This window comes from Chenopodium quinoa, unplaced genomic scaffold (assembly GCF_001683475.1).
Source record: "Chenopodium quinoa cultivar QQ74 unplaced genomic scaffold, ASM168347v1, whole genome shotgun sequence".
Taxonomy (NCBI): domain Eukaryota; kingdom Viridiplantae; phylum Streptophyta; class Magnoliopsida; order Caryophyllales; family Amaranthaceae; genus Chenopodium; species Chenopodium quinoa.
The window spans coordinates 346,828-463,434 of NW_018743175.1; the positions used below are offsets into that span (position 1 = coordinate 346,828).

The window sequence follows — 116,607 nt, forward strand, 5'->3', positions numbered from 1 at the left end:
GAGGCAAGCTGCTGCATAAAATAAGATAATTACTGATTTGCGTGAATGTTCCTTTTCATTGTCTTCATTATAACTGCTGAGCTACTCTAGTCTAATAGTAGTTTATCTGATGCTGAGTCAGTTTTCTTCTTTGCTGTTTCTTATTTTGTGTGACTGTTTGAGCTCACGTTAGCATGAACTAACGTCTGCTGTGGATATCAGACGAGCAACAATGAACTTAAGTCTGTTTTCTAATACTAATATCCAATAGAACCTTTTAGCTTCTGTTGGTCATTGATATGATATATTTTTCAGTGTATTCAGTGGCTTTTTTTTTTCTTTTTAAACGAACTACACCATGCCAGATTGCAAGGCTTCCTATCTTTTTTTCATTGGCTTGCATTGCTCTGTTGTATTGGTGCATCAAGTATGAGAAACTATAGCATTCCACCCCTTTTGTATGTTTGTTTAATGCTATTTAAACATATGTTAATACTTTTGTACTTGCTTGTATGCTTGCCCATCAATTCCTTATCTGACATGTATATCTGCCACCCCGCCAGTATATGGGTTAGAAACACCACAATCAGCTATAGGATCTACTCTGTTACTTTCACCAGGACGCGAATATTTAGCACCCTTGGATTTTTCCGAAGCCCATATGTTTGTACAGAAAGTCAGAATTCCTTCATTCTTATGTTTAACCTAGTTTCCCTGTTCATTTTCTAGGAAGGTTTTTAGTATGCATGAGAAAAAATCATCTCTTTGTTGAAATACCCTGAATCGGTAGGTCTAGTTTATTCATTTAGCGCTTTGAATGACTATGATAAGGGTCTTGCAGACCAATCTACATGCTGATGCTCCCTCAAACCAATTTAGATCTTTCTCTCTTATCTATGGACGTTGGTAGCTATCGAATTGCTGGTGAAACTTCTAACTGGGTGTCAATATTTGATATTTATCATCTTTTTCTCGCATCCTTTATAACTAGTCATAGATCATCTAATGCCTCAGCCGCTAGATGCGCATATTTCTGCTGCAGTAGCAACTCTAGTCTCTAGCTAATACTCTTGTCCTTTAAATGACAAATATTCATGCTTTATGCATTCCTGCTGTACTTAGGGTAAATTCATGTTTCTCTTCTTGATAAACATGAAATGCATCTCAAGGGGGTAGTTTTGTATTTTAAGGCCTAGTAGCTGGGGGTACGATCGTCTTTCTATAATATCACATAGAATAGAGGTGAATTGGTTGACGGGGTTAGTAAAGTACAACAACTTCCTTCGAAGTCCCAGTAGTCCCATTTACTCCAACCTCAACCAAAAATGTAGAATCTTCTTCCCTCTTCACTACTACTCATCTTCTCATCATCTATTGAACTTATAATTCTGGAATTGTAGATATGCGAGGTTGTTGGTGGTTGCAATGTTAGGCAGCGGGTGGTGGTGTTTTCCGAGCACAATAGCTGAAATATATGTAGCAAAAGGTCTGTATTTTCTGTGAATAACACCGAGAATCCGAAGAGCATCTTCAATGGAGTTTTAGAAGTTCAAAGGCTACTTCAATGGAGGAAGATGACACCCTTACCCTTTGAGGTTGATTATGCCCTTCTTTTCTCCCCTTTATGGAGGAAATGGTGGTGTTGGTGGGAGATGGGTGGGGATGAAAGCTCGAGCTCCTTTAATGGAGCTTTATGTGAGAAAAGGAGGAAGAAGAATAGCGTGTTAATTACAAATGGTAACCAAGTGTTGCACGGTGTGAATTAACAAAATGATTCACATTTCTTAATGATGCAAATAAAATAGTATAAAATGCTTTTCCCAATGCAAATAATAACAAAAATGTCACTAGAGATACACTCCATGTTTCTCAATAAAAGAAACTAGGGCTCGCCCTGTAATAAACATGCCTGATTTATGAGTCCTTGCCATACTTTGTTAGGTGTTACGTCAGTTGAGGAAATTATGGGAAGAATATGTCAGTATATGCTGCAACATCATTGCAGAGTGCACTAATATGCAATCAAAAAGGAGAAGCGTATAATTAACCTTAAAATCATCAAAAAAGCAAGATTATATATTCATTGAGTACGCTAACCAACGTCATTGAGTACGCTATATTTTTCTGTCAACATTAAACGGTATGTGACTGCGTTTTGTCCCGATAGTGCGCATCAATTTCTGGTTTTTTTTCTAACTTAAGAGCTGAAAATAGTTCTCCTAGCTCAGAGGAGCTTCTTTCTGTTTCATCGTCTTCTTTTATTAATCGACGGGAGCTATTCTCTTTGACTACTAAACGTAATTCAATGTTTTATGAGCCGCTACCTAAGAATTCAGATTGTTTCTGTTGGCACCAGGCAGAGCAAAACACTCGAGTATGGATCATGACATTAATACATTATATTGGCTTAAGGCAAAACAATAGATAAGACTCCCTCTACCTCTAATATGATTATTTCAGAATCTTATAGTATGTTATAGGAAATTAAATCATTAACTGAAAGGGTTTGCTGGTTTAGTTTGCTCCTCACTGAGTCGTTGATAGAGTTTAGTATATGTCTTTTCTATATGTCAACAACTATATCATTTATGTATGAAATGGTTGAATCAGCAGAAAATTTTCATGTATACATTATAAGCCTTTGTAGTGACTAAACGCTTTAGTAAAAATATACCTATTGTATACAAGATCTCGGTTGCTGTTAAATGCTGAGCATAGGTCTCGAATGTTGGCTAAGTATGATAGAAACAACACCCGCAACAGGAGCAGAGCTGCTGCATACATACACCCGAAGTACTTGAATCTTATCAGAAAGAATTAGTGTAACCAAGATTCAAACAAGGCAATTAGGCATATATCAGGTTGTTAAATTTTATATGATCTATCTGTCTGTGCACATAAGGTCATTTCCTTTGCTTAACCTTAGGTGCTCGACGCGTTTCTGTAGTTCTGATCAATATGCAGGGACAAATTACCATGGATCATCTACTTCCTCAGCTATCAGATATGCAAATCCATGCCACTGTAGCTTCTCTAGGTACTTGTACAATATTAAATTATTGTCTTCCTTGATGATATATTGCACGACAACGAAAGGCTTAATAAACTCGTATATCACATCTAATAAAGTATATTTATGCTAATCCTGCATTCCTACTACCTTAAACAAGTCTGATAATCACTTTCGTTACGTCAGTTGATATGAGGAAATTCTGGAAAGAACTTGCTGGACCATATGTGCACTAATTCGCTAATTATATGCTACTAAAAAGAAGCATTATAATTTAAGCCAATTAACAAACCTCCATTTCATAATTTGTCATATTATCAAGGAGTATATTCTTTGCATCAATGTAATTAATTATGTAATTATATATCCTGTCAACATCAGACTAGTGAGCATAATTATCTAGACAGGTTGCTGCTGTTTCTGTTTTCTTCCAACAGGAGCCCTTATAACTGTACAATAATGCTCCAAGCTTAGTGGAATTAATCTCTTTGGTTGGTTAAATTAAGTATAATTTCATGTCGACTTCAAAACCATATTATTAAAGTTTCTGGATTTGCATATCAGCCAATCCCAAGTGGAATAGGTGATTTTATGACAAAGACATCATTTTACCAATATATCAGAATTGCTTAACAGTTTTATTCTTAAAATTAATTAGATTATATTAGTGGGTTTTGGTGGTTGTTTTGTAAGCATGGCTGGTAAACAAGTCTGAATGGTATACGCTTGTTTATTTTTTAAAACTCGAAATGATCTGAGTTTTAGCCGAGCTCTGTTCATTAATAGTCAGGCTTGCAGAAGCTTGTTCATAAGTTTTAATTGGATCATGATACAGTTTTTTTATTGAAGTTCGTTATGTCTAAATATAGTAAAATTGAGAATAGGAGTGATTATTATTATGTTATCATACATTGGAATATAAAGTATATACAATTTGAATTTTGTTCAACTCAAGCTAAACAATGTAAAAGTTAACATATGTTACAACACTACAAGAGATAAAATGCGTTATACTATAGTAGTAACTATACCATGATATGATCTAGATGCTCACAAACATCAACTAGATGAATATAATGGTGTTAAAATTAAATCTTTTATCTATGAATTTCAAAAAAAATTGTTTGTGCTTGCTTATTTACTTGTTGAATGAACTTAGATCGAGTTTGTTCACAAGCTCTTCACACACGTATGTACCCTGATGAGCAAAATCCGGATAAATCTAAACCTTCACTCGCAAGATGTGAGTGAGCTTGTACACTCCTACAATCATTGGATCTGCCCAATTCAAGCAGTACAACACTACAAGTCTATAACCAATCCACTGACCAAGTGAAGGATGTATCAACTGTCAATGTCGCATGAGGCCGGAATTGAGGATTATTAAACAACAATTTAGATAAAGAATAAGGGAGTACTAAATTAAACTTTTATTAGAAGAATTGCACTATATATACATATATATAAGATACCATACAAATTGTATGGATGAATTTGTTAACGAACATGGATGAGTCAAGAATGGTGGTCATCAAATTCACTCACTTTTAATTCTGCCTTGAAAATTTTGTATGAATTCCAAATGTAGGCGTGTGTATTCCTCATTGTAAGTAATGAAATCCTTGATAGAGTATAAAACCAATCCTACGGCTCTAATCATAATTGTTAATTGGTGGAGTTGGTTCTTTGATATGGTGCCAACGTGAAAAGAAAGTCGTCACAGGTTCAAATAATTAAATCTCATCCAATTAACTCTCCTTGTGAAATATTTAGCGCTGAGTATCAAAATGTCTATGTTACATCCCTACTTTAAGCCGGCCTATAGGGGTGTCATGTATGTTTCTGATAAGTGTTTATGATTTCCAAAGACCTTCGGAGTATTCTAACAAAGGAGACTTAACTAAGCTTGCTTGTGAGTTTTTTTAATTACTTTTTTTTTTTAATTATTATTATTATTTTATTTATGGGTTGATTTCCATCTCTATCATCATATCTTCTTTAATAATTAATAATGAAAGGAGTAGGACTAACGAATATAAAGCCAAAGGAGGGCCTTATGCATGTAGGAATCAAAGAAAAGTGTGACAAATTTGCTTCTTCTAATTTTCTACATAAATTCTATTATTCTAAAGGTGGAAAGATTTGGAGATCAGCTAATCCCATCACAACATACCAACTTTAATTTGGTGATTTTATGACATCAACAAGATTCACCACAAAAATTATAAAATTGTCTACGTTTTAAGTTGCATGTTAATTACTACTATAAAATTTTTAATTTACATCAGTGGGTTTTGTGGGTCAATTTACAAGATCTTATTGGTTTAATAATATAGCTTAATTTTGAAAATAGAAATAATAGCATGACTTATTTGCTGCTTCATGAGGATACAACCATGACCGGAGATCAGGAAATCACCACATTTACACCTGCTCATATCTTCTTGAATAATTCTTTTTTGTTTTAGCCTAACTGTTGTTTTTATTTTATTATGTATCTATGAAAAATAAGTACCATTAACAAAGTTATTTAATTATTTTTAATTACGACAAATTAAAGTCACCACCACAAATACACCATTCCCCTGCCACTACAGTACGTGTTACCAGTCTTACTACGTACAACTCTAAAGATGTTACACAGTTCCTCTTTAACCTAGTTGGTTTTCCTTCTATTATTCTATGATATATTGATGAATAAGTTAATTAAAAAACTGTAAAAGGTTATCCTAATTCATAACTTTAATGTCAATTAGCATATATGGATATATGATTTTGGGTTCATAGTGTATGTATTCATTATCTTGACAAATTTTATCCTACACGGCTACACCTGAGAACACTATATCGTGAGCATTTGTGCAAGCTCCGTATGATTTTTGCTCCTTTTGCTAAGATAATTAATTCTTTTTCAAAATGCATATATTTGTGATTTTGGACTATTATACTCTATAACGTATAGTATGGTTTGTAAAATATTCGTGATAATTAATGACTTCTACAAGTGTGTTAACTGTTAAAAAGAATTGTATGTGTTCATTTCAAATAAAGTACATATTCATTTGGAGCACCATGCGCATGATACAACGATGTATTTTTAAATGATTACACTCACTCTTGAACTTTCTTCACTTATTTTTCAAAATCATTAAAATCTTAGTGTTCTGAATCTTAATTAGTATGGTATATATGTAAAAGCATCCCTCATATTGAGGAGATAGAGGGCCCAAGAGAATCAAGCCCCTTAGAAGAAAGTTACAAATCATTGAGCTATGTATAGTATCTTGTTTTTCATGCTAAAACTAAACTTTGAATTGAGATATAAGTGGAAAAGTATGAGCACCAAGAAACAAACTTCAAAGATGCTAAAGAATCTCAAGCATAGATTGGGACCATTAAATGATTCCTTCCTTTACAAAATTGACCAAATTAATTACTATTATAACTACATAGTATAATCAAAATATATATAGTAGGTTAACAAAAACATCTAGTTTATTAAACCATTGAAATAATGTACACAATATGTGCATGTAGCAATCAGCATGCGCCAAAGCTATAGTAATATTTTGATGTGGGGATGTTATTAAAAACCTAAAGTTAGATTAGGTGGACTTTAATTAACACTAGACCATTTGTTGAATAATTGATTAATTGATACTAAGGTAGGTGTATCTGTGAGGGGAGGCCCATTCAGATTTTATTAACTACCAAAACATTATTAACTACGAAGTATTAATTAGTAAATTAAATAATCAAGTTGTAGGGTATATAACTATTATATTGCCAATTGAAATTTCTAACCAAATATGTTATAATTATATATAAGATGAATGATACACATATACACGTTCAGCAGTTCTAGGAAAGTCAAATTACATGCATATGTTATAATAATAAGGATTTGGACACTATATGTAACTATTATACCATAGAATTTTCAATATGTAACTATTATTTTTGAACATATATAGTTTGCAATACAGCGTTGCCGACTTTGCAGATCAAGAGAACGTTAAAGCCAATCAAAGAAGTATGTATAGTAATAGTATAGATCAAGATTACAAATTCAAATGATTAGTTAGAAGAACAGAAATAATAATCAAAATGCATGTGGCCTGGTGTTAACGAGCAAGCTAGGTTGTATTGATCGAAATGGCAAAAGAAATAATGAAATTTAATTATTGTTGGATTGATTAAGAAATCGATCAGTAGGTTGCACAGCTTCATGGCAACAGAAATCAGACTTGTAACGCGCATGAATACCTGTATTTATCAATTAACTATCAACCTTATAAATTATAATGGACCTCACTTATTGCTTGAATATTCTCCAAAGTTGCTGATTACGAATAACGTTTTTTTCTTAATTAATAATTTTTTATGTTTTTTGAAACTCATTGAATGATCACAACTTCCTCTGCATTGCATGTGTGTGTCCTTTGTTTTTATGGGAGTTTGCCAGTTTTATCATTTGGATTATATTTTAAGAAGATTCTTTTTTCCCTCGAAATATATTTAAATTTAAATAAAGAAGATTCTTCTTCTTTGGATTCATGTTTAGTTGACCCACTAATGGATGACTAATTTCTTTTCCAATGGGTTTAAGATGGCATTGAATATTCATTAAGTTTGAATATTCGACTACTCCATACCAACTTAAGAATAATCCTAACTTAGGTACGTATAATGTTAATTTGCTATTTACTCGTGATTAAACTTAGGTCCTTGCTATCTACTTCACTTGATTTTTAGTCTTAAAAAACAATTCATTCAACTAGTTCTCGTACAAGCTGATTGAGGGGATTGATATGGGATGTAATTTAAAATCGTATACAATAAGGTAATGTATGTGTACTTCATTCGTGTGTGTATATAACTAGCATATGGAGGATTCTGGTTGGATGCGTAGTTACATTACACAATGAATGAATAATTATGCGCGATTGAGGTGTCACTTAAATTCAACATACATAAGTTTCATTACAATTTCCCTTTATGCACCAGATATTGCATGGTTAAACTATGCCGAAGTCCATGCACAAATCTATAAGGAACTTAATCTAACTCAACTTCATCCCTCAAATAATAATTGTATGTAGGACATGTGTGAAATGGTAGCTTAGCCATGAATTTGTGAAACGCATCTCTTAAAAAAGAACACTAAAAAGTGATTTTAAGGGAATAAAAAAGGTGAATAGGGCACGTGAAAGATAAGGTGGGACGACTTTGCAATTTCATGGCCTTAACCATGCTTTTGTGGCCAAGTGGATATGGATGGCATTACTAAATTAAACATTATATTATAATTATGTAAAATATTAATTGATAATGTAAACTAGATTGAAGGGGATGATGTTGATGTAGGGCTTTTTAAATTTTGATGTCCTTTTTTTAGTAAATATGCTTGACAGATGTTTTCGATTCTGATATTGTGAGGATCCTACTCATCTATCCTTGTACATTTTTGCAATTGTTTCCCACCACCAATTGTGTATTATTTTATGTAGATAGAAAGAAAAGAAAAGCAAAGGGTATGAATACATTCCTCAAAAGAACAAAAAATACACATATCTTTTTGAGGTGGAGGAAAAAAAAAAAAAAAAATTGTATAAGATGGTTGAGTTTTTATTTAACCATGAGTAATTACTAGCTTATGCAATTAGTTGAATCAATAATGTGTAATCTTGTAATTGATAGAGCATTTTTGTTTCATGCAATTCAAAAAAATTATGAACTACAGAGTAATGTTAATTATTGAGCTTCGAGTATGTACGTAATTCAGACGAGTTCCTTATATGTATGGTAGAACCTTGCATATGCATCACATAATTTATTACCATCTACAAAATATGTGCATGTGTTGCATCATGTGCGAGGATTTTGTCAAAAATGTATGACTAGTTTGTACACTTTTAGTGATACTCTAATGGTTAGAGGAGTATGGTCTCAAAATTGACAAATAGAGATTTCATAAAAACTTAATTAACTTTTGCCCTAAAAGGAAGATTTAAGGACAAAAAAAGGGAATGAAATAGTGAAGGTTTGGAATATGATGTCATGCGGACCATCGCATATGGACCTCAATGAAGTCATAAGTAAAAAAAGCTTAATTTTTATTTTTGGGCTCACCTTTATCTTTTTACTTTAGGCTAATAATAAATCATAATTTGGGCCCACTTAAACCTTTAGCTTTGTCAAGCTAAACCTTGCCATCCAGAAATCTCCTCATCTTTGCTCTGAAGCTGCTTGCATGTTAATGATCAAATTCAATTTGATGATTATCTTGCTAACCCTTTATTATTAATAATAATAGTATAGTTTAATAATTATATCATAGTATTATTAGTTAGATTAGTTTATAAGAATATAGTAATTATATTAATAATTGAGATGGAAAGAGTACAAATAACTTTTAATAATCTTTTCAACTAAGATCGGTTACATACATGATTGGCATTTAGCAAAGTGATATCTAACTTCTAATCATCATCAGTGGCTGGCACCACATACAATTGATTCCCATACCCAAAAAAAAGAAAAAAAAATGTTACAAAAATAATTATTATAATTATAAAAATAAATAAAATAAAAACTATATAAAGATACAAGTGGTTCAAATTGCCTTTTTAATATGAAGAATATACTGTTAATTAATTAGAGGAGTTAGTATGAGAAACTACATGATTTTTAAAGAAAAAAGGACGGTGGAATGAGGTAAAAAGTGGTACCTTTAATTTAAAGCTGGGATTTGAGTATCTATCTTTTTTTCAGGTGAGTATCTATCTTTAGTTAGTACGGAATTAGTTGTATTTTTTTAATGTTTTGTTTTTAAATTAGTGTATATTTGAGGAGATTTTTTTACCTATTAGAAAATTCAATTGTAGCACTCCCTTGGCCTCCAAATCATGTCATTTGATTTAAATTTTAAGCTGTAATTTTTTGCCTAATTTTTATTTATCTAAACTAATTTAATCTTATTCGATTATGAAAACTATGTACACTTTGTACTTTATTATTTGAGTTTTAAAATTATTGTTCAAATATGAATAAATTATAATTATATGTTATTTGAATTTCGAATAAAGATATATGTGCTCTAAATCAGTAAATTGGAGTATGTATAATTCTGTCTAAATGAAAATTAAACATGAACCAAACTAGACATAGAAATTTTAGTAATTCTAACTCATAGCAGTGGCGGAGCCAGGATTTTCAACTTGGGGGGACAAAATCGTACACTGAATCTTCCTCTAATGGTACATTACTATTACTTGAACCAGCCATTTCGATACCATTTTCTTGACTTTGAGGGGAGCTTAATGAAGGTGAGTTATTAGACTCATTTTCATTGAGTTTCGGTCAAATCGTCCGCAGGTACATAAACTGCTTGAATCGAAGTTATGGAACCTTCTTTTGTAGAAGTAATTCTTTCCTGTAACGTACCCATTTCGGTACTAAGGGTAGGTTTATAGCCTACAGCGGAAGGCATTCTACCTTTAAACAAGAATTGTCAAGATCGGGTTGTTTAGTTGCCTTGGATTTGTTTGAATTTGGTGAATCTTTTGACATTACCTAATTCAATTGAAAATTATATATCAATTTCCACAACCACATCATTACATAATAACAAAACCTAAGATTCTAATTTCTAAATTTCTAATTCAACTATACATTTCAATCATTTAAATTCACAAAAACAGGGGAAAAAAATAATAAACTATAAAACAAATTTTCAATACCAATAATTCAAAGACTAAACATTTCAATTTTCAATAAGTTCAAAACTTCAATACCCACAAATCAACAAATGACAAATCCACAATAATTCTCAATCGAAATTAAACAAGTAATAAGTTGATATATACAACACTTTCATCAATTAAACAAGTAATAAGTTGAAATTCGTCTTCAATACCCACAAACGACAAATCGTCAAATCCACAATAATTCTCAATCGAAATTAAACAAGATTAACAAGTAATAAGTTGATATATACAACAATTTCATCAATTAAACAAGTAATAAGTTGAAATTCAGATTTACATACCTCCATTGATTTGGGTGAATTGGGTTTAGCAAAGACCGGAAGACCAAAGACAGCAAGACACCCGACACCGACACCGCACACCGGCGACATGAACTGTCGTCTGTCGAACTCCAAATCGCGAACTGGTGATTTGGGTGAACAAAACCGGCGACGGGAGGAGGGGCGGAGACAATTAAGGGCGGAAGACCGAAGACAGCAAGACACCCGACACCGCCACTGGATGGGAGAAGACGCGAACGAACCGACAAACGGATGAAGTGCCGCTGACAAGCCTGACTGACTGAGAACTCCAATTCTCCAACTTTCGAACTTCGAAGAGAGAGAAATTGAGAATTGAGAAAGTTGGGGTTTAATTTTGCAATTTCTTTTCTTCTTCTTTCTGTCTCAGCGTGTTTCTTTCAGTTTTTTTTTTTTAATTATTTTTTCTTTTTTTTTTTTTTTGAAAATGGGGGGACAAGTGTCCCCACATGTCCCTTAATTGGCTCCGCCCCTGACTCATAGTCCTTGAAAATTGATTCCAAGTTTATGGTTTGATCCAAATCTGAAAAGATTATTCAGACGGACTACTCATTATCCTTTTTATATTAATTTTTTGTGACCATTTTTCAATCTATATGTACTTATATATTCTTTAGTTAATATATATACAGATATATTTTATAGATCATTATATTGGATATTTGTGTGATTACAGCATATAGAATGCAAATACTAGGTAGTAATAGTCCACAGTTTATGTAGAGTTATTCATGAGTAAAATAATTATTCACATACTGGTGTGATATTATTAATTGAACACATAAACTATGGACTTTCATGTTCCAACTATAAGCATGCTAAAGCATGCTCAGCTCACTGATTAGTATTTTTGTTTTCATATAAATCTCTTTACTAATATTTTTTTTTCCAATAAAATATTTAAACTTAAAGTTTAAAGCACCTTTTTTTTTTCTCCATGCTACGTAATTTTAATATTAAAAAAAAAACAAAAAAAAAACAAAAAAAAAAAAGGTCTACATATTTATATGTGACACTATTATGTCTCGATGCTGATCACCAATTGGCCACCAATAATGGGTAGTAGGGATAACAAAAAATACATTTAGGCACATTTAGTCAATGTTGAGAGCTAATTATGTAAAAGAAAAAAAGAGATCGAAAGAAAAAAGTTGGAAAAATAAAGCTATAAATTGGATTCATGCATGTGGCTTCCATGTGTCAGTGAATTTTTTAATTGATAATTAGATGATTTTCGCCAATTTTTTAACGTTAATATGCTTTTTTTATTATTTGCTCTTTTTGTGTATGTTTGAGTGTTTGACCAAGACTAAAAATTCATTATTAGCCCCTAAGAATAAACAGTAGATTTGGTCGATCCTTACCACTTAGAAAAGTCGGGAGAGGAGGGAAAGAGGATTTTAAATTTCATAACAAATTAATTACGTATACATTATAAAACTAAGTCATTGTTATTGTAAGAATAATCATGGTATAAAACTATTTAATGGTGATATTTATTTTCTCCATTTATGTTATTATGTATGCTTCACCTAATATTGACTCGGGGCTTCATCCCCTCCCGTCGTACTTCATAACAAAAAAAATTGCTACGTAAAGGTGGTAGTTTCTTCATGTATGCTTACTATTAACCTAAATATGATGTTCCAGGTTTATCAAATATTCATATTTAGCTTGGATACAAGTAACAAATTTGGTAATGCTCGCTATATTAACATTATTGACGATAAGTCATTCCATATAGGTAGGGCTATATATTCATCACTCTAACCCTATGCTGGATCAGACTAAAGGGACAAACATTGACATATTACTAACAAGACTTGAAGATCAGAATGAAATACTTGGACCAAAACCAAACTAAATAAACTTTGGAATTTATTTATATATTGGTACAAACCGATTGTTATGAAATTTAATGATTGTTAGGTGTAGGTTGGTTTGATTGACCATTTTGTAGTTTCTTAGTTTGCTGCATCTTGTGGTGGTTTTATATACAGCCGTTAATTTGGGTAAATGGGTCGGGTTTGGGTCAGGTTAATATGGGTCGGGTCATATCGGGTTAACGTTGTAACCTATGCGGGTTGGGTTGGGTCATGCTTGAGTTGGGTCACATCAGGTCATATATCTTATCGGGTTTGGGTCGGGTTACATTCGGGTCGGGTGAATAATAAGTCGGGTTTAATTCGGGTTTTCACGGGTTAAAACGAGTTAGGGTCATTCTCGGGTTCGAGTCGGGTTCGTTTCAAGCCAATAATTTGCGGGTTATAATCAGGTCGGGTCATTCTTGGGTTCAAGTCAGGTTCGGTTCAAGTCAATAATTTGCAAGTTATAATCAAGTCAAGTCATTCTAGGGTGCGAGTCGGGTTCGGTTCAAATCAATAATTTGCGGATTATAGTTAGGTCGGGTCATTTCCAAGTTGGGTCATTCTCGGGTTCAAGTTGGGTTCGGTTCAAGTCAATAATTTGCGGGTTATAATTAGGTCGGGTCATTATCAGGTTTGGGTCATTTTCGGGTTCAAGTCGGCAAGTCAATAATTTGCAGGTTATAATCAGGTTGAATCATTTCCAAGTCGGGTCATGTTCGGGTATCAAATATTGGGTTAATCTGGGTTTCAAGTTGATTTTAGGTCCGGTCATATCGGGTTCAGGTACATTTTTTGGGTCGGTTTATGTAATGACGTTCACATTTAATCATTATCAATTTCTTCATTTATTGTAAGAGAAATAATTTCAGAGAAGTTTAAATTCGAGCTAATAAGTTCATGTAAGTTTAGATAAGATATATATATATATTATAAGTTCATATTAATTCCAGTAAGATAGGTTTAATTAGTTTAGATTTTTAGAAGATAAGTTCAAACCCTATTCTAATCTATTTTGACATTGTTTCCACTCATTTTAGAGATAACAATTTCAGATAAGTTCATGTTCGATATGACATGTTCAAATAAGTTTAGACAAAACACAATAATTATAAGTTCATATAAATTTGGATAAAATAGGTTTAGTTTGGATAAGTTAAAATAAGTTCAGTCTCTTTTGTATTCACAATGCTTCTACTCATTTTAGGGAAAACAATTTTAGATAAGTTCATATTTGAGTTAATAAGTTCAAATGAGTTTAGATAAGACAAAACAAATTCCAACTTAAATTATATATCCGAGTTACTTTATTTGAAATTATCTAAACTTTTTTTTTCTAAACTTATTATTTGAAATCATCTAAACTTTTTTTATTTTTAATAAGTTCATATCTGAGCTTACGTTTTTTCTAATGGCATTATTTTTTTATTTTTTTATTTTTTTGAAACGTTTGAATGGCATGATTTAAAACGTTTAAATAAGATTAAATAGGCAAGTGAATAATAAAATTAGAAAAAAAAAGACCAATAAACGGAGCTTAAATAGTTATATGGTAGTTTCTTAAAAAAAAATAGTTTTATGGAAGTTGAAGATAAATTTAGGGAAAAAAAATATAATTTGGGTTGAATTTGGTTCGGGTCAATAACAAGTCGTGTTGGTTTCGGGTCGGATTAGTAACAAATTGGGTTGAATTTCGGGTCAGGTTAGTAATAGGTCGGGTAAAATTCGGATCAGGTTAGTAGCAGGTCGAGTTAAATTCGGGTCGATTTAGTAACAGGTCGGGTTAAATTCGAGTCGGGTTAATACCAGGTCGGGTTAAATTCGGGTCGGGTTAAATTCGGGTTATGACGGGTTAAAAAGGGTTTGGGTCAATCTCGGTTTAGGTCGGGTTCGATTCAGGTCAATAAATTATGGGTCATATTCAAGTCGGGTCATCTCCAGATCTGTTCATGTTCAGGTTCGGGTCTCAAATACTCGGGTTAACTCGGATCTAGGGTTGGTTTTAAGTCGGGTCATATCGGGTTCGGGTAACCATTTTTCCGGGTTCAAACGGATCGGTTAATAATCGGATTCGGGTCGATATTTCGGATCGGGTCAACTTTTTACGGCTCTAATTTTATATATCTAGTTTATTTTTATACAAATGAGCTTTAAGAACATTATAAATTACAAATAATGGACCGGGGTAGGAAGATTTAAACTTATGGCATACCATAAACTACTCTCGGTCTAGCAAGACCAATAATACCTCATTGTTTAATGTTTTACAAATTTATAGTTATGTACAATCATATAGTACTATGTTTGGCAAAACAAATTTTTATTGTTTTAAGCTACTTAATTAAAACATACACTTTATGCAACCCAATCAATCCTTAAAATTGTTAAAAAAATTAAAGGGACAGTAATTAAAAAGCAAAAAGAAGTTAACAAACAATAACTATTAATTATTGACATTTATTAAAGTATACTAGCTCCATCCATTTAATTTAGTTATCATGTTTATACATTTTTTTTTATATATAAAACTAGTGTTTAGCCCGGGTGATGTCCCGGATCTATACATTAGATATTCTTTACTTCGTATTATAGTTTTCATGTTAAAAAAAAAAAAAAAAAAAAATTACTCGTACCATACATTAACTATATTTAAGAAGAGATGGTATGACTTCTTATTTATTTTCTGATGGACCCGAGTTCAATTCTTGACATAAACATTTTTTAATTGACATGTACCAATTCTTCTTGATGACGTGGCATCTTTTAGGTGAAAGAGAGGGGTGACACGTGGCGTGTATCCTTGAATAACAACGCCTTTTAATATATAGTATAGATATTTGTTCTTACATATGGGTTATATAGTACGATAATTATACAAATCCGAGTATAAATAGTTTGTTTTTATTAAAAGTACAACAATATAAAAATACTACTATACAGTTCATAGACGGCGTCGTATGTAGTACATTAAGTAATTGCATGATTAAGTAATGTAACGTAATGTCAAGCCCCCATTCTCCCAACATGAAGAGTGAAATAAGGAGAAATGTGAAAGAAAAAAGAAAGAAGAAGTAGGTTGAAGTTTGAACATCAAAAACTAATGTATGATTGACCATCATATAAATATTGACATTTAATCCCAAGAAACACTTTTACATTTACTACATCTTTAAAGATTCGAGGCCGTCGTTTTGACTGATCACTGCCCCAATATTGAGCCCTCACGTGCAATCCCACTTGACCATCTTATTCTTTCTTTCTTTTTTTATTTATTTATTTTACTAGTAATTTAATTGCAAAAGCTCAATTCCTCTTTAATTCTTCATGCTTTGATTTTTATGATCAACTTTAAAAACCTCCTATTATAAAGATTCAGGAAGAATCCACTAGTATATGTACAATTTATAATATCAAAATCGTAGCATATATACCATGTGAGATCTTGTTATATTCTACTTGACATATATTTTTTTAAAAATAATACGAGTAATATTTATTTATATCATATTGAATACTTACAGTAGTACTCCGTATATTCATGGTTAAAGATATATATTGAAAATTGTAAAATTTAAAATGTAAATAAAGAAAAAAATGGAGGGAATAAGTAATTGAATAACCCTCCCTTTATCAATATATATTACGAGTAGTATATAAATAAGGCAAAAGCTAACGAACGGTCCACGGGCATTGGATAAGATAGCTAAAAGTAGAAATATCAAATTAAAAGAAGCATTAATTACACCAATTTACGCGTGATTTTGACATTCATTCCCAAATGAATACTCGTACCACTTTAAAAAATGTATTAAATGGTTATTCAGCGCCCCGAGTACGTTCATCAGCAAGATTCAATAAATAATTAAAACTCCCCTTTTAATTAGTCAATCAGGACCTGTTCACTGTTCTGATTTCAACTAACAATCTTAATTCTTGTTTGGGAATAAAAAATTATTATATTTAATTAATTTTATGTACATATACCAAAGTCATCGTATTTAATAAATGTAATAAAGTAACATTAAATAAAAGAGGAGATGGAGCAATTAATTATGAGTAGTCTTCTTCAATCCCAAACTTTCCTAGGAGTATGTTATGGCAGTTCATTTATTGATGGGATTACTTTGCTATAGGAAATTTGGTTGTCTACTTGTCTTCATCATTTCATGCAACAAACCGCCTTATACAGTTATTGCTTGTTATATGCATAATTTCCCATTAATTGTCGGATATTTGTGTACAAACAGGGACTAGTGTTACTGACTGTTACTAGTGTATGTACCCCTTTAATTTTACACTATGTTGTTACAAAAATTATACATTGAAGGAGTAATCTTGCAAGTAGAATTTGTAATCTTTATACTTGTTTCTTTGGTTTGTGAAACACTTTATTTAAATGGCGTGTTTATATATATCAGACACACTACTATATACGCTTTGTTTTTAAAAATTTTGTTATACCATAATGCAGGTATGCCACATTTGATATGTCTTAGTTTCTTAGATGTCTTATGATATATACCTTATTTTCAATTGATTACATGAGACTCAAGTATTAAAAATATTTTTGTTAGTTAAATGTTAATAAAGTCGATATTCTCATAAAGAGTTTACAGTAAGGTAAAAATAATTTGAATGAATTCTTCAAAAACCTAGAAATTAACTTTGCTTTCTTTTTATATTCTCATTAATTTGTTTAGTCCTTAAAATTACTACCCAACAATTGATATAATACCTTTTTATATACAGTATTAAATGTCGTCGATCCTTGCTAAACACACTTTGAAATCGCTTAACTTATTCATACAATCCTACCTTTTCAAAGTGTGCTTTCATCTTACGTAAATCATAACTTGTGCGAAATTACAATAATGGATAAGTATATATTGATTTCTATAAAGTAATAAAATATCAAAGATTTATCTTTCAAAACGAAAACATATATCAAAGATATTATATATATATATATATATATATATATATATATATATATATATATATATATATATATATATATATATATATATATATCGAAAATTAAGTGATTGGATTAAAACACAATAATGGTGATCAATTATGTTCATTTTTGAGAAATCATTCTAGATTTAGGGAAAGAAAATAAGAAATCATTCTTGATATTTTCATATCAAATAGATATAGTGAAGGATTTTTTTATTTAGGGAAAATAAATGAGAATAATCAAATTATGAATCGTAAAGGATTTTTCTTTTTATCATGGGAAAAGATATGCTCATGTATAAATATGATTATATGAAGTATAAAATTAAATCCTTCAAAAAGAAAAAAGGAGTATAAAATTAAAACCTATACATACCAGCATTGTATGGCAGCATCCCAACCAAACATAGCACACGAGGGCCGATCCAACTTTGATCTCTAACAGTGAGTATTAAAAAGTATATTATCATCATGCAAAGTTTTGGATCAACAGTCAGTAAATTCATAGAACCTGTGTAATTAGTTTCGTTGATTAGATTGATTGTAGTTATTAGTTACGTAATTATTCCATTTTTAAATATGAGTACATTGTATCAGAACCTTCTAAACAAAATTTTATTCCCAGAGGTGAACAACATAGTTGTACATACAGTTACTTAGTTCAGTTTTATACACATATACTATTCCCTAGTTGACCGCTTCATAATTGATAAACGTCTGTATAATTGTATCTTACCATCTTAAGATCATATTTGTAGATGAACTAACTTTAAGTGCGGAAATTTCTTGTACCTTTAAAGATAAGAACAACATTCTACGGATAAAACTTAATTTCAGCTCTAAAAAAGATAAGGTGTTTCGTGTCTATTATGCTAAATTGAGTTGGATTGACCTATTTAAAATTTTGGTCTATTATGAATATGTACACCTATTCCTTAAATTAATTACATTCTATATCTAAAAAATTATTCCCTAGTAGACAACAAATTAATTGGTAAAGTAAAAATCGAAAATTCTTCCGTGGATATAGTTAAAAAAAAAATAGTAAAAGCTAAATTAATTAATTAATTAATAATCTAATCAAACAATAATAACCAATCATGCAATAATTTTTAATCCTAATCAATCCATGACAAATATGTAATCCCCTTTAATTTATTTTCTTAATTTCTCTCTCTTAAAAATTTGATTCCCCCGCACCACCAACAGCAAAGTACCATTATAAAATCCCTCCTTCCACTCCTCAACTTTTCCATTCCCATCATCATCCTTCTATCTTTAACCACTCACTTCTTTCTCTCTCCTAAACTTTCTCTCTATTCTCTGGTTTCCATTTCTCGTTATCACTACAAGAATTCGAGCGTTTACGGACGGAAATTAAATCAGACCAAATTAAAGCAATATCATATCCTCTATCAGACAAAGCCTACTATTACAACTTTGTAGACTCTACTTACCCTATTTATCTATCTACGTCAAAGAATTAACGCAAGTAGTTGGCGGATAGAACCAACCTTTTTTTTTTTAACTACATTTATTTTTGTAAAAAAATAAATAAAAGATAAAGAGTAAAAATGTTGGAGGCTTTGAAGTACTTGATTGGCGCAGCCGGGGCGAGCGGGTACGGATCGAAATCAACGGCTGAGGATGTCACCGAGAACCGTCGTGATCTCAGCCACATCACCGCTATCATCACTGGTAATAATTTAATTTGTTTTTGTTAGTTAATACAAAAGTAACATGCATAAGAAGGATGATTCATCATTGATGCATGATTATATTATATATATAGTACTATGATACAACTAATATATATAGTAGGAAATATTTTTATGATTAGGCAATGATTAAAGCTTCGATTTCACGCTAATTCTTATTAGTATTCAGTTTTGTTTTTGTTTGGCTTCTTATTATCATTTTGTTGTTGTGGTCCATGATTTTTAAATTATAGGTGCTACGTCGGGGATAGGAGCAGAAACGGCTCGAGTGTTGGCTAAACGAGGGGCTCGGCTCGTACTTCCGGCTCGAAGCTATAAGACGGCTGAGGATACCAAGTCTCGGATTTTAGCCGAGTGTCCTCAAGCTAAGGTGGTCGTTATGTCACTTGATCTTAGCTCTCAATCCTCCGTTAGAAAGTTTGTTCGTGAGTTCGAGTCCCTCCATCTGCCACTTAACCTCCTCATGTAAGATCCGCTATTAATTGTCACGTTGATAGTGTAATATGTACATCTATTATAACCCGACAAATAATGAGTGTTATACTAACGTATTTATATATGAATGAAAACAGAAATAATGCGGGGAAGTTTTCGCATGGGCATGGAATCTCAGAAGATGGAATAGAGATGACCTTCGCAACTAATTATTTAGGTAAGTAACAGAAAACTATAGTATTGCATGTGATGTATGAAGTTATGTACAGAATTATATTAAGAAAATATTATGTATATATAATTAATCAAAGTGGTATTATTAAAAAAAAAAAAAAAAAACAGGTCATTTTCTGTTAACAAAACTGTTGGTGAAAAAAATGGTGGAAACGGCGGAAGAAACAGGAATCCAAGGGAGAATAGTAAACGTGTCATCAAGTATTCACAGCTGGTTTACCGGCGATATGATTCCTTACCTCGACCTCATAACTAAAAACAAAAGATATGTACTCTGATTCTTTATTTTTCCTTAAATCTTATTAATTAGTACCAGTATTATTTTTTGCCACCTTTCATTATTTTTGGTTTTGACTATATTAATTTCATAAATTTATAGGGATTAACTAGCTTTGACCAAATTTTAATTAGTGGGAGACAATTAATTTGTTTGTTTAAGTAGTTCTGAGTTTGGCTAAGAGTTTGTCTTTATTTTTTAAAATTAATTTGTTTATTTGGGTTGAATTGCAGTGAGTATGATGCGACACGTGCGTATGCTCTCTCTAAGCTTGCCAACGTACTTCATACCAAAGAGCTTGCTCATAAACTCAAGGTAGGTTATTTTCCCAGCCTTTTAATTTATTTAACAGTAGAGCGTGTTTGAATTGGTTGAAAGTAATTAATAATCAACATGATTATTTAGTTGGTTACAACTTATGAGTGCATTTTATGTTCCTGTAATTTATTCTAGGGAAGAATTTGGGTGAGGCAGATTGCGTGAAAATGTTTACCCCAAGCCAAACAAAACAAAACAAAAGCCCTACCAAATTAAACATGTTTTGATTATTATTATTAAATTAAGTGTTAATTAGTTTCTAATTAAAAATTGCAATTTTATGCAGCAAATGAAGGCAAATGTTACAGTGAATTGTGTTCATCCTGGAATTGTGAGGACTAGACTCACTAGAGACCGTGAAGGCGTTATCACAGGTAATTTCAATTATAATTACTGTATTGTTTTTACATAAATATATTAATCACTTCATTTATTAATACTATGACGTGAATACAAAGTCAAGGTCTTATATACAAATATATTCAGCATAACTTAATGATATACATGTATTTATTACTTGCAGATTTGGTGTTTTTCTTGGCTTCAAAGCTCCTAAAAACTATTCCTCAGGTACTTCATCACCTTCTAACTTGGTCTAAAATATATAATTACTAGTAATATCCGCTAAAATTGTTTATAAATATATTAGAAAACATACTCAACAGTATTTTACGTGTATGTACAGGCGGCAGCAACCACATGTTACGTTGCAACACACCCTAGACTTGAAAACATATCAGGCAAATACTTTGCAGATTGCAACGAAGCGTCCCCGTCAAAGCTCGGATCGAACTCGTTCGAGGCCGAAAGACTATGGAACGTGTCTGAAACCATGGCGGCATCTGAAAATCCTAAATCAACTTTTCATCTATAAATATCACTATCATTATGAATTAATTAGCTAATTAGTCATGTATATTATATATACTTCTACATGTATAATTAATATAAATATCACTAGGGATTAGAAAAAAGTTTTAGTAGTTTGAGATATATGATACTATATACGTATGTTAGTGTACTTGTTTCAAAAAAAAATATTTATAAATATTTACTAGAATTAGTAGTAGTTAGAAGTGGAGTTGCAAGGATATAAATCTTTGTTTATGGAAGATCATAGTTTGATGATTATAAAAAGTTGTACCTTAGCTTGTAATTATAAAGCAATCTTGCTTCTTCAGTCCAGCTTCAAATATACAAAGTAGTTTTAGTACATAATAAAATTATTATCGTACTATAAAGTTCTTTTTTGAGAAATATATTGTTTAATAATACTATGTATAATTGTAAATTATTATATATGTATTCAACCATCATATATTTTGTTGGCCTTTACTTTCTTTTTAGTTGATGTACTGTATTTTGCCTTTCTATGTTGTTTATGTGCTCAAATCATGTGTAATCCGTCCCTTTTGAGGGTAATTATATACAACTTGGATTTAAATATAATAAACCTATAGTTGATTGAATTGGTAATTTGGTCAATGTCCTCACTTGTTATCATGAAACTTAATACTCCGTACTTCGTATGTCATTGATAAATGGATTATTTGAAAGAAAAATTAAAAATGATAAATCACGCGTATTTAAATTTAGTTGTCGTATAAGTAGTTCTAATTACACTATCACCAATAACGTACATTGACTAAAGACCCTAAGTGCATAATTTTTTTTTTACCAAATACAAATAATAATTGTGATGAATAAGGTACAAAATGGGATTAGAGCTAGTTAGGAAAAATTGATTATATATCTAGAAAATTAAAATGATATAAATAACATTGCTAATAATGTTAATTGCAGCAATAATAATAATAATAATAATACAGATAATTAGTGGGAATTAGTCAATGGCCAATGGCATGTGGGTGTTACAGTTTTAATATTTTCGGTTCTGTATTTGGTGTGCAATAACAGGACCAGTGTTCTGGTCCAAAAAGGATATATTTAACAAGAAGAAGAAGAAGACAAATTGGTTAGTTGATTGATCAATGATAACTGTACTGTATACAGTTGTTTGAGATAATCGGAGATCTTTCTCAAATTCCGCTACAAATAATACATGCGAGATCGATCAAAAGCTCAAGAGCTAGACAATCAAATGAGTTATGACTCATTGGTAGAGTATGTGCCGTGACCAACAATGATTCTACACAAATTATCGCATGTTTGATTTGTAACGGTTGACGCACACTTGATAGGTAATATTACTAAAAGAAAAAGTTTCTCTTAAAAAAAAAAAGATTTATAAGAGATATGTGCATTTTATTCGCTCCGTTCCATAGTAGTGTACCTTTTTAATCTTGTGTTGCACATATTTACTTCGTTCCACAGTAGTATACCCTTTTATTCTTGTATTGCACTCATTTTAGGTGATGATAATTTTTACCTTATAGCCTTATAGTGTGGTTATTGGCAACAATTTTACTCATTCACTATACATTATCTTTAACCAAAATATACATTATCTTTAACCAAAATGTACTAGCTTTTGTGTATGCTCATGCATGTGATTTAATTTGAAGGCCGTCAACAGTTTAATTTGTGAATCGGTTGTCATATATAACCTATACCCATACATCAAGATACAGATACGAGCCTACAACACACTCACTAAAAAAAAAAAAAAAAAGCGGCATTCAATCATAAGAATTCTTTGAACTATTCAATTATCACTCGATCATGCCAAACATTTACCGATCAATGCACAATATTTAATTATTTGAGCTAAAATGGAGTTTAAGTTATCCGTATTATCTTAAGCAACTTTGCATGACAATTAATTAAATGAGATTTAAGGCCGCATTTACAGCTAACACAAATCAATTCCTTACCTCATAACAGTGGCGGATTCAGGATTTTCAATTCGGGGGGACAAAATGCTTAACTTACAAAAAGCTTAACAAAAAATAAAAACAAAAAAAAACTCAAACACACAAATTAGTTAATACTTAATATTAAAATTTCAAAATAAAAAACATACTTAGTCATACAATTCAAATGATGAAAAAAATTACATAAACATTACATTAAAATTACACTTTCATCCTTCGAGTCTTCATATTTTGGAAGCGATCAACAATTTTTTCATCGGAAACTCTTAGGAAGACATCCTTCTCAATAAAAGTGACCAAACAATCATTCATAAGTTGATCACCCATGCTATTTCGCAACTTATTTTTGACACATGTCATTGCGGAAAAGACTCTTTCAACACTTGTCGTGGCAACCGGAAGAATCAACATCAACTTGATAAGCAAATGAATAAGAGGAAAAGTCTTATGCTTATTAGTTTTAACAAGCATCATAGAAAGAGAGTTAAGGTCATTTATACCTTGAAATCTATCATCATTTAGCATATTCTCCATGAATATATCAAGATGACATTCAAGAGCCATCAAATCAAAGCTTGAAAATTCTTCGGGATAAAAAGAGGCAAGTTTAAGTACCTTATCTTTATCAAAGGATGAGAAGTTATCTTTAGGACTTAAACAAGCCATACATATTAGTATCTCCATATTCCTCTCATTAAATCGATCATCAAGTTCTTGAAGATGCAAATCAATCACTCTTACAAAAATTTCAACCCGAAAATGATGTTCATTTGTTGCTTCTTCAACAAAACGTCTTGATCTTCCTTGAGGAACATAAGGAGAATCCATAGTGGGAACAACAATACCATGTTTAGCACAAAATGAAGTTACCTTGTTTAAGAGAGTATCCCATCCTTGCTCCCTCATTTTTTGCAACACCAATTTTGTGTAAGTGACAAGTTCCATGGCATTTACAATATCTTGCTTCTTTCTTTGCAAAGCAACACACAAATCATTAGTGTAACCAAAAATAGTCAACATCAAGTGAGCAATAAAAACAAAGTCAAATGACTCTAATTGTCCTAAAACAATTTGAGCTTTGAACTTATCTTCCGATACACCATGCTTCCCAATGTGTACAAGTACCTTAACAATTGTAGGAAATAAGAGGATGATGTTTGAAATAGACTTGTAATAAGAACTCCAACGAGTATCCCCGGGCCTTTTCAAACCAAGTTCTTGATTTAAACCCGATCCACTCACAATATCCCCTACATCCAATGCTCGAGCAACTTCTTGAGCTTGATCTTGTCGAATCATTTCTCTTCTCTTGCAAGAAACTCCAACCACATTCAATAAATTTGCAAGTATCTCAAAAAGACAACCACAACTATCATTCTTTTTAGCAATGACAACTAGTGTTAGTTGAAGTTGATGAGCAAAACAATGTACGTAGTAGGCACTTGGAGTATCATTCATAATCAAAGTCTTAAGACCATTTATTTCACCTTTCATGTTGCTAGCTCCATCGTACCCTTGCCCCCTTATCATAGATGGACTCAATGAATGTTCAACAAGTAAAGACATGATTGCATCTTTAAGAGTTAAAGCGGTAGTATTACCAACATGAACAATGCCTAAAAATCGCTCCATTACCTTTCCACTATCTCTATTAACAAAGCGCAAAACAAGAGCTAGTTGTTCTTTTTGGGACACATCATTTGACTCATCGGCTAATATGGCAAAGTAATCATCACCAACTTCTTCTATTATGCACCTAGTTGTTTCTTTGGCACAACAATTAATAATGTCCTTTTGAATAGAAGGGGAAATCATTTGACAATTTTTAGGTGCATTTTCAAGAGTATGTTGTCTTACTTCCTCAACCTTTTCTCCTAACCATTTCAAAAGCTCAAGGAAATTACCCCTATTATATGACTCCCCGCTTTCATCATGTCCACGAAATGCCAAACCTTGCCCCAAAAGAAACCTTAAACAAGTTAAAGATGCATTCAAGCGGATAAAATATTCACTTTTAATCACCTCACTTGCATTGTCAAAAACATTCAAGATTGATTTTTTTTTTCCATCTCTTAAATTCACATATTTCTCATAAGCAAGATTATGAACACTGTTAATTCCACCAACATGCTTCTCAAATCTTTCCGGTTTATTCCATGCCCTAAATCCTCCATCAACAAATGCATCACCCCCCGAATAACTATCAACTTCATTCTTGAACAAGTAACATACAAAACAAAATGCAGCATCTTTTTCAATACTATACTCAAGCCAATCCCATTTCTTGAACCAATGAACACTAAAGCGACGTAAACCAGACACTTGTCTTTGAGGAAAGTCATGAGTTTTTGGTTGGCAAGGTTTTTTAAGAATATAACCCCTCCTAACTGCATTTCGTTCATTTGCGGGGCAATCCATTATGTTTATTCTTTTTCTCGGATCATGAGGAAGAAGTTCAACATCGTATACCAAATTTTCCTCCAATGGTACATTACAAGTACTTGAACCACCCATTTCCATATCATCTTCTTGACTTTGAGGGGGGCTTAATGAAGGGGAGTTATTGGACTCATTTTCATGGAGTTTCTTTCTTTTAGACAAGAATTGTCGAAGATCGGGTTGTTTTCTAGTAGCCTTGGATTTGTTTGAATTAGGTGAATCATTTGACATTTCCTAATTACATTAAAAAATATATATCAATTATTCAATTTCGGAATTTCCACAATTCACATCATTGCATAAATGCATACTATAAAACCTAACATTAAAATTGCAATTAAAATTAAAATTCAACAAATATTGCAATTAAAATTAAAATAATTCAACAAAAATCTGGAAATTAGGGTTAACAATTGGTGAATTGGGGATTTCAAATTAACAAATTGGGAATTTCGAAATTCGAATTAGGGTTAGCAACTTAGCAAGACATACCATAAGTTTAGCAGCGACTCAGCGAGTGGTGAGGAACCCAGGGGCCAAGGCGGACAGGCGGTGGTCGGTGGTCGGTGGAGCAGCGAGCCAGTGACGCCTGACGCACTCACGCACGCGCCTGCAGCGAAGACTGAAGATGGAGCACAGCCGCACAGGAGCAGCGACGCACCACGCACGCACGAAGCCTCGACGGTCGCCGGTTGGTGGAATGGTGGAGCAGCGACGCAGTGGACTAGTGGAGTAGTGGTAATGGCGAATTGGAGTGAAGATTGAAATGGAGCAGCGCTGTGCGATTTGTTTTGCTTTTTTTTTTTTTTTTTAATTTTTTTTTAAATTAGCTGTCCCCCCATGTCACTTAATTGGGTCCGCCCCTGCCTCATAAGTCATACACTCATATGAGGAAACGGAACCAAAATTATAGCCTCTAGCTAGGCGCGTAAAAGAGACAACACACACGAACAAATATCACATTATTCGAAATAATGGAGAAAAAAGTACCATATAAATGACCATAAATTTATTCATTAATAAGATGTTTAATTAGTTGTCACTATCAAAGGCTAACTAGTAATAAAATCGTGGTTCTCTACTCTCTAGGTATACTACTATCTTGCTCCTCAATTCATATTCACAACTTCAATTTGTAACAAGTACTAGCTACCTATATATATCTAGCTTGCACTATACGTAGTAAATGAACAACTTAGGTCATATATATAAGTTATGGACCAATTTAATTTTACCAAAGCGCATCTTTTAATTATTTGTTCTATAATTATTTATTTTAAGAAAGACATGCAAACCAAGCAAGTATTTCTTTGTCGTTTGCTATTATTGGTGATCATTTTTCCACTCGTATTATCTTTGACTTATGAGGTATTTTTACAATTTTTTAGACAATTTATATTAATTTTTTGGTAATTAGATAGCTTTTGTTCCAATAATATGATGAGATTAATGAGTTGTGGTGCCAACTAATTGTATTATATAGTAGTAGAAGTCTAGTTTATTAGTAGAGTATTATTCTTATATATATATATATATATATATATATATATATATATATATATATATATATATATATATATATATATATATATATATATATATATATATATATAATTTGTTAGGGTTAGCATCAAAATCAAATCTTTGAATGTAATGTTTGACCTTAATGCAATTATTCTACTTCGTATTTGATTATCTAGTTTAGAATACGATCAATTAGTTGGCTTTAGTTTCTTCCTTTATTTTGGTTTTATGTGGTCAATGTTTTTTCACCGACAAGATGAGATTGACAAATGAGTAAAGCTACATTCTCCAAGGGTTAATGTCATTCAAAGCGCCTATGCATGCCTAGTTGCCTACTATTGATTTTGACCTTATTTAATGGTTTACATGTATATCCATTCTCATAAATTAGGTGTCTTGTCTCATTATATTGTCTTCATATCTTAGGTTTGTTTGATATTTTTTTGGTTTTCTGTTTTTTGTTTTTAAAATCATATGATATATGTCATGTAATGAAATAAAAAATGGTCAAACTTACTAAAATCATGATAATATTGAAAACTGACAACAAAACACCTTTTTTTTTTGTTTCCTTTTTGGTTTTTTGTTTTTAAAAAATCAGAAAAAAAAATGTTAAACAAGCCCTTAGTTATTTGTTTAAAATTGTAACAGTATAATAGTTGGAATATAATTTGTACAATATTTGTATATGCATTTGTTTCTTAATATAGTGTCAATATTTCATTTTGCCATTTTGGATGTCGCATAATATTTCATGTCGTCTTTTTGCCATACTTTTTTCTTCTTCACATTTTTCAACACAAATCTTTGATTATGAATATAAAAAATTACATGCAATGCATGGAGAACGTACTATCACCGCGTAGTGTTGAAATGTAGATATACGAGTAGCCTTATTAAGTATGTATATGGCGGTTATAAATCAATTGATTATCTCTAAACGTTACAAAAATCTATCATGCTCCTAACTCTCTAAGCATGTACATTCTTATCTACATAGACACAATACCATTTTCTAATTAATCTAGATAACATCAAATAACCATAATAGAACTAAGTACAGTCGGGTGCATAATAGCCTAGGATAATCTCCCTCCAAACATTGAGCTTACACATTTCCATTTCCTTTTACTACTACCTTAACTAATTTAAGTTTAGCTTGTTTTTATTTGTTTTTGTGTTTATAGATTATACTCTATCTTTCAATCTGAGTAATGTAACAGGCTACCTTCCACCTTAGTAGTCGTCCACTTTGGTTTGTCTTAGAAGATAAAGTGGTAGTTATCTAATGATGATGGGGGGGGGGGGTGAGCCCTGTTTCACAGACATGTCCATCTCCTTACCCATCTTCATGTGTTATATGTTTGATGGGCCCAAAACTTAGTGGACTAAATAGCACTTGGATCACTTATATTGATTTATTTATTTATATATATTTCGTATAGGCGAAACCGATCTTTGATCTTAAATGTTGGGTATCATTTCTAAACTTTAAACAACTAAACTAGTTGACATCCATAATATTTCAAATTTTCAGTATCAATCCTAAATAGTTTTTTTATTTTTTTATTTTTTTTTATTTAGTAATTACTTGTTTTAGCGTGCTTTTCCGCTTTTCATGTTGAGTCATGTCGTGTCTTATCATGCTTTTCCAAAAACCATTGCGTAGGCTAGGCACGCAGAAAATATTCTATGCCATTTCTTCTCCAAGTCCAAGCCATTTTGCGTGTGTTTTTAGTGCATATCAATCCGTTGCTATTAGGAGACCAACCCAGCAACCTATCGATCTTAAGCAAGTATACTTCTTGGACCATATATGGTTTGGGCCAGGCTCTATTCATTTTGGATCAATCCTCAAATCATAATACCCTAAAATGATGGGCCGACCCAAATTCACCCTCTCACTGGGACACATCTTCAACCTCATTTCACCAACTGTTTGTAAGAACCAAGCTAAAACCCTTCACTCTCCTAAAACCCTTCTCCGGCGAAAAAAATGTCAGCGTTAATACCGGAAACTTCCCGCCGACTAATTACGTCGGAAAGTATCCGTTCGGCGGCGAAACAATCGTCAAAATGCCTCGTAATCCCCGTTCGTCTTCGCCGCGCCATTGAAAAATATCTTCAAGGTTTGTCCTTCATTTTCTCTCTCCTTCAATTTGTGGAAAAAAGTTCAAATTCGAGCTGAAATTAATTTAATTTAATGTTCAATTGATTAATTAGAGCAAGAAATGGGGCACATGAAGAAGAAAGTGCTGAGATTATCAGCATCATTTGCGGAAATTAAGGATGTTAATCGGTTGCTTCCAATGTCGATTTCAAAGGAGCTTGTTGAGGATCCATTGAAGTCGATGGAACAATCAAAGAGGTGGAAAATCAAGAGTGAATACGGTGATATTGGATTAACTTATACTGATGATGAGACTGTTGCTTATGTTGCCACTCGAATGCCTGCTGTTTATTCTGCTTGTTATAGAATCTTACGTGAGGTGATTATTTCTTTTCACAAATTTATTGCTATTGTTTGATTGTTGATGTTATACTTGGAGATGCTCTTAATGTTTAGGTCAGTGTAATACCATTCGTGGTATGAAAGTGGGCATAGGAACGTATTTCGCTACCTAGTTTTGTTGAATTCGGCGAAAAGTAACGAGTACCAAATTTATCTTGTGAATTTAGCAACACTGGTTTAGTTTCAAGGATATGGATAGGGTTTGCATTTGTGTCAAATCTTAATTTAGGTGTTTATGACAAATGGGATTTGTTGATGTTTGTAGATAAAAAGAAGGGTGCCTGAATTTTCTCCTGTTAATGTGTTGGACTTTGGGTCTGGTACTGGCTCGGCTTTTTGGTGAGAATCTATTTCTTTGATTTTGCAATCTTGGTGGAGTGCTGTAGTAGTTGTTTGTTGGTGTTGAAATTGTTTTGTGGATGATATTGTGCAGGGCGTTGAGAGAGGTTTGGCCGAAGTCATTGGAACGGATCAATCTGATTGAGCCCTCTCAATCAATGCAACGTGCTGGTGTTAGTCTTGTACGAGGTAATTAGTGAACTTTATTGCCTATTGGATGCATTGCATTAAGGTTTATTCTTGATTCAAACATATATTCTTTCCTTAGATATCAAGGACTTGCCACTTATTCACAGCTACAGTAAAATTCAATCCTTAACTCAGGATATCAAGAAGGCTGAAAGGGCACATGACCTTGTCATTGCTGTAAGTTACTACATAGTGACATACTGTAGTTTATCTCAAATGCTGCATTGTAATGTTTGTTTGTTTTGTCACTATAAACTACAATTTGTGCTGCTATTCATGTTTGCTTCTTTTGTTATTGCATGACCCTTTGCTTTGAAGTCCTATGTTCTTGGAGAGATTCCATCACTGAAGGATAGGATTGCTATTGTGCGTCAACTATGGGGTCTTACTCGAGATATTCTGGTATTTTGAAACTCATGGCTGAGCTAAAGTCCTTGCTTTCATGCCAATATATTGTGGGAATGAGATGCTATTTTTCTTGTTGAGGGAGATGCTTCAAAAGTTCAAAGTCTTAAAAACTTTACTTTGTCTAGCTACCTTGGTTTTTTGTTTGTATTTTAGACTTAAAAACTTGGAATTTTATTTACGCTAATTACATTCCTGTTTCTTCACTGCATGTTAGGTACTTGTTGAACCAGGCACACCTGAAGGGTTTAATATTATATCTCAAATGCGATCACATATTTTATGGATGGAGAAGAGGGTAAGTTGTGTGTTATGGTGCATGATTTGTGTCAGTACCCTCTAGGATATGTTGGGGCTATGTTACTCAGACTCAACCACTCGGGCCAGACATAGATATGCGTCGTGGTGGCAATTTTTAGAAACCTTGCATATTTTGGTTTCACAATGATGTGCTTGTTTCAAAATCTATGTCTGACACGGGCTCTTAGTGAATCTAAAAGTATGAGCCAGTAGAGCTATCTGGTTATGGGTGATTCTCATCCTTCTACACGTACTTATGATAATCATCTTTATATGTCTATTATGCTCCCTTTGACTTATTTTTTTTTATTTGTATAACATTACTTGTGTGGTTTCATTTCTAGAAACGGCGTAAACTTGAAGCTAAATTGCGTAAAACTAATGGTGCGGCAGAAAACTTAGAAGCTTCCAGTGTTGGAGCATTTGTGATTGCTCCTGTGAGTATATGACTCTATAACTTTGCGTTTTTCTCTCTTCCTTGCTCCCATACCAAAACATGACAAGAAGAGATTATTTACCTTTGTTACATGTTTTTGTCACAGTGTCCACACGATGGAACTTGTCCTCTGGCAAAGAGTGGAAAATATTGTCATTTTGTTCAGCGACTAGAGAGAACAGAGTCGCAACGTGCATTCAAGGTTCTCATTAAATATTTAATTCCCAAGTTGGCTTTTCAAAATGTTGTTTAGCATATATTTTAAGCTTGGAGCATTATCATTTTTAGTTGGTTGACATCAAGTCGGGACTAATCCACTGTAGTATTCTTTATGCAGATCATATTTGATTGGGTATACTAGCTTTAATAGGTTGACACCAAGTCAGGACCAAACCATTGTACTACAGTAGTATTATTTATATTTATACAAATCATTTTGATTGGGTATACTAGGAGTTACCCTGGGTTAAGATTCTGATATGGTTGAGGGTTCAAGTGTTTAAGGAAAGACCATTAAGCACCTACTTTTTTTGTTCTATGTGGTTGTCTTTGAGATGGAAAGAGTAGGGCAGTGTTTCTAATAGAAACCAAATCAGTGTATTAGAGGGGTGAAATTACTGAAATATATTAAAGTGAGCTATGTTGTGATCAAGCTTTTGTGTTTGTTATTGTCTTGCAGAGATCAAACGGTTCACCTTTACGTGGATTTGAGGATGAGAAATTTTCCTATGTGGTATTGAGACGAGGAAAAAGACCGCAGTGAGTATTTTACGCTTAAGCTTTACACTTGTAATTAAATTTCATTATGATATACTACCATTGTTTATTTTTGCTCTACTCTCTATAGATCCGTTGTTTAAGAAAACTTTGAAAAAGATGGTTGGGTGCAAGATAAAGTAGCCATTTTAATATGAAGCTTTGCTATTCTACGTTTTCCTATAATCTTTCAAAGTGCATACCCAAGTTACTATATCCATTTGAGGTGTCTGATATCATGATCTGTGCCAAGACTCGGATACTATGTGGAATTCGGGGTGTTGGGGTAACAATGGTAGGAAGAAAGGCAAATGGGAGCTTATCATGGAAGACAAGCTACATAATTTGCTTGTGGCTGCTGCAATACATTCTGTTAATTTGTTTCCAATAATCCAATGCGAGCCATTCTTTCCACTTCTTCCTTGCTATTGATTGTTCTTGATGTGAAGGTTTGAATTCCATGGTGAATGAAGTTTTTTTTTTTTTTTAATTTTTAATTTTTAATTTTTTTTTAATTTTTAATTTTTTATAAATTACTGAACAGGGATCCTTGGCCTCTTGACGGAATTAAGTTTGAGACCTTAAAAGAACTGCGTGCCAAAAGAATTCCCGAGGAACTTGAAATTGATTATGGTACGCATCTCTTATACGCTCCTTTATCTGCATAATTATTTTATTTTCCTAGAGATCCAGATCATTGCTCCTACCTTTCACAACTATTATTCAGTTTCCTTCCAAACAAAATTGATAACTACTTTATTGTGAGAGCCAAGAGGAAAGTGCATTGGTCCACAAATATGCAATGATTACTCCCCAAGGCCCCAAAGGTCCCATCTGCCCAGCTAGCTTTTTAGTTGGCCAAAAATGTTATTTCTGGAAATTTTCTTAAATAATGTTTAATCTGCTAAAAGCAAAGTCTAATAATCTAATGGTTGTAAATGCGAGAGCCTGCGGGAAGTCTCAGCTTCCTGATAATGGTTGTGAATGCAAGAGCCTCCAGGCTCAAGCTTACCTTTTAGCTTAACATGAGATGCCTATGCCTATCAGAGTCATTTTCTCTTTTCTATTGATTATTACCTCTTGTTTTTCTGCACTACAAACAACTGGGGAAAGGTAGAGATTTGTATACCGTGTTCACCCGCAAACTTATTCTATCGTGGTTTACTGGTTCTTTTATACTTGATCAATTTATAAATAGATCATGGTTGTTGTAAATTATTTTTATGATTTGGTACTAATTCTATATTGGTTCATGTACTTCAAGATGGATAAGGCCAATGACTGAAACCCATGGTTTTAATCTCTTGAGGGCTTACTGATAGATACAGCCCCTAACAAATAAGTACATCGTAGCATGCAAATCTTGGAAGCTTTCATTCCATTGGTTGCATTAGTGGCTGATGTAGTAATGAAATTGAGATCCATTGGGTAGGGTAGACCATCCTCTATTATTGACAACATAGTGAATTAGGAAACCTAATTTATATGCTCTATACTGAGGTCTTTTACTCGTGTTGTCATCAGCATTCCAGGCTTTCCAAGGACTTTTTCCTTGTGATCTAGACTGATGATTCTGTTGATTCTCTTTTCTCGAGTACTTTATACTTCTGATCCTTCACTAAATGCCCTAGTTGAAACATTTTCTTAACCAATACTAGCAAACTAGCAATGAGTCAATGAGAGTAATGTTGATAGCATTTTATATGAGGCGATAACATTTTTGAAAAGGAAGCAATGGCAATTGCTGAAGGATGAAATTTAATAAGCAGAAGTGTATTTTTGATTCAAACAATCTATAATCTATAATTCACAAAAAGCTGAAAAATATTTTAGGGTGATGTTGATTCAAACAATATAGAAGTATAATTTACAAAAAAGCTGAAAAGGTATTAAAATCTTTCTGTACTGTTTATATATTAAAATCAGTAAGAATTTTAACAGTACAAACAACAATGAAAGGATAAGGAGACTATCAACAGTCCCCAAAACTAAACTTATATATATAAGATGATCACCTTAGAGGCAGGAGTTGGGATTACATTCCTAGAATGACTAAGATTGACAAATCCTTGTATTTGGAAGCTCATTCAACACATGTTCAATTTGATCTTCCCCTTTTGTTGCTAATTGGGAACCAAAAATTACAAAATAGCAGGAATTTTTTCTTTTAGCTTTGCATATAGAGTATTTTCTTCAAACCTTCCAAGGAGGAACGATTGTCATAGTGATGCTTTTCAGGCTTGGTATTTGGTCTGGTTTTACTTTTTAAACTCTGGTTTGGATTGTCTTTTTTTGGCAAGTAATAAAATTTAATTGCCAAAAAAAATATTAGGGATGAAACATCATGAGCAAAGTGGGAAGTTTCCTTGAATTTGACAATAGTATTATTTCTTTCTCAAGTTCTAGTGCTCAGGTTTTGTCTTCTTGAGGCCCCTAAAAGAAATCTATAGCTGCTTGTAGTCTTGTACACTATTGCAACCTTTCTTTCTGGATTTGGTAAGCTTTGTAGCAGGCTTGCTTTATGCTGGGTTATCAATACTTAAGGATTTCTTTAGTGAGGTAGGTAGTCTACACTTCTTTTCTTAGGGCTAGGTTATTTTTATTCGTGTTAAAGAACAAGGCTTAGCTATTAGACTATTAGAGAATGAAATAGGAATTTCTACTTCCTAAGACTAAATATGGTAAATTTTGTATCTTGAACAAGGAACTACATCTCTAAACACAGTACATTTCTTAGACCCAGGCTTGCTCAAGTCTTGTGTTCATGTTTTTAGTTAGTTAACGTCTTATTGCTATACAATTTATTGTGTATAACTATAACATTGCTTGGACATTACCTACACCATTTATTTTCCCTCTAGGAATCGTTATCTAGAATAATTTAAAACTTTTGTGAAATCGTTATCTAGAATAATTTAAAACTTTTGTCCAGTTTTGAGGGCCTTTAAATTGCGTTTGAGGATTTGCATAGTGTAGCCTGGTTGCTTTGTTGGCATTTAGCCCAACAGGTGAAGGAAAAGTTGATACATTCTTTTCTGGTTAGCGCAGCTTGTCTTAGTGAGTCACTAATGAATTCTGATGCTGTTGAACTCTTCTGTTGCCACAGAGGACCAATCTGAGCTAGAACCTGATGAGATTGTTCTCTCTGAGGCTCCTCCTTCATATGATTCTGATGCAACTGAATCTGATACGGATATTGAGCATGAAGACGAAGAGGAAGGAGAGCAATCAAGCCGTGCAGATCTGGGAAGTGGTTGGGGTAGAATAATCTTCATGCCTCAAAAGAGGGGTAGACGTGTTGAAATGGATGTATGTAGGGCTACCAAGCATGATGGTTCAGAAGGCTCATTTGATCATTTGGTCGTTACTCGGGCGAAAAATCCAACCTTACATCATCAAGCTCGGAAGTCTTTATGGGGGGATTTGTGGCCTTTGTAGGTGAAGCCTATAGTAATGGAGAGTAGCATCTTTCTTGAATTCAGTCTGATTCAAGATTGCAGCACATTGATTCGTGTTAGATGCTTACATTTTATCCTTTGCAAGATACATGTAGCCACTATTGAGACTGGAGTCTTATAGTGACTCCATGGCTCAATTTGGGTATCATAGTGGAGGAAATTTTTTTGGGGAAAAAGAAAGATTGTGTGCCCCAAATTAACTATGAAGACCTTATTGGGACAAAAATCTCAGTTGTGACTGTTGGCCTCGGATTTGCTTGATCCTCTGTCAAGTTACTGGAGAGTGCAAGTTCAGATTGACTATATTTAAAGATGCGGGCTAACATGTTCTTGGTGTGCCTTTACCTTTGTGAATCTCAGGTGCATCAGGCTTCTAGCAATCTAGCGGACTATCCAGAAGAGCTGCTCCAGGTGATTGCAAGATCTTTAAATCTCCTTTCACTTCATGTATCATGTATATAAGTTTACCACCATATTTTACCTTATCTTTTTCCTGTCACATATTACTCTATTTTTTTCCTATCATGCTATACGAAGAATGCTTTTTTGAACTTGTTACATGTATAAACATGAGTCATGATTTATTTCCACATTACAGTAATTTTTCTTCGGTTCTCTTTTTTCACGGAGGGTTTGATACTGAATACTAATCTTAGAGTAGAGCTGTCAATTTGGGTGAATTGTTGCATTTGGTGAGTTGGTATGTTTACATATCAATTACAGGCTCTTACAAAACGTAAAAAAAAAAAAATATATATATATATATATATATATATATATATATATATATATATATATATATATATATATATATATATATATATATATATATATATATATATATATATATATATATATATATATATATATATATTCCATATGAAAGTGTAAAAAAAACATAAAAGGAAGAAACAGAAGGGTTTGCTTTGCCTAGCTAATTTCCAAAAGGCTTCCTTCGGCCACTCTCCTGGCCTCTGATGCTTGACCCTTTCATTATTAGGTCACCACAACTATCCAGTATCCACCAATACACGAGAGCAGACTCGAGAATGGTGTTTGCTCCTTTCTTGATTTCTATTATAATAGTATGACAGAGAATCTCAAATAAGATTTTCAAGTCACTCAGTTGCCCAGAAAAATTGTATAATAAAAACGAGGAACTGAATCAGTTGATACTATGGTCACTAGACAAAGTAATCACATCTGAGCAGAAGTAAATTCTTTAAATATAAAATTTACTAATCCAGGCATCAGAAATACCCCTATGTGGTAATAATGTAATATTCAACAACCTACTGATGCTTAATCCTACCTTCTGCTGTCTAAACTATCAATCAAAACTAGTTGAACTTCCTAAGCTACTGCAGTTTTCTATGCATCGGTATCTAAAATTAGATAAAGAGAATGAGGATTTGAGGGATTTCCCTGTTGGACATCGAACAGGTAGTCCATAATTATGATATGTTCTTATGAAACCATCTTTACCTCCAGTTACTATCACAAGCCCCCACATGTGTGAGCCACTCAATATGCTCTCACATACATTCCTCAAGAACTCGTAATCAATGTCTCCTTTGGCAGGCAAAACAGCTGTTGATGACCCTTTATCCTTCTTCACAGAACAGTAGTTGCCACTTGAAACAGAAGATTCCTGCTTATGTCTTGGTGTACTAGGTTGTCTAGTCGTTGAGGATTTTATATCTGGGTTGGATGTAAAACCATGCCATGGTACTGCGATTAGAGCATTGGGAGATGAGAAACTTTCAGAAGACCAAATGTTTTTGGGTTTGCTGTTTGTAGTTCTCTCATTGTTAATATGACTCCAGATATAAGCATTTGAATCGTCAGTAGCTGAGATGATGTGTTTCCCATCAGCAGTGAAAGATGCATATACTTTGCTTCTTCGATCAATTAGTGAAACACAACCTAATAGAACAAAATTGATACAACTAAGAGAGAGTCTTATATTGCTCAACAATTATGAACTACTGTATGATTCAGTCATTCAGTGATGATCCTCAATTGAAAATCAGAGTTGATGTTACGACTACCAACCTCTAAGCTTACAGATGATATCAGCTCCCTTGAGAATTCGGACTAGAGAGTCATTCGAGCTGACTACTACTTCACTTGGGTTACTTGGAGAAAACTGTGATAAGAAAAGACAAATTAGACATGAAATTAAAAAATAAATGCAGAAAGAAAGAACAGAAAAGAAAAGAAAAGAAATATATGCAGAAAGAAAAATGAAAAAGCTTGTAACCTGGAAACTAGTTATCCTCTTGCAAGTTGTCTTCTTCTTGTCTTGCAAGTACATAACAGATGCTCGATGCATAATATCATCTGGTGCATGCAATATTGTATCAGCAATTTTCTGAATTCAAATACGAAAAAAAAAATCAAAGATCTGTAACCCTATACCAGGCGGCTAAAGTTTGATAGAAATGGAAGGAATGAAGAATGAATATTAGCGAAAAACATAATAACCGAACAAACCAATCTTGTAGACACTAGGTAAAGTACTCAAACAAACATGAAAATTATGCTAAAGTGTACAAAAGAGGACATAAAATTTCTTTTTTATCTACCAAAAACAAGCTTATATGTAGTTTCATGCTAATTGGCAATTCTGATGAAATTTAGCATCAGATGACTTAGCACAGGTGTAAGAAACATAACCTGCGATTTCAAAAAATGAGCAGTTTCCAACCATTGATCCAACAATACCACCCTGTAATTTGGCAAAAAATCTCATGAAATTTCCGATATAACTTAGAGAGAGGGCTAAGAGAGAAGCTAACTGCTATATTGACCTTTCCATCAGGACGATAGCAAACAGCAGTGACGATTTCCTTCATATCAATCCAGTCAACCACTTGACGTCTTAGGACATCCCAGATGCGGACTTTTCCATCTATAGAACCGCTTATGAAGTTATTGTCATTAGTGGGATTGAACTGTGCACAAGTTACTACATAAATGGAATGAAAAAGAGTCAAAAGGTTATTGTCAAGACAATGACGGAGAAAAACATTTGGTTTAAGATAAAGAAAAATCGCGTCTAGCAGAAACATGAACTTCATATTACCAAAATCATTGTGAGGAAAAACTTTTAAACATCGGCTATATCCCACTTTCCACAGGCGCACTGTCTTATCAACCGATGATGACAGCAAATGCTGCATTGAAGGTAAACAAGGAGTTCATAGAGATCCACACACAGATTATTCATAGCAACACTGCAGTTGATTATTGCGAACAATTAGAATTTTTAAAGGTACGTTTGAATGAGCGTATTTAAAGGAAGAAGAGGGATGAGAAGAAAAAAGAGGGATATTGGAAAGAAAATGCAAGCTCACTCCACTTTTTACCACCTTTCCCTCCCTACCCCTCCGCTTTCCTCTATGATCACTAACCTAACAGATTGTAAGCAACCATAACTCTATATATCATTTTTCTAAATTAGTTCCATACTAACCCCATTCTTAGACCATGAGATATCCGGGATCTCACCCTCATGTTCGCGGAACTCATGCCAAGGCTTCTCTAAAATACGAAACACTTTGCGAGGGACCATAATACCGTTGCCAGCAGAGTGCACATTTCTTCTGCTTATTCTTCACATTGCCTTCCTCTTTACACTTCAGAAAGCAAGCCAATTTTGGAATACCATTTACAGAAAAATTCAAACCTGCAGATGCAACACTGAAGTTCAAATGGTCAGAAACAGTCATCCATCCCTCTTCAACTATCTTCCATACGTTCAAAGCTCCATCTTCTCCACCATTGGCAAGATATTGGCCGTCAAGACTGAACTTCATACACAGTATTGAGCCCTTGTGAGCAGAAAATTCTTGCATATGATACATGGAAGACAACTCCTTTGACCACTTTTTGTGAGAATGAACATGAATTTTCTGGCTTCTAGAACCAAAGAGTTCCCGGTTGTGAAACACCTCATTCTTTTCCTTATCTTTGTTAAACATATTTGCAGCTTTGAAGCTAAATCTCTTCAAACACCCTTCCTTGCACTGCAATTTCCTCTTAAACACCTTATTACACCCTTTTGATGATTCTCTTGTCATGAAGTGTTTAACAAGATTAGGTGATCCATATGTCTCCTGAAACTCATCAGTTGTATAACAAGAACTCGAACCAACTTCATGAAGTTTCCTAGGCATTCCTTCATCATCTGTCTCCTCTACTTCAAACTCTCTCCCATCTTCCAAGCACCGAATTCTGCACAACACATCCTGATCTTCTTCATTTACTACTTCATGATTCCGACCAGCCAATCCCTTCCCTTTGTCATGCTCATTAGCTCCTGCCGTCCTGTCACTACTCACTGTGATCACACAAGAATCATCAGGCCCTTCTCTTGCAGTTTAGCACCGATCTAAAACAAAAGTCGTTGTTCTTATAAAATCATCACGTCGTTCATCAATACTTTTGGGGTTTCCACTCCAAAAATCATAGTGCAGACTATTAAATGAATTATTACTAGCTTGTTGAATTTCAGAAGTACAGCCTTCAGAACAATCTGATCCACTACCACAACTAGATTCTGAAGAAATCTCTTCAAGGGCGTCAAAAAAATCATCATGTTCTATACATGAATTAACCATAATTTCCCTTACATTATCTGTTAACTCTATTCCTTCCAATCGCTACCTCATCATCAAACATGAATTCAATGTCAAAATATATCACATTGACATTGATCAGCCTTCTAACTTAGAAATTGTACACACGCGACCATTCAATATAATGTAGCACATCATAAGAACATGAAAAAAATAAACCACCTCGAAATTGTACAACTTCATTAGTAAGCTGCATTTTTACGTGGACTACAACATAACTTTCGCATATACGAACCAAAATTCTGAAGCATGATCAAGAACAATCAGTTCATATCGTGTGCTGTAAAAACCAACATGCACAACGTTGCCTTAAGGATGCAAATTGATCAACCCTTGGAAAAAATTTAAAAGGGTATATACTCACCAACAACTTCCTATGTAAATTTTATCAACCTGGGTACACCTATTTGATGTGGATTAAGCAACGTTCAAACTATTTTTAGGTAGCAATTCAACAAATTAGGATCAAGAAAGAAAATGTAAAAACCTTGGGACATAAATTTGAGAATGGCTATAATTGATCTTTCTCCAGTTTGGACGTTGGTTTCTGTAACAGTTGCCTTGATTTATTTTTGCCCAATTAGCCTGTGTTTTTATAATTTTGTTCTTGCAATGAGATACATAGAACATCTCATATTCTGTAGAACAATTAACTAAAAAAAGCCTAAGGTTAGTTGTAAAGGAACACCCCCCCCCCCCAAACCAAAAAACAGAAATGGAGACTTTGGTCCCTTAAAAAATGTGAACTTGGTTCTCTAAAGTTTTTTGCAAAAGTACATCATCTTAGAAACTTTCACGAGCACAACTTGAATATGATCTAACTAAAAAAAAAAAAAAAAAAAACCTCGAGCCTAACTGAAGATGGATGTGGGTCATGCCTCGTGCTTAGTCAATCAACGTGCTTTAGAGTTAAATTGTACTAGTCTATGAGTTATGTACCGTGTCGGATCAGGTCAAAATTATCAAAAAGTCGGTCCAAGCCCTGTCATCATGCCGGGCCAGGTTGTGCTTGCATTCCTAAGTCACACACTTCATTGATTTTAGCGTGTTTTGTTGTGCTTCTCCTAAATAAAAGCGGCCCAACATGCACAGTATCGTGTTGTGTCGTGCCAACACCATGTCTATGTCATGCTTTTACGGTGCCATCTTTAGGCATGGCCCAAAACTAAGTCCACTTGCTACCTTTTATGCAATGTCAAAACTTTCTAAAGGGCGAACTAGGCATGGCCAAACCCATGCAGAGACACTGTAACAAATTTAATAAATACCAGTTGTCGTTCAATTCTTTGGCAATACGAAAAAAACGATTATTGTATTAATTCTAATAGATAACTGAAACTTTGTGGTCAAAATTTTATAAAATTTAACTCCTTCAACGGGGCAAATAAATAGAATTTAGACCTGATTAAAGTTGGCACGCCCCGAATTTTGTAAGCTTGAATTAAATTTGGATTTTAAACAGTTAAAAATTAAGCCTAACCCAAACCTTACTCTTTTTTATTTGGCTAAAGTCTAATCGAGCTTGACCCATGAATCTGATTACCTCTAGGGAGCGTTTGGTTTGCGGATTATAGATATGAGGTATGGGTTTAGAATGACTAAAACCTTATACCATATGTTTGGCTGTCAAAATTATGAATTTTAAACCCATACCTCAAACCCATGAGGTATGGGGTTTAGAAACCTTGGAGGGAGGTGAGTTTGGCCTATTCCATTCCCTTAGGTATCAAATAAAGGAGAGAATAGTGAGAGATTTCATTCCAGAATTGAACCAAACACATGGTATTAAGTATCAAGTTCCAACCCGATATCACATTAACCCCATTCCTGATTTCAAACTCATACCTCTTTGCGAATCAAACGCCAATCGAAAACACGTTCTTTCAAAAAAAAAATATATATATATATATAGAATAGAGTAGTGGTACGTAGAGCAAGTACTCCGCATGCGCAGTAGAGTAAAAGAAGGGACCCAAATATCGTCGGAAGGCCACTAAAAAGTAAAGACCGCCCAATCCCATCGCAACCGCACGCTTTTTTCTTCAATTTTACAAAACGGTGACAACCCCCCTTTCTCCCTTTTCACCACCACTTTGCTTCATTTAATTTACAATTTTTTTTAAGTATTTTGTCAAACACTCTTGATTCTCTTCTGTCCCACTTTCTTCTTCCGCGGATATATTTCCTTTTCCACCTTTTCTTCCTTCGTGTTATTCGCATGTACTAGCATTATAAGTTCGAGGTCGGTATATTACTCGTATATGATACAGAATACCAAGTAAAGCTTGGTAGAATTGGAGGAGAACTCACCTTGTGACTTTAAGGTTACGAGTTCGAGCCCCACCAACTACATTTGCTTGGGAGTATGGGTATTTCCTTACCCTCCCCCCTTAGCGTTGATGGAACTAGGTTGGTTTAACCTGTAAGAGGTGTTGATTCAGTAGGGTTTTTCATCTTACCTTTAAAAAATATATATATTGGTATTTGCTTACGCTTGGGAGTAGAGGATTTCCTTTGAAAAAGTTAAAATTCGTATACATTACTTTTACAAGAGTAGCTATATATATTCTATAATTGCTCTGTGACAATGTCGTAACAAATGTGAAAAACCAATTCGAAGAGCAAGACACAGTACACTTATACGCATAAATTTATGTGTTTTTACTAATAATATGTTAGCTATGTTTATTGGCAGCAAGAGAAAAGTTTTACTATCATAAGAATAACACATGCATACAGGGTATTACAAGATGAGTTAAGTTAATAATCTAAGGTAGTTCAAAATCTAAGCTCTAAGGAATAAGCCCCAAAAATAGGCTAAAATAGAAAACCGTACCATAGCTGATGTTCCACACTTCCACCCCAAGCCCCCAAACCAGGACACATCGCCGCCCCTGGACCTCAATTCACTACGTAGCATTTATGGTCATTTCATGGGTTAGCAGATTCAAATCATATCTTAGTATATATAACTTGCTTAATGACAAGAACTACAGCCTAATGACAATAAGAAAACTAAAGAACTCCTTCTCCTTGAGATGAAATGTACCTTAATGACAAGAATTACAATATTTAAAAGTTAACATCACCAACATTTTCTCATACTACTTGATAAGTTTTATGCTCGTACATGGACTACTTGCTATAGTAAGGAAACCGTTTTTGGTTTACCCGTGATTTATATGTAATTATTATGTGTTAACCTACGATGAATAAACAGTGCAAATTGTTTCATTTCAATGTTAACGTATTACAACGTACTTCATATTTTGTAAATGAGGCAAAAGTCAGAGAACAGTTCTCCGTTGAAGAAAGTAGCGTCTCGATTTGACATGCAATCGATCAAACAAAAATACTTGTATGGAGTTGTATCAATTAAAAACTTCCTTAAATAATCAGAAATATTTCTTTCTTGTAATTTTTTGTATTCCTTTTTATTTGCCTCATTTTCTTTTATAAAGTCAATATACATTATTGACAGTGAATTTTTATTGCTAAATAAGGAAAAAAAATATCCATGTAAGAATCTTGTAATATTCGTTTATTTGAGTCTTTTAGCATGTATTTTCAAACTTCTAACTTTGTTTTTTTAATTTAATAATACATGATCAAAGATTTCATTGGTTACTTATGTTCTTTGGAGTATATAGCAGTGTAGTAAGCAAAGTACATGGGTATAAATCAGTTGACTATATGTTGGGTTTTGCCAAATTCAAAACTCGATCTCAAATTTTCAATTCACAAGCCAAGTCTAGTCCAAAATCAGTCCATTTTAATTAAAAGAAATTATCTTGAATATGAATTTGATCCAAACTAAAAAAAACTTTCACGACACACTTATATTTGTGTACAACACTATAACAAGTATCATGACATATCATTAGTACGTCCTACAGTTTTATAAATTGTCTATATGTCACATACACCTTGCTTTGTTTATTTGAAGTAACATTATCCTTATTCAAAAGACATTGCTAGTAGCCTATTGAAACTCTAGCCTCATAAAACAACATATGTGATTATTATAAACATTGATAATAGAAGAGATACGTGTTTACTTTATTAGTTTATAAGGCTACGAAGTAGCTACCCTTATTCCCATACGAAGTATGTACTACTTCATATATTTTAAGGTGAAACCATCTTTTGTGTTGAATGGACACTTCCTCCTCATGATGGATGGGTGTGGCTCAATCCCATATTTGACACATTTCGTCCATACACATTTTCTTTTTTTAGAACATAATAGTTCAAGCATTTACACCCCCTCCCCTCAAATGGAAAAACTAGTTTCGCAGTTTGCATGATGCAAAAAAAAAATTAAAGTAATCGTATCCATAATTTAACTTTAAACAATAGCTACAACGACTACCTCTCAAGTACTCCATACTAGGAAAGATCTGAGTTGAATTTCAATTCAATTGTTTCAACAAAACATTAAAGATAGAAGAATGATGAAGACGTAAACAACTGCTTCTGAAAGCAAGGACAAGAGTCAAGATGTATACAAAAAGCATTTAATAAAGTTTTTTTTATATATTATAGTTTTGTAGTTATTTTATTTCCTATTTACGCAAAAGTTGAATAGAATTTGAACATGAACATGTAACATAATAGACAAACTATTTTTTCAGTCAAAAAGATAAATCTTTTATGTTCCAAAAAAGCTAATCTCACTTTCTAGTTAATTACTTGATCTTGACAGGTTGCTATGAATGTAACCATCTAAAATAGTCCTTAGTATTATTTCTTCAATTTTATGATATTCTTTTCTAACTGTACCTTCACAACAAAGATACACCACTAACTAAGATATCTTCCTACTTATTATTACATGTGAATTGAAGTGTGAACTGTATAGAGATAATATAGTTTAGTTAATTATTATGTTAGTATGCAATTAAAGAAAATTATGTGTGTTGAATTTGATTACTTCGGCCATGCTAGCTAGTGACAAGTCATACTTCAATTATACTTGTAAATACGACGAGATGAGGTATATTTTATTTGTTGTTTAAGATTATCAAACTACATGAAAAATCTCTTTAGGATATTAGGCTTTGTTTGGTTTGATTGATTTGTCTTAAATAGATATATTATTAATTATCATAACTTATGTTATCCATATATATTTTCATTATAACAAAACTTATATGTGAGTGTGTTAAAACTTTGTTTGAACTCATTTTGTTTACAATTAGATAATATATGTTGGAACAAATTAAACAACTCCTTACTTTGCATATATATATATATATATATATATATATATATATATATATATAATTTTTGAGTAGTGAACAACAGATAATATTAAGCCATCGTTGTGTCAACATTAAATTTTCAAGCAGTGTTTCACAAAGGTTTCAAAAACTTTTTTTAGTAGTGTTTGGAAAATTAATTTTTTAACATTTAGCCTCAAACTATCAAACCACTAATACATTTAATATCTACATATTCTCCTCGTTCCTTTAAAGATAATTTTGTTCATTTAGATCATTCTAAAAAGTTGTCCATACACCACATACAAATCTTCTCTAATTTATTCATTACGCCATATACAGGGCACTTAATACGAACCTACCCAATACAATTCTTATCAAAGTAAAAAAAATGATGAGATGAAACAAACTCAAACGAATGACAGAGTGAAAACATATCAAATAACAACTAAAATACATACATTTTTACGCCACACACACATGATCAACTCCATGACGACCATCAAAGAAAAACGAGTTTGAAGTGAAATGGCTATAATGTTGGAAAGAAGTAATAATCAAAGGAGGCGTGTAATACAATAGATCACTCCAAGCATCATAATTCATAAGTAATGGAACACATAGTTTGCTGGGCTGTGTTAATCAAGGTGTCAATTACTAGTGACTTACTTTGCCAAGGTCTAACTATCATAAGATAATTGTTACTCCTTACTTGATTTCACATGATAGCCATATTTATGTATTCAATCATAAACACACAACATAAGATATAGGGGGTGTTTATTGGCAATTGGCTTTTTGCCTAACTTTTAGCTTTTGGCTTTTTAGTTTGGTCAAACAGCCAAAAAAATATGTTTGGTTGTTGCCTTTTTTGTTGGCTTTTAAGCTGTCTTTTTCGCCAAAAGCTAATAGGAGTGGTTTTCTCTATTGTCTTTTGGCTTGTTGGCCCACTTTATCACTAGTAAACAGCTAACAATCATTAATAATCTTACCAAACACTTTTGTAAACAACCGGCTTAAACAACTAACTTAAAAAACCAATCCATTAAGTTAATACTTCCAATTAGTCAAACAAGCCAACAACCAACCGCCGATTGTCAAACAGCCCCATAATAAATGGTGCAATATTTTTCAAAGCTAAGGGACCATTTCAATATTTTCTCAATATCGTTTAAGAAACGTACAAAAGAAGAGATAAAAAGAGAAGGACGACAAATTATGAATTTATGGTCTTGTCTTCTAGGCCACGGTTTCTCTGCTTGGTCAAATTAACTTTATTTATTTACTACCCGTACTTCTTCTTCTTGTTTTATTTTACATATAATATGGATTTTGCTGTCAAGCTAGAGAATGAATTAATGGATGGCTTTTTGTACAATCGAAGAAGATGGTATTGCATTTAAGAATGAAGTGAATAGAGTGACACATTTATGTTTTTGTCCTCTATTGTCTGATGATACTTATCCTGCGTGGAATTTATTGTATTTTACTTTTTTTGTTAAGTTCAAGTTTTGTTTCATAAAAAACATATATTAAGGGTAGTCTTTTATGTTCACCTTATTTTCACTTATTTTAGGTCTAATAAGTTTAGTTAAAAATAAGTTCTGATAAGGGTTGCCCAAATTCAAATTATAACTATAATAAGTTTTAATAAGGTCTAATAAGTTCAGGTAAGTTTAGATAAGATCAGATAAGTTCAGATAAGTGAAAATCAGGTGAATAGATTACACCCTAATACTTACAAAATATAAAAGAAGAGAGGGAGGGATAACTCAAGTGGTTAGGGCTCCCCTCCCAATTCTAGGTAATCCTAAGAACGATTCTCGTCACCTACCCTTGTGGCTCTCTACACACAAAAAGAATACATACATACATACATACATACATACATATATATATATATATATATACATACATATACATATATATATATATATATATATATATATATATATATATATATATATATATATATAAAAGAAACTTAAATGAGTTGAATCAAATAAAACATTATATATAGTGACAATAATTGCACTATGAGACATCTCTTGTATGCACTACAATTTATTTTAATGCTTTGTAATAATATAACGGTTTGTGTTTGCTGCAAGCATTTTTTTCATAATAGATAATCAAGACATAATATATGAGATGTTGGACTTTCTTTCACTATTCATGCATTAGGTTTGACCATAATATATGAGATGTTGGACTTTCTTTCACTATTCATGCATTAGGTTTGACCATAACTTCTTACTAACATAATAAAAATATATTTTATCAGAAAATATGTTGTTGGATAGGTTTTAATATAAAGTTTCATAATATAATTTTTAAAATTATTTTCATTAATATTTAATTATATAAAAATAAAGTCGAAATAGTGCATTGACATGTGTGTAATATTTGACTGTATCATGTATTATGGGACAAAGGGAGTAATTCAGTATACTACTTTATAAATAATTTATACTATCGAATTATTGTTAATCATAGTCGAGCCTTATCCTACTCAACCTTGCTTCATTTAGGAGTTCTAAGCTAGGCTTACATTCGAGGTTTGAGTGCTTAAAGTTCAAGGAGTGGCCGCATTGTTACAATGATTATACTACTAATTCAAATCTTGTACAAATATAACATGTTAGGTGATGCCAAAATTTTCATGATAAATCTCTCCATTAGTGACATAAAGTCTACATATATATACGTAGTATTTCACATGGCTTTACTACGTAATGTATTTTTCAGGTAGATTTTTAATTAACCTCCGTCATTTTTATTACTTCGTAGATACTTATATAAATTGCACTATGAAAATGGAGAATATATAAATCCTGAGTACATCAATACTTTCACCGTTTATTATAAGTTGCATGATTTTTTTTTTTGTCACATTTGCCAACACACCACTTTGATCATATCATTCAAATATTTAATTACTACTCGTATGTTTTTTTTAAAAAAAAAAAATTATAAATTCATATTTTGATTTAAAATATCTAGAGAATTTATTTATTTATATATTTATTTTTGTTATTGGGATTAGCTTAACAATAACTAAAATAATGAACTTGATTTTCTTATAATTAGTAAACATATTGCATACATGGTCATTTTGTTAGGAAAAAGTGTTAAAAAAAACAAAAAAAAACAAAAAAAAACGTTAAAATGATACAAATATTGAAAAATGGAGAAAGAATGGAGTAATGACCAACTAATTATGCATGTACTTATGGATACAAATATAAAAATGTGTATTTTGATTTTTAAAAAATGAGAAAGAAGAAATAAACCCTACTTTATTGTACGAGAATATTTTAAATAATTCTTCTATATTCTATGTTTCAAATTCTACAGTATTAAAAGGAGTACCTTTTATTCTAAAATTAAATGTTACAAGTCATCCATGGAATGTTTTTATAATAAAAAATGGAGGAGCTGTATTACGGTAAACATTAAGTTAAATTGAATAAACTCAAGTTGAGAGCAACTTTTTTAAAGTGGGATAGTGTGAGAGAGTTGATTAATTCTGACTAATTTTGGTCAGCAAAATGGAGAAACAATGCCCACCACCACAGAATGTACATACGTACACACAACATCCCACAAACACACCCACCCACCATCGCATAAGATAAACCTTATACTCACTCCCTTATTCTACGTACTTCATCCGCCCTTAAATACTTATACTTTTTATGTATCTAAATATTTGACGCACTTTTCTCAAATATTCCGTAGTTGTTACTATTTATCGACTTTTATTTCCACTAATAAATTTAAAGTCTTGTTCTAAGGACATTTATCAGTTATTTACTGAACTTAAATAATTTTTAGTAATTCATTATATTTGTTCTTTAAAGTTATAAATTTTATTAAAATTTATGCGAGCATATACAAAATTTAATTTTACTAAAATTTTCCTCCATTTCATTTTACTTGCAATACTTTGATTGACATTCATATCTGTCGATGCATAATGTCAACAATTAATATCTTTAATTATAATGAAGTAAGAATTATAAAATTGATATTATGAAAATATACATTGAGACGAATCTAATAAGACATATCTTGACCATAGAGTACTTTTTACATTACATATCAATAACTAAACAAGGAAACATAGTGAAACCAAATTATGTGATTAGTGACAAATACCAAACTATAGTGAATAAAATGAAACAGATAAGGCGAACATAATTCTCATACAAGTGATACAACTCCCCCTCTCAATTCCTCTCCTAACTCCTAAGAACTTGTATCCATTAGAATAACAAAGGAGGGAAAAAAAAAGTACACTTAAATTAAACTGAATTAAACAAAATCAAATTGGCAGAGACAAATATTCTTGCTGTGCGGCTTGTAATAAATTTAATCCATCACCAAAAAAAAAAAAAAAAAAAAAAAAAGGAGTATTTATTTGCCTCTTCTTCAATTCAATTCTCTCTCATCACTTTAATTTCTCTCACACAAACACACACACACACTACACTCATCCATCCAAACGCAGACAAACAACTTCTAGTCATAGAGAGAGAAACCTAACTCATTTCAGACATTCCTTTTTCAAAAAAACAAACAATTTCACCTCTACTTTTAATCTTAATTTAAACACCATTTTTTTCTTCCACTTTTTTTTTTTTTTTTTGGGTCTTCTGCTTCTTCTTCATCTATTCATGGACACCGCTCAATGGCCTCAGGTATATATTCCACTTTTTTGGTAGATAATAAGATTAGATCTTTATTACCTTTTTGTTTTTCTTGTGTTTTTTTTTTCTTTTGTAATATACAAGTAATTTGTTTGAGATTTTATACTTGTATAAATTATAAAAAGAGAAATAAAGTGTTCATCTCTTTATTTTTGGCTAGGAAAAAAGGATTAATTTGTTATTATTATCATATCATCTGCTGCTACTGCTGCTATAATTCTGCAAAAGTGAATTTTCTTTTCTTTTTTTTTTTTTGTTGGGGTTTGTTGTTTTGGTTGTATGTCACCTGTCTTCATCTTAATTTGTTTTTGCTTTGACTAACTTTGTTGGATCTTGAAGCTAAACAATCTTTACCTTTTATTTTCTTTCTTTTTTGGTCACTTTAATTTTAATCTTTTGGCAACTTTTTGTGTGTGTTATAGGAGATATTAGTGAAACCAATGGAAGAAATGATCCCCAATACATGCTCATCCTCAGCTACAACCCAAATTACAAACATCAACACTAATATCAGTAGTAGTAATAACAATAACAACAACAATTCGAAACCGAGTTCTACTTCTTTGGAGAGGAAAGTAAGGCCTCAAAAAGATCATGCCGTAAATTGTCCGAGGTGCAATTCAACCAACACCAAGTTTTGCTACTACAACAATTACAGCCTTACTCAACCAAGGTACTTTTGCAAGACTTGTAGAAGGTATTGGACCGAAGGCGGATCTTTGAGAAATATCCCTGTTGGTGGTGGTTCTAGGAAGAACAATAGATCATCGACTTCAGCGTTGTCATCATCGTCGTCGAAAAAGCTTTCTTCTCATGATTTGGTTGCTGCACAACAACAATCACATCATTTTGTTCATCAAAACCCTAATAACAAGATCCACCCTCATCATCATCAACAGCTTCATAATTTGCATCATCAAGGTCAAGATTTAAACTTGGGGTTTCCACCAAATCAGCAAGAATTCAGAAGTCTTTCTGAATTCATGCAATTGCCTAGTATTGAAACTACAAAAACCCAAATTCCAAATTCTGCCAATACTACTACTAATACTAATAATAATAGTACTGATGGTAGTAGTGCTGCTACTAATCATCATCTTTCGGCTTTGGAGCTTTTGAATGGTCTTACATCCTCTAGGGGACTAACTCCCTTCATGCCGATGCCGGTTCCGGTCCCGGATCATCCCAATGGCAATAGTGTTGGTGTTGGTGGTGGTGGTGGCGGCGGCGGTGTCTATCCATCCGGGTTTCCCTTACAAGATTACAAGCCAAGTTTGAATTTTTCACTAGTTGAAGGGCTTGGAGATGGGTATGGGAGTTTACGACAAGGAGAAGTGCACCAACATCAACAAGTAGTATCTGATCATCAACAACAACAAACAGCTAATGGAAGGCTTTTGTTTCCTTTTGAAGATTTAAAGCAATCTACTAGTGGTGATCATAATACTACTAATAATAATAGTACTAACAATAATAATAATAATAATAATAATAGTGGTGATAATCATCATGAACAAAATGGTGAACAAGGAGATGATTCAACACCTGGGTATTGGAGTGGCATGTTGGGTTCTGGAGGATCTTGGTAGCTTTACTCAAGATTTGCACAAATTATGGAGTAATTAATATGTTTTTTTTTTCTTTTAATTAATTTTCTTGTTTTTAATCTCTTAAATCTGATCTATCTCCTTTGTTCTTTTAGATTTTCTTAATGGGGTGATATCTGATATGACTTGTTTTGAAGGTTTTTTTTTTTTTTTTTTTTTTTTTTTTTTTTTGCTAACAGATAATAGGGATACAATATGGGATTATGATTCCTCTTCATTTCTGATTAGCTTGTTAATTAAATTTCTGATCATTGTGGGATTTTGAAGTGGGGGAAAAAATATATATATATATATATATATAGTTTTTTGCCTAAAAAAAAAAAGGAAAAGCCCATAATTTTTGAGGGGCTTTGCCCATATACCATGTTAAGCAAAGTTAATTAGCTTAGCTTATGGTGTTTGTCTTGTATTGCAAGAGGAATTTTCCCAGATGATGTTGCATCAGTGTCTTAGTGTCATTGGTTGGCTTGCTATATATGGAGGAAAATAGTTTAATTATCACTGTATTTAATTACTATAATTTGGTAGTTTTTGTGTTGAGAGTTGTTTAATTTGATCAAAGGGTTTGTATGTGGATACTAATTAATTAATGAATTAATTACTATTAGTCATAATTAATGATAAAATTCTATGCTTTTGTTTTATTCACCGTTTTTATTGATGTTTTTTGAAATTTTTAATGATGATATATGATTATCTAAATAAGCATGTACAGATCTCCAAAATGATTTTTCTTTGAAAAACAAAAAATTAAAAAACAAAAAGAGAAAAAAATAAAAATAAAAGTGGAGGTCAGATGATGTGTGCTCGACAATATGATTGTATTTGTATTCTCTTTCCCTTCTTATATGAGTTCATGCTAGGAGGTTTAATAACAAGGAGGCCCCATTTTTAAGGTCAAGTGTGAGATTTTTTGCAGCTATTAATTAAAGCATAGTTTGTCCATGATAATGAAAGGAGCTTAAATAAAGCAACTAAAGCCCATAAAAAACCAATTAAAATCCCAGGTATGAATTCTCATGACTTCACATGGGGCTTTCCAATAAAGTGTTAGTGTCTTTGATGTTAGACAGCTCTTCTCTCTTTGAAGTTATATAATTAAGTGTAAGTCTTATTTTGTTGTGCATTTTTAGATTTGGGGATGATATATCTTTTCCGAGAAGACCGTATAATTTAGTGATGAACGCTATATCTATCTGGTGGGTACTGTTATTAATTACATAGTCGAACCACCACTACTAGTACTAGCTCCACTATCATCAAATCACAAGTTCAAATATGTACAAATGTAAATTTATAATGCTGGTTTCACCTACTAAATTTCTATATCCAAACACTAGTCATTTTCCTTCCTCCCTTGGCTCAACAAGTACCACTACCCATAATACTATTCCTATTGAGTGTGGATTTTGAGTAATTAATATCAACATTTTTTTTTTTTTTTATTTATTTAAAAAATTTCATTTTGTATATTTTAGTGATTGAGTGAAAGATCTGACAAAGACCCTCCTGTTTTTTGGTCTAACAGGTGGGCAGGGGGTGCTCGCTGGGACCCACAAACATTCTCCTAGGGTAGTGTGCCTAAAGGAATAATCTTGCCCACTTAATGGTCCATCTAGATCTAAACCTTCTAATATGATAATTTAATTTTTTTATATCCTAATTATATTATAATTAAACTTATACAACATACAATCAATATTATTATACAGTACTAGTATATACCCCGTTATTAGTCACTAGTATTTTTTTTTTTTTGAAAGAAAAGCGCTCGGCCATCAAATAGGTTTCTTAAATCCTTATATAGGTCAATCTGACTCGAGTTAGTAGGAAAGACCGTCCCTTACTGTCCTGTGGGTATTAATGTAGAAAGTGTGTATTTGTTTGCTGTTATCCACCAGTTAATGTTGCGCGTAACAAGTGGGAAATTGTGGAGAGAGAGAGAGAGAGGGGCATGCAACATGATATGCAGTTCCCCACCTCATGATGATGATGAATTCATGGGGAGTTGCTTTTTCTTGTTTCTTACTCCTTGGGTTTGTCTTGTCATTTCCACTGCATTGCATTTTCATTTTCATTTTCCAGGATTTTTTGTTTACAAATTATATATGGAGGATTATATGATTATCTGATAACAAGAATATTTGTATTTCTGGTAATAAAGACAGCTTCAACATGCAATTTTATTGTATGTGTTTAGCTATTTTCTGAAAAATGGTTGTTTTTTTAGAGGTTTTATGACCTAAGGTCGAATATCTGTTTGATCAAATGGAGACAAATGTTTCTAGTACGTACATTTCAAGTTTAGCACTCTAGTCTCCTATCGTCCTATGAGTCGTACGTACTAAAAAAAAATAATAGAGAGAATGGCCAGAAGGCTGATTTTGGTTTGTTGTATTGGGAATCAACATTAATTTTTCTAGCATTCAGAACTACTCTCTCCATCACTCTTTATTTGCCCTATATGTAAAATGTGTAATATGTAATACTCCATATTACGGGTAATTACAAGAATTGTTAATCGAAAATTTTGCAAATGAATGGGAATGTCTTTGTCTTTTTCACCTGTGTGAGTGAGTGTACAATTGTGGTAAATGTTACGAATATGCATGTTAGGCCTTGTTTTTTTTAGCTTTTGGGCAAGCAGAGTAGAGCATATTTTAGCAGAGTAGAGCATATTTTAACAGAGCAGAGCAGCTCAAAAGAACAGGGCCTTACTTAAGACAAATTTTTAGGGAAAACTCAAAATTGAATATGAGGCAAACAAATAAAGACTAAGGAAGTAGTTCGGGACTTGGGAATAGAGGATAATTTAACAAATCCTAGGATAAGGGCAAAATAGTCATTTCCAAACCCATCAGTCCATGACCACTCATACACCATGATAACCACCACGCACAATGCTGAAAGCCGACCTGATACTTAGAGGCGTTAATTCAAATACTAGGCCGGGTTCGGGTCAGATCGAGAATTATTTGACATCTCTACCTGGTAGCTAGATGAAGTAGGTCTTTTTTAAGTCGATAATTGTCTCCTTTTTACCTTTTTGAAGAAGCTACGAGATACCACGATAGGTTGATAGAAAAGATCAATGAGCGGGAACTGTATATAACCCATAGGGTTAGAAATATTTCATATAATTGGTCGGAATAAAGTCCTTTAGAATACATCTTATAGATTAGTAAAAAAGATGCTTGACCTTTCTAAGGGATAAGATTGCACACATTTGAACAATTGAACTTGTTAAAGACTTAATAAAACTCTATCCATCAGCTCTATTATTAAGAGAGTCAGCCAATCGAGGGAATGATTAAGAGATCATAGACTTTAGTTTGGGTGTCAATGAAGAGAACTAGGATTAATTCCAATGAAGAATACTTAAGTATGTCTCGTATAATTGAACTTTAGTTAAAACGAAATCAAGGAAAAGTTATGATACAAGATAAAAGGTGGTTTGTCAATAATCGTTCTAGAACTCATTGTAACATTATATTAATTTCTAAATTGCACCTTTCTGCTAATTTTTACTCTTTGTAACTACCAAAGGGCAAACACTCTTTACGACTTTATATAATCATCTATTAATCTATACATTAGACTTTGACTTAATTATATTAAGTGAAAATTAATGCTCATACGAAGTATGATACTATATGTATCAAGTGGGTTTATGTTTATATATTTTATAATAAAGTATTTGATTATAACATTTGAAGATCGATAATATTTGACAATTAATCACGTATAGAAAAAAATATATATTTTTGTAAGATAATTAGTCAATATAAATATTAGTAATGATAGGTAAAGTGAGACAAAATAATCAAAGTGGAAAAAGCTGTGATTTTACATATCAATGAAGTTGGATTCCTTATGCTTTATATGCTCAACAGTCTACGCTGATGCTTTCAGCTTTGGAACTACGGGGATAGGGCGATAAGATTTTGTAAAGATATTTGGCTTTCTATCAATTAATATTAGGTCCCCCTACACTCAATTGATTCGTATATAATTATTGATGCGAACTTGATAATACCGAGTATGATTTAAACAACACGAACTTAATTGATTGTAAATTTGTAATTGATTTTTACTGATTAAAACTTATTTTTATTGATTTATATTTTACTCCACTAATTCACTATTCCTCTAATCTTCTTTGTTCTTTCCTTTTTCACTATTTTTGTCACCCGAAAACTTTACATATGGGAAGAATGAAATGGATTAGAGGGAATGGTATATATTGTTAAATCCATTTCAGTTGTCCTCACCAAAAAAAAAAAAAAAAAAAAAAAAAAAAAAAAAAAAAATCCATTTTAGTTGTTCAATGTTTTTGTCATAAACCTTATACGAGTACCAATTATCTTTCTTAGGCTCAGTCCACTTCACCTTATTTTTGCTAAACTGAAATTATTTTTACTGAACTGAAATTATTTTTGCTGAACTTAAATTATTTTAACTGAACTGAAATTAATTTGCTGATCTGAAATTATTTTTGTTGAACTGAAATTATTTTTACTGATTTTCTATTATAATTCTTCTTTAAAGTTACTGAATTTTACTGAACTGAACTTATTTTTCACTAAATTGAAATTATTTTTACTGAACTAAAATTATTTTTACTTAATATTATTTTTTAAAAGTGAAGTGAACATGGCCTTACAGTCAAAAAAATTGATCTACATGATTACTCCCCTTAAATAAGATTGTAGTTGTTCCGTGAAAGGGATGTATGAGGATACATCGGACATTAAAATTATCTTATGATAATAGATGGGGAATAATTTTGGGACCTAAGAGCCAAAGATTCACAACAAGATTTTTTATTTTTTTAAACATCGATGTAGCCTATAGAAAAACCTATAGCATCATTATGGAATGGAGAAACTAATTGTTATTTATATGAATTTTATGTTTATACCATAGGTTTTTTTTTTTTTTTTTTTTTTTTTTTTTTTTTACAGTTTATACCGGTATTAAATGGAAAATTATGTATAGAGACAAACTTGAATACATACATAATAATCACCGTAAAACATTAAAGTGTGTATGTCCATACTTAGGGGGTGTTTGCTGTTTGGCAATTCGCTTTTTGCCTAACTTTTGACTTTTTAATTGATCAAATAGCCAAAAAATATGTTTGGTAGGTGGCTTTTTTGTTGGCTTTTAAGCTGACTTTTCCGCCAAAAGCCAAAAGCTAATAGGAGTAGCTTTTTCTATTGGCTTATTGGTCCACTTTATCACTAATAAACAGCTAACAGCCATAAATTATTTTACCAAATACTTTTGTAAACAGCTGGCTTAAACAACTAACTTAAAAAGTCAATTTATACAGCTAATACTTGCAGCTAGTCAAACAAGCTAACAGCCGATTGTCAAACAACCCTTTAGCTTAAGAAACGCTTAGCTAGATCACTAAAGAAAGACTGATCTAATGGGTAGATAATGGGGAAGTTAAGCTTTCATATAGATTCCCAAATACATTGGAAACACAATACAAATACATTGGAAACACGTTAAAAATACATTAACGATACACCATAGGCACATTGGTATTATAAAAACAATGAACACCATAAGAAGCAATTTGATACACATTTAAAATAAAATCCCTCATGCCCACATTCTCCATTGACGATATCCACCATTGTTCCTACTGTAAATTGAATACGAATTACGACAAATACGGCAATATCGCCACCAAATTACACCATTCTCGATCATTGCAGAGAAAATAATACGATTAATTTATGAATCTGGATAGGGTTCGAGTTTTAGGAGGAAATAACTTGGGGAAAATTTGACGAGTGAGAAATCGAGGTAAGAGATTTATTAACGAGTGAGATTGGATCATTGTTAGTGTCGTTAATTCCTCGGTTTTTCTTCAAGCTTGCATTGTTTTTCATTTTTTAGTGGTTGATGAAATTAATCGATCACAAGAATCAAGAATGTCCAGAAATAAGAAGAAGATGGAGGACATTGACAAAAAATAAAGGAAAACAATAATTGTAAGATTTAATCTCACCATAAAAAGACTTCTCATATGATCCTATAATTAGATTCATCATTTTTTAATTTCAAAGCTCTGAAAATAACGAAAGATCAATCCTCTTCTCTAATGGAAAAATGTTCAGTGCACCTTTTATATCTGTCTATTAAATTAATAGTACTGTATTATGGTCGATAAAAGAGGATGAGCAACTCTCAACTTATGACTTTAATTTTATGGGACAGGTTCGTTTCTATTTTAGATCAGCTGGTAAGCTCCTGAGTCTTGAAGCACAACCAGCTTTCTAGCTCAAGTTCAAGCTTTCTGACGTGGTGCATATTCGAGTTCTAGTATGGCCCTTTTACACCCTAACTTCCATACAACAAAGGACATTGTCAAGCCTAAAATAATCAAAAGCTAAATTTGCGGATCGCCTGTGACAAGGGAAAACACATTTACATATGGATATTGCTTCACCTATTCTATCCTTTGATGCTGACATAAATAGACAAACATGTTTATTTCATGAGGAACAAGTTCATGCAATCAGACAAAGGCCGTCCAGAAAGCGTAAAAGCTGCGCTAGACATTTATATTGCCATTGACCACTTAGCCAAAATTTTGGATATGCACCCTTTCCATTATAAAAATGACACCATTATATGCAAAACAATTAAGAATCATACAATAGCAGACTATGGAAGTGTTTAAACAGAGAATCTTTGATTAGTTTTCTCCATTAATTCCAAATATACGAACCCTGTGCATATGAGGGAACTTGGCAACCACAAGCACAAAAACTGCAAGAGTGTTGAAGAAAAGCATTGGGTTCTGATAGTCGGTTGTGTGCGATGCAATCAAGTACCTGTGAGAAAATAGACATCCGTGGTAAATACTTTGTTCTACAAGCAAAGTTACTCAAGAGATACCCCTTTGGAATCAACAAATACAAGTATGAAGTACTATGATAAAATATCTGGAAAAGGTGGAAAAGGCTGTCACTTGTGCTGTAATTAGTAATGAATGATAAATGGATATTCTAATACTAAGCATATCCTTCAAATTACTCTGATTAGATTTTCTAACATACGATTACTTTAATTAAGAGATGGAAGAAGGATAGAAATAACACCTTGTATTAAAGGTTACTTTTTATAATCTTATAAAAAAAAAAAAAAAAAAAGTTACTTTTTATAAATCACACCATATCCTTGAATGTGAGAGGCTGGGCAATATGTATGACAAATTGACAACTAATTTCACACATAAGCAATAGTTCAACAGTAGTAACTTCTCCGTTCAAAAAAAAAAAAAAAAAAACAGTAGTAACTTCTAACAACTACAGTGTTCCATTACCAAGCAACATATAAATGACATATTAAAACCACCAAACCCTCTAGCTCAAACTAGAGGAAAGAAAAACTTGCTGTTAGTCACTGAGTCAGATGGCAAATGGTGAGATAACCAAACAATTGCATCCGTCAACAAAATGTTCACAAAAATCTATCAAATCATAATGGTGTGACAGCTTAATATTATCTGTAGCCATCAAAACTACCAAGCACAAAAGAATTTACTATATCACTTTTAAAGAAACAAACTATAGGCTTCATATCATACACGACAGACAAAGTCAAACGAATCCTCAATCTTAGAGCTGATGAATAGATAACTAAAAAAAATGTTTCTCGGATTACACTGCCCAAACCGTTACACACTTGAAGTTAATTGACCTTTATATGTTGCTTGGATAATCCAACTCAGTAGTTCACCTCAAGAATCTGTGTCAAGCACTTGATACTCCAACATGGGATGGAGAACTGGAGACTTGACACTTCATTTAGGACCCCAAACATGCAAAATATTCATATGACAGCCAAGTCCGTACCATAACTTGTTAAAATCTCAATTAGGACTTATTTTCTACTCCAGTACGACACCAGCCTAAACTTTTAAAGGTGGATCAACCATGAGTATTTTGGTATGAGTAATTGTGTTGTATAAATAATATATTGTGGGAGTCTCTGCTTACAAGTACAATCACTAGGAGATTGAAATAAAACCATCCTGCTGCACCAAATAAGTGCAACTAGGAGAACTGTGACTCTAGGTGAATCGAATGACTAAGAGGGGGCAACCAATGCTACCACACCTGACAAAGGCTTAGCATTTGCCAGATATCTGCCTTCAGTCACAACCAGATAAGCAGCAGATACTGTAAAGTTGAAAAACATTTGTTCCTGCGGTCCTGCCTCTTAGTAAGGTGGAAAAGTTGATTGTGCACAGAGCAAGGACAAATATACGGAAGGGATTAACAGGGGACTCCCTGCGAGTTTCTGTAATACATATATAAAATATCAGCTTGAGATTGCAAACTGGGTCTGGCATAATGGTTGCTTGAATATCAATCATATCCTAAACTACCCAAAAGACGCATGTTCAAGCCTCCTCAACCTTGTATTTTCTTCTCTAAATGGCTAACAGCTGAACACTACCCTTTTGAGCTCCAGCACCAACCCCTCCCCCGGCCCCCTAAAAAGTAAATCACTTGGCTTCACCCCTAGCACAGGAATACAACATACAAAACAAACAAGGCGAACACTTGGGATAGACTCATTTCTCATTACACATGTCCGTTCTATATATCTGACATTTAGAGTTTATATGATTATAAAGATACTCACAATACCACAGGAATAACGGTGAGAAATTTCCTATTCCGAGTAAGCTGCTGGCCATTTTCAATCTGCTCCCACCAAGTCAACCCATTGTAGATACCTTGATCATCAGAAAATGGTGTGCCTTTCTTCCAATGAAAGCAGTGATAAGTGACCTGAGTGAAAGAGCAAAAGTGGAATGCATTACTATAACATGGTCGAGAGATATGTAGATTTTTTTTTTCTACCAACCAACCTAGTTTATTGCCATTCAAATATCCAGACACTCTTTGCATTGCAACTGAACAAAAATCAAACAGCATAGAGCAAACAGTATAATTCCCTAAAAAACTATGAAACTACAAATGCATCTAATAGTAATCCCAGAAATCAAGAAGACACGAGCCAGAGGAGGCACAGAAGAGATATAAGCAATGGCAGAATTCAGTATAACTGTCGGTAGTTGAGTTGAGTTTAAATAAAGAGCAATTGAACACATGATTAGTCAGGCTCATGAACCTCAGGATAATTGAACTTGCAAGGCAATCTGATCATGATAACCAAAGTCAAAATAAATCAGCAATTGCCATGACACCGCGATCACCAAAACCCGCGAATTTCAGTTAATCAGTCACCTTTATGGCACAGTTTACTTGACCAATATACAATTTTCAGATCAAGTAATTAGATTTCTTGGGTTTTGTTTACTCAGCAAATTGAATCCCACATAATCTCACCAAGCGACCATAATCATTCATAACCCATCCTTCATCAAACAACATTAAGCCAATCTACTTCCCCGAGGCAGAATTTTTTTAGGGTTTATACCATTCTAAAACTATGTCTTCCACATAAATACACAAATCTTCCCTAATTCCCATACATTCAAACAACCAAAATCCCAATTTTGCGCCTCTTTTCTTTATCATCAAATACAACCAAATATACCCATTAATCCTTGATTAATCAGAGACCCAGAAAACAGAGATCCAAATCCAGAAAAAACAAACAAAAATTCAATCAAGGAAATCGGGAAAAGGGGGTTAAATTAAACCCTAAAAAAATAATGGGAGGAGAGAGAAACTTACGAGGAAATGAGAAAGATGAACAATGGTCCAAGCCATGCCAGCAGAACAACCAAGGAGAGAGAGAGCAAGAAGCCATGAGAAGAAGAGAATGAGAATGTAGGTAGTCCATACACCTGGATATGTCATCCACTCTGTATTCTTATTCACTTCTTTCGATGCTTCTGCTCTCACATACATCAATTTCTTCTCCATTTTTCTTCTGCAATTTTTCTGGGTTTTTTTTTTTTTTTTTTTGGCAGAATTGTGTAAACTATATATATCAAGTAAAGGATATAAGAAGATTTTGATTTCTAAGTTTAGGGTAAGATTAATCTTGTACGAAAATACAATTATACAAGTATATTTATTGTGGATTGGCTCAGGTGCTCAACAAACTGTGCTTAAAATAAGAATTGAAGTGAAATTGTGCAATTAACTTCAAAGTCCACACGGTGTAGCCGTATAAGAATGTATAGTCTACTCCAAATAGTTTTGGTGTCGGTTATCAACCCGATTTGTCAAATACGGAGTATGGAATAAAGTAGAGGTGCGTATAACTAAAGGTAGTCGTAGTATACTACTTCGTAAAATTAACGATAAGACAGGGGTTAAAGAAAATAAGTTTAAGACTGGAGCATGAAGATAAAAAGATTTGTAAATAGATGAGATTTGACAAATTTTGTTGCCTTAATTTTGTTACTTCATTATGGAATTGTCTAGAATAAATCGAAAATCTCTTTGTTTTTGAAGCTATATTTATTTTGAATTGATTTAAGTGAATATATGAACTATGTTCGCTTTCTTCATGGTATAGAGCGATTGAGATGCTTGTCGGAGCACAACCCGTTCTCATATATATGCTTTCATAGAAAAAGTAAATAGGTAGAACACTAGAACTCCAAGCTAAATTGAAAAACTTGGTGATTGAGAGCCAATTTACACTATAGTAACTCCAAACTGAACACACATAGCTTTACTTTTGAGCGTTGCAACTAGAGTAGGCCATGCTCACCTAACAGGCTAACACGTGCAACCACAACAATCATAAGAAATTACAAGTATTATTAGTAGAAGCCATGCATTTTGCGAAAAATCATACGAATTTCTTAATGTTGAAGGAAATCGGTTGGAAGAGACACAAGTCCATTTGTGGGATCTAGTTCAATACTACAAGGGCTACAACAAACAACTTGGAGTAGTGACATCGTTTCCATTTTCAGATCCCTCTATTCTATCGATCAAATTTCATGGGGGATTTTAGGGAGATTTCCCTTTATCTCCTCCCCTTAGATGACTCCCTTTTTACCTTACTAGTGGGTCCAACGTGTGTGATGTGCGCGAAATGGCTAGCTCTTTAGAGAGAATTATAGCAATTGGCGCTAATGTCATAGGGTTGTGTGCATTATATTGTATTTTTTTAATAGCAATTTGCGTATTTATGCAATGTTTAAAATTTCGATAAAAAAATTTATGTTGTGAGGGAACTGTAAAATAGTCACCTTTGTTGGAATATAGAGAGTGTATGTGGAGAGCCAGATAGCCACACCCGCGGGTTTGAGGAGAGCCCAGGATGCGGCCCGGCATCTCCAGAAAGTTGGGTGAAATCCATTTTCACCCTGCCCGCGCCCGCGGCCCAGGCACCCACGCCCGCGGTCCTCTAGCGGTTGCGATTTTCGTTCTTTTATTTCAAAAGAAACGAAGGAAAGTTTTGATAATAATATCAGTTTTCTTTCTTCCCAAGAGTAATTCTCCACATTTTTCTCTCAAACTTCTTGCAAACTTTTGTGAGAAAAACACTTGAAATTTAATCAATCTTAGTGAATTATTCATTGTTTTTCGATTCTAGTGCTAAGAACGAAATTTACTGTCAATTGTATCTCAAAGAGGATTTCCGGTTTAACCAAACACCGTGTGGGGGAATTAAACCTATTTAGGAAAGTGTTTACACGCCTTTGACAGTGTATTAAGGTACTTGTCTTACGGGACACCGGTTTTCTCATGTTCATGCTTGGAGTTAACGGCTTGGAGGAAAGGCAAGTTTGATCATCTTCACACTAGTGTAATCTTTGTAATTTTCAGTAATTTCTTAGATATATTTAATACTTGATTGTGATACATTGAATTGTATTTGATATTTACATTTATATTGTAATCATATTTTAAGATTTGTTCCCACACTTTGTTTTAAGTGTTTTCTTGATTCAAACCACTATAATCCTAACAATCTAAAGAGGTTTAATTTAAAATTTATCAAGTATGTCTAGTGTGAAAGAATTAACAACAAATTTTGTCAAACTCAAGAAGTTTGATGGTGTTGAATTTAGAAGGTGGAAGAAGAAAATGAATTTTCTTCTTACATCTCTAAATGTTGCCTATGTGATAAGTACTCCAAGGCCGGGTGAACATGAGAATGAGACCTTGGAGAACATTCGGGAAACATCGAAATGGGACAACGATGATTTTATTTGTCGTGGTCATACCTTGAATGGTATGAAGGATGATTTATTTGATGTATAATCAAAATATTGAGTCGGCTAAGGAGATTTAGGAGTCCTTAGAAAGCAAGTATATGGCGGAAGACGCTTCAAGTAAGAAATTTTTAGTTAGCAATTTTAATAATTTTAAATTTGTTGATGGTCGGTCCATAATGGACCAATTTCATGAATTGTAACGTATCTATGGTAGCTTGGAACAACATAGAATAGCCATGAGTGAGTTGTTTGTTGTTTCTAGTATTATTGATAAGTTACCCCCTAGTTGGAAGAATGTTAAGCATGACTAGAAACATAAGAAGGAGGATTCATGCCATGGAAGAATGTTTGGCCACCCATCTTCAAATTGAAGAAGGGATTCGTGCCATGGAAGGAGCTAAGGATGGAAATCCTAGCACATCTACCGTGAACATGGTAGATGAAGGGGGAACTAGTGCATCTACTAGTGGAAAGAGGAAGAATAATAATTCTTCAAAAGGAAAGTCCAAAAAGCAAGGAAATAATAACAAATTTGTTTGTTAGGAATGCGGTAAAGTTGGTCACCGCAAGAAAGACTGCTTTTCTTTCAAGAAAAGGATGGAGAAAGCCAAGGAGGGTTGTGCTACTGATAGCAAGGACCCACCCACCAAAGGTAATCCAATTCATGAGGTTGAATTTAATTCCGGTTTGGATTTAAATGCAACGGATCCTTACATATTTATGGTGCAGGATGATGACTCATGGTGGATTGATTCGGGGGCTTCAAGGCATGTGTGCAAGAGTAAACACTGGTTCTAAACCTTTCAAAAGGTTGTTGATGGAGAAGACCTCTACATGGGGAACAACTCTACCATCAAGGTTCTTGAAAGAGGACAAGTTGAGCTTGTGTTTAGTTCGGGGACTGCAATTATTCTTAGGAATGTTTTGTATGCTCCAGAAATTAGTAGGGATCTTGTATTCGGGCCTACCCTGAATAGTCTTGGCTATAAGCTTGTATTTGAAGCTAATAGATGCATAATTACTAGGGGTGTAACATTCATAGGTTGTTGTTATTTGGATAATGATTTGTTTAAACTCTCATTGAGAGAGAGTTGTGTTATGGATGATATGTGTTTGAATGTTGTTGACAATGTTAATCAAGTTGATTTGAATTTGTTTGATTTATGGCATTCAAGGTTAGGACATGTGAATTACAATAAAATGTTTTTCATGTCAAAGCAAGAATTGATTCCTTCTTGTGATATTTCTCCTAATAAATGTTCTACTTGCATGTTGAACAAGATCACTAGAACTCCTTTTAAGAGAGTTGAGAGAAGTTCTAATATTTTAGAACTGATCCATAGTGACTTGTGTGATTTTCATAGTACTCCTTCTTTGGGGAACAAAAGATACATGATTACTTTTATAGATGATTTTTCTAGGTTCTGTTATGAGTATCTTTTGCATTCCAAAGATGAAGCTTTAACAAAGTTTGATGTTTATAAAAGAGAAGTAGAACTGCAAGTAGAATCATTAATTAAGAGAAATAGAACTGATAAGGGAGGGGAATATTATGATCCAACTTATTTCCAATCTTTGGGTATAATTCATGAGACTACAGCAGGTTATGCACCACAATCAAATGGTGTAGTTGAAAGGAAAAACAGAACTTTTGAAGAAATGGTTAATTCCATGTTATCTTACTCTGGTTTGAGTGAAGGGTTCTAGGGTGAAACAATGTTGAAAGCTTGTCACATTCTTAACCGGGTTCCCACTAAGGGAAAAGAATCTACTCCTTATGAACTTTGGTACAAAAGAAAACCAAACTTGAAGTATCTCAAGGTTTGGGGTTGTAGGGCAATCGTGAGAATGCCTGGAAACAAGAAAAGAAAGCTCGGTGAAAGGGGCTTGTATTGCATATTTATAGGTTATGCTGAGCATAACAAAACCTATAGGTTCTATGTAATAGAATAAAATGACTATATATCGATTCATACGGTTATTGAGTCAAGAGATGCAATTTTTGATGAAAATCGATTTTCATCAATGAGTAGACCGAAAGATCTACAGACCAGTGCCAATGATAGGGAGATAGTAGAGTTGAATGATCAACTTGAAACTCATGAAAGTACATTTGATAATGAGAATGTTGAAACTCTTCAAGTGAGGAGAAGTTCTAGGGAAAGGAAAATTAGGAATCCTCTAGATGACTTCATAATATATTTAGTTGAAGGGTCTAGGGATGTCCTTAGTTCCACTACTCCATATTGTTTCAATGTGGATAGTGACCCAAAGACTTATAGCGAGGCCATATCTTCCCAAGATAGTGCATTTTGGAAGGAAGCTATAAATGATGAGATGGATTCCATCATGGGAAATAATACTTGGGTCATAGAGGATTTACCTCCCAGTTGCAAACCTCTTGGTTGCAAGTGGATTTTCACTAATAAAAAGAGACCGGATGGCTCCATAGTGAAATTTAAAGTCAGATTGGTGATCCAAGGCTTTAGGCAAAAGTATTGTGTTAATTATTTCGATACCTATGCACCGGTTGCAAGAATTACCTCCATAAGGTTATTGATTGCAATGGCTTCGGTATATAATCTAGTGATTCATCAAATGGATGTCAAAACGACATTCCTTTATGGAGATCTAGAGGAATAAGTGTATATGAAACAACCCGAAGGGTTTATTTTGGAAGGACAAGAAGATAAGGTGTGCAAATTGGTTAAGTCATTGTATGGACTTAAACAAGCACCAAAACAGTGGCATCGAAAATTTGATGACATGATTTTGTCCTTTGGATTCAAAGTGAATCAAGCTGATAAGTGTATTTATAGCAAATTTGATGACAAAGGTCATGGTGTCATCATTTGTCTATATGTTGATGATCTTTGGTACAAGTCTACAACAAGTAGAATTGACCAAGGAATTCTTATCCTCATCTTTTCAGATGAAGGATTTGGGGGAGGCGGATGTCATTTTGGGCATCAAGATTATTAGGGACAATGGAAGACTTATCTTAAGTCAATCTCATTATATTGAGAAGATGATCAAACGGTTTAATATGTTTGATAAGTGTCCCGTGAACACCCCCATGGAACCTAATGTTAAATACTTAAATTGGTTAAGAATTCAGGGAAAACGGTTTCCCAATTGGAATATTCAAGGATAATTGGATCCTTGATGTATGCCATGACAAGTACAAGACCTGATATTGCATTGGTTGTGAGAAAACTTAGTATATTTACTAGTAACCCGGGTGCACAACATTGGTTTGCAGTTCGGAGGGTCTTGAGGTACCTTAAGAGTACGTTAGATTATGGTCTAACTTATAGTGGATTTCCTTCGGTTTTAGAAGGATTTTCGGATGCTAGTTGGATCACTGACAAAGAGGATGACTCTTCTGTAAGTGGTTGGGTATTCATGTTTGGGGGAGGTGTCATTTCATGGTCTTCCAAGAAACAAACTTGCATTGTGGATTCCACTATGGCAGCGGAGTTTATAGCTCTTGCTTCAGCTAGTGAAGAAGCTGAGTGGTTGAGGAATCTCATGATAGAATTACCTTTATTGCCAAAGTCAATGCCACCGGTGGCAATCCATTGTGATTCCAATTCGGAGTTGATAAAGGCTTATAGTCAAGTGTACAATGGTAAGTATCGGCATATTTCACTTAGGCATAGCCTAGTGAAAGAGCTTATCAATGATGGGGTCATAAGTCTTGACTATGTTCCAACAAAATTGAATTTGACGGATTGCTTTACGAAGGCAATGCCAAGACATGAATGGAATGAGTTTATGTCCAAAAACACAAATTTGTGAAACCCAATCTAACGCTTGAAGAAACATCAAGTCTTAGATTCAATGTGGTTGAATTACATATTTGTTGTTTGTTAGCAATATTTGATGACCCATATTGCTATGTTACTTGTGATGTGTAAGGTAACGTCTATTTAGAGTTAAGAAGCTCTAAATGAAAGTGTCTTATAACAAGGGCACCATAACGTATATGAGAACCTACCTATAGATTTTCGAAGTTTAGCCGCTTCAAAAAGTCTAGATGGACATATAGACTTTGATGAACTTATGAAAGATATGGACACATGGCTGTTTAAAAGTGTCAAGTGATGATTAATTCGATTTATCTTATGTGTACTTCACCTTCGAATGGTTGGATATATCCGTGTGATTCAATCCATATGGAAATCATGGGATATGATCATCGTTAAGTGTGTTGTACTAGGTGTTAATTCAATCCGTAGGGACATTGACATTGATGCATAAGATGTGGCTAAATTGATAGTAGTGGAGAAGGTTTAAAAGTTGATACACTCTATATGGGGGAAGATTGTTGGAATATATAGAGTGTATGTGAAGATCCGGATAGCCCCCTCTCCTAGGGTGCGGCCCGGCATCTCCAGAAAGTTGGTGAAATCCATTTTCACCCTGTCCGCGCCCGCGGCCCTGGATGCCGCGCCCGCGGCCCTCTGGCGGTTGCGATTTTCGTTCTTTTATTTCAAAAGAAACGAAGGAAAGTTTTGATAATAATATCAGTTTTCTTTCTTCCCAAGAGTAATTCTCCACATTTTTCTCTCAAACTTCTTGCAAACTTTTGTGAGAAAAACACTTGAAATTTAATCAATCTTAGTGAATTATTCATTGTTTTTCGATTCTAGTGCTAAGAACGAAATTTGCTGTCAATTGTATCTCAAAGAGGATTTCCGGTTTAACCAAGCACCGTGTGGGGGAATTAAACCTATTTAGGAAAGTGTTTACACGCCTTTGACAGTGTATTAAGGTACTTGTCTTACGGGGACACCGGTTTTCTCATGTTCATGCTTGGAGTTAACGGCTTGGAGGAAAGGCAAGTTTGATCATCTTCACACTAGTGTAATCTTTGTAATTTTCAGTAATTTCTTAGATATATTTGATACTTGATTGTGATACATTGAATTGTATTTGATATTTACATTTATATTGTAATCATATTTTAGGATTTGTTCCCACACTTTGTTTTAAGTGTTTTCTTGATTGAAACCACTGTAATCCTAACAACCTTGACAGTTGACATAGAGAATTCTTAATACGGAGGCAGTGAATCCCTATTCGCTAGGGTTTCGAGAATGGGCGAGGTGGAAATCGGGGGTTATTGCGACAGGGGAGGTTTTTTTTCAAGGATTTCGAGGGGAGATAGGGGTTTTGGGGTGACGGACGACGACAAGGGGTAAGGGGAAGGGCGGCACCGTTGTCAGCCGGCGCGGGGGAGGTGGGTATGGGGTAGGGATCCCTGGCGTCAGCGGGAGTGTGGTGTTGGAGGGTGGCTGGAGCTGCAAGGGAGGTGGTGGTTAAAGTTAATTAATTGACTTTTATTTAATTTTATATTTTTTTTTAAATTTTTTTTTTTTTTTTGATCAATTACGTCCTGATACGTGTCAAATAACTTATTATAACAAGTTGGATGACCGGTTGGAACCATTGAAAGCAAATTGATATTAAAGTTCAGATTATTAAAAAATAATCAAAAGTTTGGATTATTTTGGACGAACGAGGCAAAGTTGGGATTATTATTGTTAATTTTTCCTTAAAAAATTGATACTTTCAAGAGAGAGATATCAAACCAAGCTTTTGATGACCAAGCCGAGCTTCATCTCACAAAGCTTAATTAGCTTCCAGCTGAAGTTCAAGCTTGCGTAGCTGACTAGCTGTGCCTTCAAGTTCCACTCGGCTCATATACACCCCTAACAAGTGCATACGTCAAAGATGTATAGGTCATAAGCAAGCCCAAAATAAGCTGAATCTCACAACTGTGTAATGTGCAAAACGTCTGCAATTGGCTATTGCTTTACCTATCTGTTATGCCAACATGAATTGAAAAAGGTATGTATTTCACAAGAAATTAGTTCATGTAATCAGCAAACAAAATCTGAATGTTAATACAAACATCCACTAATGGAATTAAATATAAACACTTCGCCAAAATTTTGTTTAAAATACACCTTTCCACTATAAAACAATCTATATGTGCATAACAATCAAGGATCCTACAGAGTTACAGGCTTACAGCAGCTGAGACTGGAATTTTATACTTAGAGAACTTTTAATCAATGTTCACCGTTGATCCCAAAAATTCGCACCCTATGCATACGAGGGAACTTGGCAACCACAAGCACAAAAACAGCAAGAGTGTTCAAGAAAAGCATTGGATTCTGATAGTCTGTGGTGTGAGATGCAATTAAGTACCTGCAAGATACAGACATAAGAACTTTCTTCTACAAGCATAGGGTACAAAAGAGAGTTCATAGTTATAACTTCCGACAACTATAAATATAACTATTTTCAGTCTCTTTAGTTACACAGCAGGTAAGTGATAAACACAGTGTGGCAGATGGCAATGGTGATTGGTGGATGGTGGCACAATCAAACATTTGTCCACGTCACCAAAATGTTCACAGAAAGCAATTCATTCATAATAAGAGTCACCGGGTACCATCAAAACAAACCAAGCATGAAGCAATTCAACATATAGAGCAGTTAAGACAGACAAAGCCATCAAGCATTTGATTGAAAAAAAGATCAGCAAAAATAATCATGTAAAATTCCTTGAATTACAACACAAACACTTAGGATCTAAAGCTACACATCAGGGATATTTGGAGTAACTTGACAGAGGCAGTTAATTAGACTGTTTTCCTTCGTGAATCAGACTGTAACTCACTTCGAGTATCAGCGTTTGATAATGAGACAACCGATGCTCTAACATGGTAATGGACAATTGATTATTCATTTTGGACCAAAATTTTCATAGAAAAGCAAAGTGTTCGAAACATAGCTCTATGCACATCAGCACATGTCAATCATGCCGTATGCTGTTTTCCAGTACTTCTCTTAAAGATAAACTTTCTGCTTACAAAAATAGGACTGAGATAGAGAGAGAAGACAAATATCCTCCCCCATTTCAACATTATGCACAAAGAAAAGTGTCCAGGCTGAAGCGAAATCTAACTAAAAGGGGGCATATATTGCTAGTACGGAAATAATACAGCACCTAACAGGTAAAAAGCATATAATGCCACATTTACAGATAATCAGGGGCACAGATTTCATAATTTCTGCATTCTGTCACAACCAGATAATAAACAGATAACTGCCAGAGCCTCCCATCTAACAAAGTTGTAAACATTTTGTTCCTGCCTTAGAGTAAGATGGAAAATTAATACTTCGTAGAAAACAAGTCAAACACTTAATTAAAGAGTAAACACATTCTTAAGGTAACTATGATGGCTTATATACTCACAACAACACAGGGACAACAGTGAAAAATTTCCTATTGCGGGTAAGTTGCTGGCCATTTTCAATCTGCTCCCACCAGGTCAATCCATTGTAGATGCCCTGGTCTTCAGCAAATGGTGTGCCTTTCTTCCAATGAAAGAAATGATAAGTGACCTGAGCAGAAGAGCAAAAGTTGAATGCATTACTCAAATTTTTGGTCAACAGATAATGAGATATGTAGGAAACATAACAGTGGGGAAAAATGGCAAGGAAAAAAATGCTATTAGCCAAAGCATCCAACATGATGGAAATGAATATGTTAGCTAGCAATCATCATAAAACAAACAATTCTAGTGCCCTAAAATAACAAGCCGACTACATAAAGCTTCTACACTATTCCTCCCAGAAAGCATGCAGACATGAGCAGAGGTGTCACATGAATAATATGCTCCATGGAAGATTATACGTTTTTCAGAGTAAGCATACATACAGCACTAGACAACTGAGTCTATATGAAGAGCAATATGAAAAAAGTGAGACAAATAAATTGACTCAACCATGAGAATGACAATACTGCATTAGAACATACAAGTATCTTGTTAACCATGTGTGTGCTATGGTTTGTATTCAAGAATTACTTCCATTCAGAAGCACAACCCCCTCTTTTTTTTTTTTTTTTTTTTTTTTGGGATTTTATCAAAAATTGAAAGAAAGCATAACCTGAGCCTGAGATGTTTGGTTTTGCAAGGCTGATCTACAAGCTTGGGAATTCATCATGATAAGTGAAGTCATATGAAATCAACAATTCTTCATTGACATTGAGACAACAACTGATGATGCTTTTGATATTCATCATGAAAATCCTTATACAAGTCATCTTCATGATATAGCTTACTTGATGAGAAAATGAATTTCTCGATTTAGTAAAAGATTTACCAATTTTATTCATTTAGTTACATTCACTTAGACTAGATATTCATCTACATACACTTCATCACCGATAACATATCCATTATTAGTTACTCTCCGTCTTCCCAGGGGCATAATGGACATGCTGCCTAGCGATTCACTTATCCAAAGAAAGATTCTATTGGTTTTCGACTCAATGTAAAGAACAAAAGACAGAGTACTATCTTCAAAAGTAATATTTCTCCATGAATACACAAATTCCTTCCTTAATGCAGTAATGCTATTATTGCTCATACACCAATAGCTTGATTCCCAGTCTTGCGATATCTTGTCTTAATTAGTGAAGATCATTAGAAAATGATCGTGCTTAATTAGTTAAGTACCTAAGAAACCCTTTTTAACATCAAATTTTCAGAAGATATGCTACTATGCTAGCAACTGCATACAGAGCAGTATCAGTAACCCACCAACACTAATAACTTCTCAAAAGTTTAACTCCGAATTAATACTTCCTCTCCTTATTAATAATTGCAATACTTTGACTTGTGGACTATTCAAACACACTCTACTTTGACCATCTTAGGTAATTTAAATTTAATATAAACATAATCATTGAAGTTAATATAAAACACGATCATGTGCGATCTTGGTAGATTCATCTCAAAGTACAATATTGCAATCTTGAGAAAGAAAGTAAGACTCAAAACCCAATTTCTGCCTTATTTTATATGGGTGACTCAATAAAAGTGAATAGATTTCTTCCTATATTAATCAAGAGAAAATATCCAAAAAGGAAGTTCCCAGTACCCCACTAACATAAATTTCTTAAAACAGAGCTAAAAGTGTCCAGATTTATTTAACAAGAAACAAAACCCAATAAATTCTTATACTTGTACTATGATTGGGTGATTATCAATTACAGTAAACCCTAAAGATCCAGACTTTAAATAAATAAATTAATAAATTACAACTTTCACAATACCAACAAGAAATCATAATAAATCGAAACAATCAAGAAAACAAAAAAAAAAAATTAAAGGAGAGAAAAAGAAGCTTACGAAGAAATGAGAAAGATGAACAATGGTCCAAGCCAAACCAGGAGAACAACCGAGAAGAGAAAGAATAAGAAGCCAAGAAAAGAAGAGAATGAAAATGTAAATACTCCATAAACCTGGATAATCTACCCATTCTGTATTCTTATTCATTTCTTTTGCTGCTTCTCTTGTAACATACATTTTCTTCTATTCTAAAGAATGAAATCTTATGATTTTTATGAAATTAACTTAATCCACTGTAATAGTGGGTGTCATTAATTTCGATTGATTTGCAAAATTGATGTTGCTATTATTTTGGTTGAAAAATAAGATTGAAATAGGCGTTAATATGGCCTATTTGGGAAAGAAGACAAGAAAAAGATTGAATTTTTTGGTATCTAAAAATATCAAGGGGGAAAGATTTGGAATAATATTGTTTTCTATTAGGGGTTGGTGACAGGAAACTTCCGATTGTTAACTTCTTAATGTGGGTGTAATGGAATGCACTTTATTTGACTACAAGATTAGATATTTAGAAGAATAACTAAATTCTCTTTTATAATAGCCTTAATGAAGATTATTCAATGATATATCCAATTATTCAAAGAGAATTATTCGACTTTAAACTCAAATTGTATTTGAAATTAGATTATTTGATTGATGTAATGTTGATTGATGTATCATACTATATTCAATGACTTGAATTAGAAGTATTCTAAACTAACCATTGTACACATCACCCAAATTGAAACATTTGATCACATAATAAAAATGTAGTCTTGATGAAATCAACTGTACGAGGAGGACAGCATGAGCAAGAAAGTTGACTAAGAAAATTCAAGAGTGTATTCCCTGTAAGAACAAGAAAGTTTTTCTTGGTTTATATATGAAGTTTAAATGTTAATAGCTTAATACTTCATACTTGAAGAACACTTTTGAGCTTTGGGCTAAAGGAGGACATCCCCATGCGCAATATGCCACAATAATTTGGTTAGCTTGGTTTGGGACATGTGCGCACCATGCACCGTGTGGTGTGCCTACCTTATCGGGTCATCCCAACATGAGAGTATGAAACCTAAATACTTCTCAATTCTCATGGTTTGTAACCATCAAATTGCCTAGTGACAAAAAAGCATGAGATGTAGGGCTGTAGGCGATTTTGTTCTTGGTTGTTAATTTGAATGATGTACAAAGACAGTTCAAAGACTTCATAAATAATAAGGCTGGCTCCCTACAAACCTTCTGAAGAAAGGTCATTCTCATTCATAATTATATGGAAAAAATCAAGAGTTGGATCGTATCATAGTTCATAGATCTACCAGTAAGATACAAATTAGTTACTATATAAGAAGTACAAAATATGTCACCATTGTGACAAATTCTGCACATTCATGGTTAAAGTAATTCTACTATAGCTTGTGAACCATGAATTGGTCATCTCAATAGAAACCTTGAGCCATATTAAGGCTTAAGCATGGAATATTTCTAAACAAAAACATAGGTCCAGATAAATCTGATAAGCATCAAACATTTACATCACGTCACCATTGGCTTAAATCAATATATGAAAACGCAATATACAGTAATACAGCTAACAGCAAGCATAAATGGAGTAGAAAACCAGGTCAAGCATGTAAAAGTTAGGTTAAATACTCACGACTTGAATCCATTGATTTACAATTCTCAATGGTGCTGAAATTGGATCGTGAGTAGAAAATGATCAAATTACACTCTTCTGACACATTAGGGCCAAAAGGAATAATCAGGAAGATAAATCAGAGCTGGTCGAGTCATTACTTACTCTATCCAATCCCTCTACTAACCTTCTCTTAGAAGACTTTGTTCTGTAACACCATATCTCAAAAGCTTCAGTTAAGTCAGGATAGCCTAACTGCTCAGATTCCATCCAATCACCCAGTATATCGGCCTGGTCATTTGATGGCAATGCTACTATAACCGAAACAATAGCTCCCTGGATGCCCTGGCATAGGTCTTCATCCATCTTGTAAGGGAAGCCTGTCTCGTCATTGCCCACAGAATCCAGAACAGGCTTCATTTTCTGAATATAAGGAAGCCATGTCTTCAACAATTGCATCCTACATTCAGAAGGCAAAATTACAATGCCATAGCCCACCGCATCCAACACCTTTGCAGTAATCTCGATAAGCTTAAACTTTAAACTCCACATGACAGATTCCAACTTTGGGTGTTCAGCCATGCCTAATATGCAGCTTGATAAATCAGCCCACTTCAAGACAAAATCTCCCATTAAGTTTATCTTTGGAAGCAAATTACATAACCATTCAAGACCGCTTAAATTGTGCAATATAATATTCTCAGAATTTTCAAAGGAAAGGTCAGAGTGTGAAAGGAGTGATGAAAATTCCTTTTGGAACATCATAAACATCTGAGAAAGACCCTTTCTTATCTCAGATCTTACTTCATCATCAGCCGTAACTAGTGGGGTCTCTTCATCTTCCCCTAGCATATACTCTATCTGCTCTTGAGCAGAAATCCTAATTTCATCTCCAAATGGAGGGCAAGGAGGAGAGATGGACATGGCATATCGAACTGCAGCAAGAAATACATTTTTGGTAGAATTTGGATCTAGAGGCTTTAGCCGGGCCAAAATAGGCAAGGCTAAATCACCGAGTTTCGGCACAATTCTTAATATCTCCTCCTCTTCCTTATCTTCCCAGGGAACAGCTTCTAAGTAATCAACACATGTTTTTGCAATTTCTTCACATTGTAGGGACACTGCAACCTGGAGGACGCCAAGGGCTGAATTCACACTTTTCCATGAGTCAACAAGTGCGCTAGCAGGAAGGTGAAGGTGGCTCAAGAGATGAACATAGTGATCATAGTCAGCAACTGAGCAATGAACTTCAATGCAAGAACCAAAGGTAGGGGACAAGAGCTGATCAGCAAAAAATTTGCTCTTTTCTTTCAGGATGGGAGATTTAAAAAAGAATAATCTTTGGGTTCCTTGCTCGCTAGTTCTCAAGCAAACGGCAATGTCTTTGATATTATGATCATCTCTGGGTTTACAGCTCTTTTCTACTGCAGCTTCATCCATATGTTGTGAGAAAAGTCAAAACGACTCATACTTGTGCGGCTGAAATGAAGTACGAGTGCCATTGACATCAGAAAACCACATAAATCATGCAAATCAATGCCTAGAAGTAGCGTCAAATTTACAGTTATGATATTCAGTCCCTTGCTAATTCACTATACCAGAAATGGGATCCAGGGTTTCAGTAATGGAGATGCAACAAAAGTAGAAAAGATATACTACGTGTTACATGTCTTTGTCTTTTCAAGTAATGTAAATTGTGTAACCCAAAAATGTACTGAGGAAATGCTCCATAAGTTATGAATCTCAACATCATTATTTTCTGTTGTTTGTCCATAGTTTGCTGATAAAATTGATTTAGGAACATCATTCATCAATTCCTAATTAAATTAACTTCGGAACAATGAGAAACACAATTCACAATACAGATAACGCGATCAATTGTTTATCAAGCCTTTCAACAGCAATCATTACTTCTAACATATCAAGTTTCTCCACCATAATTGATTCACAAACACGATATCAATCAATTAATTCATAAGCAGATTAATCCAACAATCGAACCCATTATATCAATTTGATTGATTACTAAACAAGTTCAAAATTCAAAAAGTCAATTAATAAGACAATCAAACAATCGAACGAATTAACAGACAGAGTAAATAAATGACAAATTCGCCAAAATATTCTCAACTATTTATTCAGCCAAACCCTAATTCCTAAACAATTCCAGAGTTCATACCCAAATTTCACAAAAATGGTATTCAATTAACAAATTAAAAAAGCTCTAAAAAATCTGGAAAAAATGATAATGCAATGGAAGAGAGAGGAAAGTACTAACGTAGAAATGGCGCGGCGATTTTGCGGTTTTGCTGGTGGCTGTTGCGGTAGAGCGGTCTTTACTGTACTGAAGAGAGAGAGTACGTGTAAAGACTAGAAGGAGAGTCGTGAGGCTTGAAACTTTTTCAGTTAAATTGAACCGAACTAAACTAAACTAAACTAAACTTAAAAAAAAATTTGACGGATTGAATTGAATGAAAAATAAGTCTAACAGAACAAGACTTTGCTACTCCCTCCGTTAATTTTTATTTGCAACTTTAGGGGGAATCGCGGTTCACGAGGCAAAAGTTAAGGGGCAAATATTAGTGGGGTTAATTGAATGTGATTAAAGTGTTTGGAGAGAGAAAGGTTTGGCCCACCACTAAGAAAAGTAGTGGGAAAACCTGTACAACTTTTGGAGGGATTGTATTTCCCCCAAAAATTTCGTTGAAATTTTGTTGTGGGCTGAAATTTGGAGAAATTTCATTTCCCACCAAAAATTTGCTGAAATATTAAACTACAATACAAAACAGTGTACTGTTTGAAATCTGCAGACCTATATAAGCAGTGCATTTCATATTACAGAGGCAATTAAATACAGCCTCTCCATTCAAACAACATTTAATGGTTTCTTGTTCACCCAAAACATAAACATTGTTCCTCCAAAAGATAATTAAGTTAATACAATTAAGTTAGCCCATTATATACCAAAAAAATTCCTACAATTAAGTTAATGCTACCCGACTAAGACCCAAACACCTTCATAGGCAGCTGCAGCTCCTTCTTCCTTCATCTTGTTCTAAAAAAACACAGCAGCCACCGTGACATCAATCAACTGAAGCTAAGGAAACAAACAAGGTTAGACAACCATGGCAGACTCATTTGAAGCGACGTACTTCGATGTGGATCAAATTTTGACAGAAGAACAAGAGGCAGAATTGTACTACGAATACGCAGAAAATTTGCAAGATTTAGGCATGGATTACTACGACTCTGAAGATGATATGATGCAAGACACAGAAGGAGAAGACCAAGGGCAGCAAAACACTGAACACACACAAGCTGAGGGTGGTTTCCAGGAAATGGAACAAGCCATTCACCAGGGGATTCAATAGAGACAAAGAAAGCAGCTCACCATGAAACAAAGAAGAGAAATAGTAGATTCAATGTTGGTCAACATGCATCAAGGCAACTTACCAAGAGGTCACTTAAAGCATTTGGCAGTTAATTACAATGTGCACAAATCAAGCATCACAAGAATTTTTGCAGACATAAAGAAGCAAATGGCACAGGGTAGTTTGATTGATGTCAGGGGCAAAAAATTTGGCAGAGTAGGCAGAAAGCCAAAGGAATTTTCTGATGAATTCCTACAATCAGTGCCTTTACATTTAAGGCAAACAGAAAGGAGCTATGCAACAGCATTAAAGATCTCCCATGTGACACTTCACAGTTTGAAGAAAAAGGGAAGGTTAAGAACACACACAAGTACCAACAAGCCAGTCCTGACATCAGACCACAAGGTAGCAAGAATGAAATGGATGTTGTCACACATAAATCCAGTTACAAGTAATGGGGACCCAACATTTGTTGAAATGAACAATGTGATACACATGGATGAGAAATGGTTCTATCTGAAACCCTGACAAGAGGAGGTTTTACCTCCTACCTAGTGAGGAAGATCCTTATAGGCCTATACAGTCCACAAGATTCAAGCTCAAAGCAATGTTTATGGGCTTAATTGGGAAGCCATTGTATGACACAGATGGAGGACTACTTCATGATAGGAAATATGGAATATTCCCATTCACAGTCAAACAACTAGCCAAGAAGTCAAGTAAAAACAGAGTAGCAAGAACATGGGAAACAAAAGCAATACATAATGTAAACAGAAAGGTGATCAGAGACATGTTGGTGGCCAATGTCATTCCAGCAATTATTTCAAAGTGGCCTGACAGTCAGCCAAAAAATATTGTAATCCAATGGGACAATGCAAGGCCACACCAAGTTCCTACTGATGCAGAGTTTATGGCAGCAACAACAGCTCATGGATTTAACATTCAATTTGTTTTTCAACCACCACAATCACCAGATTTGAATGTGCTTGACTTAGGGTTGTTTAGGTCAATTCAATCATTGCAATATCAGTCTTTTCCTAGCAACCTAGATGAGTTAGTTACAAAAGTGCAAGAATCTTATGAGGCATTCAATCCTCAAGTCAACAAGTACATTTGGCTGTCTTTGCAAAAGTGCATGATTGAGATCCTTAAGGTACAAGGTGGGAATAAGTACAAATTACCCCACATAAACAAGAAAAAACTCAAAAACCTTGGAGAGTTGCCAAATAATGTACCAGTGCAGAAGGAACTTGTTTTGGAGGCAGTGGAGTACCTAAACACTATGTTTAGGCCAGTAAATGAGGGGACTGAACAAGGAACAGAAGAATTTGAGGTAGATGCAGACTGAGGGACTCATCACATCAAAGTAGAGACACATGGACTGCCACACATAACCACTTACAGTTGGTATGGTAATTTTGTTTTATGTTCTGTTTTTTATTCTGGTATTAGGTGGTTAGGTGTATTTTGTTGATTACAGTGATGAATCATGTTAGGCAGTCTAATGTCAAGTACTTTTGTAACCACATGTTCAATGGAATAGAAATGGTTAAGAGTCTGATGTTAAGTGGGCACTCAATCCATCAGAAGTTTTTTTTTTTTCCGTGTTTCAATAAACCACCAACCACAAGGTTACCTCAACAATAACAGCATAAAGCACATCATTGGAGCAAAACAATTGTGGGTTGGGAAGGTCAATAGAGTCCCTTCCTCATTTGGATTTTGACAGAGTACACAACACAGACACTTAGGGGACTGAATACAAGTCATGCTACCACATAAGGGACTGTCATGTGTTCTCTACTTAATTGATCATTGAGAACACTTCAAGGTATGACCAAGGCACCTTTAAAAAATGTACAGACACATTAGCCTCATCATTCATCAATCAAACACCCATATGCCATTTTCCAACAATCCAACAGCTGCTAAAATATACTCCAACACATGCATACATGCAACATAGTCCAGAACAGCAGACATAGCCAAGCATCCAACTGACCAGCCAATAGCAAACAGGCTATCTAGCCAACAAATTCCGGAACAGCAAACATGACAACAGAGCAGGCAATCAAAAACAGGCAACCATCCATGCTAAAATATACTCCACCACATGCATACATGCAACATAGTCCAGAACAGTAGACATAGCCAAGCATCCAACTGACCAGCTAATAACAAACAGGCTATCTAGCCAACAAATTCCGGAACAACAAACATGACAAAAGAGCAGGCAATCAAAAACATGCAACCATCCAACATCAATCCAGATCTACGCATACAAAACCAACTAAGCCAACATGCATCCAGATCTAGTCACAGAATCCCACAACACCAACCAATTAACAAAGCTAATCAACAGTATATCGAAAAAATCAAAAAACAGGGACTCTTTTTTTAAAAAAAATTAACACAGGAAGGGTTAGAAAGCGTTACGCAAGGGTCACTTGGAGGGTTAAACCCTAAGATTCATACGCCTCGCAAAGTGATTCTTCAGAAGAGGGCCAACCACTTCACCGTCGTCACCTTGGTCAGCCTCGTCATCAGAAGTCAGGATAATGACCTCCTTGGCAGGCAACCCCCGAATACGACTCAAAGCCACCCAGGCCGCCTTCCTTTTAGGCCGAATCTTGCGTGGTGGCCTTGGATTGTTAGATCTGGGCTTAGTTTTGGGCATAACACTCCCCTCAGCACTGTCGCACACTGGATCTACAGAAACACCAGTGTAGTCTAGCGCTTGTTTCCCCCGTGAATCTCCTTGACCCTCACCGGTCTTGCGACGCTCATCCTCGTCTACGCTTTCAAGAACTTGGCCCAAGGCCTTGTATGTGGTCGGAGAACAGTAATTCAGGGCCTCCTCAAACGCGTATAACTCACAAGGAAAAGGAGATCCTTCGGCGATACCGGTCATCAGGGTTTTTATCAAGTTTGCCTCGCCCTTGTCATCGATGGCGATATAAGCGTCGCGAAGTGGAGATAGGTTAACCATGGTGGTGAGGGACTCTTTTTTTTGGAAGTTGAGAGGACGAAAACTCAGATTTCAGTGTTTCAATGGAGAAAATTACAGAGGCGAAGGAGAGTGAAAGTCGAAGAACCAGATCTAGGGTTCTTAAGAAGACTCGAGAAGCCAGAAATAATCCCAATGTTTTTTCAATTAAATGTTGGTGGTTGTGAATGTGGCTGTTGGGATTGGATTGGGGGAAATAAATGGAGGGAGTAATTAGATTAGGTTAATTTAGATGTTTTGTATGTAATGTGGGATTAGGGTTAATAAGGGGTAGAATTAAAAAAATCACAAATTTTAAGTAAGGGTAAAATAGTAATTTTTAGGGTTTTTGTTTACCAAAAATGGAAATAAATTAGAAAGTTGCAAATAATTTTTAGCGGACTAAAATGGCAAAAGTTGCAAATAAAAATTAACGGAGGGAGCATATTAAGAATATGTATTACGAGTAGTACTTTTCCATCTTATTTTTTATTTGCAAGTTGCAATAGGGCCCGTTCTATGCACGGGTTGTGTATAAATTATCATCTATACTTCTATACTTTAAAACAAGATATGTGCCACGTGACAACCTTTATATATACTTTCTCCGTTATTATGTTTATCACAAGGTTTGAACACAAGACCAATACTCTGTAGGGGGATTTTTCTGTGTGGTCGGGATTACTCGAGTTACTCCTGACCAAGTAACCCCTGACCGAACCCCTCAAGTAACCCCTGACCAAGTAACTCAAGTAACCCTTGACCGAGTAACCCCTCGAGTAACACCTGACCAAGTAACCCCTCGAGTAACCCTTGATCGAAGCCCTTAAGTAACCCTTGACCGAACCCCTCAAATAACCCATGACCGAGTAACTCGAGTAACCCCTTACCGATCAAGTAACCCCTGACCGAACCCCTCAAATAGCCCCTGATCGAGTTACTCGAATAAGTCATGACCGAGTAACTCGAGTAACCCCGGCCACACAGTGGCCAGCCATATATAAAAATTTGGCTACTCTGTAACAAATGAATTAATGTTCTTACCAACTTGCTATATTTTCATCATGCTTCATATTTAATTATAACACACTAAATACTTTAATTTGTACAAAGCATCAATTTGAGAGCGTTTATTTAGTTTCAATAGTTATTATTGTTCACTTATTTTTTGTAATTATATATATAGTTTATGATTTTATAACTCAAATAATATTCACTGATATTTAAAGTAAAACCCGGTGCATCGCCCTGGCCATACACTATTTATACTTAAAACTCTCAAATTACTTGAGTAACTTTATTTCATCGTCTTTGCATGGTAGTAGTTAATCAATAATTCGTATAAAAAAAACTGAATATCAAACCTTGTTATAATTTTATAAATAAACTTTACTAACTTGAAAAACTATGTAATTTAACCCTACACATATTAGCAATAGCATGAGCTATTGTGACCAGTTCCCTTCCCACTTTCCAAATGATACAATTCTTTAAGAGCTTCCCTGTCTGTATCAGATCTCCAACAGTCCAAAGTAGTCTGACTTCTCTTCGTTTCAAGTTTTGGAGCAGATGTATAATAGCTAACGAGTCTGTAAAAAACATAACTCGCTGATATCCCTTCAACCTTACCCACTAAATAGCTTTTAAAGCAAGCCAAGAGCTCCGCATGTAGAGGTGAAAGTGCCTTTCCAAAGGTTCCTCCGCCCTCCAAATAGGTTGTCTGGTCAAAAGAGTATGCCTATCCCATTCCTTTATTTCCCGTACTTTTTTTCCAGGAACCATCCACCATTACAGTGGCCTCTAGACTTGCATCCCGAGGATTGCTCATTAGATTTCCTTCACTACCAATGTTCACTCTAGCAAACCCCAGCGGTGCACCACTGTCATCTATGGCCTGGGCTAAAAGAGAGCTTCTCGCATCCAACCTCTGTCAAACAGATAAATTTTCTCATAGCAGAGTTGTAATTCATGAATAAGTCCACCAGATACCCTCCCTCATTGTTAAACACCCTTCCATTCCTTGTCAGCCAAAGGCTCCAAAGCACTCCAATGAAAGTATTAATTCTTTCACTATTTCTTCCATCCTCGCTAATAAAAAGCAGGATATATTTTTGAATCCAGTGTCGCAGTGGAGTAGATTCATCAAGTTTAGAGAAGATATGCAGCGGGCAGTTCTGCCAAGTATACCTTGCAAAAGAGCACATCCTCAATAAATGTTGTAGATCTTCCGTCGCCATACCACAAGAATCACAAAGTACCTCTACCTCCACCCCTCTATGAGCCAAATTTGACTTAATTGCCAAACCATTCATAATAAGCTTCCAGAGGAATAAGCTCCATTTTGGCGGTATGTTGAGCTTCCAAATGAGCTTGTAAAAATCAAATTCACACAAAACACCCTGTTGCAAAGTAAAATCACACATTAGAAAAGAGTACCCTGACTTCACAGTATACAATCCCGAGGAATGACCCCCCCCCAATAAAGAACATCCTGCTCCTCATATGATGGTAACTCCATTTCTAGAATCTTCTATGTCGTACTCCATTCGAATCTGTCCCTAATGATTTCCGCATTCCAAGACCTAGATTCATGTAAAACTAGATCTGTTACCCTACTCGTACCAACCCCACGGAGGAGTTAGTTCAACTTAAATTCTAGAACCGATCCCTGCACCCACTTCATATTGCGAATCTTAACTCTATCCCCCATTCCCTATTTTCCAGTGGTAACCCTTCACCATCTTGTTTTCTACATAATACAAACCCCGCCTTCCCCAAGAAGCATTTCCACGAACCCCTAACATTATATCCCCTACACCAAGAGCAAGAATGGTCCGGCGCTAAAGCACGAGCCACCAACAACTGTGGATTACAATGTATCCTCACCACTTGTTTAAACATTAAGACATCATTCAAACAAGCCATATATCTAATACCTAGGCCACCCATACCTTTTGGCAGTTGGATAGTCTCCCTCTTCACCTAATGCATTTCCTTTTCCCCCTTGTTTCCCCACCAAAACTGAGTAATCATCGAATCAATCTTGTTAGAGATCGAAACAGACAATTTAAAACATTTTATCCCATGAGATGAAATACTAATCAACACAGTGTTGATCAAGACTAGTTTTGCCGCCTGAGACAAATTTAGAGAACCCCATGATAAAATCTGTTTAGAGACCTTATCAACTAGAAATTGGAAGGCAGCCTTTTCCCCCGTGGAAAAATCAATTGGCGCCCCCAAGTTTCTGTCCAGGGTCAAGACCTGGCAAATATTTAGAATATTTTTCAGCTCCTCTATTTCTTCCAGCTGAGACCATTTGCTAAACTTGATAAAAGATTATTCAATTTTAACGCCCTGAAATATCCCCGAATCTCTGCAAAAAAATCCACCACATTCTAACATGAGGTTGTTGTCGCCTGAAAAAAAAAACCATAGCGTCGTTTGCAAAAAATAAATGTGAAATCGGGGGTGACCTCCTCGTTACTCAAAGCCCCTTAATCTGATCAACATTTTCTTCCATTGAAAACATATGTGACAAAATATCCATATAGAACAGGAACAAATAAGGGGATAGAGGGTCACCCTGACGTGACCCGCACTCCGGCTTAAAAGCCTCCAAAACCTGCCCATTAATTAGAGTCTTGTAGGACACGGTTGAGATACATAGAGAAATCCACTATATCTAACTTGTAGAAAAGAAGGATTGTACCGACTCAACCACTGAGGTGCCCACCTTCTCCCAATGCAAATGGAAGAATTCTGCAATGAAACCGTATGGACCTGGAACTAGCGCCTTATGATTATGAATAGAGAACATCGCCTTTCTAATCTCTTGATGTGAAAAAGGTCGGATCAAATACTCCGTATCTGAGTCTGCTATTAAAGGCAAATCTAACTCCCGCAAAACCAAATCAATCCTTTTAATTTTATACTTTTACAACATATATATATATAAAGTTCTTTACCAAATCAATTTCTCTTAGAGTGCGCTTAATATTTTGAAAATAATGGCCTTATGACATGCAAGCAATCTTATACTATGGAATTTCCATAATATTCTTACACGAAACTCTTTATTTTTCTTAACATCTTGACATATTCAAGTCTCCCTTCTTTGCAGCCTCAATTTTTTTCTTTCTCAATCATCATCTTCATTATAGTAAAATTTAATTTTGAGAGATATTTCTCATTTATTTTTATTTTTTTTTTGGAACTTAGGTAGTGGTGTGAAAAAATCTTTAATGGAATTTTGTATTTATATTAGAGATGGGGGAATATAAAGGGTTAATAAATTATATGACAAATGTGATTAAATTGAATTGCAAGATAGAGGGAGAATAGGAGAAGGTTAAGAAAATTCAATTTGTTGAATTTAAGTGAAGGTTATAGAATATAAAGAGTTATTGAGAAATAAAGGGGGGAGCTTGAGAAGTTCTATGTAAATGTAAGAAAAGAGAATGATTATAGGGAAAGGTAAAAGGGGAGGGGACATGTGACAACTTTGGTTTGTGTTTTTAAATACTAAGTATAAATATAAATAAATAGATAGATCAATAGATGTAGATATTCACTATTCACTTAGTAAAAAAACACAAACGGATAACATTACTAATACCCCAAAATTATATACATACACGTAAAATTCGTAATACCTTTACTTTACCTCTTCCACATGTTAGTAAAAAAATACAAAGGAAGTCATTTTTGTAGCCAAATTGTTATCGACTTATTACATATTTGTAGGGAATTTTTTTTAGTATTTGTAGACTTTTTAATCCATGAAGAATTTTATTCAATTTTTTTTTTTTTTTTTGGGGGGGGGGGGGGGAATAGCTTGTTAGAGATTATAGTTTAATCCAAAGGTTCTCTTGGACTCTACCTAACCGACACTTTTGGCGTTTTTAGGTTGGTATTGATTTTAATGTTGTTGGTATACCAATATAACTAAAGCAAGCCTAATTGATATTCTTCTTTGGTACCAACAAACTTCTTATTATTGGTATTTCCTTTGATACCAACGAACTCTTAATTGGTATTTCTTTTGATACCAACGAATCCTTTGTATAATACTAGCTTTTAATATCAACTAATGTTCACTTGTTTTTCACTTAATGACTTCTATCGGTACTAGTTATCACAACTCTACTACTTATATATCGAAACAAATTATCTTACCAATTTAACAACCCACCATGCTTCGCAATAATAATTCTTTAACCAGAGAGTTTTGACCAATACCTGAACTTAGTCGACAATGGAACTTCCGGTGTTCTGATCTTCCGGCTTTACCAAGGTAGCTAAACCCAGCCCTGTCTTCCTTAGATCAAGCACAACACAGATCTGATTTGTTTCCTACCTTAGACCGTAGTCTCTAATCAAACAATTTTAATTGTGTTTATGATGGAACTTCTTTAACAGAAAGATAACTTATTTGATATATATAAGGTTCAAAGGGATAACGTTCCCTTCTTGAACGCAACTTTTATTTAATTTGAACATATTACAACACTCATATATTACAACACTAACTGAAAGCTTAAACAAACATAAGCTGAACTAGAGTGTTCTCTACTTCAAGAGAGATGGAGAACCAATCTGTCTTTTAAGGCGAGTATTTTTCTCTAGAGGACTCTCTAATGTTTTCAGAGGAATTCTCTAGCTAAATCTTCCAACTCTGCCTTCACTTATTTGTCTAATTCCCTTTATATAGGGGAAGGCTCACAAAGGTCACCGACACTTTCTATGGCTTACAGAAAACCATGACTTAGCAAGTAAATATCGTTCACTGCTTTTTTAAAGATACTTTAAAACAAATAAAACGTGCTACAACAGTAAAAGTAGAATACATAATTGCTGGTGTGGGCTCAGGATTCCATTAACTCGTCCATCATCATATCTTGTAGACCACCCTCACTGTCCTTACTGTCTTCATAATGGACATACATTGGGTTGTATTCTTCTATACTGAGATCCATCACACATTTGGCAGCATAGGATTCATCCCATGTGACAAAGATCTCCAATAAGTGCTCTTTTCCCTCTAAGGATAAATATCTCCCAGCTTCAACTTGTTCAAGATAATCATACACTGATTCACCATGTGATACTCCTTCTTCTAAATAATTTCTTAACCATTCTGGTGCTACTATTGTAGTATTCCCCACATGTATTATGACTGGTGGTTCTTCTTTTATTGCTATGAATTGGTTAAGATACTAAGAAATATAAAAAAAAATCCATAAGCTCTTGCCTCCGTAGGATCTTTTACTCGTCTCTGCTGGATACAGATTGGATCTTTGACTTTGCGATGAACATCTTCAAACATGATCAGGAAATGTGGAGAGCTAACTTTTCCTTCAACCATTTCGATGTTTGCACTTTGCACTTGGACTTGATCAACTCTTCCTTTGTATCTTGTTGCATCGTAAATTCTTCTAAATACATACCTCTGGAATTTTGTGAGCTTCTCAAAGAAAGTAGTATTATTTTCAGGAAATGGTAAAATGCTATGAACCATTCCATAATCCCAAGCTCTATAGTGCTCCGCCACATATGGTGCCCTCCATTCCAGAGAGTGTGAATGAATTGACACAATACCCACTCTGGAGTTAGTGTTGAACATTATTCAACTTCCCCATAGATCATAAACATCATACAACTTGTATGACCTTGATACAACTAAATTGTACTGGAATCTAAATTCGTTATCTTTTATTTTATTTAGTATTATATTCTGAATATCAGGAATGAGTCGCAGGATAATGACCATTACTTCATACATTAGGAACCTTCGAACTGCTACATGACAACTTTTAATCAAACCATCTCGAGATCTCTTTTTTGATGAAACAATCATGGCCTCCATCAAGGCCCAAGTGGAGGGTGAAACCCGCTCCATTGCTTTATCAGTTTCTTTAATAAGAGTTTTTCTCTCTGCCTCCATCTTTTCTAGTTGATGGGCAGGAGGTTTTCTGATGTCTTGTGCTTCTTCACCGCTGGTTAATTCTCTGGTCAAGCTATCTGTCAAAGAATTTTTCGATCCCTATATATGTTCAACAATAAAAGAGCATTGGTTAAGCCATAATTTCCAACGCATGAGTCTCCCTTGCGCTTGCATATTAGAAAAATTCTTTTTAACAAAACCAAGTATGCCTTTGCAATCTGTTCTTATTAAGAATTTTTTAGGGGCTAAGAAGATTAAGAACTTCTCATCCCTCTAATGACCGCAAGGATTTCCTTTTGCATTGTAGGATAATTTAACTCAGCTTTATTAAAACTTCCACTGTTGTATCTGTAGAGTCTTTCTCCTTCTTTGATTTTTAACACAACACTCCAGTGCTCATTAGTCATTACTAGCATCTGTTTCAAGGATTAAATCATCTTCACTAGTAGCTAGTGTTAGTACAGGAAGATCTTTACACATAGCTTTTAAATCTTGAACAATTTTGGAATCACTTTCTTTCCAGTTCCAAGTTATTTCTTTCTTGAGTTTTTGTTGTAATGGTTTTCTTAATATAGCAAGATTCTCTATAAAATCAGAAGCATAAGTTAAAAATCCTAGAAATCTTTCTAGTTGCTTTCTATCTTCGATTTTATTTGGGAATTTTTCAATCTTTTCCAGGATATGTTTTTGCAAGTTATTTGTCCAGCTTTAATTTCCAATCGAAGAAACTCAAATTCTTGTTTAACATAAACACATTTATCTTTTCCAAGGATTATATCATGCTCAACACATTTTTGAGTTATTGCTTTAAGATCATTCTTATGTTGTTCTAAATCTTTTGAGAATATTAGAATATCATCTATGTAAACCAAACAACAATGATTAAGTTCTCTAAAAATATTATCCATTCTTCTCTGAAATATATGTGGTGCATTTTTTAATCCAAAAGGCATTACTAACCATTCATAATGTCCTTGAGGGGCACTAAATGCAGTTAATGGAATGCTTTCTTCTTCCATTTTAATTTGCCAGTAGCCACTCTTACAATCCATCTTAGAAAACCATGTGGATCCTTATATTCTATTAAATAACACAGTTTTATTAGGAATGTAATATCCATCATTGTCATTTAGCTGTTTATAATTAATGACCATTCTAGCTTTACCTCTTTTTTCTTCTGCATGATTCCTTACCATGAATGCTGGACTATTGTGAGGACTCTTGCTATTCCTAATTAACTTTTTATTCAAAAATTCTTTTATTTGTTCATCAAATTCCAATAAATCTTGGTAGGTATAAACCATTTGTCTTACTCTAATAATCTTATTAGGATTTGTTATAGTTATCTTAGCAAATGCCTTATCCTTTTCCCAATGTTCTAATGGATTTGTTGAATATAATTTTTCACATAATCTTTCTTGCTGCTTGCTTATCTGATCTATTAATGATAAATCACACTCAGAAATTCTAAGTGCAACCTCTCGTTGTGTAGGTGTAACCCTATCACCACGCTGGCTGCGCGTAAATTCCATAGTCTGATGAGTATAAGCCTTTGTTATTTTCTGTATAGGAACAAAATGACCATTAATAGTAAAGATAATTTGATCAATGGTTTGAGTGCATGGAAAGTATAATCTTTGAAAATTGTTTCCTATTATCATATCATGACTAGGTTGGCCAGTTACCCGCAAAAATAGGAATAACACATTGAACCCCTCTGATTTCTATAGGTAATTCTTCAATTATATATGTATGCATCATTACACTATTATTAACAATTCTAACTTGCATAGGATTTTTAGCCTTTTTCCATAAGAATTATGGAAATAATGACCTTTTTCCAAAACATGTAGAACAACCACTATCAATATATGCACATAATTTATATTTATTATAATCTTCAATGCATATATCAATTGGAATATAAATACTATTAGGATTAGTACTAGATATTTCATTAAAAGCTTCCATTTGCATATTAACCTCATCTTCATATACTGGTTCACTTACAGTTTTGGTCTTATATCTAATTACCTTTCTTTTTTCAATAATAGGATTATTCAAATCTTCATGTATTTCTAAGTTAGAATATGAACCAATATCTATACTATGTCTTGCTGGTTGCTTTAAGGCTTTCTTAGCTTCATATTTTTCATTTAACTTTTTTATTAAAGCTAATATTTCTTCTTCATACTCTTCGGGTTTTTCATTGACTTGTTTTTTCATCCTTGAATTTTGTCTACTTAGACTTGGTGTTCTAAGACTCATACTTCTCTGCATTTTAGGATTTGTAGTTAACCTAATATGAAGTAATCCTGATTCATCAATTAGCATCTTACTTGACCTATTTTTTACTGCAGGATTCATGAAGAATTCTTCCCATGTTTTTTCAATTTCTATTTCATTAGAATTTACCTTTATAGGGCTAATTTTCTTCTTAGGACCTCCTCCTTGCTCATATTTCAGAGCATCTACTATTTTTTTTCTTGAAAGATGAATCTATAGTGTTAACCAGCTTATAGACTACCTTCCATCTTAATTGTATAGGTCGAGTTCCTTTATGCATGTATACTCCATCAGTTTATTACTTGATTGCTAGAAATTTTGGAGCATATGAATCTTCTAAGCTCACATAGTATCTAGGTTCACATATATAACTTACAGTTGCTTAACTTAAGCTACAAGTGATACCACTAATAATTTGCTCATAGAACTCTTTACGTCTAATATACTTGCACTGCACCAATACAAATATAACTATAATTTCCTTTTTCTATATGGTTCTTAATGCTTTTCCAGTTTATGATATTAATTTCTGCTGCTTTCTTTTCACAATCCTCGATTACTATACTTCCTTCCATTTCTTCACATACATATTTAGTTCTAGTTTTAAAGAAAGAAGTTTTAAATATTTTATCTTTAGTAATCTAGGGAAAATTCCAGCTTTCTTTGTTCATTTAATCTAGGTCTTTATCTTCAATTGAATACTCTGCTCTTTTTAATTGACCTATAGCCAGTTTACTTTTATCCTCATCGTCTGATTCTTTTTTCTAATATTTCCCCTTCCATCATATTATTTATTTCTTCATAATTTTCATCTTCAAACTCACAGTCTTCAGGTTCTTCAATATACTCATTTTCTTCTTCTATGATTTCTACTATTCCCTTATTATTACTTAAAGCCAAATCTAAAGCCTCATCTTCTGATATTTCTATGTAGTCCCAACTACCTAAGGCTTCCATTAGTATATGATTAGCTTTCTTACATTCATTAGCATAGTGTCCTAATTCTCCACAAGAGCAACACTTGCATGTTTTCTTTTTCTCGGGACAATATGTTGCCTTTCTGAAAAACCTACTGGGTTTTTTGTATTTATGTTTACAGTACCTCTTCTTATAGGTTTCTCCTCTTGATCTGTCAAATTTATTTTTCTTATAATTCTTCCTCTTATTATAGTTTTTTCTTTCACATCCATAGTTATTTGGGAAATCCCAACAAGTGAGAAATTGTCTCTTCATTTGTTGAGTTCTTGCAACCTCTCTACATTTCTTTTCAACCCATTTTCTTAGAAAAGCAATTCTACTACCTAGGGCATCCCTAGCTAAGAATTTCTCTTTCCATTCTTGATATTTTTCACTAATTTCTTCATGAAGAGAACTTGGTAATTTATCGTAGAACATTCCAAGATTTGTTTCATTTTCACCAATTTTATAATAATATGTTTCAAATTCCATAATGTAACTTTCGACATATTTCATATTACAAATGGACAAATTACTTAACTTTCTTTGATATTCCATTCGTTTTTCAAGGATCAGCTCTAGGACCAATGAATTCTAACTCAATGTATTGACATAATTGTCTAAACATTCTAGTAGGAGATTCACTAGCTCTTAATGTATTTTTTACTTCTTCATCTATACCATCATACCAATCTTCTACACAGCCATAAAAGCTATGTTCAATGTAGTTTAAAAAAATTTCAGAAGTCCATTTAGTGTTTAGATTAAGTACACTACTCATACTCGTTTTCCACTGATCTAAAATATCTTGTTTATCTCTTACACCATCTAATTTAAGCTTATAACCAGTTTTACTTATAGGTTCAAGAGTCACTTCTTCTTGTTTGGGTATTTAATTAGGCATAACCTTGATACTAAATCGGGTAGTTTTCCTTGGTATGTATCTTGGTCGTGTGCAAATTCCCTCTTCTTGATACGTAGGTCTTTGGATAACATTGTTTACAATAAATTTTTCATTAATAATTTCTTCGCCAACATCATTATTATCTATTACCCTTTTACCTAGTTTATTTTCAATCTTTTGCTGAACAACTTCTATAGGCAGAAAATCTAGATCATCTAACTTCATTAATCCCATTTGTTGATATAAATCTTCCTCTAAAGTAACATAGTTATTCTCTTCTACTTCGTTATCAGAAGCAATCCCTTTTTCAGAAATTATTTTTCATGATATCATTTAGCTTATCATGGTCTTCTTCTTTATCAAACAAGATTTGCAATTCTTCAATTGTTTTCTCCTGAAGATGATGGCTCATCTTTAGTTTCTTTGTTCTTTTCTTGGTTACTAGTAGGTCTTTTAGGGAGTGATACCGTAAACTTTTTATTTTTATCTAAATTTTGAAAAGGATATTTATATTTATAAGGGACGATTTTTTCCTTATTAGGTGATACTTCTTTACTAGATTGATGTCTAACTTCGTTTGTTAAAGCAAGTTGCACTTGTTTCACTTGTTCTTTTAGATCACTTACTTTTTTTATTAATATCGGTTGTGGTTATTGATATCTTATTTTCAATTTTAATACAACGAGCATGTATGTTATCAACTTCTGATCTTAATTCACCAATTTGATCTACTATATAATTAAGAATTAGGCCAAAATTACTAGTACATTCAGAAATATGATAGTAATGCTTAAAATCAGGTTTCTTACACTCAATAGAGGGCCTATTATTCTCCTATTTTACTTAATTATTAATTGAATTAACAACGTAATTTAACTTTTAACTGTATGGCTTTGATACCAATCGACGCAACTAGGATACCATCTGATTCAAAATAGACTTGATTAGGATACCAATAATATAACAACATATACCAACGACAATACTTGTTAAATATGATACCAAGTGCAATATTAGAATTATACCAATATTAACGTAGGATGGTTTTTTTTTTTTTTTTTTTGGTCAAATTATGAAAATAACCTTAGTTGAATCCTTTTGGGACTATAGCTAGTTGAGGCTTAGAATTTCCAGTTTAATCCACTCTTAGCTTGTTACAGCACTATCCAACATTGTCAGTTTATGAGTACCTGCGGGCTACAGAGCTAGTCAAGTATGACTGACTGATTGTTATCAAAGTTAACGAGGTCCAAACACTGTTGGTCTTCTAACATTTGATAACCAAATTAATACTCCATGTCCTCTTTAATCATTATCTAAGTTATAGCCTCATCAAATTGAATTATGATGTTTGATAGGCAATAAGAAATCTAGCTGATAAAAAGATATTCGTGACTAAGCTAGTGACCAATAGTAAAAGGCTTTCTCCTTTTTTCTAACTTGATATTAACAAAATGATAATTATATGAATGTTAATGATTTTTTAATTCCTATAAAAATAACCACTAATTAAAGAAAAAGTTCAAACCTTTCTTCAAAAAAAAAAAAAAAAAAAAAAGAAAAAGTTCAAACCCGCAACAGAAAGCATCTTCCTTTCAACAGTCTATTATTTCCTTCTATCATCTTTTATCAACTTAACATACGCCACTAATTAGACCAAACCGCCATTGCATAAATTTATGCTTTCAAAAAATCAATATAACAATTAATTTGCTGACGGAGTCACAGTAATATAAGAAGCACGTAAATTTGGTACCATTATCAAATTGTCATTATATATTTATACTTCCTCCGTCTCATATTATAATTCCTGTTTTTCTTTTTGGAGACCCAAAATGTTATTCCTGTTTCTATTTTTGGATAGTATGTAAATATCATTATATTCTCATTTGTTTAATTTTATTTATTGAACTTCCTAATTTACCCTTAAATTATTCACTTGCCTTGTACTTTTTTTCACTTTCTCTCTCTAACTTTTGTCTATAATTGTACCTTTTACTTTTTCCCCTTAAATTATCCACTTGCCTTATACTTTTGTCTAACTTTTTCCACTTTTAATGTACTTCATTTACGTTCTCCTATTATTTTTTAAATATTGTAAAAAAACACAAACAGAAACTATATATTTGGGACGGAGGGAGTACAATATACATCTACGTTATTGTTTTAGCTTTTCCTTAAACTGTTCCTTTTTACCCCTTATATCTCTTACTGTCTTACAGTATCAACTACGAGTAGTAGTACAAGAAATGAAAGATGGGTCAAAAATAAATGGACCGGGCTGTGTAGTGTAAGTAAAGCTAGCTTAGACATTCTCTGGCAAAGACAGGTCTGCTAAATGTGAAGAATGAAAAATTAAGTGTCGGGCGGTCTTTGGGCTTTGAGTGGGTGGGGTCCACCTCGTTTGGACCCATAACATTCCTTTGGAATTTGGGACACTACAGTGACCCCTTCTATCATTGGATCATTAGCGCCTCTTATTTTGTTCACCTAATTATACCAATCCATTAATAATCTCAATTAATCCCCTTTTAAAAATATATATATATATATTCTTGTAAAGTATTTTGCCATGGACCTAGTCTTCACCTTAATAGGGTTGTAGGGGTTACACAAATTGGAACTACATCTTGGTTCAACCTTATTTTGTGATCCACTATGATATCGTTTTTAAATCGATTATTGGTAAATATCATTTAAACGAATAATTAGACTTATTACATGCGAGAAATGGTTTCAGATTAATATACATAACGTCATAACCTTTTTAAGGTAGGAAGCAATTTTTTTTACTAGTAGAATTAAAAATGTAATTTGATAAAATACTTGGTTTATTATGTTAATGGTTTCTTCAACTTCATAATCATGAAAAACCATTTAGCCGCTATTGTTTATCGGTGTTTATCGAACTTTTTGTGTCAATGTTTTTAACACAATCACCTATTATTTTGTCTAAAACTTATGCAATTTTTGAAATATTGGTTTTTCATGAACAACCCTAGACTTTAGAATTATTGGAGGGAAATTAATTTTGCCTTTGTACCCTATTTTTGCCATACTTTAACTTGTTTTCATAAAGTTAACTTAATTTTGCTACACAATATAATGTTAGTTGGTGGCAGGACAGTGATGAAGATAAAGCTTGGTTTATTTTTAGCTTAAATTAACTTTTTTTTTTAACTAAACTTAACTTATATTTGCTAAAATGTACTTCGTATTTTAAATAGTTAAAGAGCATAAAGCCGTAATTAAATTAATTGTGTATCAAATTGGTACTGAGTTCAAAATTTATATAAAATGACAACCTGTAGAAATTGTTATATACACCTAAGGTGCATGGTGCACCCAAGGGTATTGCTTGTTTATTTCGATGATTATTGCTCAATTTATCATCAAATGAGCAAAAAAAAAAAAAACCCTTGGGTACACCGTTCACCAGGGTGTATATAACAATCTCTTGACAACCTGTTATGGTTGTTAAGTGTTAAATATATGATTGTATTTTATAGCCTTAGCTTTTACCTAAGATTTCATAATCATAGTTTTGTTTTCCCTTAATTAAAGATTTAATTTTGCTTGTTTGTCAACATTAATTGGCCCAAACGATGCTGGTGGTGGCAACTGGCAGGGGGGGAGGGATGGTTTTCTGAGCAAAAAGGGAATGACGTAAAGTGGACACTTGTTAATAAGTTTTCTTTAATTAATTTATAAGTTTATTCTTTTATTTAGTTCGAGTTTCTTTGATTAGAACGAATGAACAAATCACTAATCCTTTGGAATTTCTTTAGCTAATCTGATTATTATTGTTGATTGAGTGACCAAGTATGGAGTAGTAAACTAGAATAAGTCGCATGTTTATTTGATAATTGATCTAGGATTACAAGGGATCGTAAGAAACAAGGATTGTTGATGATGTAACTCTATATTCAATGGTTCACAACCTGAAAATGGCCAATGGCTATAATTTATTCTTTTCAAACTAATGAAATTATCCTTTTCTTTCCAAGAGAATTTCCATATTCTTTTCCCCCCAAAAATTACATTTCCTTTACTATAAATGATAACAAATTTTTTTTTAAAAAAATAGAACACATACTCCGTACTTTGTAGTTAAAATTAACAATAACAGACTTGTCAATGGAAAAGGGTCATACACTGATACACTCATTATATACATGCGCCTCCTCATTAAATTAGGTTACTATCGAGCCTTGAATATACATATGGTCAATACAGTGTGCAGTATGTGCACATGTGATGAATTGTATACTATACATTAATACATTATTGAAATTGAAGATTTTTTATACAACGGTTGTAGACTTACATAGGATATATGCTATTGGAAAAGAACGGAAAAACTAGACTTGATATAATTTGAAAGATTACTCTTCTATAGCCAACAATTTTTAGAACACAATTTTACTTAGGCTTAGCTTTCCAACTCTTACTTTCCTTTTATAGGTATGTCTAAACTAGCACATTTTCATATTCTCTCCAAAAATCATCCAACATCCATTACAAGTTAACTTTCAACATTGGAGAGGAATTTTTGATGAATGGACTTTATACAAACTGTAAAGTATCTATCATTGACTTGATGATAAACTATGCTTAACCAATGAGAAATTGACTTCTTCCAATCATGCAAATTTAATTAAAAATATTTTGACATAGAAAGATAAAACACAATAAAAAGTAGAAGCATTCTAGGCAAACCATATCTTTGTAATGGGATTTAATTTGGCTTTTAACCAACAAAATAAAGTGAAAAAGGAAACTTTGCCTAGCTTGTTAAATTCATTTTTTAATTTTAGTATATATAATTTTTTTAATTATGGTTTTTTTTTAAGTGATGACATTGCTAAATCTTTGATGCCGTTGACCTCATTCTCAACGGCCATGATGAGGCATGTGGTGTTATAGGGAGACAGAATTATAAGCTTTTTTGCAAGCTGAAAAAAAAATTAGAATCTTTTTTTCCTTTTTTCATCTCTTTTTCTTCCAAGAAAAATGGGCCAACTTTTTTTTTTTTTTTTTTTTTTTTTTTTTTTGGAAGTGAAAAAAATGGGCCAACTTTGGAACTACAGTTTAAAAATGATGATTAAAAGTTATCTTTTTTTCACCCTATGATCATTTTATGGTGCTTTTAATTTATTTTTTTTCCAACCTAGCAAAAAAAATCGAAATTAAAATGGGGTTTCTTAAGTTTTGGATAGGCAGACACTCATAATTATTGTATACAGCAAAATTTATAACAAGCATAATCTAAAAAAATTAAAAATGCCGGTTTAAAGGACCTTCAATCATTTTTTGTATTAAAGTATGCTTAATTTTTCAACACCTTAATCATGGAAAATATAATAACATTCAATTAAGATGGGCCTTTTTGTGCATAAAATTATTGGACAGTTTCAAATCTCAATTGGTCAAGTTGATAAGATTGATCATATATTGTTATATGCTGGAAGGCCAAATTTTTAAAAGGAGAGGGGGGGGGGTGAAATAAAGGTTGTGTTTATAATGTTAAGATATGATTTGAGAGAGGGAGAGGTGCTTAAGTCAATATTCTCATACATGGAAAAGGAGATTATGTGTTTGGGGACCATTTTTTATACATAAATGATGATTTTAAGTTATTTATGAATTTCAATGATCAAAAGCACATATTAGTAATTAAATTTCCTCATGCATGACATCTAGATACAGTCTATCCAACATCGACTTCTCTAGATGATAAAAATTGAGCCAAGGACAATTATATAAAAAAAATAGAAACAAATAAATGCGTTGGGACACGTAATTTTTGAAGGAATATAATAAACCCATTCCTTCTGACCACTGATAAATCGTGATCCCATGAGTCCATTGCATGACAGTGCAAGCCCTTGAGACATGACTATGTGAGCAATTCAAACGAGCTACTAATTAACTAATTTTACGATCATCCATTTGATTTAATTAAACTATACGCCGCCGAATGAACTTTCATGCATGCATCATATATTCATTCATCGTACGTACAATATTGCGAATGTAAAAATAGACTAACTAATAAATTTTAGATGTGACCTATACACATGAACAATGCATTTTCATCCGTATGAAGAACTATGCATGCTCTATCTCCTTTTGGAGGAAGTGCCTCGGATGCCCTTGACTCTTCTATAGTCCTATGCTCACATTATTGATTATTATAGTGAAATATGCTCCCAGGTTTTCTTTGGTGGACTTGTAATTGTTATTGTTCGTTTGTATTTTATATATCATTAATAATTCCCTTTATTTTTACCTTTTACTATTATTGGACTAGCATGGACCAATAACCTGTTTGCTACATATTAATCTGGTAACAATCCTGTACAAATTGAATATTTCATACTGTACAAAACAAAATATATACAGCAGTATTGCTAATAAAGGGGAGTCAAATAAAAATAATAATAATTAAAAACATACACGAAAATAAAGTACAATAATTCAATTTTGTCTATATGAAAACACTTTGACTGATTTAGGTGCATTATAATAATTAAAAGTTTAAGATGAAGAAAATGAAGATGCAAATTACGGAGTATAAAATTTCTGGAAGGTTTTTTTAGGAGTGGCGGTCTACATCTTCTAGCTAGCTTGAAAATTAAGAATTGACTTTGTTTTTGCCAATATTTTTCAGTTGATTCAACTGTCTTCTTGTTCTAGCTAGCACATTTCTAAATTAAAGTATGATTTAAATTAGTTGCCTTCATTTAATTAAATTAGTAGCTTTCTTCTTATCTTCTAGAAGAAAGTAGATTCGTCACAATGCAATCTAGCCTCCAATAAAAGTGAATACAAGACAATGCCGCTTTGCTTGTAAAATGATTTGTACTACGTACATAATATGGAGTAGCTAGTTAAACTCGGTTTAGTAATACTACTCGTATCATATGTTAATTTTCTTTTATGTTTCCTCCCTTCTATTATACATACATCCCGTACTCTGCATGCTTAATTTATTTAGTAAAATACATTAAAGATTGATTTGTAAAAAATAAATAATTACTAATTACAATGGAGTTTTCCGTACATTAATGCTCTAAAATGACATGATTTAGAAAACCTAATTAAGAAATTATCGAAAAGCAAAGCAAGGCAGTAAAATTAAAGGGAGCAATATCTACAAATTGTGAGTTGTTGAAGTTACAAATTTTAATATATCTAATAATGATGTTTACTCTCAAATTTGTCTTGAAGAAACAACTTTAGTGTACAAAATCAATGGACATCTAATCTATATGGGGCCAGACAAGCAAACAAAATTAATGAATTTAGTAAAAACAAAAAGAATCCTAGATCTCTTCTTATCCAAAATATATAAAACCTAAAACTTTATATTATCACATTTTATTAATCATATCTCAAAATACGTCCATAAAAATTATATATGCTTTTATATGGTGCAGATTACGATCCATAATGATTCCATGCCCATTCTTTCTTTATTATTTGATACGGTGTCGTATAATACATCTCATTATCTCAATATACATTCTTGCAAACCAGATTTGTATTTTTAATGAATGATGAACTGGAGATTAATGATCCCTGCCAATATCTTTCTACTAATTGTTGATATGGAGTAAACCCCCATCTTAATTATTTACGAAAGAGTAGACATTTGATTATGAGCTTGACCGGTGAACAACCCTAACTATGACTGAATATATACTCCGATCCCTCCATCCCACAAAGTTCCTATATATCATGTAATATAAACCTTATTTTCTAATAAATTCCGTGCATACTTGGTCTAAATTAGGTGCTATAACAAGTTGACACATATTTTTTTAAGAGTGGAAAAGTAAAGGAAAAGTGTGAGTAGGCAAATTTAAACATATATTTTAAAATACAAATCGCAAGATATATAAAAAGCAAAAAATCATAAATGAAATGAGTAATTTGACATCTTAACAAAAACTCACATAACTTTGTTTCATAATGCTCTTAACGTTTTTAAGAAAATTATAGACGTGTGTCACTGTACTGTGTCTTGTTAGATTTAGTTGCTTCAATATGTATTTGTCAAATGTCAAATACATTAATAAATATAAAAACATTAAACGGTAAAGTGTTATGCAGTAAAAAAAACATTATGAAATAAAGGTAACAATAGTAAAATAGTAAATTCGGACAAATGCATATAGTAGTCACTTAACTACGGCTCCCTATTTCCCTAAGACAATGAGCCTTCATCGATCTTGTTTACGGTACGTAGCAAACTTGAAAAAAAGGACGAAGAAAAGAACAAAAGTGTGATATATAAAGGACCATAGTAGCTAGACAAGTCCAAAACTGCGGTCAATAGTGGCCAATAAATGGCAGAGGCTTGGTCATATTAGGAATTATAGAATATTTATCCTATAATTGAAGTGTACCTACATTACATAATATTTAATACGTGTCGAAAAATCGAAAACATCGTACAAAATAATTTAGAAAAAAAAAATTAGGAGAGGCCAAAAAGAGGATGACAAGAATATAAAGAAGTGGTTATGAACCGTTGTAAACTAACAAGAAGAACTGAAGAAGTGATTAAAAATAGGTTTGGTCCCTCAATTGAAAGCATAGAATTAGCATAGGGTATACCTCTATCACTATATTCTACCTTTGCTTGCCCTTAAAACTTAAGAGGTCCCTTATTTTTAAGGTCATTTTCACCATTAATTTGTTTGTCCTTAAATCTTAAGAGGTCCCTTAGTATTTTTAGGTCATTTTCACCATCATGAAAGGTCGAAAAGGAACACAACAAAATAGATACGACCTACCTAGGCCATATATTGAGATAATAGAATGGATCATGTACTTGAAGAGTTTTTTTCAATAAAGATCAAATTAAGATATAGCTAGCTTTGATAGGAATGCGCATTGTATTCAAAGGACCCATTGCCTCTATTCATTTTCATATCTATATCATGTTACATTGAAGAGTTTGTTTTGTATTTTTCCTCCTACATAAGGCTGAAATAATCTTACAAAATCGGTTGCCATCAAATATTAGAAATTCAATACTTATTGACTTAATTTTTAACAACTTCCATCAGACTCATATGTGCAGATTTTAAACGTGATGGGGATGACCTTTTGTTAGAATATATAAACCCACTTTATAATATAAGAATGACTTTCGCGTTAATTATAAGTCTATTTTAACTCAATCTTACGTTGAAGTTTAATTAAGACATTGATATTGATTATTCAGTTATGAAGCCTATAACAACACCATTTAATTACCAATTCAATGCCTTGACATGCCGTGCATGCTCCTTTTGACAATGTTAGTGTGATTGTGAGGAAGGGTTTTTAAGGGGGTCTAATGAACTCACTTAAAAGAAGCCTTGCTTGTTTGGCCACCATATTTTTTGAGTTTGCTTCACAAGGAATTGAGAATTGGTGGTGTAGGTATTTTGTAGTCATATTTCGGGAGTACAAGTATGCTAAAAGTAAAATATACTTGATTTAAAAATATACTTGATTTAAACTTGTACACTTTTCTAAGAATATAAAATTGTTAGTAACAATTTACACAGCAACCAAGAAGATTATTTAAATATCATGTGATCACATTCATAACTACGCAAACATAGTAACAACAACATTATTTTAATTCCTAAGATTACAATAACCTATGAGATGGCCTTATTTAATCTGTTGATTCTTTTCTTGTAGATGCTCTCTTGTATCTTTGACCAAGACACTAATACATGACTTATCTTAATAGTGATCACAATCCTCTTGCTCGAACTAACAAATTTGGTTTACTCACTTCTTGCAGAGATTAATTAGTGGTAGCTATAGGATTCGAACAACTCAATGCTTTCAAATATGTTTTTAAAGAAAATGATATTCGGTATAAAATAATTTTAAGAGTTATAATGAGTTAAAAATGGAGATATTAAACCTGATCAGACATTATTAATATCAATAAATTTATGATTTTATAAATTAATACAAGTATCATATCAGGAAATATATCGAATATTTATTAACAATCTTATGGATCAAATGTTATAGAGTATTATATTATCTCTATAAACAACCTATTAGTTTATTAGGCCCTGTTCTTTTGAGCTACTGTGATCTAGTCTACTCTGCTAAAATCTACTCTGTTTTGCTCTGCTAAGCCATGCTCTACTAAAACTTGCTCTGCTTTGCTATGAAGATCAAAAGAACAGGGTCTTAGCGGGTTATCTTCACTGTATATAAATGTAGCAATGTCGTATTATAACGGGGTTATAATGAAATAAGCAAATTTCAAGACATCCGACAAAAGAATGAGTAATAATTAGGATTAGGATGGGGAATAATGGCAAGTATACCCCTCTATTTACACTATACCTTGTATGTAGGTTAACTGTAACATGATACACTCTACTCTACTCTATTGTTTAACCACCCAAAATTACCACAAATCGAAAATTCCTTGGGTAAAATTCCCAAGACAATGGCGCCCCTCAATGGGCCCCTTGACTGAAGCAACTTTATTCGTATTCCTAAGAAACATCAAATTAATATGGTGGGTGTGATTTTCATGGTCCTTTTCATGGATCCCAATTTTCATTAAGAATCCTACAAACACTGTCGTATTTGTGTTTTTCTTCTTGGGATTATGACGTAAATGTGTGTCATTTGTCATATTCACTTCAACATTAAAACCATTATTAATATCTCGAACCTAAAATACATAACTCATTATAAAATCAATATACTACCTCCGTTAATTTTTAGTTGCAATAAAGGAGTATTATTTGTGAGAAATAAAAAATTCCTTTATTACAACTAAAAATTAACGGAGGTAGTATTTATATGTATAAAACTTGATTGAATTTATCGTATTTAAAATAAATAATATATAATAGAATGTGTTTTAAATATATTTTCCCTTAAGGAATTACCAACATCAAAGTTATTATTTTTCAACCTATCTTATTGTTTAATTAGTATTTATACGATATATAAAATATATAACATGTGTACATGAGGATAGATGTACCTAAGGTACTGTAACACATCGTTATTTTGAACTCGTAAATTTATGAATGTTGCATTGTTCTTCATTTGTTTATCTTGCATTGGTCACAATAATATATACTTACTCCCTCCGTGTTTTAATAAGTGTTACACTTTGACCGGCACATAGTTTTAGGCAATTTAATTGACTTAAATAAAATAAGGGGTAAATGGGGTAGTTGAAGTATTAAAAAATTATAAAAGAAAGATGGTGAGGTTAATAGTTTATTGAAAAATAATGAATGTTAGAGGAAAAAATAATTAAAAAAGTAGTAGTGGGTTTGGGTGGAGACCATGAGAGGAGAGAAATATAATATTAAATTGTAGTTTTTTGCCAAAAAAGAAAGTGTAACACTTATTAAAACACGGCCGCATTTAGGGGTGGCAATCAGGTCGGGTTGGGTCATTTCGGGTTCGAGTCATTTCGGTTTCGGGTCAAAAAACCCCTGACCTAAACCTGACCCATTTAACTTTTCGGGTCAGAAATCCTAACCCTAACCTGATTTATTCGGGTTCAGGTCAACCTGATTTCAACCTGATTTTTTTTAATGAAAAAATTAAGCCAATAATTTGGATTTTTATTCAGATCTGGCAACACATACATTCATCCTTTAATTATTTTTTATAATTTAATACTTAGTATGAAATTGGAATCCACACAGTACACCTTTATACGAGAATTGAAGTTACATTTCCAAAATAAAACAAAATAATGATCCATATGAAGCGTCAAATTCATGAGTCGGTAAACCATGAAACAGCAAAAGCTCAACCTTGCATGTCGTGCAAAACAAAAATAAGAAAAATCAGAGAAACAAAAAAGAAAAAAAAAAGAATGAAAGAAAACTTCGACACAATCATTAAATAAATTGAAAAACAATTACAGAAAAACAAACATACACGAAATATTATTTAAACTAATGACTAAATTCTTATTTTCAAACAATAGAGATTTTCGAACTAAAGAACAACAACAAAAATAAACTATTTAATAACACACACAAAAAAAAACAAAGTAGTAGAAAAATGAAAGTCATATTTTCATTTGATGAAGATCTGGGTTAGAATATTAGTGAAAAACTCATTTAAAGGAAGGAGAGAAGAAATTATGAGAGAGAAGAGAGAAAAAATTATGAGAGAGAAAGTGGAGGTAAGAAAACATGTGACGGTGGCTGGTGGGTAGGGAAATAAATATTAGGGTTTTATTCTTTAGGTAGTACATATATATCTCATACGGAGTACAATATGGATCTGGCCCAAAAACAAAACATGTTTTAATTTTTTTCGGGTCAATTCGGGTTACTTTCGGGTTGAATTTCTCAACCTTAACCTAACCCATTTAAATATCAGGTCGGGTTCGTGTCAACCCATTTAAGTTTTCGTGTCAAAAACCTCAACCCTAACCCGATATTTTCAGGTCGGGTTCGGGTCGTGTTTTCGGGTCGGGTCAATTTTTGCCAGCCCTAGCCGCATTTGATAAGTGTAACACTTATTAAAACACAGAGGGAGTATATAAATTTCTTTGGAATAATTTAAATGAGCAAAATAGAGAGTAGGTCTGGTCAGTTGAGATGGGACGGGTTGGAAGAATGAGTTTAGGTGGGTGGGAATTGGGGAGGAACCAAGACAAAGAATTCTTGAGAGTCTTAGACTAATCTCTTACATAGTTTTGTTGGATCCTTTGATGCAATTTTAAGTTGTTTCTAAGAATTTTTTAGTTCATCTGATTTTGTTTGAATTTAAATTATATCATTTGAACTTGTATTAAGCCCTATTCTTTTAAAATTCTGAACAGAGTATAACAAATTTCAACGGAGCATATTAAATCCGCAGAGCATACCAGCTTTAAAGAACATGGTCTTATTTTATTTAAACTTCAACCTCAATATAAGGCATATGATATAGGAACATATTGTCTAAAATGTTCTAATAATAATTAGACGGAATATAATCAAGCTCAAGATGTACTAGTGGCTCGTGCTTCCCAATAACCATTTAATTTTGCTTAAGAATTGGCTAATCACCATTTGAGGTAAAGATTAGTAAAACTCAAAATTAGTTGGGATGTGAGTGGATCGAGAGAAGAGGCAAAAATGACAGAAGGTGATATCAGAAAATGATCCCTACAAACCCCACAATTGTTACAGTATACTTTATGTTTATGTTATTGAGGGGGTCCACTTGTAATTCCCATTTTATTCCCTATTTTAATTTATAATTAAATAAATAAATAAATTATACAGTCACTTCCCGAGGCGTAGCTCTGGACCAAACCCAAAACCCTTTTATCTAAGAGAAGGTATTGGGTGCGGCTTGCCGCACCAAACAATTCATGCGTCAAGTATATATGATATACACTATTTGATATACGATATGTATTATTTGATAGAGGATATGTACAACTTGTTGGAGGATATATGTTATTTGATAGATGATACGTGCAGTTTGTTGTAGGATATATATTGTTTGTTATATGATATGTAGTATTTGATAGAGGATGTATAATTTATCTTTGGTAGAGGATATATATAATTTATCTTTGATAAAGGATACGTACAGTTTGTTAGAGGATATTATGTAGTATTTGGTGGAGGATATGTGTTAGTTGATAGAGGATACATACAGTTTATTAAAGGATATGTAGTATTTGATGAAGGATATGTAGTATTTGATAGAGGATATGTACAATTTGTTGGAGGATATGTGTTACTAAATAGAGGATACGTAAAGTTTGTTGGAGGATATATATTTATTTGATAGATGATATGTACAATATGTTGGCTTACCTGTTGCTTTTGTTTGCTGATTTCATTCTTTTATTGGCTGATATGCTTCATTTGTTGGTTGATATGCTCAATATGTTAGCTGATATCTGTCTTTTGTTAGCTGATATGTTCCTTTTGTTGGTTGATATACATAATATCACATCCCGTTATCGAGGATATCATCCAACGTATAGATAGATATAATCTAGACAATATAAATTATTTTATAAAAATAATTAAAAGATCAATAATGGCGGAACTAATATTAAAGGTCCCGTACTAAGCTCATGAAGTCATGAGTATAACATGACATGCTCATTTCCCAACCAAAATACATGCATTTGTTATCAAAACGCTCACAATTCAACATACAATCACATAGGACAATCAATTTCAACAATTATACATCACACAAGAAAACCCCTAATCGATTTTTTTGAGCATTTTTCGAAATATCCGATAATCTCAGGCAATTATCAAGCCAATTCAAGCATAAATCATGGACAAATATAATCAACAATCAACGAGTTTCTTGCCGTCAACGATATGATCGCTAATAACAAGGCTGTCAATGGAAACAATAATTGGTATAAACAAAAACCCACTTGACTGACAAAATATTTTATCAGACTGAACTTACGCAATAGTTTGAGTTTCTCTAATCACTAATCAGTAATCACCACTAAAATACCATACTCCTTTCTACGAGTATTATCATCGATTGTTGCTTTGCATTATTTTTATTTTCACCTTGATTCAATCTAATTACAGCTGGCTGCTGAAATTTTACAAGAGTTTCGATAAAACATAAACCTAGATTTTGATGCATGTGTTATTATTTAACTTCTTGTTTGTTGTGTTGTAATTACGACTACTCTATATATAGCCTTTGAATATTATATCTAAATTTTGTAGGATCTAAATTTTTGTGTACATGTATCGATAAATCATTGTAAGAGCTTCACAATGGCTAGCTACATGTATTTGTAGCTAGCAATTGCCACATCATTATTTTCATAGTTAAAATAAGCTACAACATCTAAGCTATAACTTTCACAATGGTTAGCTATATATTTTTGTAATTGAGAATAATAATAATAAACCAAAAATAAAAAAATAAAATAAAATAAACATAAAACAAATACATACAAATATTAAACAAATCAATATAAGTGTATTGGGTGGAGCAAAACCTTGTAGCTCCATGGAACTACAAGGTTTGACCTTAGCTACAACCTTTGTAACTCCACAATGGTGAACATGTAGCTCCAACTATTTATAAATTGTAAGCAGCAAGTCCTTTTCTACTACCATTGTGGATGCTCTAAGTATTTGATGCCACATTTTAATTTATGCATTCATTCTAAAATGTACTTGCTGTGCTTATGCATGGGATAATTTTCTTATGTTGAAAAACAATTTTAGATATATTAGGTTGTTTTTCAAATTATTGGTTGCTTAGTATTAAAATGGCTTGAACCATACCATTTTGTGCCTCCTGTCAAACCAATGTGTTTTTGGTTGGCTAGGTCTAGAATGCCACACGAGTTTTTAAAGGACTGTCCAAGCAAGGCTTGAGAAATGTTGATCATATATACTAGAGGCCATGCGTGCCATTGCCATCTTAGCAAATTATATACAAGTATACTCCATGTAATTCTTTCTATAGGGGGAACTTCTACCGGGGCCAATCAGAGCATGCACCCCCCTAAATTATTTTATTAATTACAGAAGTTATGAAACTTAAATAGCCCTATTTTACTATAAAATGCTGTGGGATAGTGATTAGTTATGAGCAAATGGTTTGAGATTCAAGTTTTGACCCCTTCATACCAAAAATTTTAGCCAAGATCCACCATTGTCCATTGGTTCTTCCGTTTTATTTACCGTAAAGTTTGAACTCAAAAATATAAAGTAAAGAGCGATATCACTTTTCACCACCTAAACCTCATAAATAAAAATATAAAAATAAATTAAATAATTAACCATGTTTTTAACTTTTAACGAGGCTTCATCCATTGGTTAGGCGGTGGTCCCTCACAGGGGGTGGCAGTACTATACTACTATGAGCTCCATAGACGAAGCAGTTGGATGCTGAGCAACACCAAGTTAGAATTTACCTTTTGGCATTTAATGCAATTTTATACATACGATATTACTGTTCTTTCAATACGTACACCTCTAGATTATCTAGAATTATTCTGGTATAATTATATTTTATATACTGTCATTATTCCCTAATCCTTCGAATTTAGTTGTTTTTCACCCGTATCTTGTCACATTAATTTCTTGTAATTTTGCTAATGCACTCAACTATTTTAACCAAAAATTAGAAATTAAAAATTAAAAAAAATTACATAATGTATTTGCACCAGAAAAGGCTAAGGGTGGATAGTGACTTAAGATCTCTGTGATCTTTGCTTTAGTATTTGGACTATGACTATAATGCCTACAAATATTATACTATTGCAAAGTACTCCATACTTAATTGTTATTACCTTAAACATGCATGTATTATAGCCCTTAATTATTTATACAATTCTTCACCTAATGCTTGATCCTTAATTAAATTAACTATCAACTAGATAATCAAGTGCAAAGAATTAAACACGAAAAGTCTTTAAATATTTAACAGACTTCTATGATGAATTAGACAAAATTTAATCAAATGACTTAAGAGAAGGATTGGTAGGTAAGCAAAGTGAAACTTTTAAGGGTTGTTGGTTAAACATTATGTAATTAATTTTTGAAAATTAACGTACTACTCCATAGTTATTTTTTAAGGGTTGTTGGTTAACCATCAATCGCCTAATTATCTTCTATCTTTCTTTCCTTTATCGCCCCATTATTTTCATTAAAATTTAACATGAGATAACTATGGAGTAATAATTAAAAAAATTTCAAATTACAAAATACTAAGTACAATAAAGTTAAAATCTTATGCTAATTAAACTTTATACACATATTTCACAAAAATTTCAAAAAAATTACCAACAAAATTACAACCAGTAACAATGAAATGGACAACACCAAGAGCAAGATATGACACAAGCATTATTAATAAGGGAAGGATCTCCTCGATCCCTTTCATAGCGAGAGACAAAAACAATCGCTAAATTACAAAAAAGGAAAAATCATAATCCACTTTTGGTCCCTTTTTTCCCTCTCCTCTTTTACTCATTTCTTTCCTTTCTTCTTTTTTTATAAAACCCCTTCTTTCTTCTTTTTTTGCATTTCAATCTTCAATTCTTTGCTCTTCTACTTCACTTAGCTCAAACAACACTCTGTTTTCTAATTAACACTGTGAAATCAGCAATACCCAGTTTCCATTTTCATCTCTAAATTTGCAGGAAAATTATTTAATCTGTTTTTGTTGAGGAAAATTAGAAATTTAGCTTTTTTCTGAGTTCAGAAAAGCTCTGAAATCAGAAATTACTACTTGGGTGTTTCTTCTGTTCCTAAATTTGTTTGGTGAAAAAAGTTTCCTTTTTTGGGTTTTTACTGGCAAGTTTTGATCTTTTAGTGGGTAATTTTATAGCAGTAAAATGATTGATTTATAGCAGGAGAAAGATTGAGATTTGAGAAAGAAGAAGAGAAAATCTTTGAAAAGAAGATTTCTTTGATTTTTTTTGGAGAAGGTAAAAAATAAAGATGGGGTTGGAAATTGGTGAATCATATGTTAAGAAGACACTCAGGAATTTATGCTTGAGCCATGGTTGGTCTTATGGTGTTTTTTGGCGTTTTGATCCGCAGAATCATATGTAAGTTCATATATATATGTATATATATATATATTTTTTTTTTTACTATTTATAAATTATAATTGCTGCAAAAAATTATAAAAAATGAGGGTTAATGTTAAATTTCATTTGATTTCAAGTGTGACAATTAGTTAAACAAATTTGATTTTCTAGTATAAATTATATTACAATTTTGGGTTATTGTTGTGTTACCTAAAAACACATCCAAAAAAAGAAAAGGAAAAAAGAAGTTAATTATACAGTTATACTGCATCTTAGTACTCCTAAACTGAGGAAATTTCAGTTATTATAAAGTTCATTTATGCTAATGAAGTGGGGTTGGTTACTTTGGACCAATTTTTTAAAATGTAGATGTTTACAACTTTTCCTTTAATTTCACTATAATAGTAAGACAAATTTATTAATAAACTGACAACATGTTACTAAAATTTGTGATTTGAGTAATATGCAAGTAGTCTAAATTAATTTGTAATAAAAATTAATGAGGGTGGTTGATTTGATCTGAATGACTGAAGCCAAATTTGGAAATTTTGTGTTTATCAGATTGTTAACTGTGGAAGATGCTTACTATGAGAATCATGTTGCTAGTGTAATGGATAGTGTGCCTTTGCAAGTCCACATGTTTGGTGAAGGGTAAGTTGTGTATAGTTTTTCATAACTTGTGGCTTAATTTTCGAGTTTTCGAGTTTCATAGTGTATTTGATTTGTATAATGGCTGGTCTAATCTTGATAAAATGGTTTCTTCAGTGTAATTGGTGAAGCTGCATTCGACGGGAAACATAGATGGATGTTTGTAAATGGTTTAACAGATCATTGCAAACTAAATCTCCAGTTTTCAGCTGGAATTAAGGTATTTTCTTTTGGGTTCAATCTGTCCTGCATAATGCAAATCATATTAGCATTCTGTAATTGATTAGTTATATTTATAGATTGTTTTCATCGTTTTCTCAGACAGTTGCAGTTATTCCAGTGGAAATGCGAGGTGTGGTACAATTTGGGTCTACGAAAGAGGTTAGTACTGGTGCTGCAGAGGAACTTGCTTTGTGCCGTTTTTACATGGTATATATATTCTGTTAGTCTGTGGTAGTGTGGTTGCTAAACGTATGTGCTGATTTTTCTGTGGTAGGTTTTTGAAACACCAGAGATCTTGGATCAAGCAAGGAAGTGTCTTCGAGATAGTGTTTATTTTGCTGGGGTAGCAGGAAGTAATACTTTGTTGTCTAATTCTGATGCCAATGGCCAAAAAGGGCTATTAGCTTCGGTCATCTCATCCCAAAGTTCCTTTTGTGATGATGTGTCTACGCCTTGGGCAAATAGCATTGAAGGTTGTTCGTTGTTCGATTCCTTACCATTTTCTGGAGAGGTGTTTGGAGAGCAATTTGAGCCTGCTCTTCTTCCAGCTTCTGCACTTGATACATGCCAAGCGGATGATCTTTCACAGTGGCTTGCTGATACATCAAAACTGTGTGTAACTGGATTTGATCTAGAAGCTATGCTTGCTGATGATATGTCATCGGATCTGTGTGGAGGCAACCTATTTTCTAACATCCAAGGAAAACAACTAACTTTCCCTTCGCAAAGTTCTTTGACTAACGCGTTAGATTTTGGCTGTGGAGAGTTGGGTGATGTTGTCAATGCTGTTGAAGACAAGGTTAACACCTTGCCTATTGATGATGGTATGAGTTTCTCTGAATGCATCTCAGGGGTTAGAGGCAATTCAACTGCTGCACCAAGAAAAGGGTTGTTCACTGAGCTAGGTTTGGAGTATCTTTTAAAAGATGGTTCTAGCAGTAGTTCTACCCCTAGATCTTGCATAGAAGATCAATGGCCGTCATCCAAAAAGAGGAAAACTGAAGCCTATCAACCGGTCAATAACCAATTGCAGCAAACTTACCATTCTTGGGGAGTAAAAATGATGCAGCCTACAAGTACTAGTGGCCATAAAATGCAGGATTTTGGATCCTTAAAAGACTGCATGGATAAAGCACAGGGAAGGTTGTGGATTGATGAAAGCTATAGCATGGATGCCAAGAGCTGCGTCAGTGCTGTTAATACACAAAGTAAGAGGACTGAGGAACCTCCAAAGGCCACCAAGAAAAGAGCGAGGCCTGGAGAAAGTACGCGTCCAAGGCCCAAAGACCGACAGTTAATTGCTGATCGAATCAAAGACTTGAGAGATCTTATCCCTAATGGTGCAAAGGTATACTACTTTCTGTTTGTGTCATCTCTTGTTATTCCTAAGATACTCCCCTGAATATTGCTGAATGCTGATGATGATGTTGATACTTGATATTGCAGCTGAGCATTGATTCTTTGCTGAACCGCACCATCAAACACATGCTTTTCTTGCAAAATTTGAACAAGCATGCACGCAAACTCAAACAAGTCGATGAATCAAAGGTTGGTGATATTTTTGCTGAAATAATGTACACTTTTGACAGTTGATTAAAACATGCTCTGACAAATTACTGCTGGTTTTGAATTTTCAGTTAAATGGCCAGGATAACGGCCTAATAGGAAGTTCAACCTCAGTTTCTTCGGGTGGTAGTGGTAGGCGTAATGCTACTTGGGCATACGAAGTTGGAGGTTCAAACCTCCTTTGCCCAATTATAGTAGAGGATCTTAATGAACCTGGTCAAATGCTCATTGAGGTGCGATCTTGATGGCAATGCTGATTATTTCACTTCCATTTCATTGTATATAAAAGAACTCTAGGTTAAACAATTTTAATTCCATCGTGTAGATGCTATGTGAAGAACGGGGATACTTCCTAGAGATAGCTGATGCAGTTCGGGGTTTTGGCTTAACCATACTCAAGGGAGTCATGGAAATGAGAAACGACAAAATATGGGCACACTTCACTGTTGAGGTACATCTTTTCATCTAAGTCATTCCATATACAACTTCAAGTAATTAGTAACCTGTCAGTAATTTTCATTAATCTTATTAAAGGACGAATGTATATTTAAATGTGCAGGGAAACAAGCATGTAACGAGAATGGATGTGTTCGTGTCTCTTATGCAGCTTTTGCAAGGCACAAACACAAGTGAAGTTCTGAACACAACCTGTGAGGCCGCTAACATTGTCACCAATGCAGCTCCATTTTGGGGTGACTTCCAGCAGCATGTTGTGCCACTTCCAATTTAATCGTAACTAGACTTTAACAGAATCTGCTTGGATTTGGTTTATGTATAGAGATCTAGGAATTTAACCAAAGTTCACGCTAGCGCAAAGAAGAGCATCACAAAGTGTATTGCTTCTCCTCCCCTGCAAGTTACTGCTCGCTCTCACTACGAGTATCATGGCGAATCAGGCAAAGTAGAACTGAAAAATAGCTTCAGCGAAAACGGCCAGATTATCACATCTGTGAACTCAGCTAGTTATTTTTCCTGTTCAATTTTGTTGGGTCTTGTGGGTAAATTGTTATTAGTGATTAACCTGTTTATATCTTTGGGCTTATTGCAGATGTAGCTTACTATATAGTGTGTTAGAAAAGTATTACTTGGTATACTTAGGGCTGACCTTTGAGGCTCTTGCATGTTTTGCCTCTCATTATTTTTGTAGTTAAGTTGGCAATTGAATGGAAGATCAATCTCTCTCTCATCTCTCGATTTCTCGCTCTTCGTTGTTTGTTAACATGCATGTTCTTTGCATAAGCTTTGTTATTCTTCTGATCATGAAGTTGTACTCAACTTTTATCAGTTAAAGAACAAAGATAGAAAACCACAAGTTCAGCAGTCCCAAAGTCTTAGGTTAAACTTCCAGGATATTTGATTGCTTTCAATGGTATGAACGACAGAAATAAAGACTCGCAGTGGAATCAATAGTAGAATTGTGTTAGCTTTTATAATTTCTATTTATCATTTGGTTGGGAGTGAGGTTGGTAAGGACTAAGGAGTGTTCTCACTTCATTGCATAATGGACAGATTTGACTTAAACTAGTGTGTGACCTGAACAATATAGGTTGGGTCAATATGTCGAGTTGATTCCATTTACATAATTACATGGTTTTGTTATCTAGAAGGTAGGAATAATTTAGAAGGTAGGAATAATTTTGATTAGAGTATAATTTTTAAGGCATTTCAATTTTTTTTATAGCTAGTTTAGGTTGAATTTTCTATTTTTTATTTTTTGGTCAGAACGGGTAGGATCGGATTAATATTTGATAGGTAACATCATAAATTGAAATTACTATATTCGCCCAAGATAAAAAATTTGAAGAGGTGAGTGTGGTTTTGCCAATAGGAGTATATAATTGATGGCCTAGAAGCAGTACAGAAATTGGTTTCCATATCTGATGAAACCAAAAAACTACTCTATGGCCTGTAGCAATGTGGATGTGCTTGGACAATGTATGGACACTATTATTTGTAGGGCATTACCACTTATTAGCCACTACGCACATTATCATTTCGTGCTTCTCAATTGTTGTACGTTACCTTAGCCTCAAAATTTGAATCATCAACCACTTTTAAAAAAAAAATTAATTGCATTTGCTCATTTATAAATTACTTGCCTTTTTTTTAACCTTTCCCAATTTCTAAAACACGCATTTGATCATTAATATTTTGTCACTTACGTTTATAAACCAACTAATATTATACGAAGTATATATTATCAATTGAATTAATTAATAACTTTTTTTTTTAGCTCCATAGTATTGTGACCATTTTTTTTTTTGAACTCCTCAATTGGAACAATAAATTTCTTTTCCCTTTTTGTCTTATAACTCATAGTTGTTTAGACCCAAAGTCGAGAATTAGAGAGCTTAAGTTCATATCTTAAACTGCAACACTTCATGTCATTCACTCATTCTAAAGTTATCTCATATTTATTTCTCTATAATCTCGAGTTTAATTGTATTAATTAGTTTACATATTATCACACAATCTTGCATAATTAATTTTTTCTTTATTATTAGTAATCAAAAGATAATCTAGGAGATATGGAGTATAAATTTATAGGAAAGATCTGAAAGATATAAGCGTGCATAAACAATTATCAGAGCATTAAGTATTTGTTTTATTGTCTTGATAATTAAGCTACTAGTACCAAATTACAATTAAAATGTAAAAATTCTTAGACATTATTCTTGAAAGATAAACAATTTAACTTTGGGTTATAGTAATAATACTACAGTAGTAGATTATTTACATATCTTTATTTCTAGTTACTGCATGCAAGCATAATGAAAATGTTGGGTAATAATTATAATGGTCGGACCAAAAATTAAAAAGAAAATACAAATGGTAATGGCCGACTTAAAAGCAGCTTTGTAGTAATGGCATGCGTTCTAGCCGACTGTGGGTGACCTGTATAAATTGTGTGGGCATTGTTTGTTTGTAGGTCAATGCGTTATCATTTTGCCTTCAAACTCAAGTTTCATTTTTATTGCATTTCATTTCTTCACCTCTTTTCCCTTTTTCTCATATACCTATCCAACTTAGAAACTAGCCTTCATAATCCATAAAATGCTCTAGCTCAATTAATTATTTGATACTTAGGTTACTTAGGGTGTTGATAACAAAACGAGCTGAACGCCTATTCTGTTCTCCTTATTTTCACTTATTTTAAATCTCATAAGTTCAAATAAGTTTAGTTTAGAAAAAATAAAATCTAATAAGGATTACCCAAGTTTAAATTACAACTAAAATAAGTTCAAATTAGATAAGATAAGCTCAAGTAAATTCAGATTAGATTAGATAATTTCAAATAAGTAAAAATCAGCCAATCAAACACCCTAAATCACATAACTCACTTGGGCTGATTATTTTCACCATATTTGAACGAACTTTAAAAACCCGTTTTAAGTTTGAGTTGATAAGATCGTTTTGAGTCTGAGCCAAACTGTGAGCATGACTTGATTAGTCATAATTTTTCAAGTCGTTATCACTCTATAGTATCACGTACAAAAACAAAGAGTTAGGGATTTAGACTTATAAGCAGAGTTTATGGAGTGGGAAGGTGTTTGCATAATTGGAGCATCCTTTACGTGGGTGCTTAATTTTGACATCTCGTTGTGAGGTCGGTTCTTTATGTCTAAATCAACTTCTGAGTAAAGGTTTTGGACTTTGGTTATTATCTGTAAAAATTTGCCAAGTCTACTAGTCTATTAGTACTAGATCAACTGACTTTTCACCAAGCTAAGGGTGGTTTTGATTTATTTATAAATTGTCACATCTCTTGATATACTAGATTCTTTGGTGTTGATATATGATGGACACTCAAGTTTTGGTTTTTAAAAAGTGATTACTTTTTTCAATTCTCCTCCCATGATTCTAGAGGTTTAGATCAAGTTGACTAGATCATCTTGAATTCTTGATTTTTGGGATCA

The 116,607-nt window shown here is 33.3% G+C and overlaps 14 protein-coding genes across 15 annotated transcripts in view; 7 read left to right on the plus strand and 7 right to left on the minus strand.

Annotated features, from left to right (window-relative positions):
* Nucleotides 1–129, plus strand: part of LOC110732271 (probable trehalase) — a 6,146-nt gene extending 6,017 nt beyond the window's left edge. Inside the window, exon 11 of the mRNA XM_021912186.1 lies at nt 1–129. This exon is cut by the window's left edge and continues 338 nt beyond it. The gene's annotated coding sequence lies outside the window, so the exon portion shown is untranslated.
* An 18,992-nt stretch (nt 130–19,121) lies between these two features.
* On the plus strand, nt 19,122–22,078 carry LOC110732272 (short-chain dehydrogenase TIC 32, chloroplastic-like). The gene is made up of 8 exons (XM_021912187.1): nt 19,122–19,579; nt 19,833–20,064; nt 20,172–20,251; nt 20,377–20,533; nt 20,779–20,860; nt 21,150–21,237; nt 21,387–21,433; nt 21,549–22,078. Exons 1-8 carry the CDS (start codon nt 19,456–19,458, stop codon nt 21,735–21,737), a joined length of 999 nt encoding a protein of 332 aa, XP_021767879.1. The 5' UTR covers nt 19,122–19,455; the 3' UTR covers nt 21,738–22,078.
* A 1,820-nt stretch (nt 22,079–23,898) lies between these two features.
* On the minus strand, nt 23,899–26,367 carry LOC110732794 (zinc finger MYM-type protein 1-like). The gene has a single exon (XM_021912800.1). It carries the CDS (start codon nt 26,365–26,367, stop codon nt 23,899–23,901), a length of 2,469 nt encoding a protein of 822 aa, XP_021768492.1.
* A 2,602-nt stretch (nt 26,368–28,969) lies between these two features.
* On the plus strand, nt 28,970–36,775 carry LOC110732273 (methyltransferase-like protein 17, mitochondrial). Its single transcript, XM_021912188.1, has 12 exons — nt 28,970–29,789; nt 29,884–30,149; nt 30,438–30,511; nt 30,606–30,700; nt 30,780–30,877; nt 31,019–31,102; nt 31,323–31,403; nt 31,750–31,842; nt 31,948–32,043; nt 32,521–32,600; nt 33,142–33,230; nt 35,704–36,775. The coding sequence occupies exons 1-12, from the start codon at nt 29,657–29,659 to the stop codon at nt 36,033–36,035; spliced, it is 1,521 nt and encodes a 506-aa protein (XP_021767880.1). The 5' UTR covers nt 28,970–29,656; the 3' UTR covers nt 36,036–36,775.
* A 184-nt stretch (nt 36,776–36,959) lies between these two features.
* LOC110732218 (WD repeat-containing protein 44-like) lies at nt 36,960–39,196 on the minus strand. 2 transcript variants are annotated; one of them, XM_021912137.1, is made up of 4 exons: nt 38,735–39,196; nt 38,319–38,398; nt 38,111–38,204; nt 36,960–37,981 (listed from the first exon to the last, which is right to left on the minus strand). In XM_021912137.1, the coding sequence occupies exons 1-4, from the start codon at nt 38,808–38,810 to the stop codon at nt 37,386–37,388; spliced, it is 846 nt and encodes a 281-aa protein (XP_021767829.1). In that variant the 5' UTR covers nt 38,811–39,196; the 3' UTR covers nt 36,960–37,385. The 2 variants fall into 2 exon arrangements, with proteins under 2 accessions (XP_021767829.1, XP_021767828.1); XM_021912136.1 differs by having other exon boundaries at nt 38,111–38,398.
* Nucleotides 39,197–39,585: 389 nt separating this feature from the next.
* LOC110732795 lies at nt 39,586–40,680 on the minus strand. The gene is made up of 2 exons (XM_021912801.1): nt 40,503–40,680; nt 39,586–40,400 (listed from the first exon to the last, which is right to left on the minus strand). Exons 1-2 carry the CDS (start codon nt 40,678–40,680, stop codon nt 39,586–39,588), a joined length of 993 nt encoding a protein of 330 aa, XP_021768493.1.
* Nucleotides 40,681–49,989: 9,309 nt separating this feature from the next.
* Nucleotides 49,990–52,395, plus strand: LOC110732274 (dof zinc finger protein DOF1.8-like). Its single transcript, XM_021912189.1, has 2 exons — nt 49,990–50,623; nt 51,055–52,395. The coding sequence occupies exons 1-2, from the start codon at nt 50,600–50,602 to the stop codon at nt 52,219–52,221; spliced, it is 1,191 nt and encodes a 396-aa protein (XP_021767881.1). The 5' UTR covers nt 49,990–50,599; the 3' UTR covers nt 52,222–52,395.
* Nucleotides 52,396–58,724: 6,329 nt separating this feature from the next.
* On the minus strand, nt 58,725–62,402 carry LOC110732276 (ORM1-like protein 2). Its single transcript, XM_021912190.1, has 3 exons — nt 61,974–62,402; nt 60,913–61,061; nt 58,725–59,093 (listed from the first exon to the last, which is right to left on the minus strand). Exons 1-3 carry the CDS (start codon nt 62,163–62,165, stop codon nt 58,955–58,957), a joined length of 480 nt encoding a protein of 159 aa, XP_021767882.1. The 5' UTR covers nt 62,166–62,402; the 3' UTR covers nt 58,725–58,954.
* Nucleotides 62,403–66,448: 4,046 nt separating this feature from the next.
* On the plus strand, nt 66,449–68,686 carry LOC110732796. Its single transcript, XM_021912802.1, has 4 exons — nt 66,449–66,728; nt 67,686–67,810; nt 67,865–68,054; nt 68,646–68,686. The coding sequence occupies exons 1-4, from the start codon at nt 66,449–66,451 to the stop codon at nt 68,684–68,686; spliced, it is 636 nt and encodes a 211-aa protein (XP_021768494.1).
* A 1,582-nt stretch (nt 68,687–70,268) lies between these two features.
* Nucleotides 70,269–74,120, minus strand: LOC110732278 (uncharacterized protein C119.09c-like). Its single transcript, XM_021912192.1, has 3 exons — nt 73,639–74,120; nt 71,697–71,845; nt 70,269–70,642 (listed from the first exon to the last, which is right to left on the minus strand). Exons 1-3 carry the CDS (start codon nt 73,813–73,815, stop codon nt 70,504–70,506), a joined length of 465 nt encoding a protein of 154 aa, XP_021767884.1. The 5' UTR covers nt 73,816–74,120; the 3' UTR covers nt 70,269–70,503.
* Nucleotides 74,121–75,144: 1,024 nt separating this feature from the next.
* Nucleotides 75,145–77,758, minus strand: LOC110732277 (BTB/POZ domain-containing protein At3g05675-like). Its single transcript, XM_021912191.1, has 2 exons — nt 77,529–77,758; nt 75,145–76,729 (listed from the first exon to the last, which is right to left on the minus strand). Exon 2 carries the CDS (start codon nt 76,688–76,690, stop codon nt 75,377–75,379), a length of 1,314 nt encoding a protein of 437 aa, XP_021767883.1. The 5' UTR covers nt 76,691–76,729; nt 77,529–77,758; the 3' UTR covers nt 75,145–75,376.
* A 1,470-nt stretch (nt 77,759–79,228) lies between these two features.
* On the plus strand, nt 79,229–79,969 carry LOC110732797. Its single transcript, XM_021912803.1, has 2 exons — nt 79,229–79,570; nt 79,652–79,969. Exons 1-2 carry the CDS (start codon nt 79,229–79,231, stop codon nt 79,967–79,969), a joined length of 660 nt encoding a protein of 219 aa, XP_021768495.1.
* Nucleotides 79,970–91,583: 11,614 nt separating this feature from the next.
* Nucleotides 91,584–92,288, minus strand: LOC110732798. The gene has a single exon (XM_021912804.1). The coding sequence runs from the start codon at nt 92,286–92,288 to the stop codon at nt 91,584–91,586; it is 705 nt and encodes a 234-aa protein (XP_021768496.1).
* Nucleotides 92,289–109,582: 17,294 nt separating this feature from the next.
* Nucleotides 109,583–113,876, plus strand: LOC110732279 (transcription factor bHLH157-like). The gene is made up of 9 exons (XM_021912194.1): nt 109,583–110,272; nt 110,816–110,905; nt 111,020–111,122; nt 111,224–111,283; nt 111,399–112,472; nt 112,571–112,672; nt 112,762–112,923; nt 113,016–113,141; nt 113,250–113,876. Exons 1-9 carry the CDS (start codon nt 110,163–110,165, stop codon nt 113,418–113,420), a joined length of 1,998 nt encoding a protein of 665 aa, XP_021767886.1. The 5' UTR covers nt 109,583–110,162; the 3' UTR covers nt 113,421–113,876.
* Nucleotides 113,877–116,607: the final 2,731 nt, after the last annotated feature.

Coding starts and splice junctions, on each gene's coding strand:
- LOC110732273 (XM_021912188.1), top strand. CDS start 29,657: ATGTCAGCGTTAATACCGGAAACTTCCCGCCGACTAATTACGTCGGAA. Junction 29,790..29,883: donor CATTGAAAAATATCTTCAAG/GTTTGTCCTTCA, acceptor TTGATTAATTAG/AGCAAGAAATGGGGCACATG. Junction 32,601..33,141: donor AGACGAGGAAAAAGACCGCA/GTGAGTATTTTA, acceptor ATTACTGAACAG/GGATCCTTGGCCTCTTGACG.
- LOC110732794 (XM_021912800.1), bottom strand. CDS start 26,367: ATGTCAAATGATTCACCTAATTCAAACAAATCCAAGGCTACTAGAAAA.
- LOC110732796 (XM_021912802.1), top strand. CDS start 66,449: ATGAGTAGACCGAAAGATCTACAGACCAGTGCCAATGATAGGGAGATA. Junction 67,811..67,864: donor ACAAAGAGGATGACTCTTCT/GTAAGTGGTTGG, acceptor TGGTCTTCCAAG/AAACAAACTTGCATTGTGGA. Junction 68,055..68,645: donor TTATAGTCAAGTGTACAATG/GTAAGTATCGGC, acceptor GTGTTGTACTAG/GTGTTAATTCAATCCGTAGG.
- LOC110732272 (XM_021912187.1), top strand. CDS start 19,456: ATGTTGGAGGCTTTGAAGTACTTGATTGGCGCAGCCGGGGCGAGCGGG. Junction 20,252..20,376: donor CTTCGCAACTAATTATTTAG/GTAAGTAACAGA, acceptor AAAAAAAAACAG/GTCATTTTCTGTTAACAAAA. Junction 20,534..20,778: donor CTCATAACTAAAAACAAAAG/ATATGTACTCTG, acceptor GTTGAATTGCAG/TGAGTATGATGCGACACGTG.
- LOC110732274 (XM_021912189.1), top strand. CDS start 50,600: ATGGACACCGCTCAATGGCCTCAG. Junction 50,624..51,054: donor ACACCGCTCAATGGCCTCAG/GTATATATTCCA, acceptor TGTGTGTTATAG/GAGATATTAGTGAAACCAAT.
- LOC110732797 (XM_021912803.1), top strand. CDS start 79,229: ATGTTTATGGGCTTAATTGGGAAGCCATTGTATGACACAGATGGAGGA. Junction 79,571..79,651: donor ATGGATTTAACATTCAATTT/GTTTTTCAACCA, acceptor TTGCAATATCAG/TCTTTTCCTAGCAACCTAGA.
- LOC110732277 (XM_021912191.1), bottom strand. CDS start 76,690: ATGGATGAAGCTGCAGTAGAAAAGAGCTGTAAACCCAGAGATGATCAT.
- LOC110732798 (XM_021912804.1), bottom strand. CDS start 92,288: ATGGAATTTGAAACATATTATTATAAAATTGGTGAAAATGAAACAAAT.
- LOC110732279 (XM_021912194.1), top strand. CDS start 110,163: ATGGGGTTGGAAATTGGTGAATCATATGTTAAGAAGACACTCAGGAAT. Junction 111,284..111,398: donor AATTTGGGTCTACGAAAGAG/GTTAGTACTGGT, acceptor TTTCTGTGGTAG/GTTTTTGAAACACCAGAGAT. Junction 112,673..112,761: donor AACAAGTCGATGAATCAAAG/GTTGGTGATATT, acceptor TTGAATTTTCAG/TTAAATGGCCAGGATAACGG.
- LOC110732795 (XM_021912801.1), bottom strand. CDS start 40,680: ATGGTTAATTCATGTATAGAACATGATGATTTTTTTGACGCCCTTGAA. Junction 40,401..40,502: donor TTGGAGTGGAAACCCCAAAA/GTATTGATGAAC, acceptor GTGTGATCACAG/TGAGTAGTGACAGGACGGCA.
- LOC110732276 (XM_021912190.1), bottom strand. CDS start 62,165: ATGGAGAAGAAATTGATGTATGTGAGAGCAGAAGCATCGAAAGAAGTG. Junction 61,062..61,973: donor TTCATCTTTCTCATTTCCTC/GTAAGTTTCTCT, acceptor TCTTTCACTCAG/GTCACTTATCACTGCTTTCA. Junction 59,094..60,912: donor ACCGTTATTCCTGTGGTATT/GTGAGTATCTTT, acceptor ATTTTCTCACAG/GTACTTGATTGCATCGCACA.
- LOC110732278 (XM_021912192.1), bottom strand. CDS start 73,815: ATGTATGTTACAAGAGAAGCAGCAAAAGAAATGAATAAGAATACAGAA. Junction 71,846..73,638: donor TTCATCTTTCTCATTTCTTC/GTAAGCTTCTTT, acceptor TCTTCTGCTCAG/GTCACTTATCATTTCTTTCA. Junction 70,643..71,696: donor ACTGTTGTCCCTGTGTTGTT/GTGAGTATATAA, acceptor TGTATCTTGCAG/GTACTTAATTGCATCTCACA.
- LOC110732218 (XM_021912136.1), bottom strand. CDS start 38,810: ATGAGATTTTTTGCCAAATTACAGGGTGGTATTGTTGGATCAATGGTT. Junction 38,399..38,734: donor CTCATTTTTTGAAATCGCAG/GTTATGTTTCTT, acceptor TGCATGCACCAG/ATGATATTATGCATCGAGCA. Junction 37,982..38,110: donor TATCATCTGTAAGCTTAGAG/GTTGGTAGTCGT, acceptor TTGTTCTATTAG/GTTGTGTTTCACTAATTGAT.